Consider the following 144179-nt stretch of genomic DNA (forward strand, 5'->3'; position numbering starts at 1 on the left):
CAATTCCAAAGCCAAACATACCCTCTTGATTTACAAGCAGTCATTTCTCTAGAATAAATATCAAACGTACCTTTAACACTTGTCCAATCCTTCTTTTGGCATCTAGGTTTCTCAAAGTACATGAAATATATTTATTGTATACTAACCCCCTCTTCTACGAAACCACGCTAGCATCGCCCACGCTGTCCCCGATGCTCATAGGAACTCAATAAGTGTCGGGAGCAGCGCGGGCCATTCAGCGCGGCTCTCTGCGCTAAAAAACGCTAGCGCGGCTTCGTAGAAGAGGGGGGTAAATCCTCTATTTTTTGGTGCAAGAGGACTGCTTGCAAAAGTAAGTCTACTTTTGAGTGTGAGTTGGGTGCTAGATAGGCGTCTGCTAGGCATGCTAGAGGTATCCGCATATAGATGAATGGGGCTTCTATTTTTTTATGTTCAATAATGCATTACTCAAGCAAAGCACACGAAAAATATATATATATTGAATACTAAACCTCATTTCCAAAAGGTTAAGAAAAGAAAAACAAATACACTACTCACATAATGGCTGTATTTCAGAGCAAGTGGACATGTCTGATGCACGATCTTGACATCATTGTGACCAGTGGCATACCAAGGGGGAGCCGGGGGAAGCGGTCTGCCCCAGGTGCACGCCCCAGGGGGTGCACAGATGGCCACCCTCCCTATTCTGCCGCTGCTGCTTTCCTTAACCAGCAGCAGCGGCAGTAAACAGGGGTGTCCAAGGGTGCTCCCTCCGGAGGCTGCCTGGAGCCCAAAGTTGATTAGCAGTAGGTGAGATCCCCTCCCCACCGCAAAACGAAATTGGACCTGGTGTAATATGCCCAATTCCCAATCTCTGCTGTCGCACACTTTCCCCTCGCGCCTCGGTCTCCCACCTCCCCTCGGCTCCCGGATTGGTCTCTCTTTGGTCGCCGGCGCCGCCTCTCGTTCAAAGGCATCGCCGTCCAATAGCGAGGCTTCCTGTGAATTCCGCCTTCAGTCCAACAACGTGCTGCTGTCTCCTTTCTGCAGCAACAACAATGGCGGCGGCCCGGGTCCTGCTGTGCCAGAGAGCTGCGGGGGTCCTGCTGCAGGAAAGGTTGCGGCTTGGACCGGAGCCACAGAGGCTGGTGGTGGCCCACTTCACTTTCTACCCGGACCCGGAGCCCAGCGAGTACGGTGAGGACAGGCGGCAGGGGGATGGAAAGCAGACAGGCACCGAAGGAGGGCAGAGGGGGAAGAAGTCACGCCAGCTCCCTTTCTCAGCGGAGGACTTAGAATCTACAGTTTAAGGGACTTTCGTAAGGAGCAGCAGTGGGATCTGAGCCCTGCTTCTTGGTTTGGGTCAGATGCACAAAGCCTCCCATGCTGAGAACATTGCATTTAGACTGGTTACCAGCATGGAAGGCTTTGTGTATCTTACCCAAACCAAGAAGCAGGGTTCAGATCCCACTGCTGATCCTTAGGAAAGTCCCTTAAACTGTAGATTCTAAGTCCTCCACTGAGAAAGGAGATACCAGACCATGGAGGGGGAGGAAGAGATGCCATGGCATGGGGGAGGGAAGGAGATAAAGATACCACACCATGGTGTGGGAGTGGGAAGGAAGGAAGGAAAGGAGAAGAGAAAGAGAGAGATGCCAAAGCATAGGGGAGGGGGTGGAGACAGAAAAATGGAGAGGGGTGAAGTTGAAATTAATTATGTGCAAAGGAGAGAAGGGACCCCGGATATACAGTTTATTGAAGGGACATAGAAAGAGGGAAGATGCCATATTAGAAGAGAGAGAGGGTAGACAGTAGATGGAAGGGGCAGAGAGAGTGTGGGCAGTAGATGGAAGGGGTAGAGAGAGAGGGCAGAAGCTGGGTGGAAGGGGCAAAGAGAGAGCAGATCTTGCATGGAAGGGAGAAAGGACAAATGCTGTATAGAAAGAAGAGAGCAAAGAGAAGATGATTAAAGCAGAAACGACAAAAGGTAGAAAGATTTTTTTGTTGCTTTACTTAGAATCAAGTAGTATTGTAACTGTATTGATAAAAATTTATAAATAGGAAATGGAAATAAGGCAATTTTTTGGACTAAACCCCTTTCCTCAGGTCAGGACAGGATACCATAACAGCAGTATACTGTACTATTCTGAAGAAAGATTTGGCCTCTGAAAGCTAATTGAAAAATGGATTAGTCCAATAAAATGGTATTTTCTTATTTCTCATTATTTGTTTTATTTTTATTTGTTAATTTGTAAAGTGGTGATTGATATGTATCAGTTTTTTCAAATTTACATCTACTGTCTTTATATTTTGCACAGTATTAGGGGACATGTGTCACTGTTTTTGTGGTGTTGTGGTGTTGCATTGTATGCAGAGTCTGGTTTCTTGGCGGTTCAGTTTAACTTTTGTCTAGATATTTCTATTTTTAGTTTGTGATTATTCCATATTGGGCGAGAGTGTATCTCTGTTCTGTATGTATGAAAAGGACTTAGTTTTCAGTTGGCATTGACTACAGGATCAATTGACTGTGCGGGATCTGGCTTGCTTAGTTTTACAATGTATATGTTGGTGTTCTAGTGCTCACAGCAGTGTTTAAGATGCTGCCTTTTCCTAAGTACACTCTTGTTGATAAAGAAGATATAAAGAAGCCGCCAAAACAGACCCCAAGAATGCCGTGGCGCATCCGCCAGCATCAGAGCACATGCGCGATCCACCAGCCCGCTGAAAGGCACTGGCTCCACAAACAGCATCCATCCTGTTGCACCCAGACTACAGCCACAGCACATGCTGTGCGAAGGGCAGCCTCAGTGAAACAGGCTGCAAATGCGAGGACTCCCCCGCCCCCGCATGAAAAGAAGCGTGGGAAGGCACCGGCTCATCCAACCGAGCCCAAACTACAACTCTGGGGCTCTCCACTCAAACATATCCCCACAATCCCCAAAAAAATTTTTCCACAAACTGCAAAATATGTACCGCCCAACAAAGCTTAGCGGTTGAGAAAGAAATAAAATATCAGGTGAACCACGCAACCGCATAGCCGCAGTGTCCCCAGAAGTACAAAATATAACACCAACAACAAGCCCTGCAGTGCTAAGACAACATCAAAACAAAACTCACAGGCCCAACCCCACAAGAAAATATAACCCGCAGTTGCAATGTATAAAGGAATACTCACAACCCGGCTTACAGGGCTGGTAGATGCCGGTAGGAACCGGTTGAGCACCACTGAGAGTGCCCAATCATGGATAACAAATGTGGTCTCTTTCTTTTTTTTTTTAGGGAAAGAAGAAAAAATAGAGACCCAGATAGACCCTCTATCATAGGAGGGAGGGTGAGGCAGGGGGGGGGAGCCCAGGTGTAACCCCTAAAGCCAGCACCGTTCAGCCGGACACCCCTGTCTCACTGAAGAGAAAAATCTCAACAGGAGAAATAGAATTGTAAGCTCACTGAAGAGAAAATCTCAACAGGAGAAAATGAGTTTCCAGCCACAACCAGAATCCAGGAGCTAGTTGAATAGCGACCATCACCTCAAGGGAGATAGAGCATACTGACAATACAGGAGGAGTGCCAGCCAATAGGACCACCTGTTAATCAGTTTCTCTATCTCCGCCTGCTAGTAGATGTGGGCTATCCCATTGGTCTCTGGATTCATCTGCTGCTGTTGCTAAGGAAATCATCAATATGCACCTAGATCGCAGAATGCCACTAAAAAAAATAGAAATATGTGCTGGGGTATCTGACCATACTTGGGATTTGAACCCCATGACCTTTGAAAGATGGAAACAGTGCCTTTAATCACTGAGTCACAAGAGCTTTTGTTTAAGCAGGGGTTCCTATTATTTTTTAGTGGCATTCTGCCATCTAGGTGCATATTGTTGATGTTAAGATAAGATTGCTCTTTCACCATTGTATTTGAAAACTGTTATGTTTTATTTGATAAAAGCTCTCGGCTACAGGTAAACTGAAAACAAAACAAAAATTCCCTGCCTCTTCTGTCTCCAAGATAAAGCGATGTGACAGATTTTAAATAAACACATTTGTGTGAGTCAGTCCTTGCTGTTGTGATTTAACCAGAGGGAAAAGCTCCTGCTTGGTAAAATCATTTATGCAAGGCAATTCATTGATATGCAGCAATACTTAACTGCCAAACATTAACTGCAACAGCCCTGGATTCTGGGGGCAGTTTGGGAGCAGAGTCGGCACTTATGCAGTTAAATGCTGATATTCAGCTCTTAGGGGGGGAATTCATCAAGGGGCACTAACCAATTTAATGTGCGTTAACCAATTTAATGCATGCTAATGATAAGCACGCGCTAAATGATAAGATGCCCATAAGAATATAATGGGTGTTTTAACATTTAGTGAGTGCTAATCATTAGCACGCACTAAATTGGTTAGCGCATGGTAGTAAACCTCCTTGGTGAATTTCCCCCCTTAACCACCTATAGTAAGTCAACTGTACAAATCGGACAGCATAAAACTCAACCCTATCATTGCCCAGTTTCTCTTAAGGTTAAAGGGGGAGGGGGGATTCATCAAAGCGCTTTAGCATGCACTAACCGCTAAAGATGCCGATAGGGAGCTAATGCATTTGCATGTGCTAATATGTTTGTATGCACTAATGCACTTAGGGACTGATTCTGTAAATGGTGCCTGCTGTCTCCCACATGTCAATCATGGACAGATGCCGCTTCCAGAGATGAGAGGGATAGGGGCACTTTTTTTATATGGGTCCCAGCCCAACATTCAGCCAGGTCCCACATAATAGTCTTATGCAGTCCCAGCTGAATATCAGCTGGATCCAAGAACATAAGAACATAAGAATTGCCATTTCCGGATCAGACCTAGGTCCATCAAGTCCAGCGATCTGCGTACGCGGAGGCCCCGCCAGGTGTACCCTGGCATAGTTTTAGTCCCCATATCACTCTAAGCTTCTCATAAGGAGATGTGCATCTGGTTTACCCTTACCCGTATCACTTTATGCCACTCATAAGGAGATGTACATCTAACTTACCTTTAAATCCTAGAACGGTGGATTCCGCAATTACCTCTTCTGGGAGAGCATTCCAGGTATCCACCACTTGTTGCATGAAGCAGAACTTCCTGATATTTGTCCTGAACTTGTCCCCCCTTGGCTTCAGTCCATGTCCTCTTGTCCGTGTCACATTGGACATTGTAAATAATTTTTTTTCCTGCTCTATTTTGTTGATTCCTTTCAGTATTTTGAAAGTCTCGATCATATCCCCTCACAGTCTCCTCTTCTCAAGAGAGAACAATCCCAGTCTCTTAAGTCGTTCCTCGTATTCCAAGTTCTCCACAGTGGCATACCAATAGGGGGGCGGGGGGGACGGTCTGCCCCGGGTGCAAGCCCTGAGGGGGTGCTCCCGGCCTTGGCATCCAGTTCCCCTCCCCGACGTCCGGATTTTCCCCCCAGGCCTCCTCTTGAGGTGGAGAAGCAGCCCGCAGCGGGATTGCGATGCCAGCGATCCCTGCGCTGCTTCGGCGCTGTTTCCTCCGCCGCGGTCCCGCCCCTCCTCTGACATCAGAGGAGGGGGCGGGACCGCGGCGGAGGAAGCAGCCGAAGCAGCGCAGGGATCGTTGGCATCGCGATCCTGCTGCGGGCTGCTTCAATAATGTAGGTGGTGCGGGGAGGTCAGGGGGCAAGCAGTCCTTTGGGGTGGGTCTGGCAGGCAGGCCTTCAAGGGGGGAGACAGGCAGGCAGGCAGGCTAGGGGGGCAGGCGGGCCAGCCTTCAAGGGGGGGGACAGGCAAGCAGGCAGGCTAGGGGGGCAGGTGGGCCAGCCTTCAAGGGGGCGGGGGGGACAGGCAGGCAGGCAGGCCAGGGGGGCAGGCGGGCCAGCCTTCAAGGGGGCAGGGGGGACAGGCAGGCAAGCAGGCCAGTGGGACAGGCAGGCAGGCCTTCAAGGGGGGGACAGGCAGGCAGGCCAGGGGGTCAGGCAGGCAGGCCTTCAAGGGGGGACAGGCAGGCAGGCCAGGGGGTCAGGCGGGCAGGCCTTCAAGGGGGGGACAGGCAGGCAGGCCTTCAAGGGGGGGCAGGCACGCAGGCCTTCAAAGGGGGGGGGGACAGGGAGGCAGGCCTTCAAAGGCAGTCAGGCCTTCAAAGGGGGGGACAGGAAGGCAGGCCTTCAAGGGGGGGACAGGCAGGCAGGCAGGCCTTCAAGGGGGGGGGGGGGCAGGCAGGCCTTCAAGGGGGGGACAGGCCTTCGGGGGGGGTGGCCTTCACGGGGGGGGACAGGCCTTCAGGGACCAGACGGGTTACACCTGACCAGAAGAGGGAAGAACGTCTTTGGACACCGTTTAGCCCGCCTACTACACAGGGCTTTAAACTAGGTAAGTTGGGAGGGTACGGGCACAAACAACCTACCTGGCGAGCTAAGCTGCCAATACTTTGTTGAGACTAAGGTAAGTATACACCGATCTGGGTCAGGGGAGAGTATACACACTTTCGAGTCTGGGGTTGGCTCACATTATAATTCTGGGTCACATTGTAATTCTGGGTCTAAGGGGAGTACACATTGTAATTCTGGGTCTAGGGGGAGTACACATTGTAATTCTGGGTCCAGCGAGAGAACACACATTGCAAATTGTACTAAAGGAGTTCAAGTAGCCCAAGCGGGAATACCCCCACAGGGTATACACATTTCTGAGTCTGGGATAGGAACACACTGTAGTTCTGGGTCTGGGGAGTCCGGGATAGGTGCACGTTGTAACTGGGTCTAGGGAAAGTACAAAACATGCGAATAATGTTAAAGGTGTCCAAGTAGCTCAAGCGGGAACATCCCCACTGAGACATAACAAACATACAACAGTCTGGGAAACAAGATCCTGGAATTAGAAACAGAAATGAGGAATGCCGACCTGGATGTGGTGGCGATATCTGAGACCTGGCTCACGGATTCCCACGGATGGGACATGGTCATACCGGGTTACAACTTGCTTCGCCGGGACAGGGAGGGCAAAATGGGAGGAGGTATAGCATTATATACTAAAGATGACATTAAGGTCACCAGAATCACAGATGTCCACTACACTGGGGAATCCCTTTGAGTAAATTTGGCCAGAGGGAAGGACAAATGCCTGTATCTTGGCGTAATATACAGACCCCCAAGACAACAGGATGACCTAGATATGGAATTAATCGGAGATATAGAGAATATCACCTTGCGTAGGGACACAGTATTGTTAGGTGACTTCAACATGTGGATTGGGACACGCTTTCCTCTGCTTCCGGCAGCAGCAGGAGGCTATTAAACTCTATGAAGGGAGCAAGACTCAGGCAACTGGTGTTGGAACCAACAAGGGATCAGGAAATACTGGACCTGATACTTACCAATGGAGAAAGTGTCACAGAAGTCTCAGTGGGCAACACATTGGCCTCCAGTGACCACAACATGGTATGGTTCAATCTCAGGAAAGGTTTCACTAAATCTACCACACTGACCAAGGTCCTCAAATTCAAGGACACAAACTTCAAAGAAATGGGAGACTTCGTTCAACAGGCGCTACAAAGCCAAGCAGAAACCGATAACGTGGAAGAAATGTGGTCGACTTTGAAAGCCACCATACAAGAAGCAACAAACCGCTATGTTAAATCAGTAAGTAAATGGCGAAGGAACAATAAGCCACAGTGGTTCTCTGCGGAGATTTCGGACCTCATCAAGGAGAAGAAAAAAGCATTCATCTCATACAAACAATCAGGGAAACAGGACTCTAGGGAAGTCTATCTGGCCAAGTCAAAAGCCGTCAAAACAGCAGTTAGGGAGGCCAAATTCCGCATGGAGGAGTCTCTAGCAAAGAACATCCAGAAAGGAGATAAATCCTTCTTCAGGTATATCAGTGACAGAAATAAGAACTCAAGCGGGATAGTACGTCTTAGGAAACCAGATGGAGACTATGTAGAAGCGGACTCGGAAAAAGCCCAACTGTTAAATGAATACTTCTGCTCAGTCTTCACCCGTGAGGCGCCAGGACTCAGCCCTCAGCTACAGACAAGGGTTGACGCAGATGACCCGTTTAGTAATTTCGAGTTTACACCCAGCGGTGTCTACTGCGAGCTGTCAAAGCTTAAGGTTAACAAGGCAATGGGGCATGACAACTTACACCCCAGGATGCTCAGAGAGTTGTGTGATGTCTTGGCGGAACCGCTATCCGTGCTCTTCAATCTCTCCCTTAGTACGGGTAACGTCCCATTGGACTGGAAGACGGCTAACGTCATTCCACTCCACAAGAAAGGCTCCAAGATGGAGACAGCAAACTACAGACCGGTGAGTCTCACATCAATAGTGTGCAAACTAATGGAAACTCTAATCAAACGCCAATTGGATACGATCCTGAACGAGGAGAATCTACAGGATCCCCATCAACATGGATTTACTAAGGGGAGATCCTGCCAATCCAACATGATCAGCTTCTTTGACTGGGTGACGAGGAAGCTGGATGTTGGGGAGTCCCTGGACATTGTATACCTGGACTTCAGTAAAGCATTCGATAGCGTACCACACCGCAGGTTGCTGAGCAAGATGAGTTCTATAGGATTGGACGACACATTGACGAAATGGGTTGGGAACTGGCTTGGAGGTAGGCTTCAGAGGGTAGTGGTGAACGGCACCCCCTCCGAAATGATGGAGGTAATCAGTGGAGTGCCGCAGGGCTCGGTCCTGGGCCCGATCCTATTCAACATCTTTATAAGAGACTTGGCAGAAGGGCTGCGAGGTAAAATAACATTATTCGCCGATGACGATGACACCAAACTAAGCAATGTAGTGGGCAAAAGCACAACAGACATAAATTCAATGTCCGACAACATGATGCATGACCTACTCTTACTGGAGCACTGGTCTAGGTCCTGGCAACTCAGCTTCAAAGCCCAAAAATGCAAAGTCATGCACCTGGGCAGCCAAAATCCATGCAAGACTTACACCCTTAATGGCGAGATCCTAACAAGAACTGAAGCAGAACGAGACTTAGGGGTGATCGTCAGTGAAAACATGAAGACTGCCAATCAAGTGGAGCAAGCTTCATCCAAGGCAAGACAAATCATAGGTTGCATACGCAGGAGTTTCGTCAGCCGTAAGCTTGAAGTCATTATGTCATTGTATAGATCCATGGTGAGGCCCCACCTGTGTGCAATTCTGGAGGCTGCATTACCGTAAGGATGTGCTGAGACTGGAGTCGGTCCAGAGAATGGCCACCCGGATGGTCTCGAGACTCAAGGATCTCCCGTACGAGGAACGGCTAGATAAGTTGCAGCTGTACTCACTCGAGGAACGCAGAGAGAGGGGTGACATGATCGAGACATTCAAGTATCTCACGGGCTGCATCGAGGTGGAAGAAGATATCTTCTTTTTCAAGGGTCACGCGGCAACAAGGGGGCATCCATGGAAAATCAGGGGTGGGAAACTGCACGGGGACACTAGGAAATTCTTTTTCACTGAAAGGGTGGTTGATCGCTGGAATAGTCTTCCACTTCAGGTTTTTGAGGCCAGCAGCGTGCCTGATTTTAAGGCCAAATGGGATAGACACATGGGATCTATTCACAGAGAAAGGTAGGGGAGGGTCATTGGGGTGGACAGACTAGATGGGCCGTGGCCCTTATCTGCCGTCTATTTCTATGTTTCTATGGATGCAGACCTTTAAGGGGGGGACAGGCCTTCAGGGAGGGGAGCCCTGGTGTAGAAGTACACCAGGGCCCCCTGAGGGGGGTTCAAAGAGGCGCATATGCCGGACTTTGGGTGGGAAGAAATAATGGGTCTGATAATAGAGGAGAGGGAGAGAGATGATGGACCATGGTTTTTAGGGAGGAAAGGAACAGAAAGGGAGAGAAGTTGGACACAAGGGATGGTATGGAGGGGGGGGGGGATAGAGGTACTGGATAAGAGGGTAGTTGGGAAAAGAAAGGGAGAGATGGTGGACCCTGGGGTGGTGGGGAAGAGGGAAAGATGCTGGATGAAAGGGTAATTAAGAAAAGGTGGATCTGTGGAGGGATATGAAAAAAGGAAATATGCCAGACATCTTGGGGAGGGAAGGGAAACGGAAGGGGAGGACAGAGATGGCAGATGGATGGTTAGCACGGAGAAAGAAGAAAGGAGACCCTGGCAAGCAAGTTATCAGAAGACAACCAGAGCCTTGGACCAACAAGATTTGAAAAATAACCAGACAAGAAAAGGTAGAAAAACTAATTTTATTTTCTGTTTTGTGATTACAATATGTCAGATTTGAAATGTGTATCCTGCCAGAGCTGGTGTTAGACCGCAAACGTGAGCTAGGATTTAACAGAGAGGAAAAGTCCTTTAGTGTGGTTATGAGAAGCCAAAGGGGGGTGAAAAAGCTATAAAATAAACCCACCAGGATGATTGAAAAAAAAAAAAAAAAAAACACCCAATTGAGCAGGAAAATTGAATCGAAAAACCAATTCAATAGGCTGAATCGAATCAAAATTTTTTATTTTTTTTTTCTGAATCGGGCAGCACTAGTTTGCGCTATTGTCTTAGACTTTAGGACCTGGGATTGGGGAGAGATGGTATCCTCAGTACTTTATAATGCAAGTGAAACAAGGATTTGGTCAGACTTTTGAAGGGTCTGCAGAAGAAAAATATTGTATAGGCCGGGAACATGAGACAGCAGGAAACAGGAACTTTTCTTCCTTCTATTTTTGTGAATGGCAAGGCTGAGGATGTTGGAGAGTTCAGTTAAAATATGTGCTATATAAGAAAATATAATAATGTGTTTTATAAAGTTTATAAGCATTGCTGGCCTACCTGGTGAGGTGTTCCTAGTGGTGGTGGCAGCGTGTCAATGTGTTGAGAGGAAGAGGTGGTCTGGGAAATTCTGCTGAGCAAACTCCGGGCCCATTTCCACCCCCCAGTAAGTCCACTCCACTCAGCTGGTTCACATACATGGGTGGGAGGGGGATAACTAATTTCTTCAGCTAAATAATTCAATCCACCTCAACCAGACATAGGAGAACTCACGCACCGTTCACACACCCTCCAACCAAAAACGTCAAAAGAAAAAAACTGTTCGACAACTTCCTAGCCATTCGAGCTGCAACACTCGACCCCCCAACTCTACAACCTATTGACCTCAACCACAGACTACAAAACCTTCAAAAAAGAAATAAAAACCCTTCTATTCAAAAAACACATAAAACCGAACTAACACAATCAGAGCTGTCCCAAGCATCACCTGCAACTACTCCATATGTACTTCTGATGTCATGACAAGTCAGACATAATTTATGTTATGTTTGGAATAATGGTTACATATATGAGGTTCAATAAAAGAAAATTTTCACTGCCTGTTTCTATTCTGACCATTTATTCCGTTTCATGGTTATTACAAAAAATATTTTTTTACATGGGGGGGTGTCAAAAAATGATGGGCCCCGGGTGCCACATACCCTAGGTACACCACTGGTTCGCCATACCTTTTATTAGCTTCGTTGCTCGTCTCTGCACCCTCTCCAGCAGTTTTATATCCTTCTTTAGGTATGGAGACCAATGTTGGACGCAGTATTCCAAGTGTGGTCTGACCATCGCTCTATAAAACGGCATTATTACTTTCTCTGATCTACTCGTGATTCCCTTCTTTATCATGCCTAGCATTCTATCTGCAAAGGTCACAATATAGAGAAGTGGTCTCAAACACACAGCCCAGGAGCCACATGTGGTCCGCCAGGTACTATTTTGTGGTCCACGGTCTATACTAGTGTTGTCTGAACTAGTCCTGCCCTTTCTTTGCAGCGTCCTCCAGCTTCCCCCTGGCCTCCTGCTCTTACCTTCAGCTAATTACCACAGCCTGCAGAGAGGATCACCGGTGCTGTAGCATTCCTTGCAGGCTGCCATCATCCTCAGCACCACGTTCCCTCTGCCACAATCCTGTCCCTGACATCAAGAGGAGGGGCGGGATCGCAGCAGAGGGAACGTGCTGCAGAGGCTGATGGCAGCCTGCAAGGAACGCTATAGCACCGGCGATCCTCTCTGCAGGCTGCGGTAATTAGCTGAAACTAAGACCGGGAGGCCAGGGGGGGAAGCTGGAGGATGCTGCAAAGAAGGGGGGAACATGCAGGCCTTCGGGAGGGGGGGAAGATTTATAAACTATAAAGAGTTTTACCTCATGGAAAGTTGTCATTTCTTTAATAAGACATTAACTATTTTTTCTGCGGCCCTCCAAGTACCTACAAATCCATAATGTGGCCCTGCAAAGGGTTTCAGTTTGAGACATACCACTGATATAGAGGTAGTCATGTTGCAGTGATGTACTTCCTGTCATGTGGCTTAACCAGGAAATAATGTTACCAAGACAGAAGATATAGATGGCCACTGTGGGCACCCGTGAACGCCACAATCTTGATATATCATTAAAGAAGGGCATGGATGAGGACATTTTTATGATATCATCAAAATAGCTGGGGGTATGGTTAAGGCATTATTTGACACCAGAAGTGACAGCTGATTAACTGAAATTCCCTTCCCCCAGATAGACAGGTTTTAATCTAGAAGTTAATATTAATTGGCAGATCCAACCTGTAAAAATTATGCAAATTATGATTGACTAAGCTGTGTAATTTACACAAATAATATTTTTTGTGTATCAAGTTGATGGTTAATCTCAAAGATATATTTAAATTTGATCTGGCAGGACCTGTTGCTTGTAAACCCAGGCTGGTTTTTGGTATTTGCCAAATATTTGAGGCACATCCAGAAAGTAAGAACCAATCACACACAGCAGCCATGCACTTCCTACGAACGTGTATTGTACTAGTGTTATGGTATATTTTTCCCCATCTGCTATAGTAAAGTTGGAAAATAAAATAAAAAAAATTTTCTATCTGCAAATCATAGTTGGTAAAAACATTTGTCCAGTGAAAATTCACAGGCAGATTGTTGATGTGTATGGTGAAGGTGCAACGAAAAAGGGAATGTGAGAAATGGTGTAGATTTGTTTAATCAAGGCAAGACAAAATGTGCATGACGAAAAACAAAGTGGGCAAGTGTCTTTGGTCATGGACGATCTGAAATGCAAAAATTTGGAAAAACAGGTGATGTACAATTTCTGAATTACAATAACAATTTCCAGTTGTTCCTCAATTTCTGATCACTTGTTTCTCAACCTGAATAAATTTTTGCCTGGCAAGTCTAGGGAGTGACTTTTTTTTAAGTAGCTAATCCCACAGTATATAATAAGTGTTTTAATTTACAACGTGACTGTAAAAGTAGTCTAAGATATGTACCAACATGTTGCAATAAAGCTATATTTTTAAAAAGTTTTTAACCTTTTACATCCAATCAATCCTTATTTTATGGATTTATCTCATTTAGGCCCTCTTATACCAAGCCACTGCAGAGGTTTCTACTGTGGCCCAGAGAACAAAATGCTCCGACACTGACCTCATGCTAATTGGAATTCTATGAGCATCGGAGCATTTAGCACTCTGAGCCGTGGTAGAAACCTCTACCTTGGCTTAGTAAAAGGTGCGGGGGGGGGGGGGGGGGAGATGAGATCACCATTGTAAGCAACAATTTTGAAATTCTGCAGTGTTGTTTATAAAGAAAGCAGAGCTCATCTGGTTTAAAACCTAAAAGACAGTGTGTGTGTGTGTAGGGGGGAGGGAGAGGTGTGGAAATCTTTTTCCACTGAACAGAAAATGAGTATCAGTGAATGAGAACTTTAAAGACTATAAGGTTACAATCAGAGCCACTCATGTATCAGTTTGTTATAGAACATGTCAAGATTATATCTGAAATGACTGAATATTTTACAAGTCCATATCTTCCTTAAAATGTTCTAGCATCTTTAGAAAATGTGTACAATGTAAGCATTGTTTAGCTTCCTGATGGGATTCAGGTTTAATGAGCCTTGCAAATGTGTAGGCTGAGGACACATTGACACAAATGGTACTGTGGTTTGCTATGTAGAAAGGCATGAGTTATTTTGAATACAGTACAAAGAATCACAGTTTACAACATTAATTAGCTAATATCATGAAGGAGACCAACTTTGACTTGTGTGGGTAATTGGCATGAGGCATTTCTATTTATGCAGAAGCTTTCTTTGAGGTTGATTTAAACTACAGTACTTTTAATTCTAGAAGCAGAATGTGTTCAAAATTGTGAACTTCTTTGCCAAAGTTCAACTATCAGTGTCTTATTATTATAATTGCATGCTTTTATCTGAACAACAGAGGTGCTTTAGAATGTTGGAATAGATGCTAAACCTCATTTCAGCTTATACTATTCTTGGTAAATGGGGTATCAGAAAATTGGGATCAGTGGCGTCAGTGGAGTACCAAGAGGGGGCGGGGGGAGGGGCAGTCTACCCCAGGCCGCACGTTCCAAGGGGGTGCAGAGCCGGCCACCCTCCCTATTCTGCCACTGCTGCTTTCCTTAACCAGCAGCAGCGGCAGTAAACTTCAAATCAGGGGTGTGCTCCTTCCAGCGGGTGTTTAGTTTCTGGCCGGCTCCCTTGCAGCAGTTTTTCCGCTCAAAGACACAGCCGTCGGCTCCTCGCACGATCCACGGCTGCGTTGGAAGCGTTCCCTCTGATGTCACGACGTCAGAGAGAAGGTTTCCGACACAGCCGCGGATCGTGCAAGGTGTTGACGCCCGCGGCTTTGAATGGAAAATCGACTGCAGCAAGGAACCGGCAAGAAACACTGTTGCTGCACAGGGCAGGGAAGAAAAATGTTGCTGCTGCACAGGGAAGGGAGAGAAATGCTGCTGCTGCACAGGCAAGGGGGGAGAGAAATACTGCTGCTGCACAAGGAAGGGGGAGAGAAATGCTGCTGCTATAGCACCCAATTGGGGAAACAGAGGGAAGGAGGGATGCCTAATTCCTCCCGCCACCGCCATCGAACCCCAATGATCCCACCTGTGCCTCCAACAACCCCCAGCCCCCGCCTTACCTTGTTTACGAAGGCCAGTTGGAGGGATGCCTTCTACCTCTGACCAATCACATCAGTTGGACTTAGGCATATAGTAGATCCCGTTGTCTATTGTATATGTTAAATGAAGCCTCAGCCCCACCACTCCACCGCTATGTTAATTCTTAATTGCGGGAAGAATTACGTGGCACCTCATCATTGGCTGCCTGTATGCATTTTTTTTACCAAAGTTTATTATTAATATATTTATATCTCCATGATTTTTATCACCTAATAAATAATTTTAATTATTAAAAGTAACCTATGTACTTAGCTTATTCCTTCAGCCAACGTCTGGGAGTCTGACCCGACATGACATGTTTCGCACTAAACAGTGCTGTATCAAGGGTCTCCCGAGAACGTTCGTGTCATCTGACTCCATAATGTTTAAGAGAGAAAGATCTTTCTCTCTTTCTCTCTTAAACATTGTGGAGTCGGATGACACGAGCGTTCTCGGGAGACCCTTGATACAGCACTGTTTTGTGCGAAACATGTCATGTCGGGTCAGACTCCCAGACGTTGGCTGAAGGAATAAGCTAAGTACATAGGTTACTTTTAATAATTAAAATTATTTATTAGGTGATAAAAATCATGGAGATATAAATATATTAATAATAAACTTTGGTAAAAAAAATGCATACAGGCAGCCAATGATGAGGTGCCACGTAATTCTTCCCGCAATTAAGAATTAACATAGCGGTGGAGTGGTGGGGCTGAGGCTTCATTTAACATATACAATAGACAACATATACAATAGACAACGGGATCTACTATATGCCTAAGTCCAACTGATGTGATTGGTATATATGTGAGTGGATTCGGGTAAAAGAGACATTGAAGTTGTATGCCATTGACTTCTGAAGGCTTCTACCTCTGACCAGCAGGCCCAAGTCCTCTAAATTTTCTTCCTCTAACCCTCTGTTGTAATTTTTCTCCTACTGTAAACCGCGTCGAGCTCTACGAACGTGGAGATGGTGCGGTATACAAACCTAAGGATTAGATTAGATTAGAAGGAAGACAAGGGAGAGGAACCAGAGATGCCAAGTCCATGGGAAGGAGGGAAAGGAAAAGAGATACCAGAGCATGTAGGGGGAGGGATAGATACCAGGGCTTGGGGGGAGGTTAGGAGATGGATGCCAGACCAATGAGGGTGAAGGGAGAGATGGAAGGGGGAGGCATAAAGTTTCTGAAAGGGGAATAGGAGATAAGATGCCCTAATGAAGGGGCAGAGAGAGGGTAGACAGTGGATGAAAGGAAGAGAATGACAAGGAGATGAGGAAAGCAGAAACAAGAGAAGACAAGGTAGAAAAAAAATTATATTTAATTTTTTTGCTTTAGGGGAGATGCATCGCTTTTTCTGTGGTGTTGCATTGTATGCAGAGCCCAGCTTCTTGGTGGTTCAATTTAACCTTTGTCAACGTATTTCTATTTTATCCCCCCTTTTATAAAACTGTAGAGCGTTTTTTAGCAGAATTCTATGAGAGTCTGAGCTATCACCACCATAGCTAAAAACCACACTACAGTTTTATAAAAGGTGGAGGGGTTAGTTTGGGATTACCTATTCCATACTAGGCGAAGGTGTTTTCTGTGTTCGAAAGACATGGTTTTCTGTTAGGATTGACTGTGCATGATTGATCTGAATTAGTCTGGCTTGTTTAGTTTTACAATGGGTGTATTGATGTTGTACTGCTCATGCAGTATGTAAGATGCTGCATTTTCCTAGGTACTCATGTGTGGTGTGGATTGTTACTAAAAATCATGTTTTTCATACAGATGGGGAGGGAGTGTCAAAAAATGATGGGCCCCGGGTGTCACATATGCTAGGTACAAACAACTCAGATGTATTGAAAACCAATGTATGTATAAACAACTCTTCCAATAGGAGACTGGTGTGGTCATGAGATGTTATAGTAAATTTACTGCAGAAGCAATGAGAAACCAATATCAGTTCTTTATTGCTCAAAAAGAAGGAAAACGCCTCAGAAAGGGCCCTCCCACCTCCACAATGGTGGATCTAAAGGTGGTTAAGCGGTAACCTCATAGGCAAAACCTTCTTGCAAAAGTGAGCAATTAAATCAAAAACTGTGCTTCACATAAATGCTGAATTAAAGATAGAGGCAAAAAACCACTTATCTTAGAGCTGATCGGCACACCGACGGAGGCCAGCGTTTCACCGACAGGCTACATCAGGGTGTGACCCGACTGATCAGTCTGCAAAATAAAGAAGAAAAACAAAGGAACTTAGCAGTTTCACAATAGGTTTACTTCTTTCTATAACAAAGCAGAGACGTACCTAATCAAGAGCGAGTACCAACGCTTCAAAAAGTCCAAAAAATGGCTCCCCTGGGGCGGCTCCGGGATTTCGATTTTTAAATCTTCACGGTGGGACACGTCACCACCGGAAGTGAGTGAAAGGATCACATGACAGCTGAGAGAAATCTAACAAAAAACAAAAAACAAATCTCCTCCACTCTGATCAAAAACAAAAACAAGAACAAAACCAAAACCAAAATAATGAAAAGTGTGTGATTACAACTAAAAATGAAACATGCATTTTTTATTTTTTATTTCTTATTTTCATTTTAACAGAACCAAGTGGATTCGATATGATTTTTATGCAAATATTTTGCAAATTTTTTATGTGTTTGTCTTTTTCTTCCTTTTAGTTTTAAAGTTATTTTAGAGTTGTTTTAATAGAACGCACTCCAATCCAGTCTCTGGTTTAGCCCAAAAGGCTCTTCACTGTTGAGTAGGTGAATCCAAAATTGCTCTGCTCGTAATAATTGAATGGGGCGATTGTTAGTTCCTTCTTCTATATGATCTATGACAAAGCAACGTAGATCTTCAAAAGTGTGATTCTGTTCAAGACAATGTACTACCAGGGGAGCTTGTAACTTGTTATTGTGTAGGCAGCTTTTATGTTCTGTTATGCGCCTTCTGAAGGTTCGTGTAGTTTGTCCTACGTAGATCTTTAAACAAGGGCAAAAAATAATATATACTATGAACTACTCTAAAATAACTTTAAACAACTCTAAAATAACTTTAAAACTAAAAGGAAGAAAAAGACAAACACATAAAAAATTCGCAAAATATTTGCATAAAAATCATATCGAATCCACTTGGTTCTGTTAAAATGAAAATAAGAAATAAAAAATAAAAAATGCATGTTTCATTTTTAGTTGTAATCACACACTTTTCATTATTTTGGTTTTGGTTTTGTTCTTGTTTTTGATCAGAGTGGAGGAGATTTGTTTTTTGTTAGATTTCTCTCAGCTGTCATGTGATCCTTTCACTCACTTCCGATGGTGACGTGTCCCACCGTGAAGATTTAAAAATCGAAATCCCGGAGCCGCCCCAGGGGAGCCATTTTTTGGACTTTTTGAAGCGTTGGTACTCGCTCTTGATTAGGTACGTCTCTGCTTTGTTATAGAAAGAAGTAAACCTATTGTGAAACTGCTAAGTTCCTTTGTTTTTCTTCTTTATTTTGCAGACTGATCGGTCGGGTCACACCCTGATGTAGCCTGTCGGTGAAACGCTGGCCTCCGTCGGTGTGCCGATCAGCTCTAAGATAAGTGGTTTTTTGCCTCTATCTTTAATTCAGCATTTATGTGAAGCACAGTTTTTGATTTAATTGCTCACTTTTGCAAGAAGGTTTTGCCTATGAGGTTACCGCTTAACCACCTTTAGATCCACCATTGTGGAGGTGGGAGGGCCCTTTCTGAGGCGTTTTCCTTCTTTTTGAGCAATAAAGAACTGATATTGGTTTCTCATTGCTTCTGCAGTAAATTTACTATAACATCTCATGACCACACCAGTCTCCTATTGGAAGAGTTGTTTATACATATGCTAGGTACGCCACTGATTGGGATCAGAATATTTGCTCTTTTAAAATTAAGATAAAACATCTACTTGCTTTGAAGGGGGTTTGTAGCCATATGAGGGGCCGCTGAAAAGTTCTCAGCCCAACCAGGAAGAGAATGATGTGAAGCTATGAAATTGACAAGTTATTCCACACTTTTCAGTTTTTGTTAAATCTTTTTTTTTCTGCATATGGAACATAAGGACAGACACCAGGAGACAGAGGATGTGCCGGGGAGGGGGTCTAAGACTCTGACTGGCCCAAGTTGCTTAAGGCCCCTCCTATGGGAGAGGCGTTAGATGCCTGGGCCAATCAGAACCTTAGGCTCCTCCCCAGCACATCCAGGGAGGGGCCTAAGGCTCTGATTAGCCCAGACACAAGGCTTCTCCTATGGGAGGAGCATTATGCAACCTGGGTCAATCAGAGTCTTAGGCCCCTTCCTGACACATCCCAGGATGCACCGGGGAGGGGAAGGCCCGCCATTTTGAAGAGGTGGGCCTGCTGGTCAGAGGTAGAAGGCATCCCTCCAACTGGTCTTCGTAAACAAGGTAAGGCGGGGGCTGGGGTTTGTTGGAGGCACAGGCGGGATCATTGGGGTTCGATGGCGGTGGCGGGAGGAATTAGGCATCCCTCCCTGCCTGGGGTGGTGGCGTGGGGGGGGTTCTTAGTGGCGGGCATCTGTCCTGCTGCTGGGAAGGGGATTGCTTGGTGGGGGTAAGGTGGTTGCTTTATGGCAGTGGTGGGTGAAAGTGGGCATCCCTCCTGACGATCTTCGATTTGGGGGTCTTTTAAAATTTTTATTTGTGCATTTATTCTGTGCATGTGCTGATCGCTATCACCAGCAATCAGCACATGCAAATTTGGCAACCTTCTGCAACTCTCTGTGAATCTCATTTGGATGTGCATTTTTAAAAGAATGACTCGCCTTTTTGAAATTGTTACAGTAGCGGCCACAACAGTGGCCCATCGGATTTTACCGCAAACATTTGAGAATCTTCCCCCTAATCTCTTTTTCCAGAGTAATAGGTGTGTCTTTCTGAATAAGTGGAATGTACAAATGCAGTCCCAAAAATCTAGGATGGGATGACTGTGCCGGCACGTAGCACTGAGGACCCAAAGGTAGAGTCCTTTCTTGCCGCCACATCCACTCTGTAAAACTTAGCAAATGTACTGTATGTTGAGTGGACCAAGACGCTGCCCTACAAATCTCCACTGGAGAACTTTCCCTAGCTTCTTCCGATGTTGAAGCTACACTTCTGGTCGCATGTGCCTTTATGGAAACAGGGGACTGTTTCCCCCAAACAATGTATGCTGATGAAATAGCCGTTCGGATCCACCTGGAAAGCGTGGCTTTAGAAGCTGGCACTCCTTGCTTAGCTGGATTAGTCAGTGCAAAAAAATGGTGAGCCTAAACTTGCCAGTGAACTCCAGAAATCGAAGAAGTACTCTTCTCACATCCAACTTCTTAAAAATCCAGCCCTATTTCTTGGAACCTGTGGAATGCTGGCAATCAAACTTCCTATTGACATAAAACATCGAAACCATTTTCAGCAGGAATGAAGGAACTCCAGTTTCAGAGATTTTAAGGAAAGGCTCCCTACAAGAAAGAGCTTGAAATTTCTGAAACCTGTCTTGCCGAGATCACAGGCACCAGAAAAACCATCTTTAGCATCAGATCCATCAGCGATGTCTACTTCAGTGGCTAGAAGAGAGCTCGGCTGGGACCTCACAAAACCACATTAAGATCCCATGAAGGAAACAAGGCCTTGACTGAAAGTCTGATGCCTAGTGCACCCTTCAAAAATCTGGGCATGTCCGGTTGAGATGCCAGCGTAGAACTGCGGTCCAGAACTCTGAAACAGGACAGCCCACCAAATTGGACATGAAGGGAAGCCACAGTCAGTCCCTAGTCAAGGCCGGTTTGGAGGAAAGCCACCACCACATAAATTGGAGCCAAACAGGACTTCCATCTTTTCTTGGGCACACCACAGTTGGAAAGTCTGCCACACCCTAGCATATGCCTCCTTTTACACAAGATCATCCAGATCCTTTCTGAATATCAACTGCCCTATAACAAGCAGTCTGCTAGGAAGATAGGTGCACTTAGTAACCTGCACAACCAAAGGGGCAAAAAGTTTCTGGAACTCCTGTGCCATAGGATAAAACCGAGACATGGCTCTCGCCACCTTTAGAGACCCCTCAGGAGAATATCACTGCTCAGCAACTAAGACAGTAATGTCCGAATGTCAGGGAAACATAGAAGACTGAACCCTCAATCCACTCATGAGGAAGAAGTATATGGAACTGGCTGAGAGTCCAAAATCAGCTCACACAAGAACTCAGAAATGAGATCCACAAGAGCAGAGGGTTTAAAAAGGTGCAGGACTTAAGGATCATCCCCAGGATCCAAAGTGCCAGACTGCGTCTCCACGTCCCCCGATATATTTATTTATTCATTCTTATTTATTTAATTTTTTATACCGTTCTCCCAGGGGAGCTCAGAACGGTTTACATGAATTTATTCAGGTACTTAACCATTTTTCCTTAGGACAATAAGGGAACAGTGAGAGATGAGTCATCATCTGTGTCCCCATCCAAAGGAGCACCCAAATCCTGAGCAGTAGTAAACTGCGAGGAAAACACACCCAGAGGGGATGAGCTCTTATGTGCAAGGTCTGAAATGCAGCCTGCATTCACCTTGGGAGACCAGATCTCCTAAAAGGCTTTCCACATTAAATTCACAAATTCAGAAGAAAAGGCCGTACAAGGCAGCATAGAGTCACCCAAGGATGACTGTATTTTGTGTCTCTTGGACTCCGCTGCTTCTGCGCCCTTTCGCACAGGACGATCACTGTCCTGGAACACAAAGGAGTCCTGGAACATAAAGGACATGTTAAGCTGGCTGCTCCCGCTTTTCCATCTCATCTGATAGAGCATGTGGTGTAAGAACGCTCCTGAGGTGCACATTTTGCACATTCCTGGCATGGATTAGTTGTGAAAGAGCCCAAGCACTCCATCCCAACAAGTTTTGAGACAAAAATCGAAGAACTGGAGCTGCAGGAAACTTTGAAAAAAAGATTGCTAAAATCCAAGATGGCCACCATCAGGATATTGATACCCAAAAATGCTTGAAAAACGGCAAAATAAAAGATAAGAACCAGCAAATTTAGGATTTTTTCAGGAGGGGGAACAATTACCAATGCTTGAAATCTGGAATTTCTGACACCCCCCATCGATTCACCTGACAGGCTGTAACAGCCTTACTCACTGTGACCTGTGCTGCAGCCTGCCTCAGCTCTGTACAGAAGCTGGTAGAATCACTGCTTCATCCAGAAGGTTCCCTCCAGTGCTGATCTTCAAGCTGGCAGTCGGACACAGCATAGTATGAATAACGTGACCATACGTCCTGTTTTCAACGGGACCATCCCATTTTTAGGTAGACTGTCCCATTGTCCGCAAGCACAGCTTCGGGATGCCAAAATGTCCCGTTTTCAGAAAGAGAGCAACTAGAGTCTAGTTGCTCTTTTTCTGAGTTGATTATGGAACTTCGGTTCTCTTGCTGCTCCCCGCTAAAGCCACCGCAAGGAAGGACCAGGAGCATGCAATTGCACACCGCGGCCCACAAGTTTTCCATCCAACATCAATTCTGACATCGGAGAGGAAGTTCCTGGCCAGCCAGGCAGCGTTTGGCTGGCCCAGAACTTCCTCTCCGACGTCAGAATTGATGTCGGGGGAAGGCTTGCGGGCTGGCCGTTGTGCAGTCGCTGCACGCATCTGGCCTGGCCCTGTTGTTGCGTCGGGGAAGCAGGGAGAAATCGGCGGCGGTGGCTTGGGGGGGGAGGCAGGAAGAGAAAAAGTGAACGAATGAAAAAGTGAACGGGGAAGTTGGAGCTGGAAACAATTTGATGAGTTTAGTGTGGCAAAAAGATGGCAAGGATTGGAGCCAAGAGAGAATTTATCAAATTGATGTAGTTATCAAGAAAGTCAAGGCATTGAGAGATAAAGAAAAAATTGGGGGAGGGAATGGAGTGTGTCGGGTGGCAGGCAGGGAGAGAGGAAGAAAAAGTTTGACTCATGGAGGGAGAGAGAAATGTGGATTGGGGAATAGAATGAGGTCTGAAGGAGAGGAAGCATACAGGAGGAAAAAATAAATAAATAAATATTGGATTTACAATCAGAAGAAGAAAGTACAACCAGAGACTCATGAAATCACCAGACAGGAAACGTAAGAAAAATTATTTTATTTTCAATTTAATGATCAAAATATGTCCATTTTGAGAATTTATATCTGCTGTCTGTATTTTGCACTATGGCACCCTTTTACTAAACCTTGATAACGGTTTTTAGCGCAGGGAGCCCCTCGCAGCTCCTGCCGCTCATAGAGTTCCTATGAGTGTCGGGAGCTGCACGAGATATTCAATGCAGCTCCCTGTGCTAAAAACTAAAACCGGAAACAGGAAGTAGATATCCCGTTTTGAGGAAAAAAAGAAATGGTCATGTGATGGAGTGAGAATGAAGTATCATTTAAGTTGTTTTTTATGTTTCATTTTCAGATTGTGTAAAGGATTAACTGAGATCTTTGCAGATTAGTTTTGTTAATTCGTTTGAACCTATGTAAATAAAATATAAACAATTTACAAGCTAAAAGCATAAAAAAGACATCAGCAAATAAAGATCACTTGGTCCTCTCAGCCTGTCTATTTTACTCCTGGGGAATTCTGCACAAAGTGGTGTCAGATTCTACACGACATTTCAGAATTGTGCAGAATTTTTCCAAATATTTCTCTTTGTAACACTATATATTCACTGTACTGTATCCTAAATTATTATTCAACCTTATATTTTAAAATTCTGCACCTTCCGAGTAACTTTTCTGTATAGAATCTCCTCCCCTTTTCATTAGCATAAATCCGCCTTACTCGTCCACTTTCCGCAGCACCACTTCTCCATCTCTCTTTTGGTCTCCCCCTACTACAAAAACACACGCAGGGTTTCCCATCCCCCCCCCCCGCATTTTCTCTCTCTGCCCCACTTCAGGTGACTTACAGTGTGGAATCAGCCTCGGTACTGTACTTATAACTCCAGTGCATTATTTAACACTTACTACTTTGGTAATAAACCATGTTTAATTAGTACCGTGTAGCATAGGAGCCAACTTTTCAAAACCATCGCCTAATGGCCACAGTTAAGGATTTTGATTAATATCGGAGGTGCACACCACCCACAGAGCTGACTCCTATGCCGGGTAGCCACCGCCACGTGCAGCGAAATGGCTGTACGTGCAGGTCGCTACACGCATGCGCCAGTACATCAGGCGACCTCCGACGCCACCAACCCGTACCTCGGCCGGAGCAAAATGTAAGAGTTGCTGCGCTGAATTTATATGAAGCAAATAGGAGGCGGTACGGGGATGTCCTGAAGGATCATGGGTACGTTAGTTCGCCGAGTCTCCCAGTTCGCACGGCAACGCCACGGGAACTACTTCCCTCCCCCGCAGATTCCGTTCTCTAGTGCCCCGCCTTCCTCTGATGCAACATCCTGTAGCTGCAAGGCGGGACGCATCCAAGGGAGTGAGAGGTTGTGGCAGAGGAAGGGGGATGGTCACCGAAGAAAGAAACCTGCGGGATTGGTGGTGGGCGATCTCAGGTATTAGTTTGACGGCAGGGGAGGGAGATGCTGACTCGCGGAATGGGAGGAGGGGGGGAGACGTCTTAGACCGGGCAAAGAGTGGGAGAGTGAGAGGTGGAAGACCACCGGGAGGGGAGACTGGTCTCCGAATGTGTGTGAGAGTGTGAGGGCAGCCGAGTACGTGTAACTTGGTGTCTCTACTTCTTATATGTCGTTACGGTTTTGTTAGCGAGTCAGTGAAGGGCGGTATATTAATTAAAGATACCCTAACCTAATCTAGTCTAACCTAGTAAAGATGCTATTTTGTTAGGGTGGGGAAATTTGGTATTTGTTCGCTGAATTGATTTTAATAGCTATGCTAGAATTTTTGATTTTGAGCTAGTAAGGTGAAATTGTTTCTTTGATAACTAAAATGTTCCATTGGGGGCGCTGTTGAGCCCACGTGTGATGGCAGCTTAAGCGTGGAGCTCCTGCACCCGATCGCAAAATCGAAATTGCAGCACAGCACTGGCACTCAGCCCAGTTCAAAAACCTAAAGAAAAGGCAAGCTTACATTATCCTCTCTCGGAATCGCTACTTTTAACAGCGGGTATGGCGGACAAAAAAGTAAATAAACGCCACAAACCCGATCCCCCGTCGTCCTCTAAAGCGCCGCTGCCGGGACCCGAAACCGGAAGTGCATCGGAGATACTCGCTGAACTTCGCGAGTTGAAAAACTTGGTCTCTGAAACTAAATCTGCTACAGAAGAAATCAACGACAAGCTAACTACCCTAACAACGGACTTCTCCCTGCTGCAGACCAGAGTGCAGTCGCTGGAAGGTAAAATGGAGGCCACCACTCAATACGTGGCAGAGCTGAAAGCACAAACCAGACACATTGCACACTTGGAGTCAGAACTGGAGGATAATAATAATAGATCACGTCGATGCAACATTCGTCTCCTTGGGCTCAAGGAGGGATCTCATGACCACGATCTGGTCAAATATCTGGAGGATTTAATCCCAAAATTGCTGGATCTTAACTTTACTCGTGAATTTGAGATAGAGAGGGCTCACAGAGTTCCTTCTTCAAAAAATCCGAATGACCGTTTCCCTAGACCGGTAGTCATCAAGCTCCTCCGCTACCAGCATGTTTTGGACGTAATGCAGCACGCCAAAATCAGAGCACCCATTAAACATGATGGAGCCACCATTCTCTTCCTGCCTGACCTGAGCAAAATCACAGCGGCAAGGAGAAAGAAACTGCTCTCATACTGGCCCCAGCTGAAGCAGCTCATTGCTAAATTTGCCATGTTATATCCGGCCAGGATGAGAGTAACTCTCTTCAATCAAACTAAGGATTACACCAATCCTGAGGATTTAGCTGCCTTTATTGAGTTGCAGTCTCCCACTCCCATTCACCAGGTTTAACTGCTTGTCACTGGGCTGATTCATCTAAGTTTGTCTATATTATGATATCTTGCTGTCTGCAATAGTTCATTAATGTTCAGTTACATGCAAGAGAGTTTTTCATATCGCATGCTGTTTATTAATACTGAGTCTCATGTTTGTCAATGCATTTTTACACTGTTTTATTCATATGGGTGCTCCACTTTAATGGCTGCTGTTTTCTCTCTCACAGTGCACATGGGTTTTCTAATGTATGGCTTTAGGTACCGTATTTTCACGCATATAACACACACCCGTGTATAACGCGCACACGGGTATAACGCGCAGAAACCACGATTTTATGTATAAAAACTTTTATATACCGCGCTCACGCGTATAACGCGCATGAAGCCCGACTGTCCTTTCGCCCGCCCCGACTCTCCTCTGGCCACCCCGACTCTCCTTTCGCCCTCCCCGACTCTCCTCTGGCCACCCCGACTCTCCTTTCGCCCTCCCCGACTTTCCGTGCACTGCCCCGCCTCTCCGTGCGCTGTCCCGACTCTCCGTTCACCCTCCCTGACTTTCCGTGCACTGCCCCGACTCTCCGTGCGCTGTCCCGACTCTCCGTTCACCCTCCCTGACTTTCCGTGCACTGCCCCGACTCTCCGTGCGCTGTCCCGACTCTCCGTTCACCCGCCCTGACTTTCCGTGCACTGCCCCGACTCTCCGTGCGCTGTCCCGACTCTCCTTTCGCCCGCCCTGCCCTGCTCCCAGCTCTGTAAGCATGCGCAATGGTCTGAGCAAGCTTGCCGCTTAGTTTTCACCAAGGCTGTTTTTCTGGTGGTGTGCTTTTCACCACGTGGCTGTGGCTCCCCTCTATCTGGCCTTGTAATTTGCCCAGTGAATACTATTTTGACTATACAACAGCATCTCAGCCTTTGGGTAAGCCTATAAAAGATTAATGCTGCATGTAGAGCCCACATTTTAATTTGATCTCTTCAGATTGATATTCTGCATTTATCTACCCGGTAGTAGAGTTTATCAATTAAATTTAAATGTACCGCCATAATGGCAGGAATAAGACGAAAGTCATATACAGTGAACTTTAAGCTTCAAGTCGTTGCGAAAGCTGAGGAAATAGGCAACTGGGCCGCAGCGAGAGAGTTCGATGTTGGAGAAACATCGGTGCGTGAATGGAGAAAAGATAAGAAGGAACTGGAGAAATGCAATCCGCGCAAACGGGCACGTCGTGGGGCCAAACCAAAATGGCCTCAGCTGGAGGATGACTTGAAGCAGTGGATTCTGGCGAGAAGGGAGCAAAATCAATCAGTCTCTACTGTTGCAATTCAGATGAAGGCAAAACTACTTGCCAATGGAAGAGGAATACCCGACTTCAAAGCTGGCTTCACATGGATCTCAAAATTTATGAAAAGGAACGGACTATCAGTTAGATTGAGAACAACTGTTGGCCAGCGACTTCCAGATGACTGGCAGCAAAAATTGATTGATTTCTGTGACTTTGTCGCCAAAGAAATATCTGAACTTGGCATCACTGCAAAGGACGTCATCAACATGGATGAAATTCCAATGGCATTCGACATTCCAGCAACAAGAACCATAGCCCCCACAGGTACTAAATCTGTTGCCATCACCACAACTGGGCATGAAAGAACGTGTTTTACAGTCGTTCTTGGTTGCTCAGCTAGCGGGGTTAAGTTAAAGCCCATGCTCATTTTCAACCATGTGCCTCAGGCCGCGCCCCCAGGTGGGACCTAAGGCTCCAGGGCCTATTCTGATTGGCCCACGCGCCTTAGGCCCCACCAGTAGGAGGAGCTTTGGGATGGATGGGCCAATCCGGCCTCATTCCGTCGTTGGCTGCCTGCCGGACAGGCGGGTTTGGCTCCCGTCTGTCCGGCCAACTACCAAAGGTACGGGGAAGGGGGGTGGGGGTGTTGTGGGGGTCGGCCAGGGGGGTCGCAGGTCGGCTGGGGGGGCGGTCGGAGGTTCTTGGGGGGGGGGCGGTCGTTGGAGGGAGGGGGGTTTGCGTCGAGGGCAGGAGGGCCTGGGATCCCTCCTGCCCGTAATGTAGTGCGGGGTGGGGGTAGGGGGTCGCCGTGGCCAGGAGGGTTTGGGCTCCCTCCTGGCCCGATATTGTCGGGGAGTTGGGGAGTCGGCCGGGCAAGAGGGCTTGGGCTCCCTCTTGCTCCGATCGTGGATGCGGGTGCGGGTGGGAGCGCGTGCGAGCGGTCGTTCGGGGTGGGGGTGCGAGCGGTCCTGCTGGGGGGGGTGAATCAGGCGTCGGGCGGGGTGGGAAACTATGTAGAAAAACTTTTGTATACCGCGCTCACGCGTATAACACACGAGGGGTATGCGCGGTAGGTAAAAACGCGTATAACGCGCGCGTTATATGCGTGAAAATACGGTAATTTCTTAGGTATTTTGGTCCTCAACTGTTTCAAGTCATGAAGTATACTAACATGTCTTTTTCCCCTTGGTTGTGCAGCAGATCTTTAGCAATAACTCATCTTTTTGCCTCATTAAAGCTGGTCCATCTCCAATTTTCTGCTAATCTATGTGAACTTTTATATGTCTCTTAAATGTATCTTGCTAAATACTAAAGGGCTAACTAATTCGATCAAACTTAAGAAAATACTGCTATACCTTGAGCAACAAACACCTGACATCATTATGCTGCAAGAGACCCATCTGGACAGTGTGGCTTCTGATAAAGTTCGCTTTGGGTGGGCTTTGCCTGCATTTTACTCTCCTGCCATAGAGAAAAAGGGGGGTGTTTTGACTCTAGTTCGAAACAAACAAGATCTCAATGTTATCTCCTCCTCACATGACCTGCAGGGCAGATGGGTCAAGGTCAAGATTGAATACAGTGGACGGCTGATAACTCTATTCAATGTGCATGGTCCAAACATGGATACTCCTGAATTCTTTAATGGAATCTCTTCATCAATACTACAGGACTTTGATTCTCACCTGTTACTGGGAGGCAACTTTAATCTGGTTTTGAACCCAGAAATTGATAGAAAATCCCAATTTAGATATAAAAAATCTAAATCGTGGTTTGCTCTCCACCATATGATCTCGGATCTTCACCTAGTGGACATTTGGAGAACCACACATGGCTCGGACAGGGGCTATATGTTTTATTCCAACCCCCACATGTCGTACTCTCGCATTGATTACTTTTTACTTGACAGATCTCTGTGCGACTCAGTCACCTCTGTTGACATTTTACCTATCTCGGTATCAGATCATGCGGCCATTTCACTCCAAATCAACTGTAGAATGTCTAAGCCACCTCATCGACAATGGCGCTTTAATTCTTCCTTGCTCCAAGATCCACAATTCAAAATAGATGTACGCAAGGCTATAGAGGAATATTTTTCCTTCAATACACCGGATCAAACTTCCTGGATTACCTGCTGGGACGCCTTCAAAGCCTACATAAGGGGAGTCATCATTTCCTACACAGCGCGTACAAGTAAGTCCCAGAGGGAAGCCACCCTGCAGATGGAAAGCAACATCAAAGACCTGGAGAAGAAACATCAACGTGATCCGCTGGACATCACCACTCTCACTAGTCTGGCGAAGGCTCGATATCTATATAACTCCATGCTCAGTAAAACAGCTGCTAACTCGGTATTTCAACAGTCAGCCTCTTATTTCACTGATAACAACAAGTGTGGACACTTGTTAGCCTCTTACCTGAAGAAAAGAGCAGATAAAAAGAACATCATAGCTATTGAGCTGGATAATGGGAACACTTTAACCACCAATCAGGACATTTCTCAGGCCTTTAAGTCATTCTATGAGACGTTATACACTTCGGAATTGGATAATACTGAGCCTGCCTCACAGTTTCTAGATGACCTCCCTCATCCCACTCTTTCCCTGGAAGACAACATACCACTTGATGAACCCTTAACTTTATTCAAACTCACACAAGTGATTGAATCAATGGCACCTCATAAAGCTCCCGGGCCTGATGGTCTAACGGTTGAGTTCTACAAGGAATTCCAAGACATACTCAATCCTTATTACTTACAATTTCTTCACTCAGTTATTGAATCAGGGCAAGTACATGGTTCATTCACCGAAGCCCATATCATTGTCCTCCCGAAACCTGATAAAAATCCTCGCTTAGTAACTAATTACAGACCTCTTTCTCTAATAAATGTTGACACGAAGATATATGCCAAGCTTCTATCCAATAGGCTACAGGGAGTCATAACCAATCTAATCAAGCCAGATCAAAGTGGTTTCATCACTGGAAGGTACTCCTCTGACAACTCGAGAACCTTTTCACATATCATTGCACAATCTCAGAACCGCCATCAAGATCTTGTTGCGGTGGGGCTGGACGCAGAGAAAGCCTTTGATCGAGTGGAATGGGCTTTCCTATTTCGAGTCCTAGCATGGTATGGTATCTCTGCGGATTTCATCCAGAAGATTAAGGTACTCTACACAGCTCCAACTACCAGAAATCTTATAAATGGAACATTGTCCTCTGCTTTCCACCCGACACGTGGTACCCGACAAGGTTGCCCTCTATCCCCCCTGCTGTTTGATCTTGCATTGGAACCTCTACTAACCACAATCCGTGCTAACAAACTCATTGAAGGGTTCAAAGCTGGAGAGTCGGAGACCAAAATCTCGGCATATGCCGATGACATACTCTTATATATCACTCCTCCATCTTTTCCACACTTAATCGCAACGATCATGCAGTGTGGGGAGTGTGTGGCGCAGTGGTTAGAGCTACAGCCTCAGCACCCTGGGGTTGTGGGTTCAAACCCACGCTGCTCCTTGTGACCCTGGGCAAGTCACTTAATCCCCCCATTGCCCCAGGTACATTAGGCAGATTGTGAGCCCGCCGGGACAGACAGGGAAAAATGCTTGAGTACCTGAATAAATTCATGTAAACCGTTCTGAATTCCCCTGGGAGAATGGTATAGAAAAATTGAATTTAAAAAAAAAATATTCTGCTCTGTCTGGCTACAAATTGAATATGAATAAAACGCTGGTCATGCCTCTCAATTGTCCAGAGTTTAAGTCAGTTGTAGAAACATATGGAGTCCAATGGTCCGCCACGAAAATGAAATACTTGGGAGTTTACTTCGGACCCACTTTGGAAGAAACAATACAACTAAACTCTGATTACTTACTGCAGATAGCCCGTCATACAACGTATGTTTGGTCCCCTCTAAACCTTTCTTGGTGGGGAAGGCTGGAATCGATACGCATGATGATTGTACCCAAAATCAATTATGTCTTGAACATGTTACCATTTTATTTTCCTCGCTCCTTTTACAAGAACTTAGATTCTATTCTCACACAGTACATTTGGAACAAGAGACAACCTCGTATTGCTCTTGGAAAACTCAAACTGGCGAAGGTGGAAGGTGGGGTGAATTTTCCAGATTTTTATAAATACCACAGTGCCTTTCTCATACGCCATTGGTCTCAAGGGCATGTTGACAACAGAACTCAGGGTAAACCAGGTTGGATTAACTTGGAAATATATTTATACGGAGCGTCTCGCGTGAAATTCCTTCCTGGCCATACTCTATCTCGCCTGGATAAAGACGATTGCATTCTCCTGTCGTACAAAACTGCAATACATGTTCTTGATTCAATATTGTCTCATAGCTGGGAAAAATCTTCTCTAATACCGATTTGGCTTAACCAAAGGTTTCTGATACAGTCCAAATCTTTTCTTTGGCCTCTTTGGCAACAGAGGGGTATTGAGACTATCAAGGACTTGATTAATGTGAATGGATGGATGTCCTTCCAAGAACTTGCAGATGCTTGGGACATCCCCAAAAACCAGTACTATGCGTGGATCCAACTCACTCATTGCTTACATGCCGCTCTTCCTGAACTACAATCCTTGGTTGATACACCGAGCTTAAGTACGCTTTTGGACAAGTCCTCAGTGTTCCAATATAGAGCTTCCGTCTGGTACAAGTTGATCCAAGCGTCCTCCGTTAAGGAGCCTCTGTCTACTGAAATCAAATGGCTACATATTCTAAACTTACCTTCTGATGCCATTGATTGGAATGCTATATGGCTAACATTCCATAAATCCATCAGATCGGCCTCGGTGTTACAGTCCATATTTTTCCTGTTACATCATGCTGTCTGGACTCCTCAGCTGTCACACAAAATAGATCCATCTTCTCCATCTAAATGCTGGTCATGTGATAGTGATGACGGCACTTTGGAACATTTGCTATTCAACTGTAAACATCTTGCCATTTACTGGAATAAGGTGTGGGATACCATATGCTTAATCTTAACCATTTCAGAGCCACTTACTCTCAGAATTCTCATGCTAATGTCTCAAGGATTGACCACCCCTCTAGACAAGTATAAAGGTCACCTCCTCACAGTTATGTTGTCGTTAGCAATTCAAAATGTTCTTTTTGGATGGAAACATTTAGAAAATGTAGAATATCATGCTTGGTGGAACACACTATGCCTACATGGTAAATATGAACAAGTGATAGCAGAAAAAAGAAACGCCCTTGTAAAGTATAAGAATGTTTGGTCTCCTATACACCAATATTGTTTACATATGTAAACTTGATATTATATCTCCTTACTGTGTTTATATATCTCTTATGACGTTGGAATCTGATATGTTTTGTACTGCACTACCTTGGTATGGAAATTTTGGTACCGCTTATTTTCAATACTTATTTGACTGTCTGATTCAGGACTTCACTGTATTTGTTTTCTGTACATGGACCATATACTTTCTACTGTATTTTTGTTGTCCTTTGTATTGTGTTTTTTGGAAACTTAATAAAAAACTTTGAACTGAAAAATAAAATAAAATGTTGTTCCTTATTGATGTCACTTCTTTTCATGGGGCAAATATTAACACTATTGCAGTATTTATCTTCCCTTCTGGAATGATTACTCTGGATTTTTTTTTTTTTGTGAAGTGCGCTGACTTGGGTGCTCTTAGATAAAGATGGTTAAAAAAATTATTTGTGTTGAATATGCTCCATTTCTGAAACTTGATATTCATTGCATATTATATGACAGACATTGTGTCATGCAGTTATAAATGTTCTGTCTCTTGTCTGAAGACCTGCTAGAATTCTCTGGCCACCTGTTGCCATTTATCTAGGAGCACCTTGAGAGAATGGTTTTAATAGTCTTGAAAAGTCATTTAACTACGTAGTTTGATACACTATTGTGTGAATTATTTTTGTGTGTGTTATAATCAAGCTTGTTGCTGTTTAACACTGTACACGTATGTATTTTTCATGAGGACAGCCAGTTTGAATCTGAGAGACTTACAAAAGTACAGATGCAGTGCTGTATGATATAGGACTTAAACAGTCTAGGTAAATGTTTTTATTTTTGAATAATGTTTGTTCTTATATCAAGATGATAGTTTTTATTGTTTCATAATATGACAGAATGCTTGAAGATGTGTTGTTCCTAAGGTGCATGGGATATATTCTGAGATCATTTGCAGATGGTTTCTGCTAAACATCATTCTTCTAGTATTGCCATAGTAAGGATTGTTCATAATACCTGGGTGGAGGGATTTGTCTGCTTTCTTTTTATTAAAAAGCATTTCATTAAAGCTTCTGTTTCAGACTTTTAAGTGGAAAGAGGCTAAATTTGTACGGTGTGGTAAAATTACTGCACCTCAGTTTCCTGTAGAAGTGACAGAGCTAACAACACAGGTTAGAACTACAGATTAGTTACTCCTAAGACAATGTGAATAACATAGCTTGCGATCAGTTTTGCAAGAAGCATTATTCACACTTTCCAGGAGCATCAGCACCCTGATAGTCCTGGGTTGCTTTTATAAAGGGGCTGAACAGATTGCTAATGCTACATCCGCGATGAGAACCTCCCTCCCCCATAAAGAAACTTGACCTCCAGCAACAGTATCTCAAGACAACTACCAGTGGTTACTGATGCCATCAAGGACCAGAAATGACCAGGTATCACTCCTGCCCCGATCCCACTAGACCAAGGGTGTTAAATGACCAGGTATCACTCCTGCCCCGATCCCACTAGACCAGGGGTGTTAAACTCAATCACATAAGGGGCCAAAATCTAAAACACAGGCTAAGTCACGGGCCAAATTTTTTATTAAGATACTTAGTCTAAGTAGAAGGATTCTGGGTTAGATGGACCATTGGTCTGATCCAGTATGGCTCTTCTTACGTTCTCATGTTCCTCGGAGCACTACCCTCTGTCATCTTCCACTCAACCAGTTTCCAACTGGCTTGAGGCACCCAGAAGTGTGTGACATCATCACGTTGACATCCGTGCATGTGCAGAGGCCCTCCAGATGGGCCCTGAGATGCCAGTAGGGGATGCCAGGAGGGAAGAGAGGAGGAGAGGCACTGGCGCCAGCTGATTGCCTACAGCAGTGTTTCTCAACTACAAGCTAAGCACCCCCTAAGTCTAACAAATATCAACTGAGTACCCAACCACAGACCTCCCTAGGCCCACCCAAGCTCTTCCTCAGATCCTATCCCCTTTACTAATTGTAGTGCAATATTTTCCATTCATTTTTCATATCCACACAATATACACAGCAGATATAAATTCTCAAAACTGACACATTTCAAATACTATATTGAAAATAAAATCATTTTACCTACCGGCGATCCTCTGCAAGCTGCTGTAATTAGCTTTAAAGATGAGGCCGGGAGGCCGGGGGGAAGCCGGAGGACGCTAGAAAGAAGGGGGAAACATGCAGGCCTTCGGCGAATCGGACAGCGCTGGTGCTTTACCGCATAGGGAAGTCAGCTGGCAGGCGCCTCTCTTCCTCCTCAGTGTGCTGTGGCACACTTGGAATCTCAGGCGGCATACCAGTGTGCCTTGGAACACAGTTTGAAATACACTGGCCTAGTTCTTAAGTTTCCAAGTTTATTTAAAATTTGTTATTCCTCCTATACAAAGTTCTAAGCGGAGCACATTTAAAATGGGTAAGTACATAGAATGTGACTAACAAAATTTACAGGACTAAATATACTCAAACTGGAACAATAGGAAAGAGGCAAGAACTACATTGAGATTAAAAAGAAACATGCGTTAAGAACAAGAGGAAGGGAAAAAAATCTAGTCTTTAGTTTTGATTTGAAGCGTATTATAAACCAGTGGTTCCCAACCCTGCTAGCTCTAATAAATATGCATGAGAGAGATTTGCATATAATGGAAGTGACAGGCATGCAAATCTGCTTCATGCATATTCATTAGGGCTATCCTGAAAACCCGATTGGCCTGGTGGTCCTCCAGGACAGGGTTGGGAACCACTGTTATAGACGTTTCTTCCCTTAAATGGATTGAAGCGGCATTCCAGAGCGAAGGTGCAGTAACTGAATTACCTGAAATTACAAATGTGTCTTGTCCTTGAACAGATTGCAGTGTTCTCCCCAGAAATTTATTCCAGCCTGGTGGCATGAAAAAGTAGCCGGGTGGGGTGGGACAGGGAAATTTATTGGTGGGGAAAATTAAATGTGTACTATTTTTATTAGTTTATTATCATTAATTATTTTCCAACCTTTTTTAAGGTTCAACACTTGTGCTAGAATATTTTTATTAAATTTAAAAAGTATCCAATTCAGGATCCTGCAATCCTAACAAAAATTTTAAATAACAATTGTTATTACATAAACCAAGCACCACAAGTATTATTGCTGTCAGGAAGAAAAGTGAAAACAATGAAAAAAAAAAATATGGGAAACCTAATGAAGAAAAAGAAAAAAATATTCCTCGTCATCAACAGCAGATGAATCCAGAAACTAGTAGGATTACATCCATCAAGTTTCAGCTTTGAAGGTACACCTGGGCCCTCCCAGCGTCCCTACCTCACCCTCTTCAAGTTAACACCTGGAAACCTCCCAGGTCCCTTACTCTACTAGATGTGGTGCCTTCTGGACTACAGGGGTTCCTCACAGCTCCTGGATTCTATGGTGGATTTTGAAAGATATTTCTGTGGCTTAGGCCTCAGAGGAGAAATGTTCCTGTGGCTTAGGCCTTAGTGGAGGAGAAATGTTCCTGTGGCTTAGGCCTTAGTGGAGGAGAAATGTTCCTGTGGCTTTAGGCCTCAGTGGAAGAAAAATGTTTCTGTGTCTTTAGGCCTCAATGGAGGAGAAATGTTCCTGTGGCTTTAGGCCTCAGTGGGGGAGAAAGGTTCCTGCAGCTTTAGGCCTCAGGGGAGAAAGGTTCCTGCGGCTCAGGCCTCAATTGAGCTGTGGGATGGGGGCTGTACAGTGCCATTTGGGGGGGGCAACACCTGGCTCTCGGGTCCCTTCCCCCTCCACCCTTGAAGAACCTGGCTACCTAAGTTCCATAAGCTCACTTGTTCTGTGGGCGCGGGGCTAAAGAAGTCACCATTCTCTTTGGAGAGGTGCTGGTGGGAGGAGTTTGTTACTACTTTGTCGCGTAGGACAGCCGAGGCTGCTTCAGCCGTAGTCGAGCATGGGCAACAACAGGCACCTCCCGCCACGAAAGAGGGGGGTGTCACTGCAGTTGCCGGTGCCACCGCTGTCAGTCTTTCTCCTCTTGGAGGAGGGATACTGCCTCTGGCAGTGATTCCTTTGCCCTCACTATTCAGCAGGCCCTAGTTGAGGTTGGCCTTGGCTGGGGCACCATTTCACTGGCAGCCTAGTGTACCTTGTTGACAGCTGGGGCTAGGCTAGTTGTGGGCTAGCTGCAGCTCTTTCTCTCTGGATCAGAGTTTTTTTTCTTTCCACTCCTTCTGGGTCATTCATGTGGAGGAGTGGGCTAAAAGTTGGATCAGATATCTCAGTGTCTGATGTTGTTGCTGTATCTATTTGGGGGCTCTGGGAAAGGCACTTGTCACTTCGGGGCCCAGGTACAGTTTTGTTGTATTGCTTCTCCTCTGGCATTCTTCTTGACTTTGGTCAACAGTTTGCCTCCTGAGGGAGCTGTATAGATTTGTGCTTCAGAGGCCTTCAGTTAGAGGAGGAATCTTCCCTTGTCCCGTTTCCAGGCTTGATGCCCTAGACCCTTGCGAGGAAAAGGTCTGGTCTGCGGTGGTGCTCATGGGTTTTGACATCAGCTAAGGACCATTGCCAGGCATGATGGTTCCATTCCACAGGAGGATATTTGGGGCCTGTCAGATATGATGGGAGGCTGCTTTGCACTCATTCTATTCGTGCGATGTAGCTGTGTTTTCCACAGCATGGTGCTCTTAAGCAAGGATGGCTCCTTTTCACATAGGCTTGGGAGGGTAGCCTCTGTATGATCGTGGGTAACATACTCTCTGGAATGTAGAATCTCCTTGGATACGTGCTACAGGGCAGGATTTGGGGGCGAGGGATTTCCCGTTCGCTTCTTTATTTCTCTCCCTATGTTTGGACTGCTTTGATACATCTCACTAGTCTCTGGATTTATCTGCTGTGACTAAAGGAAAGAAAATTATCAGGTAAGGACATAATTTTACCTTCAAAGCCAACTTGCATATGCAGAAGGTGTCTTCAGTTAAATATTTATTCTTCTTTTTTTCCTAGAGGCCCAGTTGTCTGCAGCTTTCCCATAATCAAAGTCCTCAGGATCTGGGCCCTCCAAGGAGATCAGCATGAGATTATTTAGTGTGCTTTGATTCATGTGATTTCTCAAACATGACTTGATCCTTTTAAGGGCAAAAAACCCCCTTTCACATTCAGCTGTGCTCATTGGGATCACTACCCCAATTTGAGCTAGTTTGGCTAAATTTGGAAACGACTCTTTGAGCTCTGATGTTGTTGTCTTTTTTAGTAAAATTTGTTTTAGATTGAAGTCTTTGTATGATTGACTTCTGATCATTTTTGATGCAACTGTCCATTCTTGCCTGCTACTTTCATATTTTAAAATTGGAGGGCTACCATTTTTGGAGTAATGAGCAAAAAGAATTTCAGCAGACTCGCTTGAATCGTGAGTTTCTGCATTGAAAACTTTTGAAAAGCTGGAAATAATTGGCATGTCAGGGAATCTTGCATCTAGGTGCTTGACAACTGTCTCTAGGTATTTATCATATATTGCAATTTTGAATGCCATTACATCACTCTGTGTATAGACAATGCGGAGATCTGACCATTCTTCTGCCAGACAAAGATGAAGGCTTTGAAAATATTTCCCAGGAGTGTCTTTCAACTGCATGATGGACAATTTTGTGGCGAGCAAAATTGGGTCAATTTCGGTAAGATTGACATCTTGCCTTTGCCAAGCCTTAGATAAGTTGGACAACAAAGGTAATACATTTGAAAGCATCATCAGAGAGGAAACAAAATTGTACGTTTTAATACATCTGCTTAATCGTTCAGCTGTGATGTCATTTCGTTCAGTGGCCTCTCTTTCTAGCGCAGCTATGACACTCATCATGCACTGTCGTAGTTACTGTACTGCAGAGGCATAAGACAGCCATCTAATGTCACTGGCCATTTTCAACTTAATCTGGGGAATGTTCAGAATATTTTGCATTTCTGTTAAACCAGCCATCCTAACTGAAGAATTTTGGAAGAAATAGAACAGCTGCCTTAAGATGTCATTCAGTTTTGTTAAATAAGGAATGGCAGCTGCTGCTTGGGCACTTGCAAGGGCCAATCGATGGTTTACACAGTGGCAGTTGACTAAGAGTCCAGATGCCACACCTTTCTGTTTCCCAATCATAACAGCTGCTCCATCTGACCCTAGTCCAACCAGATTAGCAGTTTTCAAGCCTAGTATGTCCATAGTCTCACTCAGTGTGTTGGTTATAGTCTCCGCTTTGCCATCACTCATATTGCGGGTTGATACAAAACTAATTTTGACCTGTTTAGTGACCTGGCAAACATATTTAATGTAAATAATTAATTGCTTTACAACTGATTGTCTGTGGTTTCATCACACAGAATACTAAAAAAATAATCAGCGTGCATATTTTTCAGTATGTTAGACTTTATTTCTGATGCTAAGACATCCAGCAGCTCTTGCATTATTCTTTCTGAGGTGTAATGTGCATTTTTACCAACATTGAGATGTTGTAAAAAGCAACAACTCATTTCTTTACAGTGTTCCAATAGCTTTTCATGTGGTAACTCATTTTTTGCCAATCAATACATGGATATTAAAACTCCCACAAAGGCATCTCTCTGTAAGTTATTTAACATAGATACAGATCTTTCAATTTGACCGATTCCAGTTTGCTCTAGTACACGCTTTCCTAAAAGATCAGAAGAAGACTCAATGTGTATTTTACTTTTTTCATGGTCCAGCAAGCTTTCTTTTCGAATTCTTGTGCATGGCACATTTACCCAAGGTAACTCCCTCCTTGGGAGGTGTTTGAATATTTCATGCACAATGAGCACCACATACCATTTTCTTTGACCATTAGCCAATCAAACTCTTTAAACCATTGTTTGTTTATGCCGAATAAGCGGTGCTTAGATTTATCAATTGGCAGAGTGTGTGCTGAAAAGATTTCCCCTGATGGACCAGCCTCTGCAATGTCTTTGTCTGAAATTGCCACATCAGCAGTTGACGCTGCACCTTCATTGGTTTATGGCAGGGGTGTCAAAGTCCCTCCTCGAGGGCCGCAATCCAGTCGGGTTTTCAGGATTTCTCATTGAAAAAGGTCATCAACTGGACATTGCTGCATTCATGACTCACCAACCATCCTATCCAGCAATCCAAACTCCTAACGGAACATGGTCCCCATCCCTATGGTCAGACCACTACACATACAACTTCAACATCAACTGGACCATGACCAAACACACACCCCAATCAAAAAAAACCACATATACCACACGCAAACATATCGACCCAACCATCTTTTGGTCAAATGTAGACGAAACTATACAAGACTGCGACCCAAAAAACTTCATCTCCCACTGGAAAAATGTGTCCACCAACATCCTTGATGATCTGGCCCCCCTACAAACCAAAACCAGAACCAGCAGGAAATCAGACCAATGGTTTGATAATGAATTACTCCAACTCAAAAGACAGTGTAGAAGATTAGAAAGAAAATGGAGAAAAAAGAACCAAGATCAAACAAAAACCGAATGGAAAAAAATCAACAAACAATACAAAAATCAACTAAGGGATAAGAGGAAAAGCTACTATACTAACCTCATAGGCACGGAAACCCAAGATTCCAAAAAAATATTCCAAATCCTGAAAGAATTAACAGACACCAAACCATACACAACCACCACGAATACTCCTCCACCATCACCCACCCTCTTAGCAGAACACTTCAAAAACAAAATTACCAACACCAGAGCCACTCTCATCCTTAACCCATCCCATCAAAACCCAATCACAATCCACCCTCCAGGAAAAGAGGCAACCGCAGCAGACAGAATCTGGACTCAATTCCCCAACATACAATGGTCAGAATTCAACAAATTCTACAAAAAATACAGCCATGCCTCCTGTGACCTCAACCATTGCCCCTCATATCTCCTTACCACCTCTAGTGTAAAATTCCGCACCACAATTCTTCAATGGATTCAATTCACGCTCACAGAAGGCACATTCCCTGCTGACCTCAGCGAAATCGTCATCACCCCAATCCAAAAAGACCCAAAAGCACCACAAAACCACCCATCTAACTTTAGACCTATAGCCTCAATTCCGCTATATGTCAAAATTATAGAAGGCCTAGTAGCCAAACTCCTCACCAATTACATAGAGGACCACAACCTACTCCACCCCATGCAATCAGGCTTCAGAACAAACTTCAGTACAGAGACACTACTAGGCTCCCTTATGGATACCGTCAGACAACACCTTAGCACAGGGAAAAAAATGCTTCTCATACAACTGGACTTAACTGCGGCATTCGACTTAGTGGATCACAACATCCTTCTACAGATCTTAGACGCAATAGGCATCTCAGATAAAGTATACTCTTGGTTTGAAGGATTCCTAAAACTCAGAACCTACAGCGTAAAATCAAACAAAGAAAAGTCAGAATCCTGGTCAAACCCCTGCGGCGTACCACAAGGATCTCCACTATCCCCCACCCTCTTCAATCTCTACACTGCTTCTCTAGGAACGCATCTGGACAATATGGGCATAACCACCTATAGTTATGCTGATGACATCACCATCCTCATCCCATACGATCACTCTAAACCTACCATGACAGACAAACTTCACCAAACACTTGAAACAGTCACAACCTGGATGAAAAATCACAAACTTAAACTCAACCAAGACAAAACCAAATTCATCCTTCTCGAAAATGACAAGATCCAAACCACAACCAACTTAGACATAAACACAATCAAATATCCCATCCAAACCACCATAAAACTACTTGGCATGACCATAGACAGATGCTGCACTATGCAACCGCAAATAAATAAAACAATTCAGAAATCATTCGCAATCATGAGAAATCTGAGACAAGTCCGAAAATTCTTTGAAAGAACACAATTCCAACTTATAGTACAATCCCTAATACTAGGGATATTGGACTACTGCAACATCCTCTTCCTTCCTTGCCCTGCAACCACGATTAGACAACTCCAAACAATCCAAAATACAGCTTTGAGACTCATCTACTCATTGAAAAAACATGACCACATCACTGAAGCCTTCATCAACTCACATTGGCTTCCAATCCAAGAAAGAATCCAATTCAAATTCTACTGCATACTATTCAAAACACTACACGGAGACAGTCCATCATACTTGAACAATCGCCTCATACAAGCACCCACTACAAGTCAAAGAAAAACGCACGCCCCATTCATACCCCCCCCAATCAAGGAAGTAAAAAGAACAAAACTACACGACGGCCTCCTAGCCACCCAAGCCGCAAGGCTGGACAACCAGATCTCCAACCTCTTGATGACCACCCCAGACTATAGGACGTTCAGAAAAGAAATAAAAACCACACTTTTCAAGAAATTCCTGAAGCAACAATAACATCACGACCGCTTAGTAACTCTAAAACTGACACTTGATCTACCCACTACTACACTAATAATAACAAAAGAACTCCCACTATGACCACCTATTAACTCTTTTACAAACCTCCTCACCCTCAACAACCTGCTAAATGTTTATAAGATCTACAACTTACCTCTCTAGCTAATCATTGTAACTCTGTTTTTTTTTAAACTAACCTTTTGTAATCCGCCTTGAACCGCAAGGTAATGGCGGAATAGAAATCCCTAATGTAATGTAATGTAATGTAATATGCATGAGATCTATTAGCATACAATGAAAGCAGCGCGTGCAAATAGATCTCATGCATATTCATTGGGGAAATTCTGAAAACCCAACTGGATTGTGGCCCTCAAGGAGGGACTTTGACACCCCTGGTTTATGGCGTCTCTTTTCTGAAATAACTGAGCAGTGTTGTTTTCCGAACACTTTTTTTTACTCATGTTGGTAAAATGAAAAGTACCTATGAATAAGACTTTTGAGTGGTAACGTGGGAGCCTATTGGTTATTCAGTGCACACTTACACTACGGCAGGGCAAGATATGAACAAAAAAAGGAATGGCAGATGTGTCACTTTAACATGAACCATTGAGTGCTACAAGGATTTTTATTGTTTGCTCGTCTGGGCTTAACCTGCCCCAAACATCTGTGATGAAAGAAGAGGGAAAGGCACAGCAAAGTCTGACCCTGGACTCTTTTTTTTTTCCCCTTTCTGGAGGACCTACTGCTATTAAATATTTCTATAGCGCTCTCAGATGTACGCAGCGCTGCACAGTCACAAAGAGGGAAAAGCATAGCCAAGTCTGGCCCTGGACTCTTTTGTTTTCCCCTTTCTGGAGGACCTACTGCTATTAAATATTTCTATAGCGCTCTCAGATGTACGCAGCGCTGCAGAGTCACAAAGAGGGAAAAGCACAGCCAAGTCTGGCCCTGGACTAGAGAGCTGCACGGGAACGGGGACGACGGGAATCCCGCGGGACCCGCGGGCATCCCGCGGGTTCCCCCTTCGGGTCACGGGGATCCCGTGGGGACGCCCCTAGGGTCGCGGGGATCCCGTGGGGACGCCCCCTAGGGTCCCGGGGATCCCGTGGGGATGCCTCCGAGGGTCGCGGGGTTCCTGCGGGGCTGGATGTACTCAGTCGCGCGGCTCTTCTCCCTACCTTCTCTGCTTGCAGCACAGAGCCGAACGGAAGTCTTCCCGACGTCAGTGCTGACGTCGGAGGGGAGGGAGGGCTTAAACAAAGGGCTTAAACAAAACCCTCCCTCCCTCCGACGTCAGCGCTGACGTCGGGAAGACTTCCGTTTGGCTCTGTGCTGCAGGCAGTGCAGGTAAGGAGGAGAGTAGCCTCGCGGTTCGAGTGGCTACCAAGGGAGGGGGTGGTCCGCCCCGCCACACCCCGCCCCGGTTGCAGCACAGCCGGCCAGGTCCCCTTACTTTTGTGGCACTTCCCCGACCGACCGACAACAGCCCCGGTCCGACAATCCTCCCTGCCCTGTAGCCGCGAATCTAAATTATCTTCTTACAGCAGCTGTAATAAGGTAATTTAGATTCGCGGTTAAGGGCAGGGAGGTTTGTCGGACCGGGGCTGTTGTCGGTCGGTCGGGGAAGTGCCACAAAAGTAAGGGGACCTGGCCGGCTGTGCTGCAACCGGGGCGGTAGAGAAGGAGGGGGGAGAAGGACGCTGAAAGGCCATGGGGAAGACGGGAGGGGGGGAAGGACTCTGAAAGCACTTGAAGACAGAGGAGGGAGAAGGACGCTGAAAGCACATGGGGAATACAAAGGGGTGGAGAAGGACGCTGAAAGGCCATGGGAAGGGCGGGGGGGGGGGGAGGGAAGGACTCTGAAAGCACTTGTGGAAGACAGAGGGATGAGAAGGATGCTGAAAGCACATGGGGAAGACAAAGGGGTGGAGAAGGACGCTGAAAGGCCATGGGAAGGGCGGGGGGAGGGAAGGACTCTGAAAGCACTTGTGGAAGACAGAGGGATGAGAAGGATGCTGAAAGCACATGGGGAAGACAAAGGGGTGGAGAAGGACGCTGAAAGGCCATGGGAAGGGCGGGGGGGGGGAAGGACTCTGAAAGCACTTGTGGAAGACAGAGGGATGAGAAGGATGCTGAAAGCACATGGGGAAGACAAAGGGGTGGAGAAGGACGCTGAAAGGACATGGGGAAGACGGGGGGAGGGGGTGGAGAAGGACGTTGAAAGGCCATGGGGAAGACAGAGAGGGAGGACGCTGAAAGGACATGGGGAAGCAGAGGGGGGAGGACACTGAAAGCACATGTGGAAGACAGAGGGGGGAGAAGGACGCTGACAGGACATGGGGAAGATGGGGGGAGAAGGACGCTGAAACGAAATGGGGAAGAGAGAGTAGGGAGAAGACGCTGGCAGGGAAGAAGACAGATGCCAGACTATGGGGGGAGCGGAGAGAAGAAGATGGGTGCCAGCCCAATTTGGAAGGGGGAAGAAAGGGAGAGGCACAGTAACAGAGCAAATGGAAGATGCAGAAGGAAGAGAGACAGTGGATGGAAGGAATTGAATGAGAACATGAGGAAAGCAGAAATCAGGCAACAAAGGTAGGAAAAGAATTATATTTCTTTTTTTTTATTTTGCTTCAGGATAAAGTAGTATATTAGTTGTGTTGATAAAAATTTATAAACATTAGAGGCTCTGGTAGAAACCCGTTTGCAAAGTATGTATTCTTCCCAATTAATATTTTCAAATTAATAAAGTCTTTTTGCTTATTTGTAAATGGGTTTCTACCAGAGCCTTTAATTCAGTAGCATAATTAAATGAAATAACTATTTCTGAAGTTTATAGGGACGGGCGGGGACGGAGGGGATTCCTCGCGGGGACGGGTGGGGACGGAGGGGATTCCTCGCGGGGACGGGTGGGGACGGAGGGATTCCTCACGGGGACGGGTGGGGACGGGTGGGATTCCTCACGGGGACGGGTGGGGACGGGTGGGATTCCTCACGGGGACGGGTGGGGACGGGTGGGACTTTGGCGGGGACGGGTGGGATTTCTGTCCCCGCGCAACTCTCTACCCTGGACTCTTTCCCCCCCCCCCTTTCTGGAGGACCTACTGCTATTAAATATTTCTATAGGTCTACCAGAGAACGCAGGCTACACAGAGTTAAAAGTAAGAAAATAGTCTCTAATTGAAAGAGCTTACAACTTTTTTTCTCTCTAAAAATACCCTGCTGAAAGTACAGAGGGAAGTTAAAACCATCAACCTAACCCGCCCAAAACTTTCTGCCTGGTCACTCAGCACAGCGGGAAACAAATGTTCGATCGTTGCAGGGGCGGACCTTTGGAGCGTGGGCGAAAATGTTTTAATAGGTCTATGTTAAAACACTATGCAAATCACCCTTCCCTGCTCACGGTGAAGGAATAAGGGCGGCGAAGGGATAATTTGCATAGCGTGCTAAGGCGTTGGACCAATCGAAATACAACCCCTTCGAAGGGATAATTTGCATAGCGTGCTAAGGCGTTGGACCAATCGAAATACAACCCCTTGGCGCGCTATGCAAATTACCCCTTCCCCGCCCGTACTCCACCGTGAGCAGTGGCGTGATTCGTGGAAAATCATTTGGTCGCTAATGCTGGTTCTTCTGCTCATGCTCAGTTAAACCTGATCTGAGCGGAAGAACAGGCATTATCCGAAGTTTGCGTGCTGAATTAAATGCTGCTGAAGTTGTGGTTCAGGCAGGAAAGGTATGTTCCACCTTCAAGTACGGGGTGCAGGCAAACCGGAAGAAGCAGGCGCTTGACAATTCATGCGCGAACCACCGCCGAGTCCGATGTCAGATCGCGGTCTCTGCAGCTGCAAAATGGCAGCCAGCCGCTCACTTAAAGTAGCTGGGCGATTCGCCCGGCTGGAACACGTTAGGGAGAACACTGAGATTGGAAAACACCGATCTAGAGTGAAATCTTTCCTTTCCTTTAGTGCAGCTGCTGAAATAATCTTGGCTCTGTTTATAGTCCTATGTCTTTGTTTCTTATTGGTCAGTTTGTCTCTTATTCCAAAAGGAGGGATTGTTATACACTTTGAGCACTGCATAGGCTTGATAGCACTATACAAATGATAATACAACTAGCACGGGTTCTTCATATGTGCTGTGGGTTCTTGGCTAATACAAGCTGCTGCTTTAGCCTTTACCAGTGTAATATTTTACAATGACTAGTTTTCAAGCCTGATTAGCACAAAATGGGAACACATCTCATGAGAAATCTGCCCAGAGTGCTTCATATTCTTTTTGTTGCTCAAATGAGTCCATATTGTGAAATTACAGTTTGTTTTACAATGTAGTTTCCTGTTAGTATAACAGTCATTTCTTAGGTCTCTGGATGCTGCATACTCAGCATTGTTTTTTCTCTGCTCTTTCTGGGCCAGATGTATTAATGAGCTTTTGCCAGAGCTAGTATGGGAAAAATCCATTAGCATATCTGGCCAAGTAAAAGCTGTAATAGTTATCTGCAGATTTCCTGGGATGCCATAATTGTCTTTAATTGGGTTCCATTTACATATTGTAGTTAAAATATTTTTGAAATGCACAGGAAACAAATCTGAAACATATTTTATTTTCAAAGGGAAAGCAGTGTAGAGCTAGGAAGAAGACTACCCAGGAGAAATATCAGGAATTATATGTATGTTTCTTTATGGAAAGAGTTATCCTTAGATGTACTCCAAGAGAAGGTGGAGGCCACAAAAATGGTAAAGAAATTCAGAAAGATTAGGTATAACCAAAGAGGATTTCTCCATGGCGAAAGGATTGAACAGAGCACTAAAGTAACGTGCATAGGACATAAGTTTCAACCCTAATCTCACTGGGACCAAATCTAATTTGGGATTTATGATGGGCCCTTTCAGTATTTATGAGCTGTCATTTACTATGTTAGAGCTTTTAAAAAGAGTGTGTAAATTGGTAATACCTAATTTTAAGTGAGCGGTGAGTCGCTTACATGTACCCTCTTCATTGCTTGCTTATGTAAATAATTGTAGAGGCTACTTTTTAAGCATATTTTTAACTTCTGTATATATTTGGTTTCCTGTAATTAAATGATAGGTATGGTTGTGCCCTGCTTACCATAGTCTTGAAACTGAATGGCTCTTGCAACAGAGTTCATTTGTAATGAACTTTAATAGTCCAGCATATCTATTTGATTACAGGCCATGAAAGATTACATATTCTCTTTTCCTTATGACATTTGTCTCTGTGGTTGGAATATAGCATAGCATGGCTGGACTATTGATTTTTCTGTTTAAGAGCTGGATCAGATTTTGCGCTAGATGCACTAAAGTCAGCGATCATCGTTAAACCTTTTTTCACAGCTTTAGCAACGATCGCTTTTACCGACCCGATGCACAAAACGGCCCACCATGTGTTTTTCCCCTCAATCGCCCATTTTCCGATCCGGCAATGCAAATTAGCTAAAACCCCATGCAAAGTTGCCAAGCGATTGATGCACTAACATCGCTTGGCTATTCCCCCCCCCCAAAAAAAAAAAAAAAAAAAAAAGGAGTTTTAGCAATCCTTCCTACCTTTTATCTAAATCTGATGGTCTTACTTCTGACCTTTATTGAGAGGTTGGATTCAGATGTTTCTTAGAAGATCCACAAGTGGATATTACAGTGTTGGGCCCATTACCTAGAGGCTACGAACGCCTTCCAGAAGTCAGCTAATTTTTTTTTGTTCTGTTTTATGAGCTGCACAAAGGAAAGTTGGTCTCTTAAGCCCTTAATACCATGCTGGATCAAGTTGCCATCAAAGCATTCTATATTGTTTGGTGCAGGGCCTACAGGAGCACTCTACGAAGACTAAGGTGATCTCTTGGGTGGAGCGATGATACTGGAGGCGATATGTAGAACAGCCACATGGTCATCATTGCATTCTTTTGTTGTACCCCTACCAGAGATGATATAATCTTCAGGAGACCTTTTCTTGACTCCATCCAATTAGGGACTGCCTTTTTCCATTCTATTCCTTTACTTTTTCATGGTTTATTATTTTTAATATACTACCTTATTTAGCATAATGGTAAAGTGGTATTCCTAACCACCTGACCCTGTGTACAGTTCTCATGTATGCCTGTGGAACTACCTTGTGCCACTGGTTGGGGCTTTTTTCAGCTAAGAAAAAATTTTAATTTACTTAAGTTTATAAAAGTTGAATTACTTTTCATCTTTTTACTGCTTTATTTAAACTGTTCAATTTTTTACCATTCTAAAATCCAGAATTAGAATTACGGAGGATTACCAGATGTCCGGGTTTCCTCGGACTTGTCCTCTTTTTGAGGACTGTGGCGTGAGTCCAGGTGGCTTTTTAATTTTATAACTTTTGTCCGGGGAAACCAGACATTTAGTACCCTCTAAGCAGCTCGTTCATCTATCCAGAGTCCTCCCACCCCTGCACCTATTTGGAGTCTTCCTTTCCCCTCTCCTCCACCTATCCAGAGTCTGCCCTCCCTACCCACCCCCCTTGCAGGATCCAGTGTTTGCTCACTTGGCACTGCTGTTACTCTTCAGGCCGTCTGCAGCGTGACTGAAATAAACACGCTGCCTTCGGCGACCTGGAAGAGCCTCCTCTGCTACTGCTTCCTGTCCCCACATTGGCGGAAAGCAGTAGCAGAAAGAAAGCTTCCGGGTCGCTAAAAGCAGCGTGTTTATTTCAGGACAAATGTTTGTTCAGTTTTGAATTCTAAATATTTAACATTTTGTCACCTTTTCTTAGGTTTTCTCTGCAATGACTACAGCAAGATATAGACCTACATGGGACTTGGCACTTGATCCTTTGGTGTCCTGTAAACTTTGCCTCGGTGAATATCCTGTGGAGCAAATGACCACAATAACACAGTGCCAATGTATCTTTTGTACACTGGTATGCTCTATTATTTATTTATTTATTAAAAAATGTATAGTCCACATATCTAACAATTATAAGTAGATTACAGCCAAACATACATAATAAAAACAAGATCACATACACAGACTACTCACAAAATAAAAACAACAAACCTATTACAGATTAAAACTAAAAATCATTAAGGAAAAAAAAACCCCACAACCCTATGCAAGGGCATTAATGCTATGATATAGAGTGGATCTAATCAAGCATTGCACTTTTAATTTATGGGTGCATGCTTCCCTAAAGTTTGAAGGGTTTACATATTGTTACAAAAGTTGCCACCAAGAAACCAAATTGATAGTTTACTACACAACGGTTTAACTTGTATAAAATTTAATTTGAAATAATTTTGTTTGGCGATATGTGATTTAAACACAATTCAACCTGATATTCAGTGCTATTTAACCGGCCAAGAACGGCTCCTAGTTGATTAAATATTGTTTGGCTAGCTAAGCGGTAATATTCAGCGAGGGATAACCAACTATCTCAGCTGCTTAAACTTAGCCACCAATATCATGCAATAGCTTCTGATTTTGAGGGCTGGCCAAGGTTAGGGGCCAATTTGGACTGAGTGAAGAGCTGGTCTATCTTTGACTGTTATACTTTAGCAGGCTAAGTAGATTTTAAGCGATGACCGGATATTCAATGCCGGTCACCAGAAACAGCCCAGCCGGCTTTGAATATTCAGGCTCAGGATGGATCGTGGGAGTTAGTCAGCCTCCCTCCTGTGATCCGAATATCAACTCCAATTGAAATTTACTCATACATCTATATATTATTGTGACAAAATAGTGTCATTAAGACCTAGAACAAGCTGTAAAGTTAGGAGAGAATCAATAAATCTTTATAGCAAAAATGTATGAAATCTAGTTTTGGGCATAGAACTGATGACCTCATGAGCCAGTGTCGGGTGGGAAGGCACATGTGCGGTGTGGGCAGTCTCGAAGCTTTCTAAAGCTTTAAAGTGACAGTACACGTCACTTATCTGTGAGAATATCTGCCTGCTGTCTCCAGATCACACCTGTTACGGTAAGTAACTGCTTTTATCCAGCACCAGAGCTTGAGAACATGGTTTTTTGGAAGAGATTTTTGGATGATATCTGTGTATGGAAAGGTACTGAGATACAGCTTCAAGATTTGGAGAATGGTTGAACTCTTTAAATGTGCATCTTAATTTTACCATGACCTACCATACGTCTACGATTGACTTTTTAGATGTATGAGTGCAGAAGCCTGAGAACATTGACTACAACAGTATATCGTAAAAAGGTGGCTAGAAACTCTTATTACATTTTGGAAGTTTTCATCCTTATAATTTATGCAAAAGTTTTCTAATCAGTCAATTTCTTAGAATCAGATGAATTTGTTCATCTCTTGCTGAATTTAAATATCAAGCCAAATTGAGGCATTCAGGATTTCTCGGAGAGAACAAGAGCCAGAAGGCTTTGAGCATGCGCAGATGCTCAAGGCCCGGCCCAGGCAAGAGGCGGGAGATTTCTTTCAGTTGCACAACCGGAAGATGGGGTAAGGAGCATGTTTGGGAGGAAGGGCAGGCGGATGCCGCTTTCAGCACAGGGGTACGATGCGTTTCTCACGGGGGGGGGGGGAGTGCGATGCCGGTTAGAGTGGGGGGGAGGGGGTGATGGAGCAGCGCCGGTAACCTCGGGGGGGGGAGGTAGAATGAATCAAAGCGAGTTGCCATTCATTCCTATGGGGAAACTCGCTTTGATATATGAGTAACTTGATTTAGGAGCATGCTTCTGGAACTAATTATGCTTGTAAACCAAGGTTCAACTGTATATATGATTCAATGTCCCTGCCGGTTGCTCTATATAAGGAGGACGAATCGGAAAATTAACATCCGCTAGACAGAACATAAATCCTGAATTAATATGGGTAACATGGAAGCCCCCTTAGTGCAGCACTGGCGGGAGAAAAGGCATAAAATTGCGGATCTGAAATGGCGGGTCATAGATCAGGTTCATGTTGGGTGGGAAGGTGGGAACATAAAGAAAGACTAAATTTTATGGAATAAAAATGGATTTATACTTTAAATTCTGTCTTACCCATGGGTTTAAATGCTGAAATTGAATGGATGACATTAATATAAGGAAAACTGTTCTTGTGCTAGATCAGAGAGAGGGGGCGTGTTTAGCGCTAAGATAGACATCATCACGTTTACACGGGTTTGATTACTTAATGCATGAACGCAGCAGATGGGGTAAGGAACTTGTTTGGGTGGGCGTGTGGATGCAGCTTCCAGCATGGGGGTGCGATGGCGGTTCTCGCGGGGGGTGCTTGTTTAGCGGGACAGTGCTCGTTTTGCGATTTAAAGTTTGCGGGACTGTTTTGCTCGTCTTGCAAAACACTCGCAAACCGAGGTTCCACTGTATTGGATCAATGCTATGCCCACTTTTTTCAAGTATCTTCCAGAGCATCGTATACCATGGATACGTACCCAAATCTACAGGATCAACTTGCCAACATCCCATGCCAAGGCAATGACTTGTTTGATGACTCTATTGAGGCAATTACAAAGCGATTGTCTGAGCAGGAAAAGTCATATGCCTCCATCATCAGATCAAACCCGAACCCTTTCACAGATAAAGGTTCTACACCTTCTCCATCTTCACAAAGACGTTTTCCTCAAAAGGCAGCACCTGATTCAAGGCCGCCTCTTAAGAAACAGCAGCCTCAACAGCAGCAATGCTAGCAGCGTAAACCTCAGACTCCTGCTGTACCTAAGCTTTCTCAGTCTTTTTAACCAACTCACAGAGAGCATAACCTTTTTTGTTCTTCCTCTCATCTCTTTTTTCCACAGGGAGTCGTTTCTATCATTTTTACCAACGATTGGGACCTCACTCATCTGGGAAGGCCTCTCTACACTTTCTGCCGATTACAAAAGAGTATCCTTTCCATCTTTCTGGACCACCCTTCTTAAGCTCCGCTTAAGCTCCACTTTGTCTCCATTTCATCGAGGAGGCTCTTCTGGGACAGCAGACCACAGGGTTTTGACTCCTGTTGCTTCCTTGTCCCAAGGAAGACAGGGTATCTGCAACCTATCCTGAACGAATTCCTTGACAGCGATTAATTTCAAATGCTGCCTTTAGCATCATTGTATTCTCTTCTGGATTGCACCGATTGTTATGCTCCCTGAATCTCAGAGGCTTGCACGTTGTTTTATTCGCCCATCCTCTTCCAAGCTCCTCAGATTTCAGGTGGGAAATTCATCATTTTCAGTACAGAGTGCTGTTTTTTCACCTGTATCATCTTCCAAAGTTTTTCAAGTGCCTGATAGTGGTGGCAGCAGCTCTGCACAGCCATGATATCCAGTTATTCCCATACTTGGACGTCTGGCTCATCAACCATTCAACATCTCAGGGCGTTCTTGTTGCTACCCAACAGATTATTTGGTTCTTTCGACACTTGTGATGCAAAATCCACTTTTCAGAACCCCCAGCTCCAACCCTCTCAGAATCCTACAGTTCATCAGAGCTATCCTGGATACTGTGTATCTCAGAGCATTTCTTCCTCAGCAGCTTCAGGATGCTCTCATTCAACTTTGTCACCAAGTGTCATCTCTCACTCACTTTCAGCGAGACACATGATGGTTCTAGGTCACATGGCCTCTAAAGTTCACTTGACTCCTTTTGCCAGATTTTACCTCAGGATTCCTCGGTGGATCCTGGCATCTCAGTGGGCACAGGCTTTAGACCCACTCTCTCAGCACTTTACAGTGATTCCTTCATTGAGACAGTCTCTCCACTACCGGATGCTCTCTTCCAATCTCTCCAGAGATTTAATGTTTCAAACGCCCCCCTCATCAGAGTGTCCTCATGACAGATTCTTTGACCTATGTTTGGGGGATTCATCTCGATGGTCTACGCACTCAAGGCCATTGGTCCACTACAGATCGTCAGTGTCACTTGAATCGGTTGGAACTTGGAGCGATTTTCAATGCTCTCAAAGTTTTTCAGCATCTTCTCTACGATCAAGTAGTACTCATTCAGACAGACAATCAAGTCCTCATCTACTATGTCAACAAAGCAGGGAGACATATGATCTCCCTCTCTGCCAGAAAGCTCAAATTTGGGCAATCCTTCACAACACCTTTCTAACAGCGGTCTATATTCATGGAGAAGAAAAACTGTCTGGCGGACAAATTGAGTCGTCTTCTGCAACCTCACGAATGGACACTCAATTTTCTCGCCTCTCCATCACATTTTTTCTTAGTGGGGGACTCCTCAGATACATCTATTCACGTCTCCCCACAACAACAAACTGCCTAAATTCTGCTCCAGGATATACTCTCCTCATCGCTTCGAGGCAAATGCTTTTCTTCTGGAATGGACAAATAAGTTCTATATACATTTCCTCTCATTCTCAAGATAAACATGCCACCATGGTTCTCATAGCTCCTCGGTGGCCCAGACAACACTGCTCTCCCTTCTGCTTCATCTCGGCAGCATGGAGCCACTACTTCTACCAGTGTTTCCCTCTCTGCTTACACAGAGTCAGAGGTCTCTACTTCATCCCAACCTGCAGTCTCTACATCAGACAGCTTGGTCCCTCTCAACCTAACTGCCACTCTACAGTTTTCTCAATCTGTCAAGGACATTTTAGAGGCTTCCAGAAAACCTACCACTAGACATTGTTACAACCAGAAACAGATTAGATTTTCTGCTTGGTGCACCATTCATTGCAAGGAGCCTCAATTTATTTCCTTGTCTTCACTTTTGGATTACCTGTTGCATTATCTCAATTAAGCCTCAAATCCACATCTATTTGAGTTCATCTCAGTGCATCTGCTGCTTTCCATCAGCCTATAGAAGGGAAACCCCTTTCGGCTCATCCTGTGGTTTCCAGATTTATGAAAGGACTTTTCAATGTCAAGCCAAACCGCCTCCAGTGGTTTGGGATCTCATTGTTGTTCTTACTCAATTGATGAAGCCTCCCTTTGAACCAATGGTTTCGGCTCATCTCAAATATCTCACTTGCACAGTGGTTTTTCTCATTGCTCTCACGCCTGCTTGCAGATTCAGTGAGCTACAAACTTTAGTAGTGGACCCACCTTTCATAGTATTTCACCATGACAAGGTCGTCCTCCGTACTCATCCTAAATTCTTACCTAAAGTAATTTCAGAATTTCATCTCAACCAATCCATTGTACTACCAGTGTGTTTTCCAAAGCCTCTTTCTCATCCTGGAGGAACAGCTCTTCCTACTCTGGACTGTAAGCGGGCTTTGGCTTTCTACTTGCAATGTACTAAGCCACACAAATCTGCTCCTCAACTTTTTGTCTCCTTCAATCCAAACAAGTTGTGACATCTAGTTTCCAAGCGCACCATCTCTAACTGGATGGTTGCTTGCATATTTTTTTGATATGCTCAGGCTGCACTGCATCTACAGGGTCAAGTCACAGCCCATAAAGTCAGAGCCATGGCGGCATTAGTAACTTTCCTTAGATCTACTCCTATTGAGGAACTTTGCAAAGCTGTCGCTTAGTCCTCGGTTCATGTTTTCACCTCTCATTATTGTATGGATTCTTTTTCCAGAAGGGATAGCCATTTTGGCCAGGCAGTTTTACAAAATTTATTCTCCTAAATTGCCACCACTCCTACCATCCCATTCTGGTTAGCTTGGAGGTCACCCACATGTGAGAATATGCTGCCTGCTTGTCCTGGGATAAAGCACAGTTACTTACAGTAATAGGTGTTATCCAGGGACAGCAGGCAGATATTCTCATGACCCACCACCTCCCCTGGTTGGCTTCTTAGCTAGCTATCTGAACTGAGGAGACACACACCCTGCGTTGGGCGGGAAAGCACTCGCACATGTGCGGTGCGACAGTCGCAAACTTTCTTAAAGTTTTACAAGCAAGTCTGGTTGCGAGGCTGTCTGCATCAAGGCTCCGTGGATGACGTCACCCACATATGAGAATATGTGCCTGCTGTTCCTGGATAACATCTGTTACGGTAAGTAACTGTGCTATCCAGTTTATTCTGTAAATAAAGCCCCAGGTTTATTTCTGATACTTTTTTTTTTTTTTTAATAGAAATGTCATCTTTATATTTTTTCACATCAGCTTTCTACTATCATTTTAAAATGTTTAATCTTATGTTCTTGTGCTATACCTGCAACATTCTTTACTAGATCAGCTATTGATATCCTATTTTGTTTCCAAACAGTGCTTGAAACAATATGTTGAACTTTTGATAAAGGAAGGTCTGGAAACAGCAATCAGCTGTCCTGATGCTGCCTGTCCAAAGAGAGGACATCTACAAGAGAACGAGGTAGGCAATCCTGAAGTTGCAAGAATCAATGAGATTTTCCTGGCAGTCTTGAAATTAATAGCAAAGAATGTGCAGCATGGATATCAGTCTCATTGTCTTGTGGTTTTGTAGATTTCTACATTCTTATTTTCAGAAAATAGAATGTTAGGAATTATCAGGAAAGGAATGTAAAACAAAGATGAAAATGTTATAATGCCCTTGTATCATTCTATGGTACGGCCGCACCTCGAATACTGTGTATAGTTCTGGTTGCTGTATCTCAAAAAAGATATAGCAGAATTAGAAAAGGTACAGAGAAGGATAACAAAAATGATAAAAGGGATGGGACAACTTCCTTTTGAGGAGAGGCTAAAGCGGCTAGGGCTCTTCAACTTGGAAAAGAGATGGCTCAAGGGTGATATATTAGAGGGTGGTGGATACATGGAACGCGCTTCCGGAGGCTGTGATAGGCAGGAACACGTTACAGGGCTTCAAAGAAGGTTTGGATAGGTTCCTAGAGGACAAAGGGATTGAAGGATACAGATAGGAATAGAGGTAGGTTATAGAGATAGGAGTAAGAGGTAAGCTATAGAAATAATCAGGGACCACTGCTCAGGCAATAGGCCTGATGGGCCGCCGCGGGAGCGGACCGCTGGGCGAGATGGACCTCTGGTCTGCCTCAGTGGAGGCAACTTCTTATGTTCTTATAAAATAATGAGTGGAGTGAGATGTGAATCGCTTGTTCACTCTTTCCATAAATACTAGGGCTAGGGGACAAGCGATGAAGCTACTTAGTTAGCTTAGCGGGGTTTAAAAAAGGTTTGGATAATTTTCTAAAAGAGAAGTCCTTAGGCTATTATTGAGTTGGCTTGGGGAAATCCACTGCTTATTCCTAAGATAAGCAGCATAGAATTTGTTTTGCTACTTGGGATCTAGCTAGGTATTTGGGATCTGGATTGGCCATTATTGGAAACAGGATACTGGGCTTGATGGACTTTTGGTCTGTCCCAGTATTCTTATGTTCTTATGTTATAAAGCACTAGCTGATGCCCCGGCGTTGCACGGGTATTTAATTATAGCAATAACACTGTAAATGGATTCAAATAAAGATACTTTATAGTGGTGAATGAAATTATTTTTTTACAGCTTTATAAAAAGTACAATATTCAAATTATAATGTGAAATATTTGACAAAATGAATACAATACAACTAACACAAAACTTGATTATAAACAACATTTTTAGTTTCACCTCCAGGAGCAAGAACATATAAATTCTTGGGTGAAGAGACCCCCAGAACATATCACCCCAGTTAGTGAGGGATCTGCATACCAAGTTTCGTTCAAATCGGTCAAGCCGTTTTAGATTTACTGTGAGAATGGCAGCTGTTTACATTTTTTCCATTGACATGAATGGGTGAAATCTGATGTTCTGTTTGTAGCTCCGCCCACATGTACAGGTGGGCCGCGAGACCCCCAGGACATATCACCCCAGGTAGTTGGAATTACTGTGAGAATGGCAGCTTTTTACATTTTTTCCATTGACATGAATGGGTGAAATCTGATTTTCTGTTTGTAGCTCCGCCCACGTGTGCAGGTGGGCCGCGAGACCCCCAGAACATATCACCCCAGGTAGTGAGGGATCTGCATACCAAGTTTCGTTCAAATCGGTCAAGCCGTTTTTGAATTACTGTGAGAATGGCAGCTTTTTACATTTTTTCCATTGACATGAATGGGTGAAATCTGATTTTCTGTTTGTAGCTCCGCCCACGTGTGCAGGTGGGCCGCGAGACCCCCAGAACATATCACCCCAGGTAGTGAGGGATCTGCATATCAAGTTTCGTTCAAATCGGTCCCACAGCTTTTTACATTTTTCCCATTGACTTGAATGGGTGAAATCAGATTTTCTGTTTGTAGCTCCGCCCATGTGTGCAGGTGGGCCGCGAGACCCCCAGAACATATCACCCCAGGTAGTGAGGGATCTGCATACCAAGTTTCGTTCAAATCGGTCCCACAGCTTTTTACATTTTTTCCATTGACTTGAATGAGTGAAATCTGATTTTTTGTTTGTAGCTCCTCCCACGTGTGCAGGTGGGTCGCGAGACCCCCAGAACATATCACCCCAGGTAGTGAGGGATCTGCATATCAAGTTTCGTTCAAATCGGTCCCACAGCTTTTTACATTTTTACCATTGACTTGAATGGGTGAAATCAGATTTTCTGTTTGTAGCTCCGCCCACGTGTGCAGGTGGGCCGCGAGACCCCCAGAACATATCACCCCAGGTAGTGAGGGATCAGCATAGCAAGTTTCGTTCAAATCGGGCAAGCCGTTTTTGCGTTGGCAGCTTTTTACATTTTTTCCATTGACATGAATGGGTGAAATCTGATTTTCTGTTTGTAGCTCCGCCCACGTGTGCAGGTGGGCCGCGAGACTCCCAGAACATATCACCCCAGGTAGTGAGGGATCTGCATACCAAGTTTCGTTCAAATCGGGCAAGCCGTTTTTGCGTTGGCAGCTTTTTACATTTTTTCCATTGACATGAATGGGTGAAATCTGATTTTCTGTTTGTAGCTCCGCCCACGTGTGCAGGTGGGCCGCGAGACCCCCAGAACATATCATCCCAGGTAGTGAGGAATCTGCATACCAAGTTTCGTTCAAATCGGTCAAGCCGTTTTTGCGTGATCGCGGCACATACACACACACATACACACCTCCGATTTTATATATACAGTGGTGCCTCACACAACGAACTTAATTGGTTCCAGGAGCAAGTTTGTTATGTGAAACGTTCGTTATGTGAAACGCGTTTTCCCATAGGAATACATGTAAAAAAAAATAATTCGTTCTGCAGCATAAAATATGCTAAGATGACATAAAAAAGATAAATTTTTTGTTATTATTTTTATTTAGATACATCTAAAAACATACATCTCCCTGTCCTTTTACTTCCACTATCTTCCTATCCCATCTCTATTCCCTTTTGTCCCTCTCCCCATGATCAATCATCTCACCACCTCTCTCTGCCCTCACCCTCAGGGTTCAAGATTGCTTCCACTCTTTTTCCTGTTGTTCTCTCTGCCTGTCACCCTATGATTTAGCATCCCTTCTGCCCTTGTCCAATATTTCCCCTTCTCTCCCTCCCTCTCATCCCCTGCTCCAACATGTGCTTTCAGCGGCCTTCTCCCCCCTTAAGCGTCTTTTATCCCAGGACAAGCAGGCAGCTATTCTTGACTGATGGGTGACGGCACCGACGGAGCCCCGGTACGGACAATTTTAGAGTGATTGCACTCTAAGAACTTTTTAGAAAGTTCCAGCTCGGCCGCACCGCGCACGCGCGAGTGCCTTCCCGCCCGACAGAGGCGCGCGGTCCCTCAGTTTCTTAGTTTCCGCGGAGCTAAGAAGACGCGTTTTCAACGGCTGTTGAAATTTTTTTATAACTTGCCTTCCCGCTCGCGTAAACTTTTGACTTTTTTACTTTCTTTTATTTTGGTAAAAAAAAAAAAAAAACAAAACTTCTTTTTTCTTCAATTTCGGTTTTTCCCCGGCGGGGCCTTCTGCCACCATCGAAGCCTCGGCCTTCGATTTGGCGGAAGCCGTTTTCCCTTTCATGCCCCCTCAACCGGGTTTTAAAAAGTGCCAGCGGTGTGCTAGGCCTATATCTCTCACGGACCCACACAACTGGTGCTTGCAGTGTTTGGGTCCTGAGCATCAGGCCTCTTCTTGCACCCGCTGTGCTACTTTAAAGAAAAGAACATTAAAAAATCGCTTAATTCAACAGCGTTTGTTATTCGGTGCCGAGATGTCCGACCCCGTTCCTTCGACTCCGGCTTCGGCACCGCTTCAGTCGGCACCCTCGTCTTCGACGCCGCGTGATTCCACACCGGCATCTCAACAGTCAGGTAAGCCGGCTAAGAAGCCTTCCCCGCTGGAACGTCTTCCGGCCTCGAGTGCAGTGAGTCCAATCCTGCCGCCGGTTAGACGCCAGCGGAAGCGCTCCGCCCCTATAGAGGTGAGTCCCTCGACATCGGGCTCCTCATCTCCGGGGCGTAGAGCGGCACCGCAGGTACCGCAGAAGAAAAAAGCGGTACCGGTGCCATCCCTCGATGACCGCATTACGGCCATCCTTCAGGTGCAGCTTAAGGAGCAATTAGAACGACTCCTTCCTGCTATAATGACACCGAACCTTCCGGTGCCAGTCCACACCGAGCCATCGGTACCGGTTGTACATCAACCCGTATCGGTACCGGTTGTGGAACCTGTCTTACCTGCTTCCACTGTCTCGGTACCGCTTCACCAAACCTCATCGGTATCGATGCCAGTCCTTGCACCGGAGCCGAGAGCTCACCACCAATCGGTACAGACTTCGGCACCGGTGCGACCGATAACTTCGCCTGACTCGGTATCGATGAGGTCGGGTAAGTCGGTACGCAAAACCCGACACATGCAAACATCGACACCTGAGTCTCGGGACCATTCTTCCCATGTCAGAGACCCTGATCTGTGGGGAGACTCAGAGGAACCCTTTCTTTCTGAAGGAGAATGTTCCTCAGAGGAGGAGGATTCGGCTGTCCCTGACCCATCCTCCAAACAGGCCACTTCCTCTTTCTCCAATTTCTTGAAAGAGATGTGTGAGTCTTTGTCCATTCCTTTGGAGGCTGAATCCAAAAAGTCTAAAGCTTTTTTGGATGCCCTTGATTTTGATCAGCCTCCAAAGGAATTTTTGAAACTTCCCCTTCATGACATCTTGAGGGAAACTTTCTATAAGAATTTAGAGACTCCTTTAACTGTCCCAGGGGCCCCACGTAAACTGGATTCTCTATACAAAGTAATTCCCATTCCTGGGTTCGACAAACCTCAACTTCCACACGAATCCTTATTTGTCGAATCCACCCTTAAAAAGACTTCAGGAGCCAGTGTATATGCATCTGTCCCTCCTGGCAGAGAAGGAAGGGCCATGGATAAATTTGGTAAGAGGCTCTACCAAAATGCTATGTTGGCAAATAGGGCTAGTAATTATGCTTTTCATTTTTCTTTTTATTTAAAGCATCTCCTTACCACCATGGCTTCTTTCGAGAAATATCTTCCTTCCAGAAAACAACAATCTTTTCACTCATGCTTGTCGTCTCTATTCCACCTTCGTAAGTTTATGGTTAGGTCCATATATGACACCTTTGAACTTACATCCAGAGCGACAGCTATGTCGGTGGCTATGCGCCGTTTGGCCTGGCTTCGGGTATCCGAGCTTGATGTTAACCATCAAGATCGGTTAGCCAACGCCCCATGCCTAGGGGATGAGCTCTTTGGGGAATCCATGGACTCAACCACCCAAAAGCTCTCGGCTCATGAGACACGCTGGGATACCCTGCTCAAGAATAAAAAGAAGCCTCCTCCACCACGACCATACAGGCAGCAATCGGCTTATCAACGCCGTTTCACAGCCCGTCCATTGCCTACCACTGCTCAACAACCTCGACGTCAGAGGCAACAGCAACGTCAGCCTCCCAGACAGCAGCAGCAGCAGCAACCTGTGAAACAACCTCCTCAGCAGAAGTCACAGCCCTTTTGACTTCATTCTCCGCAGTATAGCCAGTATCCCTATTCCTGCTCTCCTGCCTCAACCTATAGGAGGTCGACTTTCTCTGTTCCTCAGCCGGTGGGAAGTAATCACTTCGGACCAATGGGTCCTCAACATCATCCGCCACGGCTACTCTCTCAACTTTCAGACTCTTCCCCCTCAAAGCCTGCCAAAAGAGTCTGCTTTGAACAGTCCTCAATCAGCCCTCCTTATTCAGGAGGTCCAATCCCTCCTCCTTCTGAACGCTATAGAGGAAGTTCCTCTAGATCAAAAGGGGCAGGGATTCTACTCCCGTTACTTTCTAGTTCCCAAAAAGACAGGAGATCTCAGACCCATCCTGGATCTTCGCGATCTCAACATTCATCTGGTAAAAGAAAAATTCAAGATGCTTTCTTTAGCCATCCTTTATCCCCTTCTAAATCAAAACGACTGGCTATGCTCCCTCGATCTCAAAGAGGCTTACACTCACATACCGATCAATGTAACCTCCAGACCATATCTCCGATTCATGATCAATCATTGTCATTACCAGTACAAGGTGCTGCCCTTCGGTCTTGCCTCCTCTCCAAGGGTATTCACCAAATGTCTCATTGTGGTAGCGGCATTTCTACGCTCTCACCACCTTCATGTATTTCCTTATCTAGACGATTGGTTGATCAAAGCCACATCTGCTCAAGCAGTTCTCATGGCTACCAACCAAACCATCCAGTTTCTACGAATCCTGGGGTTCGAGATCAATCTACCCAAATCTCATCTCATCCCCACTCAGAGACTTCAATTCATTGGAGCGATCCTGGATACACTCCTAATGAGAGCTTTCCTACCATCCAATCGTCTTCAAACCCTTCAGTCTCTATGTCAGCAAGTGCTTTCCCTACCTTCCATCTCAGCCAGACACATGATGGTACTCTTGGGGCACATGGCATCCACAGTTCATGTCACACCTCACGCACGTCTTCACCTGCGCACTCCTCAATGGACCCTTGCTACTCAGTGGTCCCAAGCGTCGGATCCTTGCTCCCGACATATATCTGTGACATCATCTCTTCGTCAGTCTCTTCAATGGTGGTTGGTATCCTCAAATCTATCCAGAGGTCTTCTGTTCCATCAGCCTCCTCATCAACTAGTCATCACCACCGACGCATCTCTGTACGCATGGGGAGCTCACTTGAACGAGTTCCAGACTCAGGGTCTTTGGTCAGCCCAGGAAAGGAAGCACCAAATCAATTTCCTGGAACTCAGAGCGATGTTTTACGCCCTCAAGGCCTTCCAACACCTCCTCTTTCCGCAGGTCCTTCTGTTGTGCACAGACAATCAGGTTGCGATGTACTACATCAACAAACAGGGTGGGACAGGCTCTCGCCTTTTATGCCAGGAAGCTCAGAAGATCTGGACTTGGGCCATAGATCATCATCTCTTCCTGAAAGCTATATACATTCAGGGGAAACAGAATTCCTTAGCGGACAAACTCAGCAGAATTCTCCAACCTCACGAGTGGACGCTCGATCCCGTAACTCTGCAGTCTATCTTCAATCAATGGGGCACTCCTCAGATAGACCTCTTTGCAGCTCCTCACAATCATCAGCTGCCCCTTTTCTGCTCCAGACTTTACTCTCCACACCGTCTCACAGCAGATGCTTTTCTCCTCGACTGGTCGAATCTGTTCCTGTATGCCTTCCCTCCTCTGCCTCTCATGTTGAGAACCTTGTTCAAGCTCAAGAGGGAACGAGCCACAATGATTCTGATTGCTCCGAGGTGGCCCAGGCAACATTGGTTCTCCCTTCTACTTCAACTCAGTTCCAGGGAACCTTTTCTTCTTCCTCTGTTTCCTTCTCTGCTTACGCAACAGCAGGGAACCCTTCTGCATCCCAACCTCCAGTCTCTACACCTGATGGCTTGGTATCTCTCGGGCTGAACTCGACTGATACTCTTTTGTCTCAGCCCGTTCGTTCCATTCTGGATGCCTCCAGGAAGCCAGCCACTCTACAATGTTACCATCAGAAGTGGACGAGATTTTCTTCCTGGTGTCTTCTTCATCATCTTGATCCCACTTCCCTAGCAGTGGAGACGTTGTTGGATTATCTTCTTTCTTTGTCTGATTCTGGCCTGAAGTCCTCTTCCATCAGGGTCCACCTCAGTGCTATTGCAGCTTTTCATGAGCCAGTCCATGGAAAACTTCTTTCAGCTCATCCCCTGGTATCCAGGTTCATGCGTGGGCTTTTCAATGTGAAACCACCTCTTAAAGCCCCTCCGGTTATCTGGGATCTCAATGTGGTTCTTTCAGCTTTAATGAAGCCTCCATTTGAACCTTTAGCTACTTCTCCTTTCAAATTTCTCACTTGGAAGGTTCTTTTCCTTATTGCTCTTACCTCTGCCAGGAGGGTCAGTGAGCTTCATGCGTTGGTTGCGGATCCACCTTTTACGGTTTTTCACCATGACAAGGTGGTTCTACGTACACATCCAAAGTTTCTCCCCAAGGTTGTTTCTGAATTTCATCTCAACCAATCCATTGTTCTGCCTGTTTTCTTTCCAAAACCTCATTCTCATTCTGGAGAACAAGCTCTACATACTTTGGATTGTAAAAGGGCTCTTGCTTACTATCTGGAGCGTACGAAACCCCACAGATCAGTTCCCCAACTTTTCCTGTCCTTTGATCCGAACAAATTGGGACGTCCTGTTTCTAAACGTACGTTGTCAAATTGGCTTGCAGCGTGCATTTCATTCTGTTATGCTCAGACCGGACTGACACTGGAAGGTTCTGTCACGGCCCATAAAGTCAGAGCAATGGCAGCATCTGTAGCTTTCCTCCGTTCCACTCCTATTGAGGAAATCTGCAAGGCTGCTACTTGGTCCTCAGTTCACACTTTTACATCTCATTATTGTCTGGATGCATTTTCCAGAAGGGATGGTCACTTCGGCCAATCTGTTTTACAAAATTTGTTTTCCTAATGGCCAACCTTCCCTCCATCCCTCTTTTTGTTAGCTTGGAGGTCACCCATCAGTCAAGAATAGCTGCCTGCTTGTCCTGGGATAAAGCACAGTTACTTACCGTAACAGGTGTTATCCAGGGACAGCAGGCAGATATTCTTGCGTCCCACCCACCTCCCCGGGTTGGCTTCTTAGCTGGCTTATACTAACTGAGGGACCGCGCGCCTCTGTCGGGCGGGAAGGCACTCGCGCGTGCGCGGTGCGGCCGAGCTGGAACTTTCTAAAAAGTTCTTAGAGTGCAATCACTCTAAAATTGTCCGTACCGGGGCTCCGTCGGTGCCGTCACCCATCAGTCAAGAATATCTGCCTGCTGTCCCTGGATAACACCTGTTACGGTAAGTAACTGTGCTTTCTTCTCCACTCCACCTTTCCTCCCTCCCTGCCTCCACCTTTGTGGCGCTTTTGCACCCGACCGACAACAGAACAGGCCCGGTCGGACAAATCTCCCTGTCCTGTAGCCGCGAATCTAAATTACCTTCTTACAGCAGCTGGATTATTGAAGCTGCTGTAAGAGGTAATTTAGATTCGCGGCTACAGGGCAGGGAGGTTTGTCGGCCGGGCCTGTTGTCGGTCGATCGGGGGACCTGACCAGCTGTGCACATTCTTCGGGGCGGACCGCCCCCTCCAGTGTTCCCGCTAAGCTGCGCTGGCCAGCGCTCGCGCACAAAATATTACATCGCAGCGCAAAGTTTCTCTTCACAGCGCACACACGCGTCGGTAAGGTAAGGGGACGCATTGGGGGGATTGCACTTCCCCACAATTGCCATGCTTCGGTTCCTCTTCTTCCTTCCTTCCTCCCCCCCCCCCCCGCGGGACCCTGCGGCACCATCAACTCTTACTCCCTCTAATGTCGGCCCTGCAGCTCCAGACTTCCTCGCACCTTCTCCCCTCCCCCTTTGGATCGCTATTATTTTAAATGTTATAGCCGCGGAGCTGTATCCATCAGTGCAGATGTCTAACCTCGGCCTGCCCCGGAACTCTTACTGCAACAGTGACTTCCTGTTCCTGCCTAGACGGGCGGCTGCTGCAGTAAGAGTTCCGGGGCAGGCCGAGGTTAGACATCTCCACTGATGGATACAGCTCCGCGGCTATAACATTTAAAATAATAGCGATCCAAAGGGGGAGGGGAGAAGGTGCGAGGAAGTCTGGAGCTGCAGGGCCGACATTAGAGGGAGTAAGAGTTGATGGTGCCGCAGGGTCCCGCGGGGGGGGGGGGAGGAAGGAAGGAAGAAGAGGAACCGAAGCATGGCAATTGTGGGGAAGTGCAGAGCTGCAGGGAAGAGTGTTGCGGTACCCAGCTGGAGGGAGAAGGAAGATGAGGGAGGGAATTAAAGGAGATGCCAGGGCTTGGAGCGTAGGAGGAAGGTATGCCAGTCTAAGGGAAAAGGAAGGGGGAGATGTGAGAGCATGGAGGGGGAGCGAAAGATGGAAGAAAAGGAAAGGAGAGAGATGCCAGAGAATCAGGGAAGGGGAGATACCAGACTATGAGGAGAGGTGTGGGAGAGGGAAGGCGAGGAGAGAGATGCCAGACCAATGGGGTGAAAGGAGAGATGGAAGGGGGAGGCATACAGTTTCTGGAAGGGGCATAGAAGGAGAGAAGATGCCATATAGGGGAAGAGAGACGGCAGACAGTGGATGGAAGGAAGAGAGTTACAAGAAGATGAGGAAAGGAGAAACCACAGAAGACAAAGGTAGAAAAAAATTTCTATTTATTTATTGCTTTAGGAGACATGTGTCACTGTTTCTGTGAAGCATTGTATGCAGAGTCCAGCTGGTTCAATTTAACCTTTGTCTATGTATTTTTATTTTATCCCCCCTTTTACAAAACTGTGAAGCGTTTTTAGCACCAGCCTTGGTGGTAGCAGCTCTGATGCTCAGAATTTTATGAGCATCAGAGCTGTTACCTCCGTAGCTAAAATCCACACTACAGTTTTGTAAAAGAGGGAGGGGTTAGTTTGTGATTACATATTCCTTACTAGGCGAAGGTGTTTTCTGTGTTCTGTGTGTTCGAAAGACATGGTTTTCTGTTAGGATTGACGGTGTAGGATTGATCTGTGCTGGTCTGGCTTGTTTAGTTTTACAATGGGTGTATTGATGTACTGCTCACTGCAATATGTAAGATGCTGCCTTTTCCTAGGTACTCATGTGTGACGTGTGGTTTGTTACTAAAAATCATGTTTTTCTTACAGATGGGGGGGGGTGCCAAAAAATGATGGGCCCCGGATGTTACATATGCTAGGTACGCCACTGTATGTAAAGATACCAGAAAGCTGGCGTAGCAAAAACTTCTAAGTTTTGAGTATTTAACCCTCCCACAATCTCACGGGCACTCGTTTCAAGTTTATTGAGATTTTGATTTAAACGCAATATCAAATATTTTCAATGCGTATAACAAAAATAAATTTGGGGAAATAAATAAAACCATTTGAACCAGTGTTCCCGCTAAGCTGCGCTGGCGTGCGCTGGCGCACAAAATATTACATCGCAGCGCACACGTTTCTCGTCACAGCGCACGATCGGAAGAGGCGTACGGCAGATGGCAGGGCGGCGAGAGGAGAATCGGGCGAGTTGGCTCATAACTTGCTGGCGCCCGATATTTTTGGCTCACGGTGAAAAAAGTTTGCTCACAACACCCGCCCGCTTAGAGGGAACACTGGCCCCCTCCCCCCTCTTTCGTTCGCCATTGCCTTCTTCCTACCTGCCCTGCCGCAGCCGCACACAGCCGAACGGAAGTCTTCCTGATGTCAGCGCTGACGTCGGAGGAAGGGAGGGCTTTGCTTAAGCCCTCCCTCCGACGTCAGCGCTGACATCGGGAAGATTTCCGTTCGGCTGTGTGCTGCGACAGGGCAGGTAAGGAGAAGGAGACTACCCTCGCGGCTCGACCAACCCCGCTGCGATCCAACCCCGCAGGAACCCCGGACTTCGTTGTGTGAAACGAAGTCCGTTGTACGAATCAAGACATAAAGTTCGTTGTGCGCAGCGTTCGCTGTGCGAGGCGTTCGCTGTGCGAGGCACCACTGTATATATATATATATATATATATATATATATATATATATATAGATTTTGCTAGCCAAAACTTGATTGATCTTTCACAGAGTCATCATTCAGGGGTCCTTGTCTTCCCCTGCTCAATGACTTTCTGTTTGGTTATATTCTATTCATACAGTATGGTGCACCTGGATGCTAAGGAAAGTGAAATTTAGTCATACCTCTTAATTTTCTTTGGTTTAGTCCTGCTGCACCATCCTGTGATCCTCCCTAGAAGACTTTGGTTCAAGGGACTCGCTGAGTTCTCAGTTCATTGAGTTTAATTATGGGTGCAGTGGTTTGATGGGGCATATAGGCATGTGTGCTTTGGCAGAGGTATACTAGAGTTTTCCACTTAGTACCAGTCCTTATACTGGTAATGTCAAAGGGAAAAGTCAGTTCTCTACCTCCCATGTCTGTTCTGTTAACATCTACTCAGGAGTCCGTATGTTAGATATTTAATCCATTCCCGTGAGCCAGTTTTGCAGAAATGTGTCACTCACATCTTTCAGCACCTCCCATATTGCCAGTGGAGTGGAATGCCCCCTTCAGTTTTACCTTCTGAAAGGGAACTGTGCATAGGTGTTTCTGATCAGCTCTGGGTTTTTTTTTTGTGTGTGTGTGTATGTTCATTTTTTTCAGAGGCTTTGGTGCCCTGAGAGGCCATATTTGGGAGTTCTCTGCCTGGGAAAGGGTGCAGGTTCTGTGAAGCCGGACTGCAGCTCGCAGGGCAAACCTTTGGATGGACCTGTGGAGCCATTCTGCTGTGTGCCACTTCAGGGCTCAGTCTGTTCCCCTGAGAGCCAGCTTGCCATCTGAATTTTTCAAAAGCTTGTGCACAGGCTGTGGGTGCCCTGAGTAAGAACCCTCAGGGTATCAGGGGGCTGGCTGCAAATTTGCTTCCCCCACCTCATCATGCTGCAAGGTTCCCAAGGGGTGGAAGTCTCTGATGAGGTCGGGCTGACTGGCAGCCCAAAGATTTCCTTGTTTAGAGTCATTTATTTGACGTGTCTGAGACAGAAAGTCCTTTCCATATACTCCAGCGGCAAAAAAAGCTGACAGGCATGTTCACAGAACTGTAGGTACAGCCACATTATTTCCCAAGGGAAAATCAGGGGGAAGGGGGCAAAAACTTCATTTTTGAGGGTTTCTGGGGTAAGGGTTCAGGTCCCTCACCTCCAAAACCCATATTTAAGTGTGTTTATATTTTTCAAAAAAGTCTTCACAGGCTGTTTTTGGAGCGATTTTTCTGGAGGTAGTCATCTTGGATTTTAAATTCTTTTTATTCTGAAGCCTCTATCTGCCTCAAAACCCCTCAATTTTTACAAAAATTGACAGGGATGGACTCCTTAGGTTATGTTGACACCATTTCATGTGATGTTTGCACCGGATGGCCAGCGGAGGAGAGTCCATGTATTGTGTGCTCAGTGCGCTTGAGGGAGTGGCAGGAACCTCGTGCTTAGCCCCATCTGTGTCCTTCAAGGTTGTGGAACCACTGTGGGTCTGGGAAATTAGTAGAAAGTCCTGCCAGAGCCTGAATTTAGTGAAGGTACGAAGCACAGACGCGTAGAACCCAAAAAAGTCCAGTTGGAGGTACTGCAGAGTTTGTTTATCTCCCCTGCACGAGGCTTCTCCCCAGAATTTGTAATCTCATGTGGAGAGCATTATTAACGGGGCTAGGACATGTGGCACAGCCTGTCCACCAGGGGATGCAATGTCCTTTCCTACTCCAGTGGGGGATTTGATCATTAGGTATGTAGATAGCTGGGTGGGTGGTAGAAGTGAGGCTCGCTTGATTACTTGTCTGCCTGATGCAATGGTGGCAGACCTCATGCATTACCTAAATAAGATTTTAGACAATGCTGGGAAGGAGCCTGCTCTCTTGGTACATGTGGGTACTAATTACATAGAGAAATGTGGTAAGGAGGTTCTGGAAGCCAAATTTAGGCTCTTAGGTAGGAAGTTAAAATCCAGAACCTCTAGGGTAGCATTTTCAGAAATGCTCCCTGTTCCACACACAGGACCCAAGAGACAGGCAGAATTCCAGAGCCTCAATGCGTGGATGAGGCGATGGTGCAGCGAGGAAGGTTTTAGATTTGTTAGGAAAATTACAGAAAAAAAACACTTTGTCCAGTTCCTAACAAATCTTTTTTTTTTTTTTTTTAATCAAATTTTCATCATTATCATTTTTACAGATAATAATAAGAAAAGGAAAATTACAGAAAAAATTAAACACTTCATAAAAAAAAAAAGATTTGTTAGGAACTAGACGACATACTGAGGAAGAGGGATCTTATTCTGCAAAGATGGGCTCCATCTTAACCAGGGTGGAACCAGGCTGCTGGCATCAACATTTAAAAAGGAGAGAGAGCAGATCTTAAAGTAGAAATTGGGGGAAGGCTGATAGTCTCTCAAAAGAGATTTTTCGGGACAAGGTACCTTTTGAAAGATATAAAAGGGAAGACAGGACATCCCGATAGTGAGATTGCAATGCAGGCCACAGTAGACCAGGTTTTCTTAAATACAGAGCAGGCTGATTTTAAAGATTGCACACTATTTATGCCAACTGCTGAGCAAATTGTAACTAGATATGACAAACACTGTTTGAAATGTCTGTTTGCAAATGCAGAAGCCTAAGAAACAAGATGGGAGAGTTAGAATATATTGCACTAAATGAAAAGATAGATATAATAGGCTTATCTAAGACTTGATGGAAGGAAGATAGAAACAGAAATAAGAGGGCAGGTAAAAGCTAAATGGCCCATCCAGTCTGCCCATTTGCAGCAACCATCATTCCTTCTTCTCTCCAAGAGATCCCACATGCCTATCCCACACTTTCTTGAATTCAGTCTCTGTCTGTCTCCACCACCTCTTCTGGGAGACTGTTCTACACATCTACCACCATTTCTGTTTAAAAAAAGTATTTCCTTAGATTACTCCTGAGCCTACCACCTCTTAACTTCATCCTACGCCCTCTCATTCCATAAGAACATAAGCAGTGCCTCTGCTGGGTCAGACCAGAGGTCCATCACACCCAACAGTCCGCTCACGCGGCGGCCCATCAGGTCCAGGACCTGTATAGTAATCCTCTATCTATACCCCTCTATCCCCTTTTCCTTCAGGAAATCATCTAATCCCTTCTTGAACCCCCCATAGCGTACTCTGACCTATCACACCCTCTGGAAGTGCGTTTCAGGTATCCACCACCCTTTGGATGAAGAAGAACTTCCTAGCATTGGTTCTGAATCTGTCCCCTCTTAATTTTTCCGAATGCCTTCTCGTTCTTGTAATATTCGAAAGTTTGAAGAATCTGTCCCTCTCCACTTTCTCTATGCCCTTCATGATATTGTAAGTCTCTATCATGTCCCCTCTAAGCCTCCTCTTCTCTAGGGAAAAGAGCCCCAGTTTCTCTAATCTTTCAGCATATGAAAGGTTTTCCATACCTTTTATCAATCTCGTCGCTCTTTTCTACCCTCTCGAGTATCACCATATCCTTCTTAAGGTACGGCGACCAATATTGGACACAGTACTCCAGATGCGGGTGCACCATCGCCCAATACAACCGCAGGATAACTTCCTTCGTTTTGGTTGTAATACCCTTCTTGATAATGCCTAGCATTCTGTTCGCCTTCTTAGAGGCCGCTGCGCACTGTGCCGACGGCTTCATTGTTTTGTCCGCCAGTACCCCCAAGTCTTTCTCTAGGGTACTTTCACCCATTACCAGCCCTCCCATCAGGTTTCTGTTTCCTACATGCAAGACTTTACATTTCTCCACGTTAAAGTTCATCTGCCATTTATTCGCTCACTCTCCCTGTTTGTTCAGGTCCCTTTGTAAATCTTCGCAGTCCTCTTTAGTCCTAACTCCACTAAATAGTTTGGTGTCGTCTGTGAATTTTATAACTTTATAACTTCCTTTCAAATGAAGGAGGCTCAACTCGTGCATTTACACCACACAGGTATTTAAACGTCTCTATCGTTTTTCCCTTCTCCTGCCTTTCCTTCAAAGTATACATATTGAAATCTTTATGATGAAAACCACACACCATTTTAGTAACCTTCCTCTGGGCTGACTCCATCCTTTTTTATATCTTTTTGAAAGTGCGGCCTTCGGAATTGTACACAATATTCTAAATGAGATCTCACATGAGTCTTATACAGGGGCATCAATACCTCCTTTTTCCTACTCCTTCCTGTGCACCCTAGCATCTTTCTAGCTTTCACCATCACTTTTTCAACCTGTTTGACCACCTTAAGATCATCACATACAATCACACCCAAGTCCTGCTTTTCTGTCGTGCATATAAGTTCTTCACCCCCTAAACTGTAGTTTCTTCGGTTTTTTTCAACCCAAATGCATGACCTTGCATTTTTTAGCAATAAATTTTAGCTGCCAAATTTCAGACCATTCTTCAAGTTTCACTAGATATTTCTTCATGTTCATACCATGTTCATACCATTTCTTCATGTTCATACCATGTTCATACCATTCGTGGTGTCTATTGTATTGCAGATTTTGGTATCATCCATAAAGAGGCAAATCTTACCTGACAGTCCTTCAGCAATATTACTACTACTTATCACATATAGCGCTGTATATTTTAACATTTATAGACAGTCCCTGCTTGGAAGAGCTTATCATCTAACTTGGACAGACAGGCATGACATACAGGATTGGGAATGCAGAACCCAAGGTGAGAGGAGTTAGGAGTCAAAAGCACTCTCAGAGGTGGGCTTTTAACTGGGCCTTGAACACTGCTTATAAAAATGTTAAAAAAAACAAACCGTGAGGCACACTACTGGTAACATCCCTTTTCTCAGAACGATCTCCATTGACCACCTGTGTCGTCTTCCATTCAACCAGTTTTTGACCCAGCCCGTCACTTTGGGGCCCATCCTGAGGGCAATCAGTTTATTTATTAGATGCCTGTTGTGGCGAGGCCGACGCCTGTGGATATGTTAGGCTCTGGCCGTTGCACACTATAGCTCACCTCCGACGTGCTTCCATAAAGTTGGAAGTCCTGCTGGTCTCAATGTTCAGTCATAAAGCATGAAACAAAATCCAAAAGAGTCAGTTTATAGTTCATGCCAACAATCACTTTATTGTGGGCTTATATTGGGAGCCAACTTCCAATCAGTCCAGACTCCAAGTAACCAACATAAGTTCCCAAAACAAAAACAGAGCTGATGAAAAATAATTAAGACTCAGCTCTCACCTTTATCCAGGTAAGTAACATAAAACACATTGCAAAATACTTGCTGTCAGATGCCGAGAGATAACTCTCCAAAACAATGTTGTAATCTTTAAAGTCAGACAGTTAGCTACGACTGCTATTAGCACTGCCTGTAGTGCTGTGTCCAAGCCTGAGAGGTAAGTAGGCTTGGCCCCAGCCAGCTCCAAAGGAGTTGGTGGGGGAGGGGAGTAAGCGAATCCACAAAATATTTCTGTTATAACAGAATGCCCAAATGGCCCCACAAACCCATCCAGTTGTACAGTGGATTCTCCCCAAACTTACTTCCTCATAGTTCAGCATTCAAAACACAAAATATAAACTTAACAATGCAGATTTCTTCAATGAAAAAAAAAACACGTTTTTTTTTTCTTTCAGGCTCCCTTAAAGGGAGAAGTTCAGCACTGCTCTCCTTCTTCCCTCAACTGCAAACAGCTGCTGAGAAGCAGTCTAAACAATTTGCTCACCAGAGCAGGAAGACAAAAAAGAGTCCCACAAACATGTAACCTATTATTCTTCCATAGGCATACCTTCAGGAATATCAGCAGTTTCCTGGCAATCCATAGGTTCAAGCTCTGCTGGCTGGTTAGACCCAGGGTCAGGATCAAAATCTAACATCTCCACGTCAGTAGAGCAGTGAGGGTCAGGAGCATTGTCCTGGACACCTCCTTCCTGAGCTGGCTCAGGGCAGACTGCCTTCCTTCCCCTCAGAGCAGCTTCTATTACGTTTAGCCGGGCACGCCCAGTTCTCTGAGGGGGAGGGCCAGCCTGCAGCTTTTGCCTAACTCTCTTAGGAGCAGCAATCAACTTCTGCAGCTGAGAGTTAGTAGGTGAAGTGGGAGTGATCTCAGGCTGTTCCAGGCTGTTACGCTCAGCATCTTCCACTCCCTGGAGCTCAGCTACCTGAGATTTAAAGGGAAATGAACCACCTTCCTTATTCTTTCCCTCTGGCTTGTCACATTGATCAGCTCTTCTGACAGCTGGGATAGGTTTAGACAAACCCCAGCCTGGCACAAACCGAGCTTTAAGGCTAGGGGTGTGACACTGTGTAGAACACTGTCAAAGGCTTTGCTAAAATCTAAATACACCACATCTAGCACACTTCCTCTATCCAATTCTCACCTATTAGTAAAATGTCCCCTTTTTTAGATATATTCTGAATGTCTGTTAAATCTCTGTCCACCTCTGTCTGTGAAGGAGTCCTGTATAATCACACCAGTGTAACTATATTTATCCCAGGACAAGCAGGCAGCTATTCTTGACTGATGGGTGACGGCACCGACGGAGCCCCGGTACGGACAATTTTAGAGTGATTGCACTCTAAGAACTTTTTAGAAAGTTCTAGCTCGGCCGCACCGCGCACGCGCGAGTGCCTTCCCGCCCGACAGAGGCGCGCGGTCCCTCAGTTTCTTAGTTTCCGCGGAGCTAAGAAGACGCGTTTTCAACGGCTGTTGAAATTTTTTCCTAACTTGCCTTCCCGCTCGCGTAAACGTTTGGCTTAATTTGCCTTTTTTCTTTCTTTTATTTTGCTAAAAAAAAAAAAAAAAAAAAAAATCTTTCATTTTTTTCTTCAATTTTCGGTTTTCCCCGGCGGGGCCTTCTGCCACCATCGAAGCCTCGGCCTTCGATTTGGCGGAAGCCGTTTTTCCTTTCATGCCCCCTCAACCGGGTTTTAAAAAGTGCCAGCGGTGTGCTAGGCCTATATCTCTCACGGACCCACACAACTGGTGTTTACAGTGTTTGGGTCCTGAGCATCAGGCCTCTTCTTGCACCCGCTGTGCTACTTTAAAAAAACGAACATTAAAAAATCGCTTAATTCAACAGCGATTGTTGTTCGGTGCCGAGATGTCCGACCCCGTTCCTTCGACTCCGGCTTCGGCACCGATTCAGTCGGCGCCCTCGTCTTCGACGCCGCGTGATTCCACACCGGCATCCCAACAGTCAGGTAAGCCGGCTAAGAAGCCTTCCCCGCTGGAACGTCTTCCGGCCTCGAGTGCAGTGAGCCCAATCCTGCCGCCGGTTCGACGCCAGCGGAAGCGCTCCGCCCCTATAGAGGTGAGTCCCTCGACATCGGGCTCCTCATCTCCGGGGCGTCGAGCGGCACCGCAGGTACCGCAGAAGAAAAAAGCGGTGCCGGTGCCATCCCTCGATGACCGCATTACGGCCATCCTTCAGGTGCAGCTTAAGGAGCAATTAGAACGACTCCTTCCTGCTATCATGACACCGAACCTTCCGGTGCCAGTTCGCACCGAGCCATCGGTACCGGTTGTTGAACAACCCGTATCGGTACCGATTGTGGAACCCGTATTAACCGCTTCCACTGTTTCGGTACCGCTTCACCTAACCTCATCGGTATCGATGCCAGTCCTTGCACCGGAGCCGAGAGCTCACCATCAATCGGTACAGACTTCGGCACCGGTGCGTCCGATAACTTCTCCGGACACGGTATCGATGAGGTCGGGTAAGTCGATGCGCAAAACCCGACACATGCAAACGTCGACACCTGAGTCTCGGGACCATTCTTCCCATGTAAGGGACCCTGATCTGTGGGGAGACTCAGAGGAACCCTTTCTTTCTGAAGGAGAATGTTCCTCAGAGGAGGAGGATTCGGCTGTCCCTGACCCATCCTCCAGACAGGCCACTTCCTCTTTCTCTAGTTTTTTGAAAGAGATGTGTGAGTCCTTGTCCATTCCTTTGGAGGCTGAATCCAAAAAGTCTAAAGCTTTTTTGGATGCCCTTGATTTTGATCAGCCTCCAAAGGAATTTTTGAAACTTCCCCTTCATGACATCTTGAGGGAAACTTTCTATAAGAATTTAGAGACTCCTTTAACTGTCCCAGGGGCCCCACGTAAACTGGATTCTCTATATAAGGTAATTCCCATTCCTGGGTTCGACAAACCTCAACTACCACATGAATCCTTATTTGTCGAATCCACCCTTAAAAAGACTTCAGGAGCCAGTGTATATGCATCTGTCCCTCCTGGCAGAGAAGGAAGGGCCATGGATAAATTTGGTAAGAGGCTCTACCAAAATGCTATGTTAGCTAATAGGGCTAGTAATTATGCTTTTCATTTTTCTTTTTATTTAAAGCATCTCCTTACCACCATGGCTTCTTTCGAGAAATATCTTCCTTCACGAAAGCATTCTGCTTTTCACACATGCTTGTCGTCTCTTCTCCAATTACGTAAGTTTATGGTGAGATCCATATATGACACTTTTGAACTTACATCCAGAGCGACAGCAATGTCAGTAGCTATGCGTCGTTTGGCCTGGCTTCGGGTATCCGAGCTTGATGTTAACCATCAAGATCGGTTAGCCAATGCCCCATGTCTAGGGGATGAGCTCTTTGGGGATTCCATGGACTCAACTACACAAAAGCTCTCTGCTCATGAGACGCGCTGGGATACCCTGCTTAAGAATAAAAAGAAGCCTCCTCCGCCAAGACCATACAGGCAGCAATCGGCCTATCAACGCCGTTTCACAGCCCGTCCATTGCCTACCACTGCTCAACAACCTAGGCGTCAGAGGCAACAGCAACGTCAGCCTCCCAGACAACAGCAACAGCAACAAGCTGTAAAACAACCTCCTCAGCAGAAGTCACAGCCCTTTTGACTTCATTCTCCGCAGTATAGCCAGTATCCCTATTCCTGCTCTCCTGCCTCAACCAATAGGAGGTCGACTTTCTCTGTTCCTCAGCCGGTGGGAAGTGATCACTTCGGACCAATGGGTCCTCAACATCATCCGCCACGGCTACTCTCTCAACTTTCAGACTCTCCCACCTCAAAGCCTGCCAAAAGAGTCTGCTTTGAACAGTCCTCAATCAGCCCTCCTTATTCAGGAGGTCCAATCCCTCCTCCTTCTGAACGCTATAGAGGAAGTTCCTCTAGATCAAAAGGGGCAGGGATTCTACTCCCGTTACTTTCTAGTTCCCAAAAAGACAGGAGATCTCAGACCCATCCTGGATCTTCGCGATCTCAACATTCATCTAGTAAAAGAAAAATTCAAGATGCTTTCTTTAGCCATTCTTTATCCCCTTCTAAATCAATACGACTGGCTATGCTCCCTCGATCTCAAAGAGGCTTACACTCACATACCGATCAATGTAACCTCAAGACCATATCTCCGATTCATGATCAATCATTGTCATTACCAGTACAAGGTGCTGCCCTTCGGTCTTGCCTCATCTCCAAGGGTATTCACCAAATGTCTCATTGTGGTGGCGGCTTTTCTACGCTCTCACCACCTGCATGTATTTCCTTACCTGGACGATTGGTTGATCAAAGACACTTCTGCCCAAGCGGTCCTTCTGGCCACCAACCAAACCATCCAGTTTCTACAACTTCTGGGATTCGAGATCAATCTACCCAAATCTCATATCATTCCCACTCAGAGGCTTCAATTCATTGGAGCGATCCTGGATACACTCCTCATGAGAGCTTTCCTGCCATCCAATCGTCTCCAGACTCTTCAGTCTCTATGTCACCAGGTGCTTCCTCTGCCATCCATCTCAGCAAGACAAATGATGGTACTCTTGGGGCACATGGCATCCACAGTTCATGTCACACCTCATGCCCGTCTTCACCTGCGCACTCCTCAATGGACCCTTGCTACCCAGTGGTCCCAAGCGTCGGATCCTTGCTCACGACACATATCTGTGACATCATCTCTTCGTCAGTCTCTTCAATGGTGGTTGGTATCCTCAAATCTATCCAGAGGTCTTCTGTTCCATCAGCCTCCTCATCAACTAGTCATCACCACCGACGCCTCTCTGTACGCATGGGGAGCTCACCTGAACGAGTTCCAGACTCAAGGTCTTTGGTCAGCCCAGGAAAGGAAGCATCAAATCAATTTCCTGGAACTCAGAGCGATGTTTTACGCCCTCAAGGCCTTCCAACACCTTCTCTTTCCTCAGGTCCTTCTGTTGTGCACAGACAATCAGGTTGCGATGTACTACATCAACAAACAGGGTGGGACAGGCTCTCGCCTTTTATGCCAGGAAGCCCAGAAGATCTGGAATTGGGCCATAGATCACCATCTCTTCCTGAAAGCTATATACATTCAGGGGAAACAGAATTCCTTAGCGGACAAACTCAGCAGAATTCTCCAACCTCACGAGTGGACACTCGATCCCGTAACTCTGCAGTCTATCTTCGATCAATGGGGCACTCCTCAGATAGACCTCTTTGCAGCTCCTCACAATCATCAGCTGCCCCTATTCTGCTCCAGACTTTACTCTCCGCACCGTCTAACAGCAGATGCTTTTCTCCTCGACTGGTCGAATCTGTTCCTGTACGCCTTCCCTCCTCTGCCTCTCATGTTGAGAACCTTGTTCAAGCTCAAGAGGGAACGAGCCACCATGATTCTGATTGCTCCGAGGTGGCCCAGGCAACATTGGTTCTCCCTTCTACTTCAACTCAGTTCCAGGGAACCTTTTCTTCTTCCTCTGTTTCCTTCTCTGCTTACGCAACAGCAGGGAACCCTTCTGCATCCCAACCTCCAGTCTCTACACCTGATGGCTTGGTATCTCTCGGGCTGAACTCGACTGATACTCTTTTGTCTCAGCCCGTTCGTTCCATTCTGGATGCCTCCAGGAAACCAGCCACTCTACAATGTTACCATCAAAAGTGGACAAGATTTTCTTCCTGGTGTCTTCTTCATCATCTTGATCCCACTTCCCTAGCAGTGGAGACGTTGTTGGATTATCTTCTTTCTTTGTCTGATTCTGGCCTGAAGTCCTCTTCCATCAGGGTCCACCTCAGTGCCATTGCAGCTTTTCATGAGCCAATCCATGGAAAACTTCTTTCAGCTCATCCCCTGGTATCCAGGTTCATGCGTGGGCTTTTCAATGTGAAACCACCTCTTAAAGCCCCTCCGGTTATCTGGGATCTCAATGTGGTTCTTTCAGCTTTAATGAAGCCTCCATTTGAACCTTTAGCTACTTCTCCTTTCAAATTTCTCACTTGGAAGGTACTTTTCCTTATTGCTCTTACCTCTGCCAGGAGAGTCAGTGAGCTTCATGCACTGGTTGCAGATCCACCTTTTACGGTCTTTCATCATGACAAGGTGGTTTTGCGTACACATCCAAAGTTTCTCCCCAAGGTTGTCTCGGAATTTCATCTCAACCAATCCATTGTTCTACCGGTTTTCTTTCCCAAACCTCATTCCCATTCTGGGGAACAAGCTCTGCATACTTTGGATTGTAAAAGGGCTCTTGCTTACTATCTGGAGCGTACGAAACCCCACAGATCAGTTCCCCAACTTTTTCTGTCCTTTGATCCGAACAAATTGGGACGTCCTGTTTCTAAACGCACGTTGTCTAATTGGCTAGCAGCGTGCATTTCTTTCTGTTATGCTCAGTCCGGACTGACACTGGAAGGTTCTGTCACGGCCCATAGAGTCAGAGCAATGGCAGCATCTGTAGCTTTCCTCCGTTCCACTCCTATTGAGGAAATCTGCAAAGCTGCTACTTGGTCCTCAGTTCACACTTTTACATCTCATTATTGTCTGGATGCATTCTCCAGAAGGGATGGTCACTTCGGCCAATCTGTATTACAAAATTTGTTTTCTTAATGGCCAACCTTCCCTCCATCCCTCTTTTTGTTAGCTTAGAGGTCACCCATCAGTCAAGAATAGCTGCCTGCTTGTCCTGGGATAAAGCACAGTTACTTACCGTAACAGGTGTTATCCAGGGACAGCAGGCAGATATTCTTGCGTCCCACCCACCTCCCCGGGTTGGCTTCTTAGCTGGCTTATACTAACTGAGGGACCGCGCGCCTCTGTCGGGCGGGAAGGCACTCGCGCGTGCGCGGTGCGGCCGAGCTAGAACTTTCTAAAAAGTTCTTAGAGTGCAATCACTCTAAAATTGTCCGTACCGGGGCTCCGTCGGTGCCGTCACCCATCAGTCAAGAATATCTGCCTGCTGTCCCTGGATAACACCTGTTACGGTAAGTAACTGTGCTTTACTATTCCCTCTTTCCAAATTGATCCACAGTGCCTCTTTCTTGCCCTGCAAATCCTGCTTTAATATGATCTTTAATCTATAACTCTACTCCCCCCTCCTTTTCTTCTTGTCTTTCCTGAACAAATTATAGCCAATATAACTACATCCCAGTCATGGTTCTCCATGAACCACATCTCCATGATTACCACTATATCCAACTCATCTTCTTCCATCACAGCTTCTAGATCCAGAATCTTGTTTCCCATACTTTGAGCATTAGTATATACTGCTTTCCAGACATTGCCCTCTTTTCCCATCCGTGTAGAGATATTCAGTGATTTATGTACCTGAGGGTTTATACTCACCCGGGGGCTTTGATCACCCTGCCCCATAGTAGTAATAGGGTGAATCCAATCAGTGAAGGCATAGCGTAATATGTTAAGGAGGGCATTGAATCGAATGGACTGCAAATTCTACAAGAGCAGAAACACACCCTGGAATCCCTATGGGTAGAAATTCCATGTGTAAGGGGGAAAGAGATAGTGATAGGAGTGTGCTACCATCCACCTGACCAGGATGAACGGACAGATGCTGAAATATTCAGAAATTAGGGAGGCTAACAAACTGGGTAACACAACAATAATGGATGATTTCAACTACTCCGATATTGACTGGGTAAATGTAACATCAGCGCATGACAGGGAAATAAAATTTCTAGAAACCAAGGACTGCTTTCTGGAAACAACAAGAGGTGAAGTGGAGCACATAGATTAGTGTGGAAGGTAATGGTGCTAGGGCTACTTGATAATATTGATCATAAGATGATCAGATTTGATATAATCCCTGGAATAAGTTTGCACAGGAAATCCAGTACAAAAGCACTTAACTTTAAAAAGGAGACTATGATAACATGAGGAGAATAGTAAAAAAGAAACTTAGAGGAGCAGCTGCAAAGGTCAAAAATTTACATCAGGCGTGGATGTTATTCAAAAATGCCAACAGAAGAAAAGTGGGGAAGGAACTGTACACGTCAACCTGTGATGGTGTTGAGTTTCAAATCATTTATTAAATACAACACATATACAAATAAGTTTCCTTTTAGATGCCTAGTCCGTCTTATAAATCCTTTCGGACTCTCTTATACCTGACATGGTCTGCTTTTCGGCTACAACACTGAAGCCTGCATCAGGGGTGCAGGTAAAACAGCATATATATACTAAGAACATATCAAAAACATAAAAAAATGTATTAATAATGAGTTACTGAAAAGGCTGGTGGATTAGTAACATGAAAATTATAAAATCAATTGTTTAATGACATTAACAATAATAATAATAAGATCGTTAGGTAAATACTTGTTAATGACATGAGAAGCTAAATAAACAATAGGAACAATGATAAAACCTTGCAATAAACATCAAATAGCAGAATGTTAAGACAAAAGAGAGAGAGAGAAAAATATAAATATAACTTTTTTTCTTTCCCAGACCTAAACACATTTTCAGAAATGCATTTGTTTTGGTTAAAACATATCAGTGGTATGATAAATTGGCGAGAATGCATTGTGTTATCTTTGACTGCTTTTTCCACACTTTGTTAAAGATACTATGGGGAGCATTATAGTAAGGAGGTTCAAATGTTCGGCATTGTTTTCTGCTCTAATTTGCATAGATGGAGATGGTGATCAGCATCACTTTAGTTGGTATACTGAATTCTGTAATGTGAAGTGATATACAGAGATAGAACAAGTAGATACAAAGGACAAGTCTAGGTTAATATACCACATCGTAGAGAAAGAAAGAGTTTGATATGGTAATTTGACATTTGTTTAATTTTATTTCACTAGATTGAATGCATGGTTGCAACAGAAATTATGCAGCAGTATAAGAAGTTGCAGTTTGAAAGAGGTATGTAACAATGTGGTTTTCATTTTTTACATCAATATTTTGACATATGCAGTTAGACTTGTAGGGGATAATTGTAGACAGGGGGGAGGGGAGCCAGACTGAATGCAGGGAAATATCTGAATCATGAACAAGAGTGGAGGACAGTGGAAAAGATGATGAACCTAGGGGTGGGAGCAGAGGTGAGGGAGAAGAGGGCTGTACAAAGGAAAATATGGAAGAAACAGGAAGAGATGTTGGTCTTGATGTTGGGAGGGAGAGAAAGAGAGATGTTGGACACCAGGGGGGGGCAGAGGGGAGAGAGAGATGCTGGGCAGTGGGAGAGAAGAGAGGGAGAAATGTTGGATTGAAGGGCGGGGAGGGAATGGAGAATGTGAGAGCTATACCATAAGGAGGGAAGGATGGCAGGAAAGGAGATATTTTGAATCGTGAGGTGGAGGGGAGGCAGGGCAAGAGGGAAAAGAGGACAGATAGATGCTGGGGTTTAGAGGGGAAGAGACAGTGATGTATCAGGCTAATGGGGGGCGTGGAGAGAAGGGAGGAGATGCTAGGTTATAAAGATGGAGGGAGGGAGGGGAGCTGCTGGGAATGGTGGAACCATGTGGGAGAGGCCATGGGGTGGGGGTTGTTGAGATTACTGAATGGAAGTTGGTGAATATAGAGGATAGAAATGTAGTAAAGAGTAGATATAAGACAGAAGGGAATTGGGGGGGTCAGAGAAGTAGTTAAGCGAGAAATAGAGCTAGGGGATGGAACATTAGGTAGGTCAAAACTAAAATGAAGGGTAAGGGTGAAATTGATCTTTCCCTCTTAGCTTTTTTTTTTCTCTTCCCTTTGCATGACCATGTGTCTGAGACAGATGTAGTGTGGGAATGGAACAAGACAGGAGGAAAGAGGAGACGTGACACTGGAAAGAGCAGAAGGCAGACAAAAAAATCAGAAAGAAATTGAGACCAACGTAATAGAAAAAGAAAATATCTATTGAAAGATAGAAAAATATATTTGATTTTGAATTTATTGATTGAAATTTTCCAGTGCAATAGGTGAGACATTCTAGACAACAGGGTTATTTCTCCATACTTGCATGTTCTGCAGAAGTAATCCACTCCGAATTTTTCACTCTGCCTGATTCAGGAAAACATTTTTTGATTCAATTCAGCCTATTGAATCAATTTTTCGATTAGATTCTCCTGCCCAATTGGGTGGTTTTTTCCAAACATCCTGGTGGGTTTATTTTATAGCCTCTTCACCCCCTTTGCCCTCTCCTACCCACACTGGTCCTGTGGTGTAAACAAAATAAACAAAAAATACTTTTCCTCTCTCTGTTAAATCCTAGCTCATGTTCGCGGTCCAACACCAGCTCTGGAAGGATACACATTTCAAATCTGACATATTGTAATCACAAAACAGAAAATAAAATTATTTTTCCTACCTTTTCTTGTCTGGTTATGTTTCAAATCATGTTGGTCTGTTTGTCATCTGACCAGGCTCCCCTTCTTTCTTCGTGCTATTCATCCATCTTCCATCTCTGTCCTCCCCTTCTGTTTCCCTTTCCACCCCCGGAGGTCTGGCATCTTTCTTTTTTTTCATCACCATCCCCCTGCAGCTGCAGCGATGGACCTCACCATCCCCAGATCCACCATCTCTCCTTTTCTCAACTACCCTTTCATCCAGCATCTCTCTTCTGTGTCCCTGTCCCTATTCTCCTCTCCAATACTGTCCCCCTTGTGTCCCTATTCCTATGCTCCCTCAATGCCCAGCATCTTATCTCTTCCCATATCCAGCTTCTTCTCTCTCTCTCTCTTCCTTACCTCCTGTATTCCCTTCCCCAGGTACAGACTTTCTCTTACTATCTCTCCTGCCATCCTGCACCCTGCTCACCTACTTTGGAGTATATTCTGTCCCTCTTGAACCCTTCCCCTTGTGGTCTTGCATTTCTTCTCCCTCTCTCCTTTAGTCCAGCATTTCCTCCCCCTCTTTTTGATTTGGTCTCTCTCTTCCCTTCACCCCAAGTCTGGCATCTCCCCTCTCTTACTCCTTCCTCCTCCTCCTCCCTCTGCACAGGCCTGCCTCCCCACCGCGAAGGAACTCTTCCTCCTCTTCCCTCTGCACAGGTCTGCCCCCCCCTGCTGTGAAGGCACTCTTCGGCCTGCTCTCCACCGCAAACGCATGCTCCCCTCGCAAAGGCCTGCCCCCCCCTGCCGTGAAGGCACTCTTCGGCCTGCTCCCTCTGCCGTGAAGGCACTCTTTGGCCTGCTCCCCGCCGCGAATGCCTGCTCCCCCCGCAAGCCTGTATCTTCCCCCAGCTTCCCTGCTCTTATCTTTAGGCTAACATGGCAACCTGCAGGCTCATTGGTGTTATAGCGATCCCTGCAGCTGCTCGTCGTCCTACGGCACGTTCTCTCTGCTGCGATCCTGTCCCTGACATCAGAGCAGGGGCAGGACATAGCAGAGAGAATGTGCCGCTGAGGACGATGGGTAGCTGCAGGGATCGCTATAACATCAACGAGCCTGCAGGCTGCCGTGTTAGCCTTAAGGAGGTAAGAACGGGGAAGCTGGGGGAGGCCTTTCTGACTGACTCTTCCCCCTCAAGCAGGAGCGCTACAGTTCCTGCTTTAGGAAGGCACGGGAGAAGGGTCGGTCATTGAATCAAGAGGCCGATTTTTTTTTGAAAATTGAATCAATTTGAATCGTGAATCGGGCAGCACTACTCTGTAGTACTTCATTGATCAGTTTAGCGCCCTCTACAGTCTTCTGCATGCATGTTTTCAGCTGTGTGTGTTCTGCTCTCCCCATTTTCTTGTCTTAAATTTGATGTAATGTTGTCCCTTCTTCGGGTAATTTGGCATCTGAAGCTATTTTGTAGCTCTGCCTCCTTGAGAAGTCACAGACTTTGGTTTGGAGCTGACAGGCTGATCCCTTTTTGGGTACCTGTTAGCCAGTCTGCATAGTTTTCCTTGGAGCTCAGGGCCATTTCTGAAGTAGTCTAACCTTCTGTTAAGCAGGGTTTGAGCACAGACTATTAGGCACGCTTAGGGGGCTCAGCAGTGTTCCACAGCATGCCAGCTACATTTTTGCACCTACGTGGTAGTCCGCTGGGGTGGAGTCTGACTGGCAGCCTGAAGATCAGCTTTGTGAGAACATTCCCAGCAATATGCCAGTGAATTCTTTTACAGCTACTGAGAAAACTGTGAGCAGATGACAGCTTGTGAGAGAGGTTGGGGAAAGTTTAAAAGTGGGGTTTTCTGAGTTTCTGCATGTTCCCCTGTGTTTCCCTTCCTGAAAAATCCTAAAATTGCCGTTTTTGGACTTTGGAAAGTGTGAAAAATATTGTGTTTCTGACGCGAATTTGGTGCCGGCTGCCATTCTAAATTTTTATTGATCTTTTATTCTTCTCTGTTTCTTTAAAAACTTTGATTTTTGCCTGGAAAACTGCTGGGATGGAGTCCTTGGGGTCTCCTCTTGTGAATTCATGTCATGATTGCGCAAATTTAGCACTTTTAGAGCGTCCTTGCGCCACGTGCCGCAGCTAGGGGGGGGTGGTAGCTGTAGTGACCGGCTTAGCTTTCCCCCCACAGAAGCAAGTGATCAGACGCTCAGCCAGTCCAGCAGAGCGGCCTACATTACTTTCAGATTTCAGCATGGCTGGTTCTTCTATCAGCCTAGTTGCGGACCCTCCGCAGCCTAAGACACGCAAATTTAAGTCATCTAAGGGTGACTCTATGCCCCAGGAGTCAGATACCTTCTCTAAAATCGTGAGGTTTTGTAGTAGGAATTTATAAAAAAAGAGAAGAAAGAGTGTGTTCTTCTCCTGAGCAGTCTCCTTCCCCCAGGACATTTTTGGATGGTGTGATGCCTTCGGACGTGTAAAAATTTTGGGGAGGTTGGGGGAAATTGGGGGAGGGACTCAAGCAGTTGAGTGTGGCATCCCAGAGGTCGGATAGACCTCCGAAGGGTCCCCCAAGCTCAATCAGGCTCCCACAACAGGGACAAGAAGGCCACTAAACAAATCCAACAGCCCTACATTAAACCAGGGAAAGACTGCACAGGCTTACCACCTCCACCTGCTGGAGACTGAGAACAGACTGATTGTACTTGGGACTGCACAGCCCAGTTATACTACAGCCAAAAGTCAGTGTCTCAGTCTCCCCCTGCTGGCAGAGGAACATAAACCCATCTTTTTCTGTGCCAGTCTGGAGGGACGATAAAGAAAAGGTGAATTTTTGGGTCTAGGGAGAGAGAGAATTGTTGAACATGGTGGGAGAGGAGTGAGGTACAGATGCATGGGGAAGACAGAGATGAGGGATAAATTTTATTTTTATTTGTATATTTTAGTATTTATATATCACTTATAGCCTAAATGGTTTACATTCAGGTATTTCTCCCTATCTGTCCCAGTAGTATGCCTGGGGCAATGGCGTGTTAAGTGACTTGCCCAGGGTCACAGAGAGCAGTGCTGGGTTTGAACTTGCAAACTCAGAATACTGGGGCTGCAGCCCTAACCACCAGGCCACTCCTCCACTCCAAAATGTGGTGGTGGAGAGGGAACCAGGGCTGTGGAATCGGTAGATAAAACCTTCGACTCTGACTCCTCAGTTTCTGGTACCCACGACTCTTGACTCCACCCAAAATGTCTCCAACTCCTCGACTCTGACTTCACAGCCCTGGAGGGAGCATTGGGACAGATGGAAAGGGATGCAAGAGGGAGGAATGTTGGACATGGTGGGTAGAGGCAATGGAGGGAGAGATGTTGAAAAACTTGCATATAAACAATCTGTTCATTTTCTTAGTGGTATTGCTTACAATTTGTCATGAATTATAATTTTTTATTTTAGGAAAAACAGTGTTGTTTAAAGTTTTTGAAGTATGCAATAGTTTAATTGGTTTCAATTTGTCTTGAATTATAAATTATGTAAATATGCTATCAAATTCCTGACCCCCCCCCCCCCCCACATACACACACACACAAAATGAGATCTTACAATCAACTTTTGAGGAAAAAATAGCTTTTTTTAGGTGTTTTAGAAACATAGAAAGGTGATGGCAGAAAAGGGCTATAGCCCATCAAGTCTGCCCACTCCACTGTCCCACCCCATTAAGTCAGAGTGCTGCTCGACCCACGTAGAGATCCCACGTGGATGTCCCATTTAGTCTTAAAGTCGAGCACGCTAGTGGCCATGATCACCTGCACCGGTAGTTTGTTCCAGTGATCCACCACCCTTTCTGTAAAGAAATACTTCCTGGTGTCACCACCAAATCTCCCTCCTCTGAGTTTGAGCGGGTGCCCTCTTGTGACTGATGGTCCCTTAGGAAAGAATGTCGTTTTCCACCTCGACACGACCTGTGACGTACTTAAATGTCTCAATCATGTCACCCCTCTCCCTGCGCTCCTCTAGAGAGTAGAGCTGCAATTTGCCCAGTCTTTCCTCGTATGAGAGACCCTTGAGTCCGGAGACCATCCTAGTGGCCATTCGCTGGACCGACTCAGCTCGAAGTACATCTTTACGGTAATGTGGCCTCCAGAATTGCACACAGTACTCCAGATGAGGTCTCACCATGGTTCTGTACAGTGGCATTATGACTTCAGGTTTACGGCTGACGAAGCTTCTATTGATACATCCCATCATCCGCCTTGCCTTGGATGAGGCCTTCTCTACTTGTTTGGCAGCCTTCATGTCTGCACTGATGATTACTCCCAAGTCCCGTTCTTCTGAGGTCGTAGCTAGTGTTTCTCCATTCAAGGTGTATGTTCTGCATGGATTTCTGCTGCCGAGATGCATCACCTTACACTTCTTTGCGTTGAAGCCCAGCTGCCATGTCAAGGACCAGTTTTCCAACTTGATCAGATCCTGCGCCATACCATCCGTGAGATCGCTTTCACCTACTATATTGCACAGTTTGGCGTCATCGGCAAACAGCGCTTCTTTTCCCTGAAGCCCTCGGGTCAAGTCCCTTATGAATATGTTAAAAAGGGATGGTCCCAGGACTGAGCCCTGCGGCACTCCGCTAGTCACCTCCGATGTCTTAGAGAGGGTGCCATTGACCACTACCCTCTGAAGTCTTCCACTCAGCCAATCATTGACCCATGCCGTTAGTTTCTCACCTAACCCCATCGATTTCATCTTGTTTAATAGTCTACGGTGTGGGACACTGTCAAACGCTTTACTGAAATCCAAGTACACTATGTCCAGAGACTCTCCCGAGTCTAGCTTTCCTGTCACCCAGTCAAAGAAGCTGATAAGATTGGATTGGCATGACCTGCCCCTAGTGAATCCATGTTGACAGGGATCCCTCAGATTCCCCTCATCCAATATCATGTCTAATTTCCCTTTAAGTAGAGTTTCCATGAGTTTACATACTATTGATGTGAGACTTACTGGTCTGTAATTTGCAGCCTCCGCTCTGCAACCCTTTTTGTGCAGAGGAACAACATTGGCAGTTTTCCAGTCCAGGGGGACTCTCCCCGTACTTAGGGAGAGATTGAAGAGCATGGCTAACGGTTCCGCCAAAACATCGCATAGCTCTCTGAGCACTCTTGGGTGCAGATTGTCCGGTCCCATGGCTTTGTTCACCTTGAGTCTTGACAGTTCTTTGTAAACATCAGCTGGTGTGAACTCAAACTTCTGAAATGGGTCATCCATGCTTTGCTTTGCATCCAGCCGAGGCCCGTGCCCTGGTGCCTTGCAGGTAAAGACTGAACAGAAGTAATCATTCAGTAGTTTGGCTTTATCGGAATCAGTTTCCACATAATTCCCATCTGGCGTTCTAAGGCGTACTATCCCGTTTGTGTTCTTTTTCCTGTCGCTAATGTATCTGAAGAAGGATTTGTCCCCTTTCTTGATGTTCTTCGCTAGAGTTTCTTCCATACGAAGTTTGGCCTCCCTGACTGCTGTTTTGACCGCTGCACACTTTGGCCTGTATTCAACGTTTGCTTCTTTTTCTTCCATGCGTTTGTATGATAGAAATGCTCTTTTCTTCTCCTTGACGAGGTTTGATACCTCATCTGTGAACCATTGGGGTTTCCTTTTTCTTTGTTGTTTGGTTACCGATTTTATGTAGCGGATAGTTGCCTCATGAAGGATCGATTTCAAGGTTGTCCACATAGCTTCCACATTATCAGTTACTTCTTGAAGCATGCAGTTTGGTTGCTTACTATCTGCCTTGAATTATGAGTAAATTATGAGTAAATGTTATTAAATTCACTTAAAACAAACAAAAAAAATCTAGCAGTTCTACCAATTGTCGCAGACCCGACTGAGTTTTATACTGCATGAGCTTTTTCACAGTAACAGCATAAGATCATAATAGCCATACTGGGTCAGATTGATGGTCCATCTAGCCCAGTATCCTGCTGCTGAAAGTGACCAATCTAGGTTACAAGTGCCTGACAGAATCTGAAATACAGTAGTAGCAAGATTCCATGCTACTGATCCCAGGGCATGTCTTCCCCCATTTCTGCCTTGATAGCAGACTTTGGACTTTTCCTCTAGGAACTTTGTCCAAATCTTTCTTAAATTCAGATATTCTAACAGTAGTAACTGCAATGAGTTCCAGAGCTTAATTATTCATTGAGTGAAAAAATATTTCTTCCTATTCATTTTAAAAGTATTACAATGTAACTTTATTGAGCATAATCAAGACAGACTGGTTTCCAAACCACATTATAGCAGAAACATTACAAGGATAGATTGCAGTTGAAATCGAGTTTTATGTGGCAGGCTTAGTAGGGATTTGTTTTTTTATTTAAAAGGTTGTGGAAGATTCACAGGCCCAGGAGAAGTGTGATGGAACCAAATGAAAATGAATTTGCTGGATTAAGGAACTGGCTAATACTAGATCTTTACTTGGTCATATAATAGAGAAATAGCAAATCCCTGTATTTAGCCATGTGTTGCAAAAGAAATTGTACATATAAAGCCAATAATGGAATATGTACAAATTGTACATATAAAGCTAATATGGATTGAAATACCCCACAGTCGTTAGATTGGAAGGAAGCAGACTTCAATCAGTGATAAGAAATAGACACCAAATGGGACCAATATACCAAACCCAGCAATAATTGATTGCAAAACCCTATGTTTATACTATAGCCATAGACCAACTTGATTCCTTAGAAAGATTTTAAAATAACTTCCAAACCCTGTTCTTGACTAAGCATGATTCATGTTTATAGGCATACCTAGAAGGACACAGTTGGTGCAAGACCTACAAGTTGGACTTGTAAACTGAAAGAGAACTGTCATATATCTTCCCATATAAGGTTGCGATACTGTTGACTAGAGTGTTAATGATATCCATCCCCCTAGCCTGCCTTCAAACTTTTTTCATTGGGGTATCCTGAAGGAAGTGGGCATTTACAAATACATTCTCTTCTGTTGAGAAATGCTTTGTCCTTCAAGCATTGGGTCTTCCCTTCATCCTCTTTCTCTCTTCTGTTGTGAGCTTGGGAAGAGAGGCAGAGTATTAAAAAATTGATGATGGGGGCCTATCACAGAGGTCTCTAGAGGCTTCTGTTGACCCCCAGGCCTTACATTGAACACTGCTGTAATCCATGTCACCTTCCCAACCGCTCACGTGCACTTCTTGTTGTTCACTGTCTTCTAGCCACTGCTTATTTTGAGCATCACTTTCACTTTTGTTTGCAGAAATCCTTTTGGATCCTTGCCGGACTTGGTGTCCATCTTCTTCCTGCCAGGCAGTTTGCCAGATCCAAGAGACAGGGCCTCAGAATCCCCAGCTGGTGCAGTGCAATGCCTGTGACATGGAATTCTGCTCGGCTTGTAAAGCCAACTGGCACCCGGGACAAGGCTGCCCAGAGAACCTGCCCATTACCTTCCTTCCAGGCGAAATGAGGTACTCTGTTTGATTAGATTTGACTGATTCAAAGTTATCCTCTCATTTGTGATGCTGTGAACAAGAAAAAATAATCCTTCAAATTTATTGTGTTCTCTACCTCGCAGCAGTCATTTACTGACCCTCTAATAAGTCCTCCTCTTTCCTCACTGATTTTGACTCCTGGATCTCCTTTCTTGAACCTTCATCTCCCTCCCCCAACCTCATCGACTTCATTATTCATGGTGATGACCCCTCTGACTACTATACATCCAGGGTTCTTGCTCTAACATCGTTATATAGTCTCCAGCTGTGCTCCACCACCCCAACACACCAGAAAGGCCACTGCCGTGTCCTCTTCCTCCAACTGCTCTACCACCAAATTCTCAACCTCGACTCTGACCATCATCTGCTAACCTGCCTAACTCATCACCCTCCCCCAGAAACCTAACCAATGACTACCCATACATTTAGGAACCTTCAGGCTATTTACCCCGACACGTTCTCCACCACTGTATCATCCCTCCTTTCAGCTACTACCATGTTTCCCCGAAAATAAGACAGGGTCTTATATTAATTTGTGCTCCAAAAAACGCATTAGGGCTTATTTGGGGGGAATGTCTTTTTTTTTTTCATATACATCAATTATCTCTCCCTTCCTCTCCTCCACCCCAGTTCTTCCTATTTCCTTTCTCTACCCTCCCCCGCCTCCATGTGCAGAATGTTTCCTCGCCTCTCACCCATCCTATTGTGCAGCAGCTCTGATGCCTCCAAAAAGAACGGCAGCGCTCTGAACGGGACTTCCCTCTGCAGCGTCTTTCTATCCCTCCCTCGGTGCAGTGGAACTCCAATGACCCTCCCACTGTGAGCCTAACATACATCCAACTCCGAAGCTTGTAAAATAGCGGCAGCAGCAGCTCTGAATGGACTGCTTTGCGACCTACCCCACCCGTGGGCCTTCTCTCTGCCGCAGCATTCCCAGCATTGAGGTAATGCATTTCTCATCCAGCTACTGTGAGAGACCTCAAGCAGGCTACAGCACAGATCTTCTGTCAGGTCACAGTGCGTACAGGCTGTCAGCCTGTGAGATGAATTGGGGAAGGTTGAAAAGTGGAGTTTTGAGTATGTCTGAATGTTCCTCTGTATTCCCCCTCCTGAAAAATCCTAAAATCGCCATTTTTGAAATTTGAGAAGTGTGAAAAATATCGCAATTTTGGCGCAAGTTTTATGACAGTGGTCAACTTGGATTTTTAGTGATTTTTTTTTTTTTTCTTCTTTTTCTTCTGAAGCTCCCTGCTTCTTCAAAAACTGTAAATTTTGTCTTGAAACTTCCTGGGAAGGAGTATTTGGGCTCTCCTCGTATGGATTCTTGCCAGGATTACGCAAATCTATCGCTTTTAGAGTGGTACGTGGCATGGCTGGGGGAGGCGGCAACGTCCAGCTGAGCTTCTACCCTGCTGAAGCAGGTGACCAAATGCTCAGCTAGCCCAGTGGGTTGGCCTTCTTTGCTTTTGGGACTTGTCACGGCTAGTAGTTCCGTTTGCCTGACTGCGGACCTTCAAAAGCCTAAGAAACGCAAATTTAAGTCATCTAAGGGTGACTCTACATCTGGGGAGCCGAACACTTTTTCCAACTTTATGAAATTTTGTGGTGTAAGTTTCAGAACAGGTGTTCTCCTGAGCAGTCCCAATCCACTTCCGAGGCGTCTCTTAGTGACGCTGTGCCTTTGGGCACGTCCTCACCTTAGCCTAATGCTGCTTTGGTGCAGCCTGATCCTGATCTGGGTGACCCTGATGCAGATGTTTTGCTTGCTGATTCTTTGTTTGCAGGTACAGCACTTCCCAGAGCGGGAGATCAGGGAGTGTGCTGGATCTGTGGATTCCTTTGGGGTCTTTGATCCTGGAGATGATCCCACTGTCCTGTGCTTATTTAAGTCTGCGGCTCTGCTGGACCTTATTTCTGAGTCTTTGCAGGAGTTGAATTTAGTCGCTCATCTGGCTCCGTCCACTTCTTCCTCATGGCTTTGTGGTGTGCGCTTGCAGTCTGCTACCTTTCCCTGGCACCCTGATATGAACGTTCTGGTCTCTGAGCAGTTTGACTGTCTGGAGGTTGCTCTTAAAACTACTAGAGCTATGTTATGCTTGTATCCTCTGGCACAGGAATGGCTGCAGCTTTTGGGTCAGCCCAGGGTGGATTCTTTGGTGGCGCAGGCGACTTAACGCACCTCTGTACCCAGTGAAGTCGGTGTGGTGCTAAAGGATATGCAGGACTGCCATGTGGATGTTTTTCTTAGCTGCTTTAGGCATCAAAGCTGCTTTGGCGACGTCTTTTGTCACACGTGCCTCTTTCGACTACACACACTGGAGAGTGAAGAGGTAGATACCCCTCCTCAACTTCTTTTGGCTGGGACAGATTTTATGGATGATGCATTGTATGACCTTATGTGAGTTTTGGCAAAGGTGTCGGCATACTCCATCTCTGCCCACAAAATGCTGTGGATCAGACATTGGGCTGGCGATTCCACTTCTAAGGCTGCTTTGGCTAGACTGCCTTTTAAGGGGCAGTTATTGTTTGGCAAAGGTCTGGATGACTTCATGGATTCTGTGATGGACCATTGCCCTAAGACTCTGCCTGATAGCAGACCCAGACCCTCCAGGATTTCTGGTCATTCTAATTTTTGTGGCTCATGGCGATCCCGACCGTATGCGAGTGCCACATCGCAGAGATTTTCACAGGGCTCCCGGTGACAATATGCTGGCTACAGGCATTCCCAGCCTTCATCACCTGTTCTGAGCCCTCCGCCAAAAAGGCTCAATGTTGCTAGGCTGAGGGATTACCCTCTTCAGATAGGGGGTCAATTACTGTGCCATTTAACCTATTAACAAACAAGTTGTGCATGGATTTAAATTAGGCATTGCAAGGCGTCCATGATTAGGGTGCTGTTTATAGAATCAGGTCCTCAGAGCATGCATAAAATTGTTATTTTATGTGTAAAGATAGGCTCTGATAAAGCCATTAGTATAAATTAGAAAGGCATGCAGTGTTGACTGGAATGTTTTTGTTAGTACATTGATTGTGAATTTCTCCTACAGCTCTATATTTAAAGCAGAAGAGGATGATGTGCAAATTAAGCGCTGTCCAAAGTGCAAGGTTTATATTGAGCGTGATGAAGGATGTGCACAAATGATGTGCAAAAACTGTAAACATGCTTTTTGCTGGTACTGCCTGGAGTCACTTGATGTGAGTATACAAGATTATGTTTAATAAGCCTGTTGCCTCTCACTGTATCGGAGAACTGTGTTTTCATACTGTATAATCTGCTCTATGTAAATCTCTGAAATTTACATACAGGGGTCATTTTATTAGCAGGGAAAGCATGTTATCTGCTGCAGGACCTATTTTACTTCTGTGGGTTCTGATGCACGGTGTTCTAAAAAGACCAATAATACATTCACATTCTCAAGAGTAACTTGTCTTAATGACTATAATTTTATAATAAATTCACAAAATCTAACTTAACTAGAAACCAGTAGGGGCTTGTAATTCAACCCCTGGTTTAAGGTTTGCACAATTTTGTAAGAAGTGCCAGATCAAAGTTCTGTTCAAATCAGCATCTATTCTTGTAGCCTGACTTTTTTTTCGTATCTTCTAAAAATAGCATAGTATAGTACTTTAAAAAAATCCATTTTGTCTAAATATAGGGTGTTATCTGGTCATTTAAGACTAGAATGAGGTCCTGGCTTCCTGTGGGTTATGGTAATTTGTAAACTTATATTGTTCCTGCACCCCCCTTTGTCTCAGAGTTTTCATATACATTTGGATTTGGATTAAATTACAGTATTCACCTTTCCAAACCTGCAGAAGATACCATGGTGGGCCATCCCAAAGAATGTGGTCATAGGTGACCTGTACAGTGTAATTCAAGGAATAGTCAAGTTTCTGTGGTGATCTTTCACCTTTCATATCAACCAGTTTATTTCTCTGCCGTTTCATGCCAGGGAAAGTTTGATGCTCATAATGTTCTACACAGGCTGGATGTTCACAGAACTCTCCTCAGTTATTTAAGGATTGTAATTTGAACCATATTGTTCCATATAAACAGAAGATGGCTTCCAAGTTCTCATTGTCTAGATCACTGTTCTTCAACCGCCAGTCTGTGGACCGGTGACGGTCCGCAGGAATTTTTTGCCGGTCTGCGCAGGGCCAGCGAGATTGACTCAATTCAATTTCCTTCTGGTCCGCGCAGGGCCGGCAAGATCAACAGCTGAAGACCGCGCTGGGCCAGAGAGATCTTGGGGAGCCTCCGACAGTGGCTTTCTCCCCTCTCTGCAGCTCTACTTTACTTCCAGTGCAGCGATTCACGAAGGCAGCCTCGGGGCTTTTGCTGAGTCGCGGCTGCCTCTGATGATGCAACTTCCTCTTTCCTCAGAGGTGGTGCGACCCAACAAAGGACCCAAGACTGCCTTCCTGAATCGCTGCGCTGGGAAGTAAGGAAAGCTGCTGGGAGGGGAGAAAGCCACTATTGAAATCTGGGAAGCTGCTGGGCAAGGGGAAAAAAAAGGACAGCTGCTACTGGAGAGGGAGAAGGAGAGATACTGCTGGGAGGAGAGGAGAGAAAGGAGTCTGGGAAGCTGCTGGGCAAGGGAAAAAAAGGGACAGCTGCTACTGGACCTGGAGGGAAGCTGCTGGGCAAGGGAAAAAAAAGGGACAGCTGCTACTGGAGAGGGAGAAGGAGAGATGCTGCTGGGAGGGGAGGAAGGGAAGAGAGTTACTGCTGGACAGGAGGAGGAGGTAAGGGAGAATGAAAAAAGGAAGGCAACAGCTGGCAGGGAGATTAGAGGAGGGGAAGGGGAGAGACAGGCATGAGAAAGTAGAGAGATTGATGATAGGAAGTGGTCAGCAGAAAAATAAGCAGAGAGGGACAACGATGGTAGATCTGGTATAGGAGAGATAAAAATGAAGAGAGCAGCGAAGCTGGAATGAATCATGTAAAAAGGAGAGAGGGGGCGCAGGCTGGATGGAAAGGGGAGAGGGGCATAGAAAGAAGACAGATACCATATGGAAGGGGGAGAGGACAGACAGTGGATGGAAGGGGCAAATGCTGGATTGAAGAGACAGAGAGGGCAAACGCTGGAAGGAAGAGAGTGAAAAGAAGATGAAAGCAGAAACCAGAGACGACAAAAGGTAGAAAAAAATAATTTTATTTCTATTTTGTGATTAGAATATAACTGATTTGAAATATATATCCTGCTAGAGCTGGTGTTAGACATAACTGGGGACTGCAAAGCCCAGGCAGTGCTTCTTTAGCTTCCAGCTGGCTTAGGGCGCTCTCTGACCAGGGGGCAGTTGCCCTAGTTGCACTCCCCTAAAACTATTCCTGTCATGTGTGACTGCAATATTCTGTTAGCATGATATTTCTGTGTAGCATTGTGTAATAATTTGGCTTGTTCCGTTTTCTTGATAGTAGAGGGGATATATGTGAAGGTGAGGAGAGACGAGGTTTTGTTGATCCTTGCTTTGTATTATTTGTATTTATAAAATGACAATTGTACAGAATATTGTTTCTTTTTATACTTTAATAAAATACATTCAATATAAAATCATAACTGAGGCTTGTGCGGATGGGATCAGATGGTTTGCGGGGACCGAGCTTGCGGAGATGGGGCGGAAACAGGTTTTTTAAATTTTAGTCCTAGTAGTTTGCCGGTCCACAAAATAATTCTTTTATTTCTGCCGGTCCACGGGTGTAAAAAGGTTGAAAAACACTGGTCTAGATGAATGAAGATGATGACTGACTCTGGGTATCCCCTTGAAACTCGGATAGGTTTCTGCAGAAATCTTGAGCTCATTCTATAAAAGTTCCTGAGAATGTATGGAAGGTGGCAAGTTGGTTTTTCCTTTGTTATTCAAGTACTTCAGGTTGAATGTGCATACTAGATTGAATGGTACTTTAGGATAGTTTTGAAGGGGGCATGCTACTTGCACTGGTGTATAAAGATGAAAAGGAATGTGAAATTTGTTCTTACTTGCTAATTTCCTTGATTCTTGCCTGGGAAGACTACATGTTCAGGGGGCATTCTGTGATCATATGCTTTTCTGTATTTCTACAGGAAATCTTGATTCTCTTGCACTTATTCTTGTAATGAATTTCTTTTTTCACTCCCAACTTTTTGGAATTTTGAAAATATTTTTCATGTTCATTGTTAAGGTTTGTTTCTTGTCAGTTTCTTGGTCAGTAGTATGCTGGCAAGTTCCAGAGCTGTGTCAAATTATACAGTGATTGATTGCTTATTGTTTTATTGTAGATTTGATATACTGCCTAATTTGATGTGCAGTTTACAAAAACTAAAATGAAAACTTAGAAAAGAACACCATTGTTTGATAGGAAAGTTTAAAACCACATACTGAGACAAAGGAACAACTGAAGAACACAAAGTCCTTGTTTGGTGGTTTTGAGCTGTATGATCCATTTAATTTATCAAGGCAATTTTAATTAACTGTATGGTTATTCTTGTACCAAAACTAATGGAATTTGTGCGTTTTGGCAGAAGATTAAGCTACAGTTGACTTCCGGTGATGTCACCAACCAAGATGGAGGGATAGAGTGTTTGTTCTGACCTCGGGAAGTGTATAATCTCCTCTCATCCTAGCAGGAGGGAGTTAATTTAGCATTATTTTTCACATACAACGATCTGGAGTTCTCTTGTGTGGAGCTATGCCATACAAAAAGAAATCCAAGGAGAGTTGGCAGATGGACAAGGGACAAGAGAAAAGCGGCCTGCACCATATGCGCAGGGCCTCCAGTTTGTCTGTGCGGGAGTCGGAAGAGAGTGCGTCACAGGACAAGTCTGAACAGGGAGCTTCTTGGCTCTGGCGCATGGAGCATTCAGCAGCAGTCATGAAAGCTGATTTACAACTGTGGGCGTCAGATATTAAAAATGAAGTAGCGGCAGATAAGGGTGAAATTAAAGATGCGTTGAAGGAAATCTGGTAAGATTTTGCAGACCTTTTGGGGCGTGTTTAGGACACTGAGAGATGGATTAGAGATCAGGAAGAAGCGCTGCAAACCTTGCAATCTATGGTCAGTGGGGCCCAAAAAGACTGGCAGGACTGTTTGTCCAGAGTAGAAGACTTAGAGAACAGATCAAAGAGACAAAATGTACACATCTGGGGGGTCCCGTACACGGAGGAATTCAAAGACGCTAAGGCAGTTGTGCAGGATATTTACAATCATCTGATCATTTTGACAGGCAGAGCCTCTGGGTTCTGCCTATATGTTGAAAGTGGATCGGGCTCATAGGACCTTGGGCCTGAAGAAACCAGACTTTCCCAAGGATATAGTAATGTGCCTACATAATTTTACCGATAAAGAGCAGTTTCTGAGAAAAGCCCAGGAAGTCTGTGTTATCACGTGGAAAAATTACAAAGTGGAAATCTTTCAGGATTTATCATTTATTACACTCCAGAAAAGACGTGAGTTCCGACATGTACTTACTGTGTTGAAACAGAAAAATATCCAATACTGATGGCTGTTTCCCTTTGGGCTATTGATCACAATAAATGGGACTCATCAAAAAGTGGTGCATGATGCATGGATTCTGCTCCGTAAGGAGGGCCTGGTGAGCAAGGAGGATCTGTCTTTGGGAAAACTGGCAGCTCAACAACTGGAGAAATTTGCTGGCAGGCAGCTCTGCAAGGATCACGCAACAGGAGACCTGGTACTCCAAGGGTGGCCACAACTAGGGAGGAAGGATTGGATCTCCCTGGCACCTGATTAACTACTTTCTGAGAGGCCTTACTCTTAACTGTATTAGGCATGGAGAGTACATTATTTTGTTGGATTTGACTGTGGATGTGAGAGGGTGTGAATGTGAGGGCTCTGCTTTGTGTTGTATGGATGTGGGAGTGAGGAGAGGTTTGGAGGGAGAGGGCAGTACAATGTGTGATATGGGATCTGGTGCGGTCGCCCGAAGTCATGGAGGAAGATAGGTGTGGAGGGCTGGTGGGAGACAGGGAGGGGGGTATGGATTCTGGCGGAGAGGGGGTGGGGGGAGTTGGGGTAAAGGTAACAGTAGATATGTATGAGAGAGGGGTGTTCGCTGCAGGTGATGTCGGAAGGGTGATAGGGAATGGAAAAGTTAATAAACTGCATTATTGCAGTTTCAGTGTGAAAAGTTGGAATATACCATGTAAACGTCAATTATTGTTAAAGGAGATAAAACGTTTGGTGGTGGTTATCTGTTTTCTACATTAGACCCATTTCCTGAAATCAGGGAAGAAACTGGTGAACTTTAGAGAATACCCGTCAGGGCTTGGGCTTCTAATAGAAGGGAAAACAGAGGGCTGGTGTGGGCATCCTATTTGCAAAACATTTGAGGGTGACTCCTGTTAAGGTATTGCAGGATGAGGGGGGTTGTTGGATAATTTGGATTGGTGACTTTACTGAACCTATATGCTCCCAGTTCTATGCAAGGGAATTTTTTTGATGAAGTTTTGGCCAGGGTACTGTCAGTAAAGGAAGGGTATTTAATGTGTGGGGGGTGGATTTTAATTTGGTGATGGACCCTAGATGGGATACTACAGGGGTGAGGGGGAACACCTTAAATATGATAGAAAAAGGCTTCACAAATTTTTAGAAGCTTTTAACATCAAAGATGGGTGGAGGTCTCAACATTGGCAGGATAGAGACTATATTTATTACTCCCCAGTGCATAATGTTTGTACTCAGATTGATATGCTATGCCTTGATAAGGGGTAGGGGTGTTGGGGGGGGAAGCTTTTGGCTACTAAAATTGAGGAGATTGTATGGTCTGATCATGCTCCCATCTAGCTGGAGGTGAGCTGGGGGGCTCCACATCCTGGAACTCACTATTGGAGGCTCCAATATTGAGAGATCGATCCATTGATGGCTTGTAAACTTGAGCAATCCATTATGGATTTTTTTGGAACATAATAATGTTGACCACTTCACCCCCAACACTATCTGGGAGAATCTTAAGACGATTCTCAGGGGAGAATCAATTTCTTTCGCCGCTTCCCATAAAAAAAAAAATAGACTGGCAGAGGAGCAGATATTGCAGAAAACACTGACACAGTTGGTTGAGCAGCATAAAAGAGGTCAGGAAGGAGAGCAGATTAAGCTAGGCATTCAGGAAAACCGTGCTGCATTAGAGAAACTGGAAGATGATGACATCAAATTTAAACTGGTGCCTCTGCATCAAAGATTTTTTTAATCATAATAGGGCTGGTAAATTACTGGCCCATAGATTAAAAATTCAGCAAACTCAATCTAATATTATATCTATTAAATATTAGAGAAGGTAGAGAATGACACACGGAAAAAATCTGTCCCATCACTGCCCCGTCACCGGACCACCGTCCCCTTCACTGCTCCGTCCCCACCGTCGCCTTCACCGCCCCTACCATCTCCCTCTCTCCTCCCCCTTACCTTGCGGTGTAAAGAAACTTAAGGGAGGGAAGGCACACAGTCACTGATTGTGCGTGCAGCCCCTTCCCTCCCTCCGGCAAAATCTATCTCCCTCTCCCTCCTCCTTATCTTCGTGGCGTTTTAGAAAATAAATTGATGCCGGCGAAGCCTGCCTGTGCTGACCTGCAGTCACATGTATGTGGGCGGAAGCTTCTCTGACACAACCGAAAGTTGCGTCAGATGAGAAGCTTCCGCCCACACAAACGCGACTGCAGGGTGGCACAGGCAGGCTTCGCCGGCTTCAATTTATTTTCTAAAGCGCCACGAAGGTAAGGGGGAGGGAGGGAGATAGATTTCGCCGGAGGGAGGGAGAGGGCCGTGTGCGATCAGTAACCACGTGCCTTCCCTCCCTTAACTGCAGGGACAAGGCCATTCACCGCTCCACGGGGCGGTGGATGGCCTTGTCCCCATGCCTGCAGTGAGCACTTCCCCCCCCCCCCCCCACTGTTTCAGCGGGTTACCCGTGGCTCTTCGCGGCTAGCTGCAGGTAACTGCCACTGTGTCATTCTCTAGTATGATTCTTACTGATAGGGACAATATTCAGCAGTGCTTTAGAGAATTTTACCAAGAACTGTCAAGGGTCAGATTCTGCTATTGACACTTATCTGTCAGATCTGAGTTTGGTATCTGTGTCTGCATCTGATGCACAAGGATTGGATAGTGATGTGACTGTGGAGGAAGTTCTAAAAGTGACACTGCTCTTAAACCAAGGAAATTCCTGGGGTTGGATGGGTTCACAAGTTTATTGTATAAAAAATTTAGATCCTTAGTAGCCCCCCTGCTGGTCAGGGTTTTTAACTCCCTGTGGAAGGGGGCACAGATGGTATGATAGTTATAGATCTATATCCCTTTTAGGTATAGACATGAAGATCCTAGCCCACTTATTCACCCTGATCAAGTGGGGTTCATTGGTGGGAGGCAGGTGACAGATGGGATCCAGCAGGTACTCACTCTAGTTTGGCGGACTTGCAATGAGGGTTCCTTTTGGGTAGCAGTAGCGGTAGATGTGGAAATGCATTTGACCGCATGGATTGGAAATTTATGACTGCAGTTCTGCGATGCGTGGGGTTTGGTGAATTCTTTGTTTCGTGGATATTAATGCTATATAACAGCCCACTGGCTTGTGTTAAAATTAATGGGGGGCCTTCCCTCCTCCATTCGAGCTCTGGAGGGGCACTAGACAGGGTTGCCCGCTGTCGCCTTTGCTCTTCGTGTTGCTGATTGACCCACTAGCGCAGAAGATTTGCCAGTCAGATCGGGTACGGGGCATTGGGATACAAAGAGTAGAACACAAACTATCACTGTTTGCTATGATATTATGGCTATTGTAGAACAGATATAGCAAATTGTTAATTTCTAGATTGTCTCAGGATATGCACTGGATTCAGATAAAGGAGCAAAGATACATCATGACAAAGTAAGATTAAAATTTTGTTCAAAGAGTAGAGTTTTTAGTTGAACCTTAAACTTTTGGAAACTTATTTCCAGACGGATATATAGTGTAAGATCCATTCCATGATTTTTTTTTAAAAAAGCAGATCTTGTAGACCTGAGAGGAAGATTCTCAAACCTCGCAGGTAAAATCCAGTGAGTCGATGTAGTGCCCTTAATGGGAATGACTTTTATTTTATGGGTGATTCTCAGCATAATAGCATGTGAATTATATGCATGTTATTTATGCGGAGAATCGCCAGTAAAGAGTGGGAGGAACTGTGCTCTCCCTGCCTCAATCAACTGAGCCACGGGTCTCCCCAAGTCCTGCCGACTCAGCTGATTAACTGGCAGAGAGAGCAGCAGAAAGAAGAGGTCCCTCTCCTGCTGATACCCCCTTTGCCCACCACTGCCAGGATCCCCCCAACACACTGAACAAGATTGACAGTAGGTTGCCCACTCCCTCCTGACACTGCTACTGGGGGTTCCCTGTCACCACCACCACCCCTACCATCAACCTAGCCCCCCCCCCAAAAAAAAAAAAAATAAAACATTCCGAGCAGGAGGGATGTCCACTCCCTCCCGCTGTTGGTGATATCCCCCCTTTCCAGCAGGAGGAATACCCACTCCCGCCACCAGTGATTCACCCCCCTCCTTGGCATGAGGAATGCCCACTCCTTCCCGCAACCGGTGATTCCCATACCCTGGCAGAAGGGATGCCCACTCCTTCCTGCCACTGGTGATCCCCCTCCCTTGATACCCCCAGCAAAAGGGATGTCCACTCTCCCATTGGCCAGGATCCCCTCCCCCTTCCCCCCGGTGCCTTTATGATGATGGCCATAGGGATGCCTATTCATTCCGGCCAGCAGACCCGCTTCTTCAAAATGGTGGGCCTTCCCGGTGCATCATGATGCACCGAGAGGGGTCTAAGACGCTGATTAGCCCAGGTGCTTAAGGCCAGTCAGCGCCTTAGGCCCCTACCCGGTGCATTCCAGGATACACCAGGAAGGGAAGGCCCACCATTTTGAAGAGGGAACCTGCTGGCCGAAGGGTGTAGGCATCTTTCCAGCCAGCCATCAAAAAGGTATTGGGGGAGGAAGGACCCTGACTATGGGAGGGAGTGGGCATCCCCCCTGCCGCAGGTATCGGGGGGATGGGAATCACTGGCAGCGGGAGGGATTGGATAGCTGTTTGTTGTCCTGACTTATTCTGATAGTTATGTTGGTACCAATATCGGTGTTAAATGGATAACTTTGGTGCCACTCCAAATTATTCTGATACTATCTGGATAACGTCAAGATGGTCAATAATGATTTTTTGCAATATTCTCCAGATAGTCCACTGATTTACAGTAGCATTGGCTCCAGTAAGCAGCACTTAACTTGGTAAAAGTCGCTCCTACTTGATTAAATGCCCCTCTTATCCCAGGACAAGCAGGCAGCATATTCTTTACTGATGGGTGACGGCACCGACGGAGCCCCGGTACGGACAATTTTAGAGTGATTGCACTCTAAGAACTTGGAAAGTTCTAGCAGGCCGCACCGCGCACGCGCGAGTGCCCTCCCGCCCGACGGAGGCGTGCGGTCCCCAGTTTCTTAGTTTCCGCAGAGCTAAGAAGACGCGTTCTTTTCAACGGCTGTTGAAAAGCTTTTTTTCTTCTCTTCCCGCTCGCGTAATCCTCAGGAAATCTTTCTTCCTCTTTTTCTTTTGTTCCTTTTTAAAAATAAATAAATAAATAAATAAAACTTTACGGTTTTTTTTCGGTTCGCCCCAGCAAGGCCTCGGCCTTCGATTTGGCAGAAGCCGTTTTCACGTTCATGCCCCCCAACCTGGGTTTAAGAAGTGCCAGCGGTGTGCACGGCCCATTTCTCTCACCGACACGCACAACTGGTGCTTACAGTGCCTGGGTCCAGACCATCAGGCGTCCACCTGCACCCGCTGTGCCACTTTAAAAAAGAGAACTTTGAAAAACCGTCAAATCCAACAACGGTTATTATTTGGTGCCGATATGTCTGACCCTGCGGCACCGGCACCGACATCGGCCCCGTCTCAGTCGGCACCCACCTCGTCGACACTGCGCCGGCGTCGCATCCTTCAGGTAAGCCGGCTAAGAAGCCTTCCCCACTGGAGCGTCCTCCGGTCTCAGTAGCAGCGAGCCCAGTCCTGCCGACCTCGAGGCGCCCACGGAAACACTCCGCCCCGATTGAGGTAAGCCCCTCGACCTCGGGTTCCTCCTCTTCGGAGCGTCGAGCGGCACCGCAGGTACCGCAGAAGAAAAAAGCGGTACCGGTGCCTTCGCTGGACGAGCGAATTGCTGCCGTCCTACAGGTGCAACTCAAGGAGCAGTTGCAACAGCTCCTTCCTGCGCTATTGACACCGAGCCTTCCAGTCCCGGTCCGGTCTGAGCCACCGGTACCGACAGTGGAGCAGCTTCTTTTATCCGCATCCACTTTGTCGGTACCGGTACATTCTGCTTCCTCGGTATCCATGCCGATCTTAGCACCAGAACCGAGGTCCTTACACCAGGCTGTGCAAACTTCGGCACCGATACAGCCCTTAACATCTCCCGGTACTGCTTCTCTAAGGTCGGGTAAGTCGACACACAAAACTCGACACCTGGAACCTTCCACACCGGAGTCCCGGGATCGCAGCTTCCAAGTTAGGGATCCTGATCTGAGGGGTGACTCCGAAGAGCCTCTTCTCTCTGAGGGGGAGTGTTCATCGGCTGACGAGGATCCTTCTGTTTTAGATCCGTCCTCTAAGCCAAATGCAACCTCTTTCACCTCATTTCTGAAAGAGATGTGTGAATCTCTCTCTATTCCCTTGGAGGCTGAGTCCAAAAAATCCAAAGCGTTCCTTGATGCACTGGATTTTGACCAGCCTCCAAGGGAATTTCTGAAATTACCCCTCCACGATATCTTGAGAGAGACTTTTTACAAGAATCTGGAGACACCTTTGACTATCCCAGGAGCCCCTCGTAAATTGGACTCCTTATATAAAGTCATCCCCATTCCTGGCTTTGACAAACCGCAACTCCCACATGAGTCTCTCTTAGTGGAATCCACACTAAAAAAAATCCACGGGAGCTAGTGTGTATGCCTCAGTCCCTCCTGGCAGAGAAGGTAAGGCCATGGATAAATTTGGCAAGAGGTTGTATCAGAATGCGATGTTGGCTAACAGGTCAGGGAATTATGCCTTTCATTTTTCTTTTTATCTAAAGCAGTGTTTTTCAACCTTTTTTGGGCAAAGGCACACTTGTTTCATGAAAAAAATCACGAGGCACACCACCATTAGAAAATGTTAAAAAATTTAACTCTGTGCCTATATTGACTATATATAAAGTAATTCTCTTGAATAGGAATCAAATAAACACAAAGAAAGTATTTTATAATTACTTTATTATGAAATATTAAGTAAACAGAATAGTGAAAAATTCTAAAATACTTTATTCAGTGCGAAACCTGGGCCTGTTTGGCTGAACACAAAGCTGATATTCTGGCTGGAATCGAAGAAAGACACACACGTAGCTCTTCGTCAACAGCCGTTCCCTTCACCGCCCCGTCACCGCCATCCCTTTCACCGCCCCATCACCGCCACTGCCATCCCATTCACCGCCCTGTCACCGTCCCCGCTGCATCCATATAAGCCTTAGTACTGTAATATTTAGCTTATTCCTTTCTTATAAATCAAAGTTCCTGCTGCTGAACTAGAGAAAGAGATGTTCAGCTGGCAGGGCTTTGTTTATAAATTTTTATCAACACAACTAATATTCTATTTTATCCTAAAGCAAAAAATAAATAAATAAATATAATTTTTTTTTCTACCTTTGTTGTCTGGTTTCTGCTTTCCACATCTTCTCATTCAATTCCTTCCATCCACTGTGTGTCTTCTCTCTACGTCTTCCATTTGCTGTTACTGTGCCTCTCCCTTCACCCCCCCCCCCCCCCAATTGGTCTAGCACCCATCTTCTTCCCTCCGCTCCCCCATAGTCTGGCATCTGTCTTCTTCCCACTCTGTCTTCCACATTTCCCTTCGGGGTCTGTTCCTCTCCACCCTCCTTCAATGTCTGTCCTATTCCTTTCCACCACCACCCTTCCCTCCCTCCTTTACCATCTGTTCCTTTCTACTACCCTTCAGCTCCTCTCACGTGGCTTATCTATCTACCTTCCTCCCTCTTATTTTCATGGCACGTTACAATGTAATTTGTGCAAGCCACTGGAGCCTGCGAGCTCGGTCCCTGTCCCATCCCCACAAACCATCTCGCTTCTGTGCTCCTATTTTCTCCATTTCTAATATCTCCCCTATGTATCTGTCATTGCCCCACCCCCCCTGTGTCCATATACCATCCCCATGGCATGTCCCCTTTATGTCTCTGTCCCTATGCCCCATGCACATAATTTCCCCTCTTTCTGTTACCTTCCTGTGTCCAGATTTCCCCTATCTTCCTCTTCCATACCAGTGTGTCTCTTCTTTTCAACCCCATCTAGCTTTTTTCCCTCTTTCTTCCCCCCCCCCTGCTTCTAGCATCTGGCTCACCTGCCTGTCCTTCCCTTTCTTTCCTGCTGTGGGTTTTTCTTTCCGTCTTCATCCCCTTGGCCCAGAATCCTTTTCCCTTTCACTCCCTCCTTCCAATTTGAGCCGGGAACACGAGCGATCGCACGGTCCCCGCAGCCACCACTCGCCTGCCCAATCGATCCTACTGTTTTGCCAGCTCTCTCCCTTCGCCTCACCTTAGTTTGTAGGTTTTGTTTTTCGGCGACATGCACGCTTTCCCAAAGAGCCGTGCACGCGCGGCTGCTCAGTGTTTAATCTTCTGCTCTGCTGCAACTTCCTGTTTCCGGTTGCGTCAGAGCAGAAGATCGAAACTGAACAGCAGCGGGGACCGGGGGAGTCTCATGGGAGCGCGTGCGGGACCCGGCCTGAGGCCTAATCAGTGTCTGCACCGTACGGCACACCAGGCAACATCTCGCGGCACACTAGTGTGCCGCGGAACAGCGGTTGAAAAACACTGATCTAAAGCATCTCATTCAAAATCTGACTGCTTTTGAAAAGTACCTCCCTGACGGCAAGAGATCTGCGTTTCGCCAAACTTCTTCATCTCTCCTACAAGTTCGAAAATTCATGGTCCGGTCGATCTACGACACATTTGAACTGACCTCTCGAGCCACGGCCATGTCGGTTGCCATGCGTCGTCTGGCATGGCTCAGAGTCTCAGAACTTGATGTCAACCATCAAGATCGACTAGCTAATGCGCCTTGCTTAGGCGATGAGCTCTTTGGCGAATCCATGGACTCCACTACACAAAAGCTCTCTGCCCATGAGACTAGGTGGGATACTCTCCTCAAAACTAAAAAGAAGACCCCACCAGCCCGGCCTTTTCGGCAGCAATCGGCCTACCAACGCCGCTATGTGGCTCGCCCTTTGCCACCGGCTCCTCAAGAGCCTAGACGCCAGCGCCAACAACAATGGCAAACTCCTATCCCAGCACAGCAACAACAGGTAAAGCCTCCTCCACCGCAAAAGTCTACCCAACCCTTTTGACTTGGTTCTCCAGGGCATAGCCAGTGTTCTACCATCTGCCCATCTTCCACGACCCATAGGAGGACGTCTTGCTTTTTACATCAGCCGTTGGGAAATCATCACCTCGGATCAGTGGGTCCTCAACATCATCCGCCACGGCTACTCTCTCAACTTTCAGACTCTTCCTACCCAAAGTCTGCCAAGAGAGTCTGCTTCGAACACTCCTCAGTCTTCCCTCCTTCAAGAGGTTCAATCCCTCCTCCTTCTGAACGCCATAGAGGAAGTTCCTCTAGATCAAAAGGGGCAGGGATTCTACTCCCGTTATTTTCTGGTCCCCAAAAAAACAGGAGATCTCAGATCTTCGCGATCTCAACAAATGCTTGGTCAAAGAGAAATTCAGGATGCTTTCTCTGGCCACTCTTTACCCTCTTCTCAATCAAGGCGACTGGCTATGCTCCCTCGATCTCAAAGAGGCATATACTCACATACCGGTCAATCTGGCCTCCAGACAGTACCTCCACTTCATGATCAATCATTGTCATTACCAATACAAAGTGCTGCCCTTCGGTCTTACCTCCTCTCCAAGAGTGTTCACCAAATGTCTGATTGTGGTGGCTGCCTTTCTACGCTCTCACCACCTTCAGGTCTTTCCTTACCTGGACGACTGGTTAATCAAGGCCAATTCATCTCAGACAGTACTCCTGGCCACCAACCAAACCATCCTGTTCCCAAATCTCATCTCATCCCCACTCAGAGACTTCAATTCATTGGAGCGGTGCTGGACACAGTTCTCATGAGAGCGTTCCTGCCGCCCAATCGTCTTCAAACTCTTCAATCTCTATGTCAGCAGGTACTTCCACAACGTTCCATCTCTGCCAAGCAAATGATGATACTCTTGGGTCACATGGCCTCCACAGTTCATGTCACACCCTTCGCACGTCTTCACCTGCGCACTCCTCAATGGACCCTAGCTACCCAGTGGTCCCAAGCAACGGATCCTTGCTCACGACACATATTTGTGACATCATCTCTTCGTCAATCTCTTCAATGGTGGTTGATATCATCAAATCTCTCCAGAGGTCTTCTGTTCCATCTACCTCCTCATCAACTTGTCATCACCACCGATGCCTCCCCTTATGCCTGGGGAGCTCATTTGAGCGAGTTCCAAACTCAAGGCCTTTGAACGGCCCAGGAAATGAAGCATCACATCAATTTCCTGGAACTCAGAGCGATGTTTTATGCCCTCAAGGCCTTCCAACATCTTCTCTTTCCTCAAGTCCTACTTCTGTGCACAGACAATCAAGTTGTGATGTACTACATCAACAAGCAGGGTGGGACAGGCTCTCGCCTCTTGTGCCAGGAAGCCCAGAAGATTTGGGCTTGGGCCACAGATCACCAATTATTCCTGAAAGCTATCTACATTCAGGGAGAACAGAATTCCTTAGCGGACAATCTCAGCAGAATTCTCCAGCCCCACGAGTGGACTCTCGATTATTTAACTCTACAGTCCATCTTCGCTCAGTGGGGCACTCCTCAGATAGACCTCTTTGCAGCTCCTCACAATCATCAGCTGCCCCTCTTCTGCTCCAGACTCTACGCTCCTCACCGTCTGGCAGCGGATGCATTCTCCTAGATTGGTCCAATCTATTCCTGTATGCTTTCCCTCCTCTGCCTCTCATGTTCGAACCTTGTTCAAGCTCCAGAGGGAACACGCCACCATGATTCTCATCGCTCCACGGTGGCCCAGGCAACATTGGTTCTCCCTTCTACTTCAACTCAGTTCCAGGGAGCCTATTCTTCTTCCACTGTTTCCTTCTCTGCTTACACAGCACCAGGAGACCCTTCTGCATACCAACCTTCAGTCTCTGCACCTGACAGCTTGGTATCTCTCGGGTTGACTTCAACTGATCCTCTTCTGTCTCAGCCCGTTCGTTCTATTCTGGATGCCTCCAGGAAACCGGCCACTCTGCAGTGTTACCATCAGAAGTGGACACGGTTTTCTTCCTGGTGTCTTCTTCATCATCATGATCCCACTTCCCTGGCGGTGGAGACCTTGTTAGATTATCTTCTTGCTTTGTCTGACTCTGGTCTCAAGTCTACTTCCATCAGAGTCCACCTCAGTGCTATTGCTGCTTTTCATGAGCCGGTTCATGGGAAACTTCTCTCAGCTCATCCCTTGGTTTCCAGATTCATGAGGGGTCTTTTCAATGTGAAACCACCTCTTAAGGCTCCTCCTGTAGTCTGGGATCTCAATGTGGTTCTCTCCGCCTTAATGAAGCCTCCGTTTGAACCTTTGGCTACAGCTCCTTTCAAGTTCCTTACTTGGAAAGTGGTCTTCCTTATTGCTCTTACCTCTGCCAGGAGGGTCAGTGAGCTACATGCACTAGTTGCGGGTCCACCTTTTACAGTCTTCCATCATGACAAGGTGGTTCTGCGTACACATCCGAAGTTTCTCCCTAAGGTTGTCTCTGAATTCCATCTCAACCAATCCATTGTTCTGCCTGTCTTTTTTCCGAAACCTCACTCTCATTCTGGAGAACAGGCTCTGCATACTTTGGACTGTAAGCGGGCTTTAGCTTACTATTTAGACCGTACTAAGCCCCACAGATCATCTCCTCAACTATTTCTGTCCTTTGATCCAAATAAATTGGGACGTCCTGTTTCTAAACGTCCGTTGTCAAATTGGCTTGCAGCGTGCATTTCATTCTGTTATGCTCAGTCCGGACTGACACTGGAAGGTTCTGTCACTGCCCATAGAGTTCGAGCTATGGCAGCATCTGTGGCTTTCCTCCGTTCCACTCCTATTGAGGAAATCTGCAAGGCTGCTACTTGGTCCTCAGTTCATACTTTTACATCTCATTATTGTCTGGATGCATTCTCCAGACGGGATGGACACTTCGGCCAATCTGTTTTGCAAAATTTGTTTTCCTAATGGCCAACCTTCCCTCCATCCCTCTTTTTGTTAGCTTGGAGGTCACCCATCAGTCAAGAATATGCTGCCTGCTTGTCCTGGGATAAAGCACAGTTACTTACCATAACAGGTGTTATCCAGGGACAGCAGGCAGATATTCTTGCGTCCCACCCACCTCCCCGGGTTGGCTTCTTAGCTGGCTTATCCTAACTGGGGACCGCGCGCGTCCGTCGGGCGGGAGGACAATCGCGTGTGCGCGGTGCAGCCTGCTAGAACTTTCCAAGTTCGTAGAGTGCAATCACTCTAAAATTGTCCGTACCGGGGCTCCGTCGGTGCCGTCACCCATCAGTCAAGAATATCTGCCTGCTGTCCCTGGATAACACCTGTTACGGTAAGTAACTGTGCTATATGTAATATGCAATCAAAGTGCAGTGAGTGTATGATAGTATTCCAATATCTACTTTACGGCACAAAATTTGAATTCAAAATTATCTTTATTGCAGCTTACTATATCAGATAAAAATTAATTTATAATGATGCTTTCTAGTTTATTATCCCTCCATAAAGTAGACATAAACATTGGATTTTCCTGGAGTTTTTATCTCTGCAATATTATGTAATCTCTTTTGATATTCTTCCTGCCAATATGAGCTCTCTGGGCAGGAAGGAATGTTTACATTAATGGCAAATGTTTCTGCTTACAGGATGATTTTCTTTTAATACATTATGATAAAGGACCTTGCCGTAATAAATTAGGTCACTCCAGGGCATCAGTCATCTGGCACAGGACACAGGTAAGGTCTATGGTTTGTCTCTCTGCACCACTGTGATCTAGTATCTTGGAATGTTTCCATCAGCAAAGGATGATTTAGAATTGAAATAAGGTCTTGCAGCACAGATTTTCACTGTTGAACTTCATTTCAGCTAATCAGTCCAAGAGACAGAACAGCATATTATACTGTTGTACCATGGTGTAAATAATATGTTTTGGCACTGCTAATTATGAAAACCATTAGAGATTCTCACTGCATACGAGACTGCAGTTTATTCTCATCGGCTTTGCAAACAAGAGCACATGGGGTTCTTTGCTGTAATAAGCAATTGTTCTTCTAATTCAACTTTGGCATGTCAGTTTAGATACAAGTTTCTTAATTCACAAAGCATAGTAAAACAGTTAAAGGAATACAATGGATATATAGTAACATGCTTAATAGTTTGAAATAAGGATAAAAGTAGAGAAGTCGAGAAGGAAAACTAAGGGCATACATTTAGAAATGGCCAACTTTAAGTTTACTAGTTAAAATAAATATCAAATTCCAGTGCAGTACGGATGGTAGGCTGAACCATAGGGTACTCAATCCATATTCATGAGCATACTACAGAAGATGGCAATCACAGCTTTTGAACACTTCTTCCTTCTCCCTGGTCTCTGCTGCCCTCTTCAGTTTCTCTTTTTGCAGGTGAGCATGAAGGTGTCTTCTGATCTGCTCAGTTTATTTCTTTTATATTTTGCAGTTTTTCACTCTGGTCACAACTTTAGTGTGATGTCAGAGATCCCTTTTAAAGGGTCTTCTCTGCCTGCATGGAGAAGAGCAGATTTTTAAGTCTGCAGCTGGTAGGTGTATCCTTCGGGGACCTGTTTCAGCAATCCTGAGGTGTATAGAGGCAGGGGGGTTCAGATTTGGTCCATGGAGATCCGACTGGCAGCCCAGGGATCTCGGTGAGGTGGCTGAATGACTGGAAGCACAGGATCTCTCTAAAAGAGCTGCACCTGAGAAGAGTGCAGCACCATTTTTCCAGCACATGGTCTGTGAGTAAGGCTATATCAGGGATGGAGTCCTCTGACTCTAATACTCTTATATCATGCCTTGTTTACAAGAGATGGGCGGCTGAAGAGCGCCCTAGTACCACATGCTGTACCAAGCAAAACAGGAAGCCGAGAACGTCAAGTTTAGCTCTCAGGACACAGCACACGGCTATTGGGCTTGTTAGGGGACCAAAAATTCTCCCAGGTGCCCCGGAACAGAAGCAAGGGGTGCCAAACTGGCATAGAGGTTCTACAGCCAAAAAAGAAGTCTCCTCCCTTAAAGAGAAGGAGAGTTGCCTGCTAAGACATTTACCCTAGAGTTTATTAATCTGCTCTAGCAGGAGTATGTGCACTGCCAAACTACACCTATCGGGTCTGCTGGTGAGCGACCTACGCACTCCTCGGGATCCTCAGAGTGCTTCTTGCATGAGAGGTCCTCCCCGATTCTGATTGCCTGTCAGACAGATTCAGGGGATGAAAGTTCAGACTTGATCCCCTTACTGTCACAAAGCGAGACCTTCCTCAAGGAAGATGCAGCCTTCTATGTAGAAAATCAGGATAGTGTCCCGTCTATGGATCAGGGAGAGGATCCCTTGATACGACGACTGTTCAAGTCTTCAGCACTGCTTGACATTATTACTGAGTCTCTTCGCAATCTTAAGATAGACCCACTCCAACCCCAGTCATCCCAGTGTTCTCTTCTGAGTGGGGTCCGGTCTCACCCATGTCTTTTCCATGGCACCCAAATGCAAAATTCCTGGTTACAGAGCACTGGGAGGCCACTGAAGGCTCGCTTAAGGGGGTGGAAGCCATGACTAGGCTGTATCCTATGGATGAAGAGTTTCACCAAATGTTTGCTATGCTAAAAGTAGACGCCCTGATAGCTCAGGTGACCAAACGTACTTCCCTACCCAGTGAGGGAGGAGTCCTACTGAAGGATATGCAGGAGCACAGAGTGGATATGGTCCTCAGGAGATAGTTTGAGGCCCTGGCCTTTGGAGTTAAGGTGGCATCAGCAGCTTCCTTTGTCTCACATGCATGCTATTCACAACTGCAAACCCTGGACATGACAGCGACTGAGACTCTACCACAGCTCATGCTGGGCATGTGTAAACTACGTTGTGGATGCTCTCTGCATGCTTTAGAAGCTAAGAAAAGAGAATCTTGATAGTGGCTCACCCAGACATTAGATTCTTCAAGGCTGCCGATCAAAATCAATTTTCTTCCTGGAATCTCGACATGTCAAACTCTAGCCCGTGGGCCAAATCTGGCCCACGGCGTAATAAAATTTGGCCCACCAGACAATCAACAATAACCAAGAAAACACTGTGGAGTGACTATGATCCTGAGATGGACTTTAATAGAAGAATCAATGTTCCAATTGTGTAATAAAACAATCCACATAAAAATAAAATAATCCACATAAAAACATAAAGAACCTAGTCTGCTGGTAGCGCAGGACCCAACACGGTCCACGTTTGACAAAATGCCTTCTTCAGGGATCCCTAAAAGTCCTATGGTGGTAAAACCGATATGTGGAGAGAAGAGCGCTGCTAAAACCAAAGCATTTTTACTTAAGCTGGCCCACCGGCACACTTTTTTTTACTGAAGTACAAGCGGCTTCCCGGTCTCATTAAAGCAGCATGTGTGAATGCGCTAGTCCTGCCAGATGAAGACCTCCCAGCAGAAGACACATACACTGTGCAACTTGTGGCAGTGTGTCTCTCCTAGCTTATGCTGCTCCATCCCTCACATATGCTATGATTGTGCAACTTGTGCAGAGACTGGCAGGAAAAGGAGCCGTATTGAAATTGGAGCCCTGCCACCGCTGAAGCACGTTCTCTCTGCCGCGGTCCCACTCCTTTTCTGACATATGGAACCGCGGCAGAGGGAATGTGCTTCGGTGGCGGAAGGGCTCCGATTTCGACGCAGCTCCTTTTCCTGCCATCTCTGCACAAGTTGCACAACTATAGTACAGTGGTACCTTGGTTTATAAGCATAATTCGTTCCAGAAGCATGCTCGTAAGCCAAAGCACTTGTATATCAAAGCAAAGTAGAGAGCTGCACGGGAACGAGGATGACGGGAATCCCGCAGGTCCCCCTTTAGGTCACGGGGATCCTGTGGGGACGCCCCCTCGAATTGCGAGGATCACGTGGGGATGCCCCTCGTGGTCTCGGGGATCCCGCGGGGTTCGATGCAACTTGAGCCGCAAGACTCGTCTTCTTTTCCTACCTGCCCTGCAGCAGCACACATAGTCGACTGGAAGTCTTCCCCAATGTCAGCGCTGACATCGGAGGGAGGGCTTAAGCAAAGCCCTCCCTCCGACATCAGCGCTGACATCGGGGAAGACTTCCGGTCGGCTATGTGTGCTGCTGCAGGGCAGGCAGGAAATAGAAGATGATCCTCGCGGCTCCAGCTATCTCCCAGAGCTCCATTTGGATGAGAAAGTTGCTGGCAGATGAGGGCTGGACATGAATGTGGGAGGCAAATGCAGGACACAGAAGGGGTCGAATGTGGGAGGCAAATGCGAGACAAGGAGGTCAAACATGGGAGGTAAACGGAACACAAAAGAGGGGAGGGAGTGCTTTTTTGGACACAAGGCATGAACTTGGGAGAGAGGATGTAGGAAGGGAGGGAAAGAGATGCTGAGGTGGGGGAGGGAATGCGTTTTTGGACACAGAAGGCATGAGCTTGGGAGAAAGGGGGAAAGAGATGCTGAAGTGGGGAACAGAATGCGTTTTTGGACACAGAAGGCATGAACTTGGAAGAGAGGAAGGGAGGGAAAGAGATGCTGAGGTGGGAGAGGAAATAGAAAGGGAGAATTGGGCGTGGGTGTGTCAGTGATAAGGAAAGAAATGGTTGTGTACACGGGGAATGGAAAAAAGAATTTTTGGTCATAGGGAGGGAGTGAGGTACAGATGAGAGGGAGAAATATTGTGGAAAGGGAACAGTGGGACAGATTGAAATGGATGCAAGAGGGAGGAATGTTGGACATAGTGGTGAAGGGAATGGAGCGAGAGATGTGGCATGGTGCTGGAGAGGGGTGATAGAAGGAGAAATTTTGAGCATGGGGCTGGTGGGCAGGGGCGAAAGATGAGAAAGGGATAAATGCTGGACCATGGTAGGAGGAACCAATAGACAGCAACAGAAGAATTTACAGAAGATGGGAAAGCGGAAAAAAGAAACTGGGACCAACTTTATGGAAAAATAAGTCTCCAGACAACAAAGGTAAAAAACAGAATTTATTGACTAAAATATGTTAGCTTTGGGAAATGTATGGAAAAATAAGTCTCCAGACAACAAAGGTAAAAAAACAGAATTTATTGACTAAAATATGTTAGCTTTGGGAAATGTATATAGCAGATGTCTTTGTATTGTGTTCAAAAGAAAAGGAAATGCATTTCTGGTTTTATTTCTACAGTGTTGAAGTACTTGCTGACCCTTGCTGTGACTGGTGGGGATCCCCAAGCACTGCCAGCAGAGGACCTCCTCTAGAAACAGCCAGAACTCCCGTCCACCAAGCACAGCAGTCGCTGGCAACATCCATGAGCCACTGAGGTGCCAGCATCTGTGACTCAGGGATGCTACGGTTGCCTACCAAGCTTGGCAAAAGGGACCCCCCCGGCCAACTGCAAAGGAAGTCCTCAGCTGACAGCTTGGGGGTTCTCATCAGCTGAGTATTTATATTTTATATTTACATTAGAGGCTCTGATAGAAACCCATTTACAAAGTATGTATTCTTCCCAATTAATATTTCCAAATTAATAAAGTGTCTTTACTTATTTGTAAATGGGTCTCTACAAGAGCCTTTAATTCAGTAGCATAATTAAATGAAATAACTATTTCTGAAGTTTCTAGGGACGGGCGGGGTCGGAGGAGATTCCTCGCGGGGACGGGTGGGATTGGAGCAGATTCCTTATGGGGACGGGTGGGGACGGAGGAATTCCTCGTGGGGACAGGTGGGATTTTGGCAGGGACGGGTGGGATTTCTGTCCCTGCGCAATTCTCTGAAGCAAAGTTCCCCATAGGCTATAATTCAAACTCAGAAGATTCGTTCTACAACCAAAGTTTGCTATGGTGACCCAGAGGTGGGTACCTGCCTGTGGGTGCTGCAGCCCTTTCAGTGTGGTGGCTTCCTTCCCTCGGGGTCCCTGTGCGGCTGCCCTCCCGCTTCGTCCGATGTCTCTGCCGTCCACCAGCATCTCCCGGCTTCCGATTCAAGCCAGCCGCCATCCTGCAGAAGCATGCGCAGGACCTCTCAACTCCCGAGTCAAGCCGCCCGCCACCCACTTACAAGCACGCAGTACGTCCTGCAACCGACTGCAGCAAACAACCGCAGGTGTCACTGAAAGCACATTGACAAGAGGAGAAGTCTTGGGCTGAATCACAGGCAATTCCTCTGGAGGGGATATGTAGATCAGCAGCATGGTCTTCCCTTCACATGTTCACTAAATTCTATAGGGTAGTTGTAGAAGTGCAGTAAGATTCTGCTTTTGGGTCCTCAGTATTGAGAGCAGGGTTATCTATCCCACCTGGGACTTTGGGGATTGCTTAAGTATGTTCCTATGGTTCAGCATACCATCCCTATTACACTGGAAAAAGAGGTTGGGTTCTTACCTTGTTAATATATTTTCCAGTAAATAGGGATGGTATGCTGAACCCCTACCCCACCTAGTAATTTCTAATGTGCTTGTTTCTGCCTTAAGCTTCATGGTACTTGCCATAGCTAAAACTTATCTACCAGTTGGACTATGGGTTCAGAGTCTATAAATAGAATCTCAAGAAATGAGTTCTAATGTTCAAGCTGTTGATTTTATTGAATGTGTTTTGCTGTTCAATAGCAATGTTTATTTGGGTTGGTTTTGTTTTTTTTGGGGGGGGTTTGTTTGTTTTTTTGCTGAATTAGTATCATTGTTGACTGTTATAACATTATATGAGCAGATTAGAACCGGTTTTGGGGAGCTCTTCGTGTCCCTCCTCCTCCTGTCTTGTACTCTAGAGCTCTCGCATGCTTTGGTATGAACTGAAGAGAACAGCAGAGACCAGGGAGAAGGAGGAGGTTTTCAAATGATGTGATTGATATCTTCTGTAGTATGCTCGCGAGCATAGATTGAATTCCCTACGGTTAAGCATACCATCCCTATCTATTAGAAAAGATATTATCAAGGTAAGTACCTAATCTCTTGTTTGTTAAAGTCAGACTGGAAATGGAAGTTAAATAGACTTCCAAGGAATTATTTTAGGAACCTACGAGGTCTGTCATTTAAGTTTGTGAACTCATCTTAGAAAAAGTGCTACGTACCTCATTGCTGAATATCACTACGATAACCTTACAAGTATTCCACTTGGGAAGCTATTCACTGATGTCAGCGCCTACTCCACCCTTCAGATCACTTTTGGAACTCTTTTTCTGCAATATCCATCAGAGCTGTTGTCATATTACCCTTGATGTTCCGAATGTTATCTAAATATGTTCCTTTCAATATTTCTTTGGGTAAAGAAAAAGTCATTGGGGGCCATATTAGATGTGTAGGGAGGGTATTCCAATACAGTTATTTGTTTTCTAGCTAAAAATGCCCTCACAGACAGTGCTGTGTGAGCTGGTGCATTGTTGCGATGCAAGAGCCATGAGTTGTTGGCAAAAAGTTCAGGTTGTGTTTGTCTAACGTTTTCATGCAGCTTTTTCAGCACATCCAAATAGTAAACTTGGTTGAATATTTGTCCAGTTGGTACAAATTCATAATGAAAATTTCCTCTGATATTAAAAAGGTTATCAACATCGTTTTGACTCTTGATTTGACCTGGCGGACTTTCATTGTGCACTTTGACACTTTGTTTCAGGGTGTTATTAGTACACCCATGTTTCATCATCAGTGATAACATAACCCAAAATGTCTTAAGAGACAAAAATGCCTCCCTCAAACAGTAAAGTATTGAACAAAATTTTATGTACTGTACGTATAAAGCTTTAAATGTGGAAGGATTATGCTCGGAGACCTTGGATGTAAAAGTGGAAGTCAGACCTCTCAAAAAACTTCTCCACCCATGATCTTCCATACTTGACAGCTTGCACAATAAACTTGAGTCAATAATATATATTGTGCTATTCTCTTTGAAAAAACTTGAAAGGTATAATGCACTTATCTATTTTTTGGTCCCAACATGCCACGTTTTGATCACTTCTTCAGGGAGCCAATGTTATAACTACGAATCATTAGAAGACAGCATGAGAGGATTAGGTTTCTGTAAGCACAAACAAAACTCATAAACTCCAACTAAACTAAACTGCTTATAACAACATATTCTCAACTTCATATTAATAAAAAGTATCAAAAAAGTTATTGGCTCTACTAGAGGGTACCTTATTTAGTAATTCAATCACTTCAAAGAGACTCCAAATGGCTTCTTAACAGTTGCATGAATGCATATACTGAAGATTTCCTTCACATATTTAAATGTAGAAATTTACAGTTTAAAATATTGTATTTCCATTTTGTTCATATACACTAGTCCACAGTTCTTCAACCGCCGGTCCGCAAAAAAATCTTGCCGGTCCGCGAAGGACTCGGGTCCCCGCCGCAACGAAAAGTGCCGACGTCAGCTGACTTGCAACTTCCTGTTGCCGTCGCTGTGCCGGGACTTCTGCCTTCGCCGGGACTCCTGCAGCGTATGCTTCCTGCCTTGTCTTCGCACCTCCCGACAAGCAGCGGCAGCTCTGTGTGCTTTTAACTTAGGTACAGAGCTGCCTCTAAGCAGTAGTTTAGCGCGGTTTCATGAGGCAGCCTCGGGGCCTTTGCTAGGCCGGCCCGCTTCGATGATGCGATGTGGGCCGGCCTAGCAGAGGCCCCGAGGCTGCCTCATGAAACCACGCTAAACTACTGCTTAGAGGCAGCTCTGTGCCGAAGTTAAAAGCATACAGAGCTGCCGCTTGCCTAAAGACTCTTGGGCTGCTGAAGGAGGGCAAAGAGCAGCTGTCCTGGAGGTTTCCCTTCCTTTCACCTTTGGAGGTCCCTTTTTTTTTTTTTTCTTCAAACGGCAACGGGCCCCAGCATGACATCAAGTAAGTTCCACTGTTCCTTGCAAGCAGTTATGCTCGGCCAAAGCTTCCCCTCTGACATGAACCACCCTCAGGGGAAAGAAAGTGACCCGCAAAGGTGAGGGGAAGGGGGGCAGATGATGGAAGTTGGGGGGGGGGAAGAGAGAGAAGGGGCAGATGATGGAATGGAGGAGATGAGAGAGAGAAGGAGACAGATGATGGAAGTGAGAAGAAGGGAGAGAGAGCAGAAGGCAGATGGATGTCAGTTGAGAGGGGAGAGCAGATGTTGAATTGGAAGTGGGGAAAGAACACATACTGGATGGAAGGAGGAGCTAAATAAAGGGGGAAGAAAATAGTAAGATAATGGAGGGGTGAGTGAAAGGGGTGACAAGCTGTGGAAAAGACACAGTGAAAAGAGGGAAACAGGACTAAATAGTAAGAAAGAATTTAATTTAGATGGAGGCAGAAAATAGAGAAGGAAGACCAGAGAAGAAAAGGGAAGAGAGAGCAGAGAACGATATCAGATCTGAGTGGAGGAAATGAGAAGAGAGAGATGCTAAAAACCACAGGGGGAAGGGAAGGACAGAGATGCCAGACCATGAGGGAAACAGAAGAAAGATGATGTATGCCAGACCAAATTGGGGGGGGGGGGGAAGAGAAATGGCAGGGAAAGACAGACAGTGAATGGAAGGGGCAGATGCTGGACTGAAGAGACAGAGAAGGTTATCATGATGCTGTACGCCCTCACCTGGAGTACTGCGTCCAGCACTGGTCACCGTACATGAAGGAGGACACGGTACTACTACTCGAAAGGGTCCAGAGAAGAGCGACTAAGATGGTTAAGGTGTTGGAGGAGCTGCCATACAGCGAAAGATTAGAGAAATTTGGCTTATTCAGTTTTCTTGATAGTAGAGGGGATATATGTGAAGGGGAGGGGAGACAGGGGGTTTGTTGATCCTTGCTCTGTATTATTTGTATTTATAAAATGACAATTGTATAGAATATTGTTTCTTTTTATACTTTAATAAAATATGTACAATATAAAATCATAACTATTTGAGGCTTGTGCGGATGGGATCAGATGGTTTGTGGGACTGAGCTCGCGGGGACAGGGCGGCGATGGTTTTTTAAAAAAAATTTCAGTCTTAGTAGTTTGCCGGTCCACAAAATAATTATTTTATTTCCGCCGGTCCACAGGTGTAAAAAGGTTGAAGAACACTGCACTAGTCTCTTACAGTTAATATATCTGGAGGGATTTTACATTGTTAATTATTTTGTAAGCATGACATGAAAACAAAAGTTTATATAGTATATATTTGTTGAACTTTTTTTAAAGTAAATGTGTAAATATCATCTTTAAATTGTTTTAACAGGTAGTGGGGATCTTCGCAGGATTTGGCCTGCTGCTGTTAGTGGCGTCACCCTTTCTTTTGCTTGCTACCCCTTTTGTTCTATGTTGCAAGTGCAAATGCAATAAAGGAGATGATGATCCTCTACCTACCTAGAACAAGAGAAGACTGGGTTCGTCATAGCTACTTCACCTTTCTTTTGAAAGTGCTTTTTTTTTCTCTCGCACCTACGTTGTTGTAGCCTTACCTGCCTCATCCTGCTTTTCAGTGACAGTCGTGCCATGATCCTGGAAGCTGCGGCCAGTAAGTGGTCAACAGGCTAGTGAGTAAAATTAAGCAGGTGTTGAAATCATCATGAAGCAAAATGGACATCAGAAAATGAAAAATGATGAATCGACATGAGACACAGTTATTTTTTTGACCATGGATGCTGAAGAAAGTTTGTACTACCACAGACTTGCTAATTGTACTGTTACTTTACAGAGAAACTTATAAATGCAAAAATTATGGCATTTTCGTGGTTTGTTATGTTTCTTTGTCATAGTTCACACAAGATGAAATTAAAAGCTGCCTTTATTTTCACTGAAGCATTCAATTTTTGTGATTTGTTTTAGTGAGCTCATGTAAGTTTATGTTTTAATAATTCTTTAATTGTGGCATCTTTTAAGCCTTTTTTTTTTCCAAGGAAAAATTCAATTAACAAAATGCATATTGAGCCTTTTTTGTATAAAGAGAGGGCAGATGAAATTGCTGCTTTTATATGTTAATCTTTTCATGCTGCTTGCTTTTATTTTAAAACAAATATGTATTTTTAACACATTTTCAAAATTGTTCCACTTTGAAGGATGCAGGGTTGCTGGCTGGTGAAAAACAAACCATTACTAGTATTTTGGTTTGTTTAGTTTTTTTTTTACTAGTTATTAGTCATTTTCTAAAATACAGATGTCCTGCTCTTTCAAAATCAGATATAGGGCTATATACTGTGAACTGACATGCAGCTCTCAGTCTTTTTTTGTATACATATTGACATATACAGTATAAGCCAAATGTGTACATAGTTGTCAGACATTTATGGGTTCTGAATTGTCAAGACATTTGTCATAGCAATTTAGAGAATTATATTATTAAAAGTGTAATAATTATTGTTCTGGATTAATAATTGAAGTAGGGTAAAGATTATGAAAGAAAATGGTTTCTAGTATTCCTGAGAGGCAGATCTCTGTCTACATTTGAGATCATTGTGTTGTTTCTATCTTAATCTCTTGATAATTAAGCCATACTTTTAAGGCATTTCCTTTAATTGGTTCCAATATTACATGATAATCTATTTGTTAACATTTTGCTTAACCTACAGAGTATAATAGGGTTTCTATTCGTAAGTACATCGTTGCCATACTGGGACAGACCAAAGGTCCATCAAGCCCTGTTTCCAATAGTGGCAAATCCAGATCACAAGCTTGATCCCAAGGAGTAAAACAGATTTTTATGCTGCTTATCCTAGGAATAAGCACTGGATTTTCCCAAGCCATCTCAATAATGGCCTATGGACTTCTTTTTAGGAAATTATCCAAACTTTTTTTAAACCCTACTAAGCTAACTGCTTTCACTACATTCTCTGGCAACAAATTACAATGTTTAATTATATGCTGAGTGAAGAAATGTTTTCTCCTATTTGTTTTAAATCTTTGCATGTCCTATAGTCTAGTATTTTTGGAAAGAGCAAACAAGTGATTCACATCTACCCGTTCATCTCTACTCAGTATTTCAAAGACCTCTATCATATCTCTCTTGAGCCATCTCTTCTCCAGGCTAAAGAGCCCTAGCTGCTTTAGCCTTTCCTCATAGGGAAGTTGTCCCATACCTTTTATCATTTTTGTCATGCTTTTCTTTACCTCTTCTAATTCTGCTATATCTTTTTGAGATGTGGCTACCAGAATTGCATAATATTCGAGTTGTGGCTGCACCATGGAGCCATACCAGGACATTATAACATTCTCATCTTTGTTTTCCATTCCTTTCCTGACATATCTTAACATTTTGTTTGCTTTCTTACCCTCCATCGTACACTGAACTGAAGGTTTCAATATATCCTCAATGTTGACACCCACGTTCTTTTCCTGGTCAGTGACGTCTAATTCAGGACCCTCTTATCAAGTAACTATAGTTATCCCTAGAGAAGCAGGCAGCATATTCTCACATGTGGGTGACGTCATCCACCCCGATATGGACAGTGGAAAGTGTAGTTTCACATGAAGCTTTAACAAGCTTTTAGACTGCCCACACCACGCATGTGCGAGTGCCTTCTCGCCTGGCACCAGCTCGCGAGGTTGTCAGTTTTTCGTTTTCTGCGGAGTGAAGAAGACGTATCTTTTGTTTCTACGTTGAGTTGCCTTCCTGTTTATATTTTATTTCAATCTTTTTCAAGTTTTTCTTCTACTTTTCTTTTGAAAACAAATGACGAAGAAAAGTAGAAAGGAAAAATAAATTTTGGACTTTCCTCAAAGTTCTTTTACTTAGCGGCCTTCACACAAATTTTCATCCTGAATTTATCAATGGATTTTCGGCTTTGTTTCTACTCCAACCCGGATTTCCCTCTCTGACGGTATCTGGCTTTGGCTTTCTTAATTTCCAACAGTCTTTGGACTATAATTTCCCATGGACTCCACTGCGCAGACTCACATAAGAAGGGAATTTAATTTTTTGCATCTACATTCTACAATGACATTGATGATTTGTGGTTTTCTTTCCAAGAAGTAGACGTAGCAACACTGTGCTGGTTCTTGTGAAGCTCATACATCAATGTTTCTGAACCTGCAGTTGGACTGCCGTAGTCATCATTATTGGATCACAGTGAGAGGAAGAACTTCATACATTTTGGCGTGGCAGATGAGGAAGATGCATCTGTGAGAATATAACAGAGGTGTGTGATTGAATTTTGTGTTAAACTTAGAGCAATAATGAAACTTGAAATGTTACTGCAAGCAAACAGAACTGTATGGAAAGAAGTTTTCTTCAGATAATGACGTGAGAAATGCCACAGTCTCAAAACAGTCTACTGCATATCTTTGAATCATTTTTGAAACACTGCAAAAAATGTATTGAATGTGAGACGCTACTTTGAAAAAGAAAAATGTTCAGATCCTGTGGAGTTATCTGATTTTTGGGGTAGGGCTTATATCAGGCCCTACACCGAAAATCAAGCTAGGGCTTATTTGCGGATCGAGTCTTATTTTTGGGGAAACATAGTATTTATGTGTTTTTTTAGAAGTCAGTGCAGAAAAGAGAAAAAAAAAAACAGTGGAGAATGCAAGAGAAGCTAGGGAAACTGGGATTTTTCTGGTGTTTAGCCAATAAATACCTATTTTAGTTTATGTTGGGGTATTAAATTAAAAAAACAAACAGAAGCCCTATGTCTAATGTTAATAATGCCTTGGCAACAAAATATATACACAGCATTGTGTAACCCTCCAAATTACTCAAAAATGTCAAAAATATTAAATTCTTGGAGAGAGCTGCAAATGTAAGCAAAATGTTATGCAAAAGGATCAAGAGACAACACTGAATATTGTAATGATTATGTTGTAATTTTGAAATTATAACACTTGTTGAACGTATTGCAAATTTAGGTCATGTGTTGCTTATTCTAAAAATAAATGTTTTAGTATGTTTTATAATGAAAACTGTTTATCGTGTTAAAAGCAAGCATTGTTTATTTTAAGCATAAATACTGGGAAGAGTTGCATTTTTAAGATGCTATTATTAAAAAAAAAAAAAATAGACGGTAGCTCTTCCAGGGCATTTAAGAAATTGAGGGCTCCTTTTACGAAGCCGCGTTAGCGACTTTAATGCGCGCAACTTTTTATTACGCGCTAACCCCCCGCGCTAGCCGAAAAATTACTGCCTGCTCAAGAGGAGGCAGTAGCGGCTAGTGCGGCTGGCAGTTTAGCGCGCGTTAAACCGCTACCGCAGCTTCGTAAAAGGAGCCCTGAGGCTGAATGAAAAATTAGGCATCATCACAAAATGTTTCATATAAAAATAATCTCTGATGAAAATGTGACAACATGTGAAAAAAATATTTTGTCATTTTGTGATTGCAGGTGGGAGAAGTTCTCACACTGCTTACACTAGCACATGTGCTTTACAGATTCAGTCAATGTTCTATTTTAATTAGTTTACCACCTTCGATAATGACAGAATTTTAAATTTAAACCAACAAAGGAAGGGGGGCAGAGGTACTCATGTGAAAGATACTCCAAAAAATCAAAAAGAAGTAGAATTGGCAACACTCTATCCAGATAACCTTTAACAACAAACACTGGGTTTTACTAAATGGCACTAGAGGTTTTTAGCGTGGGCCAGTGAGGTAAATACAGTATTTTCACGTAGATAATGCGCACCCATGTAAAACGCGCACACGGGTATAGCGCGCGGAAAACACAAATTTATGTACAGAAATTTTTGTATACCGTGCACATCCGTATACCGCGCATGCTGCCCGACTCTCCAGTCACCCGCCCCGACTCTCCTCTGGCCACCCCGACTCTTCTTTCGCCCGCCCCGACTCTTCTTTCGCCCGCCCCGACTCTCCTCTCCCCCTTGAAGTCCTGTCCCCACCCTGAAAGCCTGATGCCCCCCCCCCCGACGTCCGATTCATCCCCACCCCGAAGGACCGCTCGCACGCACCCCCACCCTGAAGGACCGCTCGCACCCCCACAGCCTCCCGACCCCCCCCCCCCCCAATCATGTAGAAGCTCCTACCGGTGTCCTGCTGCTTCCCCTCTTGCCCCGCCGACTCCCCGACACGATCGGGGCAAGAGGGAGCTCAAGCCCTCTTGCCCAAGCCAACCGCGGCACCCCCGACACGATCGGGGCAAGAGGGAGCTCAAGCCCTCTTGCCCCAGCCAACCTTGGCACCCCCGACACGATCGGGGCAAGAGGGAGCTCAAGCCCTCTTGCCCCCCCCCCCTGACTCCCCGACACAATCGGGGCAAAAGGGAGCCCAAGCCCTCTTGCCCCGCCGACTCCCCAACTCCCCGACAATATCGGGCCAGGAGGGAGCCCAAGTCCTCCTGGCCCTGGCGACCCCCGCCCCTAGTTGTTCGGGCCAGGAGGGAGCCCAAATCCTCCTGGCCACGGCGACCCCCTACCCCCACCCCGCACTACATTACGGGCAGGAGGGATCCCAGGCCCTCCTGCCCTCGACGCAAACCCCCCTCCCCCCAAGAACCTCCGACCGCCCCCCCAGCTGACCCGCGACCCCCCTGGCCGACCCCCACGACACCCCCACCCCCCTTCCCCGTACCTTTCTGTAGTTGGCCGGACAGACGGGAGCCAAACCCGCCTGTCCGGCAGGCAGCCAACAACGGAATGAGGCCGGATTGGCCCATCCGTCCTAAAGCTCTGCCTACTGGTGGGGCCTAAGGCGCCTGGGCCAATCAGAATAGGCCCAGGAGCCTTAGGTCCCTCCTGGGGGCGGGGCCTGAGGCACATGGTCGGGTTGAGCTCCCTCTTGCCCCGATCGTGTCGGGGAGTCGGCGGTCCTTCGGGGTGGGGGTGCGGGTGCGTGCGAGCGGTCCTGCGGGGGGTGAATCGGACGTCGGGGGGGGGGAACTATGTAAAAAAAAATTTGTACAACGCGCTCACGCGTATACCGCGCAAGGGTATGCACGGTTTGTAAAAACACGTATAACGTGCGCGTTATATGCGTGAAAATACGGTACTCTGATGCTTATAAAATCTTACTATTTAGACTTTGAAGCATTTACCTTGTTGACCCACGCTAGAAAATTCTAGTGCCATTTAGTAAAAGGAGCCCATATTCTGTAAATGGCACTTTAAGTTGAAAACACTGTTTAAAAAAAAAAACAGCCCTTTGCTGAGAAGTCAAGATGGCGGCAATATGAGAAGCCTTTAGGAACACGGAGTTAACAGCTGGTGCCGGTTCCTCTTTATTCCTGTTTTTGAGCACTGAGTTGTTGCTTGCCAGTATCGGCAATTTTTTGAGTAAGAGAACTTTCAGGCTTTTTTTTTCCTTTTTGAGTTGTCAAGTGCTTAACAACATTTACACAATGCAACATTCAAAGAGGAAGGGGGTGGTTAGAGCTGTACCCTTGCCAGCACTTCCACACCGTTTCAGCAGACTGTTGACTGCTTCTTCACGACTTTACCAGCGGTTGCACAGTTTTCTGAAGGAGTAGACCCGGCTTTAGGGAGCAGCGTTGAAGAGCCTTCCTCCCTATTTGGGTCAGAAATATCTTTATCCCTTCCAGCACCCTTTGAGCCACTATGTCCAGCCACTACTGGTACGCTGGAGCAGGAGACAAGCTGGAGCAGGAGCCATATGCAGATGCTCAAGGCCCAGTTGAAGGAGAAGCACGATCTTCGGGCACCGGCACCTCCTGTGGGTTGGTGCTGCATGCCGGTTCCACATTGGGGGGGGTAAGCTTTCAGTTTGGGCGGGCAGAGGATGCCAGTTCGCATGGGGGTGGGTGTTCGCGAGAGGGTGCGATGCCGGTTCACGGGGGGTGGCAGTGTTTGCGGGCAGGGGGGGCAATGCCAGTTAGCGGGTGGGGGGACTCGCAAATCGAGTCAATGCTCGGTTTGCGAGTCACGATTTGTGAGAATGTTTTGCTCGTCTTTCAAAACACTCGCAAACCGGTGCACTCGTAAACTGAGGTTTGATTGTATAGGAAAATACAGATCTGATGTAATGCGAGTCTGCACACACATCAGTGCGGGTGTGTTTTTATATACACATATAGAGAAAATGTTTCCACGGATGCACACGAGGAACAGGCGAAGAACAGCTTAGCAACTCTCAGTACTTGCCTGCCATAGCGTCAACGCAGCGATTCCCTTCGGCAGCCTTGGGGCTTTTGATGGGTCACGCCCACCTCTGAGGAAAGAGGAAGTTGCATCATTAGAGGTGGCCCACGACTCATCAAAAGCCCCAAGGCTGCCGAAGTAAATCGCGCTGACGCTACAGGCAAGTACTGAGAGCGGAGGGGAGAAAGCCCTGATCTCACCGGCCTTGCACGGACTGGCAGGAAATTTGTGCATATCGATCTTGCTGGCCCTGTATGGACCAGCAGGAAATTTCTGTGGACCGACACTGGTCTGTGGACCGGTGGTTGAAGAACACTGTTCTAAATGGCTTGATACAGGCTGTGTTTCAGCTGAAGGGCTGGCATTAGGAGTCTGTAGTGTATAAGTCATTTGCACATGCATATCCTACAAGAATGTCTTTAGGAATGGATTTTTAGCTGATAATTTTATGGTGTCTTCAAATTTTGTTTTCATAAATGGAATGCAAAAGGACAATTGAAAAAATACTACTCATGTGCAAACATCCAGTGAACAAAGGAAACAAGAAAATTGACATGCCCAAAAATAAAATTATGCAACTGCAATGCCCTGTATCTCAGGGCAGTAATCTTGAAGTACAGGGCATTGCAATAGTCTAGATGCAAAATTGCTAATGCCTGAACCACTATCCTAAAATCAGATGGTAATATATCTTTCAACTGTACTGCTAGAACCTTGAACCAAAATAGGGTCAAACCTTAATTTTGCTAGCTTATCCCATGGCAGTGCTAGTTTGAAAAGCTCCAAGGCCTCTCAGCTCTCTGCTGTGAGCATCATGTGTCTATTTTCATTAGAATGTAATTTTAAAAGCTTAATAAAACTTGAAGCAAAGACAGGCATCCAGTTTACAGGGATCTCAAAGTCCCTCCTTGAGGGCCGCAATCCAGTTGGGTTTTCAGGATTTCCCCAATGAATATGCATTGAAAGCAGTGCATGCACATAGATCTCATGCATATTCTTTGGGGAAATCCTGAAAACCCGATTGGATTGCAGCTCTCAAGGAGGGACTTTGAGACCCCTGGTTTATAAGAATGACTTAAAAGGCAGCCACTACCCTGTCTGCTTGACTTGTAGAGATTATGTAAAACAGTGCTGCTTCAAAGTGAAATACCTCACTTGCTAAAAGTACGTGACCAGCTGGCAAAGGTTATTGGTTTGTTTTTATTTCGTTTTTGCAGTCAATCAGAGACCATCTGGTGTACAAGCAGATTTTTATACAAATATGCTATTGCTTAATTCAGTTAGACCCCCAATTCACAGAAATGAGTTACTAGAATAATTGAGAAAAGCATTTCAGAAATTTTGATTGAGATGATTTGCAGAGTGTACAATGAAGAGCATGTTTGATATGAGTCCAAATTTGGACATTTCACGCTAAACATCCAAATTTGGGAGTGGAGAAATGTCCATTTTTGAACAGGATATCCAAATTATATACAGTGGTGCCTCACACAACGAACTTAATTGGTTCCAGGAGCAAGTTTGTTATGCGAAACGTTCGTTATGTGAAACGCCTTTTCCCATAAGAATACATGTAAAAAAAAATAATTCGTTCTGCAGCATAAAATATGCTAAGATGACATAAAAAAAGATAAATTTTTGGTTATTATTTTTATTTAGATACATCTAAAAACATAATTGTTTTTTAAAACAACACACATTTTTTAAATTTAAAGACAGACTAAGTAGAGTCTAATTTTACAGTGAGAGAGGGCAGAGTCTCAGCGGCAAAAACTGGGACTTAACTGTTCATTTTTTTTTTTTTCTACCGTGTTTCCCCGATGATAAGGCAGGGCCATCAAATAAGACAGCCCCCCCTTTTTAGAAAAAAATGTAAAATAAGGCACCCCCCCGCAAATAAGCCACCCACCGATACCTGCGCTTACCCGAATCGGGTGGTACGGTGGGTGACTCCGTGTGGTCCCTGGCACCCCCGACACGATCGGGGCAAGAGGGAGCTCAAGCCCTCTTGCCCCCCCGACTCCCCGACACGATCGGGGCAAGAGGGAGCCCAAGCCCTCTTGCCCCCCGACTCCCCGACACGATCGGGGCAAGAGGGAGCCCAAGCCCTCTTGCCCCCCCGACACGATCGGGGCAAGAGGGAGCCCAAGCCCTCTTGCCCCCCCCCCGACTCCCCGACACGATCGGGGCAAGAGGGAGCCCAAGCCCTCTTGCCCCCCGACTCCCCGACACGATCGGGGCAAGAGGGAGCCCAAGCCCTCTTGCCCCCCCGACTCCCCGACACGATCGGGGCAAGAGGGAGCCCAAGCCCTCTTGCCCCCCCGACTCCCCGACACGATCGGGGCAAGAGGGAGCCCAAGCCCTCTTGCCCCGCCGATTCCCCAACTCCCCGACAATATCGGGCCAGGAGGGAGCCCAAGTCCTCCTGGCCACGGCGACCCCCTAACCCCACCCTGCACTACATTACGGGCAGGAGGGATCCCAGGCCCTCCTGCCCTCGACGCAAACTCCCCCTCCCCCCAACGACCGCCCCCCCCAAGAACCTCCGACCGCCCCCCCAGCCGACCCGCCACCCCCCTGGCCGACCCCCACGACACCCCCACCCCCCTTCCCCGTACCTTTCTGTAGTTGGCCGGACAGACGGGAGCCAAACCCGCCTGTCCGGCAGGCAGCCAACGACGGAATGAGGCCGGATTGGCCCATCCATCCCAAAGCTCCGCCTACTGGTGGGGCCTAAGGCGCCTGGGCCAATCAGAATAGGCCCGGGAGCCTTAGGTCCCTCCTGGGGGCAGGGCCTGAGGCACATGGTCGGGTTGGGCCCATGTGCCTCAGGCCCCGCCCCCAGGAGGGACCTAAGGCTCCCGGGCCTATTCTGATTGGCCCAGGCGCCTTAGGCCCCACCAGTAGGCGGAGCTTTGGGACGGATGGGCCAATCCGGCCTCATTCCGTCGTTGGCTGCCTGCCGGACAGGCGGGTTTGGCTCCCGTCTGTCCGGCCAACTACAGAAAGGTACGGGGAAGGGGGTTGGGGTTGTCGTGGGGGTCGGCCAGGGGGGTCGCGGGTCGGCTGGGGGGCGGTCGGAGGTTCTTGGGGGGGGCGGTCGTTGGGGGGAGGGGGGGTTTGCGTCGAGGGCAGGAGGGCCTGGGATCCCTCCTGCCCGTAATGTAGTGCAGGGTGGGGTTAGGGGGTCGCCGTGGCCAGGAGGACTTGGGCTCCCTCCTGGCCCGATCGTGTCGGGGAGTCGGGGGGGCAAGAGGGCTTGGGCTCCCTCTTGCCCCGATCGTGTCGGGGAGTCGGGGGGGCAAGAGGGCTTGAGCTCCCTCTTGCCCCGATCGTGTCGGGGAGTCGGGGGGGCAAGAGGGCTTGGGCTCCCTCTTGCCCCGATCGTGTCGGGGAGTCGGGGGGGCAAGAGGGCTTGAGCTCCCTCTTGCCCCGATCGTGTCGGGGAGTCGGGGGGGCAAGAGGGCTTGGGCTCCCTCTTGCCCCGATCGTGTCGGGGAGTCGGGGGGGCAAGAGGGCTTGAGCTCCCTCTTGCCCCGATCGTGTCGGGGAGTCGGGGGGGCAAGAGGGCTTGGGCTCCCTCTTGCCCCAATCGTGTCGGGGAGTCGGGGGGGCAAGAGGGCTTGAGCTCCCTCTTGCCCCGATCGTGTCGGGGAGTCGGGGGGGCAAGAGGGCTTGGGCTCCCTCTTGCCCCGATCGTGTCGGGGAGTCGGGGGGGGCAAGAGGGAGCCAGGCGGAGAGAGGGCAGTAGCGCAGTGCCTGCGCGGAAGGATGCAGCTCGGGCGACTTCGTTGTGTGAAACGAAGTTCGTTGTACGAATCAAGACATAAAGTTCGTTGTGCGCAGCGTTCGCTGTGCGAGGCGTCCGTTATGCGAGGCACCACTGTATATAATTTTTATTTAGTTTGAAAATTGTCTACTTGGATGTCTTGATATCTGACCCTTCGTCAGTTGTGATTGATATAATTGAAAAAGATGATATAACAGAATATTTTGAAAAGATTTGAAAAATTCCACTCTAAATCTATCACTACTTGAGCGGACCCAGCTCTGAGAGACTTCAATGCTGATTGGAGCTCTATAAACGATATAGGCGGCTCAAGCTTTTATTTTATATGCTCTGGAATTTTTGGCCCATTAATTGAACTCAAAAAATCTCAATCCAAATTGCTAAAGATCTCACATATCTATAATATCTATAATATATTTATATGGTTCAGTGTCTCTCATTTTAATATAAATTAGTCAACTGTGAGGGAGAGGTTGTGCCCCATTCCATCTCACTCCTTTAACGTAATATATATGCTACATTATACTATGATATACAAGTAAATTGAACCACATTATAAAGCAAAATTGATTTCACTTTAAAGTCATAAGAACATAAGAATAGCCTTACTGGGTCAGACTAATTATATTACATTAAGAACTTATTACCCACAAGTACCAAAAAAGTCCATTGTGGAAGGAATGGATAAGACTTTGGAATGCTTTTTAAGAATAGACAGAGTTAAACTTTAAAAATTTTAAGCTGTGGAATATAAAGTACAGAAGGCTAGTTTGTGTCCACAAGATGGTGCCTTTACTCCATCAATGACAATTCTTTGGGAAGAAGAATTCACGAAGAATGTTGCACTTCCAAAACCTAACACATTTTCAAAAAGTTTATTTTTTAAAAAAAGGTAATTGAGGAATATGCTAGGAAGAGTATGAATGTTTTCATATTACATTCATTTTATTTTTTTGTGCTCTAAAAATACATTTTGGAATGTTAGCCATGTAGTTGGATTTCCCATGAAACTCAAAGACAACAGTTATTCTTCAAGTTCAACAACAACAATAAAAACCTATCACATCCGGTGTTACATATGGTTTCACTCTTTTACTTTTGGAAAAGTCATAATCCTTCTTTCACCAAGAACAAGCAGGATATCAAGTTCTCAGATAGGTGATGTCATCTGACAGCCTGCACGGAAAAGCCACTTCAGTTTAGATTACTGGTACTCCACAGTTTTTAAGAAACAGCATCATCTGTTCACACACTATTACTTGCTGCTGCTGTGCAGGACTTCCTCAGTTCTGGTGGGGGGGGGGGGGGTTTCCATGAAACCTAACAGATGTTTCCTAATGTTTCTTGTAGTAACTTGACTTTTGATAATGGTGATATTTCACACTGTTATTACTTTTACATTTATTTTCTGTTACCTGCCCTAGTTAGCTGTTTGGTTGCCTTAAAGCTTTTTATCTTTTTTATTTTTATTTTTGTATGTTTGTGCAGACAGGTCTTTTTTATTTTATGGCCTTTGGGCCATTCCTTTCAGGACTTCTTTAAAAGCTAAATAGTTTGATTTCACTGTGACTTCTTTTGAAGTGACACACTGCAGCAAAACCGTATCCACAGTCGATATTCACAATTAGTGTTTGCAATTCCTTGGGCCCAATTACAAATCCTCTCAATGCCCACTTGTGTTCTCAGAAAACAAACACAAAAATGGATTGTGGCTGAAAATAACAACATGAAAAAAAATCTTTGGTTCATCACAGTCTGGTCCATCAAAGTCAGCATCTGAGGCAACAATCGCAGAAGATGTAGGAGCTGCACCATATGCTGGAGATACATAAATGTTGGGACTATATTGATCATCCTTTACATTAAGCATTGATGGTCAATGACTAATTCTGGAAGACTGAATCCCACCCCCCAAAAAAGAGGAAGGATTTGTTGTCCTCTACTCCTGCACAAGTTCACAATGTCAGGCAGAGACAAGGAAGCATTGATTTTGTACCCGTTCAGTGCACAGTATCAAGAGCATTGAGCTACCCAATCTTCCCATTCCCTTCAAGTAATGTCACATCTGTGCCTGCTCAACCTCTGCAATGCAAGCATAGTCATATTAGCCTCTGAGAATCCAAGACCAGGCCAGCAATACTCCCCAAGTGTCCTAGAAGGATATGGCCTCTTTTCATAAGAGCCTCTGAACCTTTTCATTGAATATTTTTCAGGAGGAGCTCAAAAAAGAGATCAGTGAGAAACTAGAATAATCTGCAGTACTCAGCATCAACATAATCAGGATTTATTCACATTCTTTCAGCCAATCTACTAATACTACTACTTCTACTTATTTCTATAATGGTACTAGACATATGCAGTGCTCAACACATGAGACAGTCCTTGCTTGCCAGACAATCTGAGACAGTCAGGGAGCTTGGGAGGAGTTCTTGCTGCTATAGGCACTTGACTACATGCTCTCGCATCAGGTGATATCAGAGAGGGGTCTTTGGAGATCAGCTCATCCATGGGATATAGGTGCATGGAAATGGACGAGTGCCCTTTGGAACCACTTAGGAATGTGGAGTGTGGGACTCTGCTCCACTCAGTTTAGATGGGGAAGAAAAAGGGAGGATTGAAGGGGGAAGTTGGCTCCAATTGTGATTAAAGTTGCAATGGGCAAACATTTATCTATAACACTTGATATAACATTGTTGCTAAAGTTCTGGATTTCAAACATGTGGACTTTAGTAAAATAGGGGAGTATCTGTAGAAAGAGCTAATAGGACATAAGAGAAGTGGAAAAATACTGGTCCAAGCTGAAAGGAGCAATAAAAATGGCTACTGACCCTTATGTAAGGAAAATCAAACCAAGAGAAAAAGAAAAACAATATGGTGCTCCAAACTAGTGGCTGAGAAAATACAGTCAGAAGAGTTGGCATTTGTGAAATATGAAAATACTCAAAAAAAACACAAAAAGGAATACCGGATGAAAATGAAAACAGCCAAGAGAGAGATACATATGGTGAAAGCACAGGCGGAACAGCAAATGGCTAGAAATATAAAAAAGGGAGACCAATTTTTTCAGATATATTAGTGAAAGAAGGAAGATGAAAAATGGAAGTGCGAGACTGAAAGATGCTATAAACCACTGTGGTGAGTGATCAGAAAAAAAATCAAACGTGCTAAACAAATACTTCTGCTCTGTATTCAAGGAGGAAAATCCCGGAGAAGAACCATAATTAGCAGGCAAAATTACAAGTGAGAATGGAGTAGATACTGCACCATTCACAGAAGAAAGTGTTTATGAGCAACTTGAAAAATTGAAGGTGGACAAAACCTTTGAACCGGATAGGATCTATTCCAGGATATTGAGGGAGCTCAGAGAGGTTCTGGTGGCTCCCTTTAAAGATGGGAGATGGTTCCATGGGACTGGAGAAGAGCGGATGTGAATCCTTTTCACAAAAGTTGTTGCAGAGATAAAGCAGGAAACTTCAGGCTGGTAAGCCTCACTTCAGTTAATGGAAAAAATAATGGAAACATTGCTGAAGGAAAGGTTAATTAATTTCCTAGAATCTAGCAGGTTGCAAAATCTGAGACAACATGGTTTTATTAAAGGTAAATTATACCAATCAAATCTGATTTGAATTATTTGACTGGGTGATCAGAGAATTGGATTGAGGACGTGTGCAGGATGTAATTTACTTAGATTTCAGCAAATGGTTCTACATAGAAGGCTTTTGAATAAACTTGACAGACTGAAGTTAGGACCCAAAGTGGTGAAATGTATTAGAAACCAGTTGACTGACAGACATCAGAGGGTGGTGGTTAATGGAATTTGCTCGGAGGAAGGAAAGGTGAGTAGTGGAGTGCCTCAGGAATCGGTACTCGGATCGATTCTGTTCAATATGTTTGCGAACGACATTGCTGAAGGATAAGAAGGTAAGGTTTGCCTTTTTGCTGATGATACCAATGTTTGTAACAGAATGGACACCCCGGAGAAAGCAGAAAACATGAAAACAGATCTGCAAAAGTTAGAAGAATGGGCTAAAGTCTGGCAACTAAAATGATACACTGTCTATTACATGCAAGACAAATGCGCGCAGACAAACATGCTTCAGTCAGTTATGCGCAGGTCTATAATGTGCAAGACATGCACCCAAGACAAATGCGCTTGAACAATTACACACAGGTCTACAATGCACAAGACAAATGCGCGCAAGACAATTACGTGCAGAGATATGTGTGCACACAGGTCAAAAACGATTGTTTTCGATGTAGCTTATTTCCCATTGTGTTTTCCAAGCTCCTATTGCAACCTTTGATGTTCTCCTATGTCCTTAGTGCCCCCCAGTGCCTCCCTCTTATGTCCACAGTGCTTCCTTCCTATGTCCTTAGTGCCTCTTCCTCCTGCCCTCTGAAGCCATGCTGAAGGCTACCTGCCTATCTGCCCCCAAGCTGACCTACCACTGATTCCTTCTCCCTCCCCCCTCCCGGTCATAGTAACATAGTAGATGATGGCAGATAAAGACCCGAATGGACCATCCAGTCTGCCCAACCTGATTCAATTTAAATACATGCCATTGTATCGAGCGATGGTGCGTCCACATCTGGAATACTGCGTTCAGTATTGGTCGCCACACCTCAAGAAGGACATGGCGGTACTTGAGAGAGTCCAAAGGAGAGCAACGAAACTGGTAAAAGGGCTGGAACACTGCCCATACGCCGAGAGGTTGGATAGGCTGGGGCTCTTCTCTCTGGAAAAAAGGAGGCTCAGGGGAGATATGATAGAGACCTTCAAGATCATGAGGGGCATAGAGAGGGTGGATAGGGACAGATTCTTCAGACTGAAGGGGACAACAAGTACGAGGGGGCATTCGGAGAAACTGAAGGGAGATAGGTTCAAAACAAATGCAAGGAAGTTTTTTTTCACCCAAAGGGTCGTGGACATTTGGAATGCGCTACCGGAGGAAGTGATCAGGCAGAGTACGGTACAGGGATTGGACGGATTCCTGAGGGATAAAGGGATCGTGGAATACTGAGGGAGGAGCTGGGATGTAACACAAGTATAGAAAGCTAACCAGGTAATAAGTATAGAAACCCAACAGGTCGTGCATGTGCAAGACCGGAGGGTTAGGACTACGATGGGAAGATAGGACTTCAATGAGAAACCAATGAGAAAGCAAGGGAGCCCCTTCTGGTGATTCAGACAGGTCGTGACCTGTTTGGGCCGCCGCGGGAGCGGACTGCCGGGCAGGATGGACCTATGGTCTGACCCGGCGGAGGCACTGCTTATGTTCTTATATTCTTCTTAGCTATTTCTGGGCAAGAATCCAAAACTCTACCCAATACTGTGCTTGGGTCACCTGTTCTCTGCAGTAGGATTGCTTCATGAATTTAGTTTTTGAATCCACCCTAATGGCAAGGAAGGAGCGTACAGTGGTGCCTCGCATAAAGAACGCCTCGCACAGCGAACGCTGCACACAACGAACTTCATTTCATGATTCATACAACGAACTTCGTTTCACACAACGAAGTCGCCCGAGCTTCCACGATCGCTGCCGATGTATTGCATCCTTCCGCGCAGGCACTGCAGGCAGTCGTTAGTCACTGCGGGAAAACGCGTTTCACATAACGAACTTTTCGCATAACAAACTTGCTCCTGGAACGAATTAAGTTCGTTGTGTGAGGCACCACTGTATATGAAATGTTAGCTGTATGTCCTTCTGCATGACATGCAGATACTTTGACGCCAATGCAACCAACCAGGCCACATAGTAATGGAAAATGCACTCAGGTAACTCAGGGCAACAGAAAATGCTCATTGCAACGGACATTTTACTTTGTGCATGCACATACACATTTGCCTCGTGTGAACGTCATGCTCACCATTCGCGTGCATATGCATTTATGTTGCGCTCGCCATTCATGCGCCTAACAGCAAGTTATGTGCATTTACATTGCGCACTATCACCTCACGCTGAATTGTCATGTGTGCGATTGCGCTGAGTTGTCATGCGTGTGATTATGTTGCATGCATTTGACTGTATGCGATATTGTCTTGTGCGCAATTGACCTGCGTGCTATTGTCTTGTGCGCAATTGACCTGCGTGCTATTGTCTTGTGAGCGATTCTGTGTATGTGATTGGCTTGTGCGCATTTGACCAGCCACCAACTAAAATTCAATGCAAAGAAGTGCAGAGTAATACATTTAGGGAGTAGAAATTTGAGGGAGATGTATGTGCTGGAAGATGAGAGACTGATATGCATGAATGGGGAGAAGTATCTTGGCGGATCTGAAGGCAACAAAAGTGTGACAAGGTAGTGGCGTAAGAGCAGAAGAAAGGGGGTGTTGATGCCCCTGTGCAGGTCATTGGTGAGGCCCAACTTGAGGTATTATGTTCAGTTATGGAGGCCGTATCTGGCTAAGGATATAAGAATGCTTGAAGCACTCCAGAGGAAGGTAACAAAAATGGTAGAGGGTTTATGTCATAAGACGTATGAGAAGAGACTGGAAAACCTGAACATGTAAACACTAGGGGAGAGAAGGGATGGGGTGATATGATATAGACATTTAAATACTTGAAATGTATTAATATAGAACCAAATGTTTTCCAGAGAAGGGAAATAGGTAAAGCTAAAGGACATAAATTGAGGTTGAGGGTGGTAATCTTAGGAGTAATGTTAGGAAATTATTTTTCATGGAGAGGGTGGTATATGGCTGGAATGCCCTCCTGAGGGAGATGGCGGAATGAAAAATAGTGACCAAATTCAAGAAAGTGTGGGGTGAACACGATTGGTATAAATTGAAGTACTAAGGCTGGTATTGGGTAGACTTGCCATATGTAGCAGTTTGGTTTAGGATGGGCTTGGGAAGGCTTCGGAGCCCCAACAATTTGGAAAATGAGGTCTGTGATGGGTAGAATTTCACGGTCTGAATCCTGCAAAAGGTTGAAAAGGTTTGGATAGGCTAGAGTGAGCTTTGACAGCAACTCCAGTAGTTGGAACCCAATGATGGTACCAGGCGGACTTCTAGGGGATGATTCTGCAAACCGATGTTCCGATTGTAGGCAGTGGTAGGCATCCTACTGCCATCTAGCAGCCAATCGGGATGAACATTAAAAAAAAAAACAACAACCCAAAAAAACCTCCCCGAGTCAGGGTGCCCACACTGTAGGCATTTGTCACAGGTCTAGGGAGATGCATAGGGACACGTAAGCTTGCCAAAGGTATCAGGTGCTCAGAAATGGCCTTGGGCAAGTTTAAGCATCCCTATGTATCTCCCTAGACCTTGCATCTCCGCAACAGACGCCTGAAATGTTGGCCTACATTTCATCCTAAAAGTAGACACTGCTGCCGGATGAGCTCATCATGGCAAGCTAATACCCGATCAGCCACTCCCGTGGCCTTAGGTATCTGGTCAATCGGAGTCATAGGCATCCCAGGATGCACTGGGAGGGATGCCTAAGGCACTTCCTATGGGAGGGGCCTTAGGTACCTGGAAGGGGAAGGCCCACCATGGCGGAATAGAAATCCCTGATGTAATGTAATGTAATAAGAGGCAGGCCTGCCAGCAGGAGGGAGTGGGCATCCCTTTTGCTGGCTATCTTCTAAAGGTATGGGGGATTCGGGACGTGTTGGAGTGTGGGGGAGTGTCAGTGGGTGTTGGGGTGTTGGGAGTTCAGGGGATTGATGGGGCCTGGCAGCAAGCAGGAGTGGACATCCTTTTTCTGATTGGATGCGGGGGGATTGTTGGGGTGTTAGGAGGGAGTTGGCAACCCTCCTGTGGACTGGATGGGGGGGTGTCAGGAGGGTGTGGGCATCCCTCCTGCCACACAGATGTATGTGTGTGTTGAGGGGTGTGAGTATCATGGATGTTATGAAAGAGGGAGTGGGCATCCCTCCTGCCATGCAGATGTGGGTATTGGGGGTCCTCTGCTGCTGTTGGCTTGGCTGATTGCAGCGGGATATTTTCCCCTGATCAGCTGAGCTGGCAGTACTCGCTGAAGCTGCGGCTGATCAGGGAATCACTTGCTGCAATCAGCTGATGCAAGGGATCCCTCAGCAAAGATATGTGGCTGAGCTGCCTATCTTTGTGATCATGCAAGTGCGATTCTCTGTCACTGGTGATATGGGCACCAGCTAGAGAATTTGGGGTGTAAGGTGTCTTCTATTAGACAGATGCCATTCTCAGCCACTTCGTAGGTGGCCTATATAGAATCAGTCCCCTAAGATCTATGGCCCAGAAATAACAAAGAAAAAATGACACTTTAATTTAATCATGAAATTGTAATGCATGTAATTAAAGGGCAGACTGGATGGACCATTCAGGTCTTTATTCACTATCATTTACTATGTTACTGTATCATTGGTTGTTGGATCATCCCCTCCCCCTGAAACTTCCCTGTCATCTGGGGAACCTACCACACCCCCGCAACCTGTTTTCTGAGGGACTTGACCTATGCAATATGAGAGTGGAGAATGTGACACTTTCACAGGAACAACTGAAAGGTCAATATTCTGGTTCATCTCAGCAATTGGAAACTTCTGTAATCAAGATGGTTAAGGTACCAGCACCAGTTTTCTTTATCTATCATTCCTTAAATGAACCTTCCTGGGTTGGACAAGATATTTCTTTCAAAGGTATAATGTTGGCTATAGTGTGACCATATGGCTCCAGAAAAAAAGGGGACGGATTGAGACATCCGGGTTTTACATCCATTGAAAGCAACCAAGATGTCTCAATCAGTTCTCCTTACTTCCAGTGCTTTCAATGGAAGTAAAACCCGGATGTCTCAATCCGTCCCCTTTTTTCTGGAGCCATATGGTCACACTAGCTATGTTAGAGGAAACATTACAAGAAAATCTGTTATAGTAAATTTACAGAGAATGCTTCAATTAAATTCAGTGAACAAGACACAATGATAACTAAGCTAGAGAAGAATCTTGAGAAAATTGAATCTCAAATGAAAACCTGTCAAATCTGCAAAGGCATTTTCTATGAAAGATAATTTTGATGATTCATTTACAAATGGAAGCACTTGAAAATGCTTCTAGGGCAATCAACTTGAGATTGCTAAATTTCCCTGTGACTCATTTTCTCTCCCCATGGAATTTTTTTTTCAATATGCGTAAAGGACGTATTACAGCTGATTCTAGGACCAGTGTTTCTCAACTTCTTTAAGCCAAGTCTAATAAATATCAACCGTGTACCCCTGCACAGGCTCCGCCCCTGACCCCATCCCCCTAATAATAGTATACACACAATATAATCTTGTTAATACATAATGGTAACCACAAAATAAAAAACAAAGCACACTGTATGCAGAGAAAATGTTATTTATATTAGGTGTTTTTTTTCAAAGAGATCAAGGCAGATGACTTTAAAATATGCAATGTCACCTCAGGAACAACTATAGAAAAACAGATAAATATAGTGCAAAATATAGACAGCAGATATAAATTTTCAAAACTGACACATTTCGATCACTAAATTGAAAATAAAATATTTTTTCCTACCGTTGTCTGTTGATTTCATGAGTCTCTGGTTGCACTTCCTTCTGACTGTGCATCTAGTATTTCTTTCTTTCTGCCTCCTGCATGCTGCTTCTCCTCCGGACCTCATTCCCATCATCCAACCAACATCTCTCTCTGTCCCTCCATGAGTCCAACTTTTCTTCCTCTCTCCTCCACCCCCATTGGCAACATGTCTCCTTCTCTCTCTCTCTCACTGTCCATCTGTCTTGAGAGACCCAGGCATCTCTCCCACTCCCTTCTGCCACATCCAACATTTCTCCAACTCTCATCTCCTGGATCATGTGCAGCATTTTTCACCACTGTCCACCAGCTCTATGCCCTATTCTCCTGTCACCCCTCTCTAGCACCATGCCACATCTCTCCCTCTATCACTATGTCCAATATTTTTCCCCGTGCATCCCCTTCAGTCTGTCCCTATCTTCCCTCTCCACCACCATATCCAACATTTCTCCCTCTCATCCTTCTATTCCCCATGCATCTCTACCTCACACCTCTCTTTCTATGACCAATTTTCCTCTTTCGTGCTTTCCCCATGTTCACCATCTTTCCTCATGCACACACTCATGCCCAACAATTCTCCCTTTCTATTCCCTTCCTCCTATGTTCCGTTAGTGCCCCCCCTCCCTCCCTCCCTTGTGTTCCATGTTCATGCCCCCTCTTTTCCTTCTGTGTCAAGTTTGTGCCCCTCCCTGCCTTCCAACCTTTGTTCCCAAATCGTGACCCTTTAATGTCCCAAACATGCTCCTTCCCACCCCCCTTTTATAACCCTTTGTTCCAAAAAGATCATGTCCCCTTGTTCGAGCCACACTCGCTACTTCTACTTTCAGCGGCTATCGTTGCATGGACATACAGGCAACATTCACACACTGCATGTGGTTCACCCACAAGCCTTCCCTCCAACGTCAATTCTGACACCAGAGAGGTTGCTGGGTCAGCTATGTGCAGTGTGTGAATGCTGCCTGTGCATCCCTGCAACGATAGCCGCTAAAGGCAGAAGAAGCATATGCGGCTCAAACAATGAGGGGAACACCCCCCCCAGCTGACCAGGAAGGCTTTCCTCTGACATCAGCTCTGACATTGGGTTAGCTTGAGGGGAGGGCAAGGATCACCAGCAGCGGCTTCAGCAGAGGAGGTAGACAGGAAGGAGGGATCCCCGGTGGCGACAGCTTGGATGGACAGGCGGGCAGGGAATATCGTCCGCGGTGCCTAGGCTGCGTACCTTCAACAAATGGCCCACGTATCCCTAAGGGTACACGTACCACGTGTTGAGAAACACTGTTCTAGACAATAAGGATATTGTTAATGCTTACTATGTACTACATGGAACTGGAGAGATCATCCAAGAAAGGGTAGTTAATATAAACTCTCCAGATTAGATCTTTCAAAATTCCTAGAAATATCTCAAGAATCTATAACTAACATTATTGGTTTCAGTGTCCTCGGTGTAGAAACAAATGATAATTATGAAGTTTTTTTTCCAGAAAAAGTGTATTATTTTATGAGCAAGCAATTTTTATGTTCCCAGATGTATCCAGACAAACTCAGACTTGATGAAAGGCTTTTCTTCTACTCAAGCCTAAGGTTTTGACAGGAGTGAGGGGGCACTTCTTTCTTAAAATTCCCTTGTAAATTTCTGGTTATATGGGGAACTGATTTTTATGTATTTCTGGATCCAATTTATGTAGAAACATTTCTTGCAAACAAGGCTGAAAATATGAAATTTCTTTTTATAGGTTTTTTAGGGTATAAAATATGTTTGCCTACTTCAATGTATTTTTTTCTTCTTTGGTATCCTCCCTTATTCCTCATAATGTGGGCTTGTAGGAAATTGTATTATTCTTATAGGTTTCTTTGTTGGTGTTTGCCTATTGCTTTCATGTTACTTATATTATAACTATTGTAAAATTTCAATAAAAAAACAAGTGAATAAATAATCTGAGCCCTCCCACCTGGCCCACCTGGGCTAATCAGAGCGTTAGGCCCCTCTCAGTGCATCCCAGGATGCACCAGGGAGGGAAAGGCCTTCCATTCTGAAGAGGTGGGCCTGCCGGTGAGAGGGAGTGGGCATCCCTCCCACCGGATTCTGCACAATTGTGTGGTGTCCTACAGTTCATATATTTATTTATTTATTAAAAAAAATTTATATACCGCATACAACTATGCAGTTTCCATATCACATATATAAAATCTTGTTTCCCTACAATTATCACATATAACATAGACATGTCTAAGCATCATCATTAATCATCCCTGCTATACCTTTGGTATCTTGAAAATAGTTCAGAATGTAGATTTAAAGTTCATACTTTTTGTAGACAATTTTATACATTATTCTTAAGCACCTTTAGTATCTTGAAAACAATTCAGAGCGTAGAAACTTGTAATCTTATTTCATAATTTTCATGGTGTTAAAGGATATAGTGTATGGTTCTATCAAGAGGTACCATCAATAACTTCATATACAGGTACTTGTCGACTTACGACCTATTCAAGTTACGACTGTTCGACTTTACAACGCGTTTACTACAGTTTCCCCCACCAGCTGTTGGCAGCCCCAGTCTCCCGTGCTCCCAAATCGCGCTACGCAGCAGTAATAATATAAATAGGAGGAGGTGCCACAACAAATGTTCACCACAAAGGGATTGTGTTGTGCTTGACGTAGAAAATAAGAAAATATTGATAAAATATTACTTTAAGATGATTACAATATCATTACCCATACTAATACAGAATTCTTACCTTAGTCTAACATAGGCCGACCTACGTCCCGATCAACTTATGACCTGTCAGTCGGAACCAATTACGGTCGTAAGTCGATGAGTACCTGTATATGAATAATTAAAATAAAATAAATTTTATGACAGGAAATGATCTGGCAGTAAGGGCTGCAAATAGGACAGGCTACTACTAAGTATGGGGGATTGTGTGGCGCAGTAGCTAGAGCTACACCTTGGCACCCTGAGGCTGTGGGTTCAAATCCCACACTGTTCCCTATAACCCTGGGCAAGTCACCCCCATTGGCCCAGATACATTAGATAGAGCATGAGCCCAGCAGGACAGATAGGGGAAAATGCTTAAGTACCTGGACAGAGTAGAACATGCAGTCTAACTGTTTTTGTAAAAAGAATTAGTACTTTAGGAAGAAACAGTTTGGACTGTGTTCTTTGGAATGCTTTTAAAGCATGACTTCTCTAAAATATTGAATCATTCAGTTTTTCTGTGTGCATGGTACATATATAACTGAGCATGTCTTCATTTTGTCTGTGTTCATACTGCTACAAAAAATAACATTCATGGTGCTCATTGTACTGTTAAAAACCACTTGTTAACAAGTGTTTCTTTTCAGTGACCTTCTGTGAACCATCACTACCTCTTCTGGGAAGAAGGTGGTAACTATACAGTACATTTCCTGTACAGATCAAAGAGATGATTTCCATACACATGGCAATATGATCAAGTTATTGCTTTACAGATGTGGATTCTTCTCATTTCCTTCACACTGACTGTGTGAAAGTCAATTGTACTACTGAACAATGCTTTCAGTCAGAGGGCCCAGTAGCCAGGATCAACGATGGTTATGTAAATCATACACAAATACATCTTCTACATTCTCCTCTGACATGTAGACTATGGAACAGCTGCACCTGAATTTCTATTTACAAAGCAATGGAGAAAGAAATCCATGGTTAACTAAGTATAGAGAATAAGAAAGCATGTCAATTACAATTGTGCTTCACAGCTTCGTTTTTGTAGCAAGAGAATGTAGGGCTGCAGCTGTACTTAAACAATGGAGAAGGAAAAAAAACATTATATGACCCTTTCGATAGCTTTGAGAATCATAATATTACAGTAGAAGCTGCACGTAATTACTATAATAAACTAAAGGGTTTTACTTTTTTATTTTTTGCATCAAAGCCCAATGCTATAGTGTGAGAATATGGACAACAGGGAGAATGAGAGCTTAGAAAATGTTCTAGGATGCAAAGAAAACTTGGAGAAAAGTTAAATGTAAAAATTGAATTAGGGATGTGAATTCATTACTTGACTTTTGACTGGTTGGCAAATGTAAAAATAATTTGAAAGCAAAATTATTTAATAAATGATGTTGATTAATACATCTTAAAAAATGTTAACATGAAAGTGTGATATAAAACCTAAAATGTCAGAAAAATTTTTTCATGCACATCCCTACTTAACATTTAGGCCCCCTTTTATCAAGTCACATTAGGGTGTTTTTTTTTTTTTAATTGCTGGCCACTGTGGTAAAAGCACCAAAGTAGAGAATGACACAGGGAAAAAATTTGTTCCTTTCACCGCCTTCACCGCCTTGTCCCTGTCCCCATGACCACTGTCCCTGCCCCGTCCCCACAACTACTGTCCCCGCAGCATTCATATAAGCTTCAGTACTACAATATTTAGCTTATTCCTTCCTTATAAATCAAAGTACTGGCTGCTGAACTAGAGAAAGAGATGTTCAGCTACCAGGGCTGAATTTGTTTATAAATTTTAATCAACGCATCTAATATACTACTTTATCCTAAAGCAAAAAAAAAAAGAAAAGAAATAAAAAAATTTTTTCCTACCTTTGTTGTCTGGTTTCTGCTTTCTTCATCTTCTCATTCAATTCCTTCCATCCACTGTCTGCCTTCTCTCTGCATCTTCCATTTGCTCTCACTTCCATCTCTCCCTCCACAGCCCCCTAATTGGTCTGGCACCCATCCGCTCCCCCACAGTCTGGCATCTCTGTCTTCTTCCCTTCCAGCATCTTCTCCCCACTCTCTGTTCCCCATTTCCCTTCAGCATCTTCTCCTCACTCTCTCTTCCACATTTTCCTTCAGTGTCTTTTCTCCAATCTGTCTTCCACATTTCCCTTCAGCGTCTGTTCCTCTCCATCCCCCTTCAGCGTTTATTCCATTCTTTTCCACCCCCACCCTTCCCTTTCACCACCCCCTTCAGTGTCTGTTCCTTTCTACCGCCCTTCAGCACCCATCGTGCAGTCCGATCATCTCCCTCCCTCCCTCCCTTTTACCTTCATGGCACATTACAATGTAATTTGTGCAAGCCGCCGGAACCTGCGAGCTCGGTCTCCATCCCCACAAACCATCTGATCCCA

General features: G+C 45.4%; 1 protein-coding gene across 3 annotated transcripts; it reads left to right on the plus strand.

Annotated features, from left to right (window-relative positions):
* The first annotated feature begins 45230 nt into the window (after positions 1 to 45230).
* Positions 45231 to 119517, plus strand: RNF144A (ring finger protein 144A). Of its 3 annotated transcripts, none has more exons than XM_033939209.1 (8): positions 45231 to 45431; positions 48449 to 48595; positions 54811 to 54915; positions 80501 to 80561; positions 89207 to 89414; positions 92486 to 92633; positions 109447 to 109536; positions 118960 to 119517. In XM_033939209.1, the coding sequence occupies exons 2-8, from the start codon at positions 48461 to 48463 to the stop codon at positions 119089 to 119091; spliced, it is 879 nt and encodes a 292-aa protein (XP_033795100.1). In that variant the 5' UTR covers positions 45231 to 45431; positions 48449 to 48460; the 3' UTR covers positions 119092 to 119517. The 3 variants fall into 3 exon arrangements, with proteins under 3 accessions (XP_033795100.1, XP_033795099.1, XP_033795101.1); XM_033939208.1 differs by lacking the exon at positions 45231 to 45431 and adding an exon at positions 45524 to 45721; XM_033939210.1 differs by lacking the exon at positions 45231 to 45431 and adding an exon at positions 47298 to 47540.
* Positions 119518 to 144179: the final 24662 nt, after the last annotated feature.

The sequence above is a fragment of the Geotrypetes seraphini genome, chromosome 3 (assembly GCF_902459505.1).
Source record: "Geotrypetes seraphini chromosome 3, aGeoSer1.1, whole genome shotgun sequence".
Lineage (NCBI taxonomy): Eukaryota > Metazoa > Chordata > Amphibia > Gymnophiona > Dermophiidae > Geotrypetes > Geotrypetes seraphini.

Excerpts from the sequence above, each read along its gene's own strand:
- RNF144A (XM_033939208.1), top strand. The coding sequence starts at position 45,548 with ATGGCAGCCAGCCGCTCACTTAAAGTAGCTGGGCGATTCGCCCGGCTG. Across the intron at positions 80,562-89,206 it reads GAAGTTGCAGTTTGAAAGAG|AAATCCTTTTGGATCCTTGC; the intron begins GTATGTAACAAT and ends TTTTGTTTGCAG. Across the intron at positions 89,415-92,485 it reads TTCCTTCCAGGCGAAATGAG|CTCTATATTTAAAGCAGAAG; the intron begins GTACTCTGTTTG and ends TTTCTCCTACAG.